This window comes from Antechinus flavipes, chromosome 3 (genome assembly GCF_016432865.1).
Source record: "Antechinus flavipes isolate AdamAnt ecotype Samford, QLD, Australia chromosome 3, AdamAnt_v2, whole genome shotgun sequence".
Taxonomy (NCBI): Eukaryota; Metazoa; Chordata; class Mammalia; order Dasyuromorphia; family Dasyuridae; genus Antechinus; species Antechinus flavipes.
The window spans coordinates 405,698,650-405,842,828 of record NC_067400.1 but is presented as its reverse complement, the minus strand read 5'-3'; the positions used below and the strand labels follow the sequence as shown (position 1 = coordinate 405,842,828).

Sequence of the window (144,179 nt, the reverse complement as noted above, 5' to 3'; positions counted from 1 at the left end):
AAAGATACTGGAATGATCTCTCATATTCTTCTCTAGCTTATTTTACAAATAAGGAAGCTGAGGAGAAAAGAGTTAAATAACTTAATAATAAATTACATAACAGGATCAGACAGTTAGTAAATGTCAGAGTAGATTTGAATTCAGGTCTTCATGAGTCCAAGCCTAAAACTTTATCCACTGGTCCACTGCCCTTCATTATCTATTAGCTGCCTATTATATAAAACTAATTATATAACCATGCAATGTTAATTCCAAAATCATTTAAAAAGAAATAGTCATTATGCTCTTAAATGTATAATACTATAATGAAAGGCATTATATGGAAGGAGAGGGAAAATGGAAGTCATGGATTTCAGTCCCAACTATCTAAAATACTAGTTGTATAAATTAGATTAAATCATATCACCCTTCCAAGCTTCACTCTCCTCATAAACTAATGAGGGATTTGGACTAGATAAATCTTTAAAGCCTCTGCCATCTTTGATATTCAATGATTTTATGTATTCTATGAATCCCTATGAAAACATATTTAGTAGAATGTGTAAGAAGCTTAATGTCTGCTTAGCAGATATCATTTCTTAGCGTGCCTTTTCAGTTAAATCATAGTATGACATATACTGTTTTCCATAACTTGAGAAAGACAAAAGTTTCAACAATCTGGTAAGAAAAAGAGAACCCTCTAAAGGTACAATTCTTATTCTCTCTGAATCCTGAGGGCATTCATTTCTCCAATAGTATGACTCCTAGTCCATAATATTCATACATATTATTATGGTATCAATATGTAAATAGAATCAACTTAATTACAAAATAAAATGGGAGCAAATTTCATTCTAGAACATCCATAAAGCTGCAGACACTCTGTCTGTTATTGATATCATTCATCAAAACTCTCTAGAATCCTTGAATCAGAATATATAAGTTTACAAATAATTCTCTCAAATAGTTTGTAAGCAATTAGAATGAAATTCTCAATCTACAATCCATCCAAACAAATCATGACTAGTCACCATCTCCCAAAAACATTATGCTTCTGTTCCTTTACTCTCTATAATGCTCTCTATAACTATCACATGCTTATAGTCTACTCAAATTTTATTATTTTCACTGATATCTTTTGATTTTATATCACTCATTCAGACCTCATCTTCCTTACTCTAAGTCGAATGCTTTATCAACTATACTACTATCTACTGTGCCATATAAAGAAATTAAGAACTGATGTCATTAAGATCCATGTGAAAAATAATGAAAAAGCTTTGAGTTTGAAGTCTCAAATAAACTAATGTGGAAGGAGGGAAATTATCAGCTTTGTTAAATCCTATTGATCCAGAAAGAACCTTTGTTCTATGGTTATTACTTAACAAGTTGAACCTAGTATAAGGAGAAGACAATCTATCAGGTTTTATCTATCAACACAAGGCCTAAACCATAGCAGGAATCCAATAAATAGCCTATGAATAAAGTGGATTTATCAAATGCTGCACTTACAGTCAAAACAACCTGAATTTGATCATATCTAGTCGTATCTCATTTATGAAATAGATATTATGATAGTACCTTCAAAGACTTGTTGAGAAATTAAACATGATAAAGTATTTAAAGCACTTTTCAAAGTATATAAAATATATATATTTTAAAAGTATTTTATAATATAAAATATAAAGTATATGAATATTTTAAAGTATATAGTCTATAAATAGTTATATTAAAGTATATAATAGTAACAATTAGTATTATTATCATTATCATTATTATTATTATTATCGTTACCTCTTTTACACAAGATTGTTTCTCATTCCACTGGTTGAGATGCCCTCCCAATTACGTTTTATTTAACTTCCTTATATTTATTTTGCATTTATCCTGCATATACTTATTATATGTTTACACTTTGTCTCCCTCAATCAGATATAAATTTCTTGGAGTAAAAATTGTTGTACTTTTTTGTATTTATATCTCCAGCACCCAGAACTGTTCTTAGCATAAAGTAGGTGCATAATATATGCTCACTGGTTAATTATTATAGTCTATAGAGAAAAGCCAATATATTTTCAAACTGTTCTTTGTTTCCTATTCACCAGGCAAATCTTCTAAATTTATGCAGATTTCAGGGAGCTGGATTAAGTATTCTCAGAGCTGCCTTATAGTTCTCTTTAATCCTGGAGGCAGAATGATATACTAGAATAGGCATTGGATTTGGATTTGGGGGCATGGTTTCCAAACTGAGCTCTGTCACTATGCTTAGTATATGGGTGACTGCCCAAGTTTTTTATCTCTCTGGGTTAGCTTTCTTATCTTAAAATGAGGGAATATGAAATAAATGACTGCTAAGGTACTTTATACCTCTAAAGCTTTGATCCTGTTTTATGAATCTAACTCCAAACTATTTTATATACCTGATTAAAGTGTCCTTTTTTTCTTACTCTAGTTTGAACACAATCATAGATCCAGCTACAAATCAGAGTCAAAACATAAAACATTTGCTAAATGATAAAATAAAAGCAGAAATCTTCATTTTCTGCCTGTAACTCTGTTTGGTTTCAACTTCATAACAATCATTACTTCCCTATGATAATTTCATCACCTGAAATCTCATCATCATTCAAATTGACTCCATTTTTAAAATAGCTTTTTATTTACAAGTTATATGCATCGGTAATTTTAGAGCATTGACAATTGCCAAACCTTTTGTTCCAATTTCCCCCCCTTTCATCCTTCTACCCCCTCCCCTAGATGGCAGGATGACCAGTAGATGTTAAATATATTAAAGTATAAATTAGATACAAAATAAGTATACATGACCAAATCATTATTTTGCTATACAAAAAGAATTGGACTCTGAAATATTGTACAATCAGCCTGTGAAGGAAATCCAAAATGCTGGCAGTCAAAAATAGAGGGATTGGGAATTCAATGTAATGGTTCTTAGTCATCTCCCAGAGTTCTTTCACTGGGTGTAACTGGTTCAGTTCATTACTGCTCCATTGGAACTGATTTGGTTCATCTCATTGCTAAGGATGCCACGTCCATCAGAATTGATCATCATACAGTATTGTTGTTGAAGAATATAATGATCTCCTGGCCCTGCTCCTTTCACTCAGCCTAAGTTCGTGTAAGTCTCTCCAGGCCTTTCTGAAATCATCCTGTTGGTCATTTCTTACAGAACAATAATATTCCATAACATTCATATATCACAATTTATTCAGCCATTCTCTAATTGATGGGCATCTACTCAGTTTCAGTTTCTGGACACTACAAAGAGGGCTGCCACAAACATTCATGCACATACCCTTTCCCTTCTTTATGATCTCTTTGGGATATAAGCTCAGTAGTATCACTGCACAGTTTGATAACTTTTTGAATATAGTTCCAAATTGCTCTCCAAAATGGTTGGATGTATTCACAATTCCACCAACAATGTATTAGTGTCCCTGTTTTCCCACATCCCCTCCAACATTCTGCATTATCTTTTCCTGTCATCTTAGCCAATCTGAGAGGTGTGTAGTGGTATCTCAGAGTTGTCTTAATTTGCATTTCTCTGATTAATAATGACTTGGAACATCTTTTCTTCATATGGCTAGAAATACTTTCAATTTCTTCATCTGAGAATCCTTTGTTCATATCCTTTGACCATTTATCAATTGGAGAATGGCTGGATTTCTTATAAATTAGAGTCAAATTGATTCCATTTTGATACTTAACACCATTTCTCAGTAACTTCAATTACCCATCTCCTCTGATCCAAGGACTAAAGGGCAAAATAATAAGCTCACCCCAAGTCTTCCCTTATAAAATACTCAGAACTTTCCAGGTAACATTTTATTTTCTATCACTGGCTCTATTTAAAACTGTCACCTAGAATGTACCCCTCTCTTTTCAGCTTTCTTTAGTATATAATCTTCCTCCATTGTATTATAAGTTTCTTGATAGTAGACACTATCATTCTTTTTCTTATTTGTGTCCATAGCAGTTAGCAGGAGTGTCTGCCACATAATAGGTGCTTTAAAAATGCCTATTGACTATTGATTGACCTAACTAATCATAATATTTATTCAACATTTATAAGTAAACATTATATTTACCTAATAGAAGGGGAGCAGAAATAATTATGATATTTACTCAATAAAAGACCAAAGCAGTAATAACCAGATTATAAGAGCCTTTCCCTCCCCCCTCCATTCTGGGGTCATACACTCCCACTAAAGCACATAGGATTCACAGAGAAGAATGGCCAAACACAGTATCCAAGTAGGGATCTTACATGGGTAGGGATACCCATGTCTCTGGGGAAATTCATAGCGCTGGACCAAAGGCATTGATGTTCTAGTCTCTTCAGGAATAGACTATCATTTTTATCTGTTCTATTCTGATACTCGCCATTCTACAATTTTATCTATTCTTGAACTGATGAAATAATGATAAACTCTCTTTGCTGATAGCCAAGAGGATGCTAAGAAAAAATATTGCATTCTTTCAGTGCCAAGCAGTCACCTTAAGATTATCCTTTGTCCAAGCAGTTCCGAATAGTGAAGTTCGACTAATTAATTTTTTTACTCCCTCTCAAACTGTAGATGGCAATAGAAGACAACCTGGCATCCCTTAGAGCTTTACTTTATTTCAGGCCATAGATGGCACTAGAGAGCAACAAGCTGGATAGGTCTAATCATGGCAATAGGATTCAAATCTCCTTCATTCAGCAAATTGCCTTATTGGCAAGCAAAGCAATGTCTCTTCCAAATAGCAAGCTTCCAACAAGCCAGATAAAAATGCAGATGTTTCAGTAGATTCATTCCTAACTTTTTATATCTTCTGTCTCAAGCTTCTTGTGATTTCTTCTGAGCTCATCTTACTCTCTTATTTTTCTTCTGTCTCTTCCTATAATTTCTTCCTCAGACTTCTCCATAACTTGTAATTCCTCAAATTACAACTTCCTGTAGTCAGTAACTAAACTATATCTTAACTTCAGTTGCCCATCTCCTCTGATCTAGAGACTAAAGGGAAAAATAATAAACTTTTCTAAAGAATTTTCCAGATAACTTTTTATTTTCTATCATTGGCTCTTTTTAGAATCATCACCGAAATGATTAGAACTTAAAGTAAATTATATAAATTCAAGACATTCATTTTCAAGTACACAGCAATGAAGTTTGACCAATGTAAATTATGTGTGACCACATGAGATATGGTTCAAAAGTAGGCAAGAACAGATGTCCAGTATCTCTTCTCTAGGTGGACAAAGTGGTTAGAGTTCTGGGCCTGGACTTAGGGAGACCTGAGTTCAAATCTCATCTTAGACACTTACTAGCTGTACAATCATTGGGCAAGTCATTTACTTATGTTGACCTCTTTTTCTTCATTTATAAAATAAGCTAGATAAGGAAATAGCAAACCACATGAGTATCTTTCCCAAGAAAACCCCAAATGGGGTTATGAAGAGTTGGACATGACTGAAAACTACAAAAATCACTTCTCTGCCCCATTCTCTAAGGGAGACTTTGATTCTTCCGAGAAGGAGAAACCAGACATCGGGTGGCAACTCATCTTTCAGAGAGAAAGGGCACCATGCTAGAATTCTGTCTATCTGCTTCCTAAAATTATTTTAAAATTCTCAGAACTGAGTCCTTCTCCACAATAAACCTTTTTTTCAGGAAATATTTTTGTAGTACAAATAGATGGCAAAATAGGTCAAGAAAACTGGAGTTGAAAGCTGGCCTTAGATACTAGCTGTCACTTTAAAAAACTCCAACAAAACAGAAACCTGTCTGCCTCAGTTTCCTCAGTTGTAAAATGGGATTAATAATACCACACTCACAGAACTGTGAAGATCAAATGAAATAATATTTATAAAGTGCTTAGCACTGTATCTGTTTTATAGTAGGTGTTTAATAAATGTTTATTCTCTTTACCCTTTCCATTTTAAATGTGGTTAGTTTGCTTAAAGGTTCAGAAAAAAAGAATATTTGTTAAAAGGAAAATTGTTAAAATCAATTTAAGAAGTCCAGTCTTTCTAAGGATTAGATAGAGTTGCTCCTCAGTGAATGTATTAATATATCAATGTGAAGGCAAAACAATATATGAGGCAAGGATGGCTATAAGGCATTATAGTCCATCAATTTGTTATTTATATGTGACTGTCCTTGGAGTTTTAAAGGTTATCACTGAAAAAATTATAAATTGAATATGATTCTTGGCTCAAAGAGCCAATTATATGGGATTCTTACCAACTTGGTGGAAATTCATCTAAATATATATATATATATATATAAAAAGCTTTAAAAAAAGAGAAAGAGTTCCAAATCTCACACAAGGGGAAATTCCCTGAAGTCTCTGAAGTCTGTAGTGTAGCAAGCTGGGGACAGAAACATAATAGAGACAGTGAATTTTTCTATGCTAGTTTTATCCCAGAGTCTTTCTCTCTTCATATACTTAAAGAAATCTCTCAGTGCTGCCACTTAGAACTCAGGAGCTTTCTTCTGTTCCCACCAACTCCAACCTGTCCCCTCATATATATGGTTTTCCTCACCACAAAATTTTGAAGCTATATAGTACAAATATTATAACACCCATTTTACAGATGAGGGACCTAAGCCAGAGAGGTAAAAAGATGTTTGTTCATAGAATTTATAAATATTAGATTCAGGATTCAAATATGGGTCTCCTAAGTATTTTTTCTTATGTATTCTCTACACATATATCACTGATCTTAAATTGACTTTTCTTTTGTCTCTTTTTACTGCTGACAGAAATTGACAAGAAGGGAGTGGGCACAAAAGAGACATCTTGTAGCAAAGTCAAGGTAAGAAAAATGCCAAGTCTGAATTTGTTGAGATATGCATCCCTCTCAAATATATTAGTTTTAGCTTCAAAATTGAAACATATAATATACTACTAAATGTATAATTTGTAACAAGTTTGTTGGTATAAATCAATGATTTGTCAATGTGTATATTAGCAAATATCTAAAAACAACAAAAAGCAACAGTGCCTAGTTGTCTATAACAAATAATATACAGATGGAAGATGTTTACTAAATTGTCTTTCCTTCTTGAAAAGAACTATGGCATCAGGTAGGAAAAACCACGGCTTGCAAGTGAATTGATTTGAGTGAGGGTGGGCCATGAGTCACCAGTCTCACTTTCTCCTCCAGAGTTATCTGGGTACGATGGCAAGGTATAGATGAAGATGATTGGAGATGGTGCTGGGTACTGTGCAAGTCCTTGGTCTTTTTAAGCTAGGGTCTTTCCCAGCTTTCAGTTTGTCTGAGGCAGCACCCACCCTTGTTGAATGAATGCAATGAACGAGAAAAAAGGAAAAATTAAATGGGCAGAATTTCCATCAAATATATAGATCTGATAGTCAAAAAGTAAGAAACTAATGGGTAGTACTGGGCAAAATACATCACTTTCTGTTATGGGCCAGAACTCTGAATTTGAAACAAGGTGTTAAGTCAGTGGAATTGATAAAGACAATGGTAGTTCAGTACTTGTACTTAGTACTTAATATGTTCTACATATTCTACATGATTCTACACACTCTACAAGATTCACACCTAAGATAAGAGAGCATATAAGCTCAGACAAACTCAGCCAGAATCAGAAGTAGGGAAGACAGAGACTGTGGTGGTGGTAGTGGTCCTACTGCCTCCCTCACAGAAATCAAGATAGTTTCAGGAGGACCTCAAGAAAGCTGGTCCGGGCCCCAGGCAAGGAGATAATAAAGGATTTGGACACCTGGCTATACTTGTGGTGATTACTGAACTGAAACGAAGGCAGCTCCCAGAGACCCCAAAGAAACCGAACCAAGAAGAATATTATCTTTCTGTTTTTAAAAAATTTTTAAATCAATTATTTTTTTAAAGTCCTAAATTTCCTCATATATTCCTTCACTTTTAATCCTGTTAGTTCATATAACAAATTGTTTTTAAGGAAAAAAAAAAGGAAGTAAAGAACAACATAGGCAAAAACAAACAAGACACTGAAAAACAATTGAATACATGTTCCCCATCTATGTCAATCTGCTTTTAATTAGGTCCATGTGAATTCTTTACCACCTTGAATGTTACATTAAGATTTGACCCAGATCAGAAAAAGTAAAATAAGGGAAATTGGCTATGTTTTGCCAATTTTCTCCTCATTTGAGTAGGAAGCCAGGAAAAAGGATAGAATGTCATATGGTTTCCTATTAAACCTGTAACATAGCCAAATTCAGGCAGCCCTAGGCTTGTTTGCTTTTTGGGGTTTTTATTAAGTGTACAAAACCTTAGTATTATTTAAATCAAAACATCTTGAAGTTCATCAAAATGTAGTATTTTCTGGAAATGAAATTTATCTAAAATTCAAGGCATATTGTTCAAAAATAGAATTCTCTCAATGAGTTCTTAGAAAAATTTTGTTTAGTATATGCTTCTGGGCAGCACCCAATTTCTCAGTTGTAAGAGGAGAGTTTTATGCAATCAATATTTAAAAAAAAATAAATTGTTAGTGAAGAGAATACTGAACTTGTTGAGAGTTAATAAGAATTGGATTTAAATCCTGTCTCATACATTACTAGCCACATATCTTTGGGGCAAGACTTTAATCTCTCCTTGTATCAGTTTCTTCACCATTATAATGAGGGTAATAATATATTTTTTTTAGCATTTACCTCACTTGTTATTTGTAAGAATCAAGGGAAATTATATATGTAAAGACTTTTCAAATCCTAAATTATCGCATACATATGAGTATTATTAAAAAGAATTATATATTTCTATTTATGTCAAAATATTTTTAAATTGTTCAGTCACTAGAATATTAAATGTGATAGGAAACAGTGCCCAGCAGCACCAACAAAGATTAAAATTTCCCAACCAAAAGGCAGTGAATTTGAGTTGTTGAGCTATGCATACTCATATCTATATCAATATCTATCTATCTATCTATCTATATTTACAAATTATACATGTAGTAGTATATTATATACTTTAATTTTGAAGGTAGTATATAAACATAGTTTTAGCTTCAAAATTAAAGTATATAATATACTACTAAATGCATAATTTGTAAAAAAAAAATTTTGTATAAATCAATGATTTGCCAGTGTGTATTAGCAAACATCATCTAAAAACAACAAAAAACAGCACTATCTACTTGTCTATAATAAATTATACACAGATGAAAGATGTCCACTAAAATTTTATGGGGCATTTTTTGAAATTTTTGAAAGCTCAGTTTAACACATTCCTATCAAAACCTCATGTTTTGTATCATACATGGAAATAAATGCATATTCTTGAGTAATGAAATGAAAACTTTAAGATTATTTTTATTTATATGACAACAAACAATTTCAAAGGAATATTAAGTGCAGGTTTTGGTCTGAATCTGTAACTGTATTCTCAGTGTGGAAAGTCTCTTCTCTAACGTGGATTATTAAATCCTATTGATTGTAGTCCTGGAGAATTACCTGGAGCACAGAGAGATTAAGCATCTTGCCCATAGTCACACAGTTGGTAAGCATCAAAGGCAAGGTTTAAACTCAGTTCTTCTAGACTTTCAGGCTTCCAGACTGCCAGACTGGCAAAATATCATTGAAAAGCAATAAATTGTATTTGAAGGAAAATGTTGATATCTATTATCAGATCATTTATTTAAAGCTGAATATCACATTACAGGCCATCAAATTCAATGGCCTAATTTTAAAGATGAGAAAACTGGGACCCTGAAAAATGTTGTCCATGGTCATACAGGCAGAAAGTTTTATATTATGATAGAGAAAATAAATATTTTGTTACTATTGTTGTTCATTCATGTCCAATTTTTCATGACCCTCCTTTTTGGGGTTTTCTTGGCAAAGATACTGGATTGATTTGCCATTTCCTTCTCCAGCTCATTTTACAGATGAGAAAACTGAGGCAAATAAGATTAAGTAAATTGCCCAGGGTTTCATAGCTAGTATGTATCAGAGGTCAGATTTGGTAGTGAATGGTAGATTTTTTTCTATTTCTATTTTACTCTCATTAGAAAATTTTAAGGCAATTTTCCTTAATAGTTTCACATAATGTATGCAGATTCTTTTTTTTGTTCATTACTTTCAGGTAGCCTGACAATTTTTATGATGTCTTCCATAAGTATGTTCTATAGATCAATTATATTTCTAATGAGATGTTTGAAATTCTCTTCTTTTTTTTCTTGTTTTGATATTTCTTGATGTCTTATCACATCTTTTGGTTCCTCTTGCTCAATCGTAGTTTTCAAGGAGTTATTTTCTTCCTTCAGATTTTAATTCAAACCACCAACAAGCATTATATTTGATGAGGATAAATTAGAAGCATTACCAATAAGATCAGGAGTGAAACAAGGATGCCCATTGTCAGCACTCTTTTCCAATATTGTACTAGAGACTAGCTTTAACAATAAGAGAAGAAAAATAAATTGAGGGAATTAGAGCAGGCAATGAAAAAACAAAACTTACTCTTTGGAGATGATATGATGGTATCTTTTTTTTTTAGTGTTTTTTTCCCATTTACATGTAAGGGTAGTTTTCATTCATTTTTATAATATTTTATAAAATTTTTCTCCCTCTCCTCCCCAAGATGGCAGGCAATCTGATATATATTATACATGTACAATCATATTAAACATATTTCCACATTAGTCATTATGTGAAAGAATTGGAACAAAAAGGAAAAAACTATAAAAAAGGAAAATTGGAAAACCAAAAAAAAAGTGAAAATATATTCAGATTCCATAGTTCTTTCTCTGATTTTCCATCATGAGTCTTTTAGAATTGTCTTGAATCAATTGTATTACTAAGAAGAGCTAAGTCTATCATACTTGATCATATACAATGTGTGTACAATATTCTGGTTGTGCTTACTTCACTCAGCATCAGTTCATTTAAGTCTTTCCAGGCTTTTCTGAAATCCACTTGCTCATCATGTCTTTTTCTTTTCTTTCTTTCTTTCTTTTTTTTTTGTTTCTAAAGATAGTTTTAATTCATTGTAAAACTATTTTAAGAATAAAAGTGCTCCATTAATCATTAAGCAAAATCTAATTATTGTACTTTGTCCTGGTAATTAAAATATTTGTGTATAAATAACAATAATAGTAGCCTTGTAAACACATTCCATTGCAATTTTTTATATCAGACTTCCTCCCCAGGTATCTGCTCCACATTCATAAAACATGAAACTAAAATATACAGTTCAGCCATTCCTAAATTTGAGAGCTAACTATGATGATATTCTTTTTCTTTCTTTCTTTTTTTTTTTTTTTTTTTTTTTTTTTTTTTTTTTTTTTTTTTTTTTTTTTTTTTGCTGAGGTAATTAGGGTTAAGTGACTTGCCCAGGGTCACACAACTAGAAAGTGTTAAATGTCTAAGGTCAGATTTGAACTCAGGTCCTTCTGACTTCAGGGCTGGTACTCTATTCACTGCACCACTTAGCTGCCCCTATGGTAGTATTTTTAAAGAATCCTAGAGAATCAGCTAAAAAACTACTTGAAACAATTAACCACTTTTGAAAGTGGCACAATATAATCTAGACAAATCATCAGCATTTCTATATATTACCAACAAAGCCCAGCTGGAAGAGATAGAAAGAGAAATCACATTTAAAATAACAGTAGACAATGTAACATATTTGGGAGACTATTTACCAAAATAAATCCAGGAACTATATAAATACAATTACAAAACACTTTTCACACACATAAAGTCAAATCTAAATAATTAGAAAATCAATTGCTCATGAGTAGGCTGTGAAAATATAGTAAAAATGACAATTTTACTTAATATATTCAGTGTCATACCAAAGTGCCATTATTTTATAAAACTAGTAAAAATAACAAAATTCATCTGGAAGAACAAAAAGTCAAAAATATCATGGGAATTAATGAAAAAAAATACAAAGGAAGGTAGCCTATCTGTACCAGACCTAAAAAATATCAGTCATTGAAACTATTTGGTATTGGCTAAGAAATAGAGTGGTAGATTAGTGGAATAGGAGAGGTATACAAGACATAATAGCTATAGTGATCTACTATTTGATAAATCCAAAGATTCTAGCTTCTGGGATAAGAATTCACTATTTGACAAACATTTCTAGGGAAACTCGAAAATAGTATGGCAGAAACTGGGTACTGATCAATATCTCCCACCCTATAACTTTCAAGATAAAGTTGAAATGGGTCTATGATTTAGACATAAAGGGTGACACTATTAGCAGTTTAGGAGAGCAAGGGATAGTTTACCTATCAAATCTTTGGATAAAGGAGAAATTTATGACTCAACAAGAAATAGAAAACATTATAAAATGCAATATGGACAATTTTGATTACATTAAATTAACAAGGTTTTCCATAAACAAAAGCAATGCAGCCAAAATTAGAATGGAAGCTGAGAAACACTTTACAGTCAGTATTTCTGTTAAATGTCTCCTTTCTAAAATATATAGAGAACAGGCAAATTTATAAGAATACATTCCCTAATAGATAAACGGTCAAAGAATATGAACAGATAATTTTCTTTTTTATTATTATTAATTTTTCAAGCAGTCCACACTCATTTCTCAGTGTTCTTTTACTGGGTATAGCTGGTTCTGCTCATTACTGATCAATTAGAACTAAATTGGATCCTCTCATTGCTGAAGATAGTCACTTCCATCAGAATTAATTTCATATAGTATTGTTGTTGAAGTGTATAGTGATCTCCTGGTTCTGCTCATTTCACTTAGTATCAGTTCAAATAAGTCTCTCCAAGCCTCTCTGTATTCATCCTGCTGGTCATTTCTTATAGAACAATAATATTCTATAACATTCATATACCATAATTTACTCAGCCAATCTCCAGTTTATGGGCATCCATTCCATTTCCAGTTTCTGTCACTACAAAAAGGGCTGCCACAAACATTTTTGCACATACAGGTCCCTTCCCCTTCTTTAATATTTCTTTGGGATATAAGCCCCATAGTAACACTGCTGAATCAAAGGGTATGCACAGTTTGATAACTTTTTGAGCATAATTCCAAAGGTTGGATCCGTTCCCAACTCCACCAACAATGCACTAGTATCCCAGTTTTCCCGCATCCCCTCCAACATTCATGATTATCTTTTCCTGTCATCTTAGCCAATCTGACAGGTGGGTAGTGATATCTCAGAGTTGTCTTAATTTGCATTTCTCTGCTCAATAACGATTTGGAGCACTTTTTCATATGAGTAGAAATAGTTTCAATTTCATCATCTGAAAATTGTTTTGAACAGACAATTTTCAGATAAAGAAATTAAAGTCATGTATAGTCATATAGAAAAAAATGTTCTAATCACTATTGATTAGAGAATTGCAAATTAATACAACTCTAAGTCACCATTTCATATTTCTCAGATTGGCTAAGGTGACAGAAAAGATGATTCTAAATATTGGAGAGGATGTGGGAAAACTGGGACATTAAAGTGTTATTAGTGGAGTTGTGAATTGATCCACCATTTTGGACAGCAATTTGGAACTATGTCCAAAGGGCTATAAAAACTGTGCATATCCTTTGATCCAGCAGTGACACTGCTGGATATATATCCCAAAGAAATCATAAAAGAGGGAAAAGGACCTACATGTGCAAAAATGTTTGTAACAGCTCTTTTTGTGGTGGCAAGGAATAGGAAATTGAATGAATGCCAATCATGTGAGGAATAGCTGAGTAAGTTGTGGTATGTATGCAATGGAATACTATTGTTCTATTAAAAAATAATGAGCAGACATTTCAGAAAAGCTTGGAAAGCCTTACATGAATTGATGCTAGCTGAAGTGAGTAGAACCAGGAGAACATTGTATGCAGTTACAGCAAGACTGTGAGACTATTGAGAGGCTTGGAAAAACTTACATGAACTGATGCTAAATGAAATGAGCAGAACCAGGAGATCATTATACACGTCAACAACGATACTGTATGAGGATGTATTCTGATGGAAGTGGATTTCTTTGACAAAGAGACCTAACTCTGTTTCAATTGATAAATGATGGACAGAAGCAGCTACACCCAAAGAAAGAACACTGGGAAATGAATGTAAACTATTTGCATTTTTGTTTTTCTTCCCGGGTTATTTTTACCTTCTGAATCCAATTCTCCCTGTGCAATAAGAGAACTGTTCGGTTCTGCAAACATATATTGTATCTAGGATATACTGCAACATGTTTAACATATATAGGACTGCTTGCCATCTAGGGGAGGGAGTGGAGGGAGGGAGGGAAAAAATCGGTACAGAAGCAAGTGCAAAGGATAATGTAAAAAAATTACCCTGGCATGGGTTCTGTCAATAAAAAGTTATTATTAAAAAAAAAGACTGTGAGATGATTAATTATGTATAGATTTAGCCCTTCTTAGCAATACAGTGATCCAAGACAATTGCAATAGACTTTGGATGAAAAATGCCATCAGCATCCAGAGAAAAAAATGATATTGAAACATACGATTTTGACTCTTTGTTTTCTCTTTCTCATTTATTTTCTCTTTTTTTTCTGATTTTTCTTCCATTACATAATTAATATGAAAACATGTTTAAAATGATTGTATATTTATAACCTATATCAGCTTGTTTGCTGTCTGGGGGAGAGGGGAGGTAAGTGAAGGAAAGGTGAAAAAATTCTTGAACTCAAAATCTCACAAAAATAAATGTTAAAAACTATCTTTACATGTAATTGGAAAAATATTACTAAGGAAAAAAAATTTTGGACCTTTTTTCCAATTGGTTAATTTTTTCATATTTTTTGAATTGCTTTTATTTTTTCCCAATTTTTCTTCAATCTCTTTTATTAGATTTTTAAAATTCCTTTTTAAGTTTTTCTAAAAATTATTTTGGGGCTTGTGACCATTTGATGTTATTCTTTGATATTCTTTTACACCAAAGTAGCTGTCAATGGTCAAGTTCTTTTTCCTTTACTTACTCATTTTTGTTTTATTTTGTTTTATTTTATTTTTCACAGCTTACTATTATAATCAAGTTTTAATATACTGTACAACTCAGCTGCTCTAAATTAATATTAGAATATGATTAAGGGGTATGGGTTGTACTTATGATTCCATTACTATGAGGAACTCCTAACAGGGATCCTCAAACTACGCCCGTGGGCCAGATGCAGCAGCTGAGGACATTTAACCCCCTCACCCAGGGCTATGAATTTTCTTTATTTAAAGGCCCACAAAACAAAGTTGTTTTTTATTTTTTATTATAGTCCGGCCCTCCAACAGTCTGAGGGACAGTGAACTGGCCCTCTCTTTAAAAAGTTTGAGGACTCCTGTAATATCTATACATTATAGTCTCACCTTGTTATGTGGGACTCTGAAAAGTTATGTAATTTACCCATGGTCACAGAGCTAGTATAAAACTGGAGTTAGGACTTGAACTTAGGTCTTAATTCCAAAACTGGCTCTATAGTCACAATGCCAAATTAACTTTCTGAATATAATTATGTTCTCTTAAATTATTTTGCATAAGAATTTTATTCTTTTTAATTGATTCTCTCTCTCACTTTTATAGTAGCTGTATCCAATTTTTTTCCTTCAATCCTCCACATGTCCTCTTTAACTATCATAGCCAAATGCCTTGCCTCCTAACTAAAAATATTTAATTGAATATTTTTGTTGTTCCTCCCCTTGAAACTTCATGACTTCTTCTTCCACTCTTTAATCCTTTCTCCTAGTCTCTGGCAAAGGGGTAATTCCTCGATTTTTAGCCAAATTCCTTTTTAAAAAAACTCCTTCACTCATTTGATCCTTAACCTTTTTGCAATCTGAGTTCTGATTTTATCATTCAAATGAAACTGCTCTTGTTAAAGTTACCCATGATCTAATAATCTTTTTTTTTTTTTTTCAGTCCTGTTCCTTCCTGAACTCTCTGGTGCACTGGGCATTGTGGACCACTCTCTTATTCTGCAAACTCCCTCCTTTAGGAGTTTTTATGAAGAGAACATAAAAAAGGGAAAAGAACCCACATGTGCAAAAATATTTTCAGCAGCCCTTTTTATAGTGACAAGGAAGTAGAAATTGAATGGATGCTCATCAGTTGGAAGAATGCTGAATAAGTTATGGTATATGAATGTAAGGGAATATTATTGTGTTATAAGAAATGATGAGCAGGCTGATTTCAGAAAACCCGGGAAAGACTTATGTGAACTGATGTTAAGTGAAGTGAGCAGAATCAAAAGAACATTGTTCACAGTAATAACAATATTATGTGATGATCAACTCTTGGCTCTTCTCAACAATGCGTTGATTCAATGAAGTTCCAATAGACTTGGGATGGAATGAATGTGCCATTTGCATCCAGACTGAGATCTATGGAGATTGCATGCAGATCAAAGCATAGTATTTACATCTTTTCTGTTGTGGTAGTTGTTTGTATGTTGGAATTTTTTTCTTTCCCATGTTTTTTTTTTCTTTTGATCTTATTTTTCTTGTGCAACATGACAAATATGGAAATATGTTTAAAATAATTGCACATGTTTAACCTATATCAGATTGCTTACTATATTTGCGGGGAAAGGGAGGAAAAATTTGGAATACAAGGTTTTACAACAGTGAATGTTTAAAGCTATCTTTGCATGTGTTTGGAAAAATAAAATTACATTTTTAAAAAAAGTTTTCATGCCACTATTTTTGACATGACACAGTTTTCATGACTCTGGTTCCACTCCTAATTGTTTAACTTCTCCTCTCTTTCCTTTGCTGATTTATCATGCCTCTTAGTAGAATGCTGTACTAAGTCCTGCCCTAGATCTTCTCTTTCTCAATTTACATTCAAATTTTTCAGATCACATAGATTTAATTATCATCTATATGCATATAATTCCCAAATCTAGTCTTTCCTCTGAGTTTCAGTTTTACCTTGTCTATTGACATTTCAGACTAGCTGACATAGCAGACTATCTTTAAACTAAATATTTCTAAAAAATGAAATAATTATCTTTTCAACTTTTATACATTTCTATTTCTATCTTCACAATCCTCCCGGAATTCCAATTCCTAATCTCAGCTTTCACACTGGACCTCTCATTCCCTCTCAATTAATATATATAATCAGTTACCAAATCTTGCCATGTCTACCCTCAAAACATTTTTTTGCATCTGAGTCTCTTTCTCTACTCACATAGCTACCACCTTAGTTCAGGTCCTCATCACTTCTCATTTAGATTATTATAATATGCTCTTATTCAGTTCTTATTTCAATATTCCAATTGATCTTACACATTGCTATCAAAGTAACTATTCTTTAAAAGGAGATCTTACCATATGGCTATACTCTTCAACCAAGTCCAAGAGTTTCCTATTATATAAATTATAAGATAATTTCTATAGTGTAGTCATTTCATATTATCCTAAAATAAGTAATTTTTCCATTCTAGCTTGTAAAGTCCTTTACTGCATAGTACCAATCTATTTCTTCAACCTCAGCTTAATCGAACATTACTTACCTTTCCATATTCTTTGACCATCGAAACCAGCCTTCTATTCTGCACAGACCTGACTTAGCATTCTATCTCCATCTCTATGCCTTTGCATTTGGCTGCATTTGATGTTTGGAATGTACTCTCTCCTTACTTCTATCTTGTAGAGTCCATCTTTCTTTCAGATGCAGCTTAAACACCATCTACAATATCAATCATTTCCCAATCCCGCAATTGCTAGTGCTCTCCTATTCAAACTACTTTGTATTTACCCAGTTTGCATATATTTGCATTTGTTAACTTCATATTTAAGTTGAATATATTTTATGTTTACTAGTTATCTGTACCATTAGGACATAAACACCTCACAAGTAAAGATTACTTCATTTTTGTACTTGTATTCCCCAAACATGGCATATTTTTGACTCCTAATAAATACTTTTTGAATAATGTGAAATATCAAAAACTCTACATCTAATTTTGTGTTCCTAGGACTATTTAGGAATATATTTATAGAACATCAAAACGCTTCTTCAGTTCTTAGCTAAATTTGAGATGGATTCTGTATTGGATCACTAATTATCCTAAAAAATAGGGAAACTATGCAAATGAACAAAACTTAGTAAAGAAGAAACTTCAAGTCCAAAACTATTAGAAATTTTCTTTTCTAAAGCAACTTAAAATCCTAAATAACCTAGGTAGAATTTGCATGTCCTCATTATTACTTTAAAAAAATTTGTTTTATCTCTTTATAAATTCTTCACTTCTAAGAATGAGGCAGATATGGACATTAAGATAAGAGGGTCAAGTATGCTAAAGTTTTCACTTCATTTAAAATAAATGGTTAAATATCCAATTTTAAAATAAGCATTTTGGTTTATAAGCCTTAGGATCAACTGGGGGAGACAAACAAGACAGAGAAAGAAGTGTTTGTTGGTTGTTATAAAAAAAGATTCCATGGTAAATCTCATCTATTTTAAATCATGTCCTTTGAGGAATGCAAAAGTTTCCAAAATCTGAACATTTATTAAACTCGGTTTCAGTGTTGTGTTAATAGAGCCAAGTTTCATGTTTACTAAAATGGAACTGTCATAACATTTGTCCTGCATGTTCCTACCTTGAGGACAAGGTTTATTTAAAATGAAATTAAAAACAAACAAAAGAGCTTTCAGTTTGTCCTGTCTCCATACCTAGTCAAAAATGTAATAGATCTGAGATACTAACAAAATTGAATTCTACTTTCATAAGAAAATAAAAAATTTAGGCTATCTTGAGAGAAAAAATACAAGCTATATCAATCATATGGAAAAAAGTTCCAAACTACTAATAAGAATTAACATGCCTCTCACAGACACTGAATTGGCAAAGATGAAAAGGGCAATTAGTGGAGGGAAATTGAAGGACAGGTCCACTGATGTAGTGTTAATTGGTCCTACTTCAAAAGTAGAAACTATTGGTCCTAACTGGAAACAATTTGGAATATACCCCCCAAAACTCACTATATTCTTTGACCCTGCAATATTATTTCAAGAAATATATTGAAAAGAAGTCAAGGGTTGAAGATATTCATTTTAGTTTCTCCCTTTCTCCCCCCTTTTTGTTTCTTAGCAAAGACCTGAAAAAAATAGAGAATTTCTGAACAAATTATGGTATATTGATATAATGGAATATTATTATTCGGTTTAAAAAAAGATATACCTGATAGATTCAGAAATATCTGGAAAAACTTATATAAAGTGATGGAGTGAAATGAATAGCATTATAACAATGATTATAATAATATAAAGGAAAACTATTTTAAAAGACTGTAGAATCAGTGTAATGACTCTCCTAGCAAAAAGGTGACAAACTAGAAGTACAATATAAGATGTACATTTTCTGATATAGAAAACGTGTTTTGTTTTACTTAACTATACTTATTTTTTTTTAATAAGGGAAGAAATTTGGAGGCAAAGACTAGTATATCATAAGAGTGATTTAAATAAGGAGAAAAAAAACAGACATAGACTTAGATGGAGAACAGAGGGAAACTTAGAAGGGGTCTTCAACAATCAGGGCAGTTTTCTATTATTAGGTTAAATTTAGTAAAGATTTTCTTTTAAACTATACAACTATTATTCAGTTTCATGAAATGATGAAATGTTCATATTTATTGATTTTTAAGTTAACAAAATTTAATAAAAGAAGTTTTTATAAAAGTTTCCAAATAGATGCAATGCCTCAGAACATGGGTTTGGCTGGATCCTCAGATACCTCATGCATATTTCATTTTTGTCATCTGAAGTCATTTAATCCAACCATCTCATTTTATAGACGAGCTAACTAAGACCCAGGAAGTTTAATGGCTTATCCAAGACCATATAACTTGCTAATTTATAAACTAGCTAAAATGCTAGTTTATAGCACTAGCACTATAAACCTACATTATCTTATTTTGAATCTACCATGCCATCCTGCCTTTCTTTAAAAAATGTTAACTAATTTATTGAGGAAATAAGAAATGGTCAACTCAAACTGACAATATCATAAGAAACAGTGTTGTATCTATATGTCTTAAATACAGCAGCTCTCACTTGTATAAGAACTGATCATTCTATTTTCTAATTATACAGATATTTTCTTTTTCATCCTTCCTAGATTTCTTCAGAGAAACCATTTTTGTCCCTCACTATTAGGTCTCCAAAAAGGAAAAGTGTGTCAGGGAGGGAAGATGAAATTCAAAATAGCTTGAATTGCTAATTATTAGCAGGGCCACTGAAGTGTTTACTGGAATGATAAATTAAAAACATTCATATGTATTTTTATTACTTGTAGAATTCTGTTATGACTGAGAGTTTTTATACATTTTACCATTTCTTATTGTAACTTGTAGTCCAGAATTCCAATTTCTTGGTTTACATACAGTGGGATTGATCTTGCCGACCAAATGAAATTTCATTCTCTCTTTGGTTCCTCATATCCCCACCAAAAGTTGCCTTTGAAAAAATCTAATATATTTATAATAATTTGTTTATAATTATCCTCTGAGTCAGGCAAATATGTCCCTAGGTCCTATACAAGCACTCAAGATAGCAATAAAAATAGCAGATTCAGGATAGCCTTTATTCTACCACAAACCCTAAAAATGCAAAAAACACATAAAGGATCACAGTATTTTACAAAATATTTGGTCCAATTTTCAGCCCCCTCTGGTGAGACTATACAACATGTGGTTTGGAATTGGCTCCAAAAAGAAACAAATTTGGAGTTGCTACAGAGGAAAAGCTATCCCATTTGACCAGCATAATTCAAATAACTCCCAATAATAACAAAGACCATAGAGGCCAGACCTCTTATTTCCTCCACGTTATGGCTTAAATTTGTTTGCTGCTCTTTTAGTAGGGGTGGCCACGAGCATGATAAACTTCTCATCTCCAAGATTCAAGAAATGCTCAGGAAATAACTCTCTCTCTCTTTTCAATAAACTTTGCTTTCACTCTGTAACTTAAGTCTCTCATAAAGTCAGTTCCTGTGACTCTTAATTCAAACCAACACACTGATTGATGTGTTTATCAGGTTTAATATAATAAGATACAAGAAGGGAAACTAGAGCTCTTAGAAAAAAGAATACACTGGAGAATACTAACAAACAAACAAAAAAACCTAACTATTTATTACTAACAAAACCCACCAAAAATAATGAGAGAAATTCCTTTCAAAATACCTATGAAATGCACAATATAGTTGGCAGATAATCTACCGAAACACACAAAAAGTTTATATGAATACAACCATAAAACACTATTTGCAGAAATAAAAAAAAACATTCAAATTATTGTGGATATAGTCACTGCTCATATTTCATATATCATACCAATATAATAAAAATAATACTATCTTCTTCAAAGTATAGATTTATTATTATAATCACTAAAATTACTGAGGAAATACTGTTTGAAATTGAACAAAATTCATTTGAAAGTCAAAAGGTTTGTTCATTTCTATTTGTCTCAAATATAACAACTCTTGTTTAAGATCCGATTTAGATGCCTTCTTTTTCACCCTCTATTTCTACAGTGAACCCACTTTTGTTGCTTATTAACAATACCTCAAGAAAGGAAGTGTGCAAGGAAAGTAGCTGAAATCTCAAGGAAAAAAGAGGAGGAAAACAGTATAAGTGACAGAAGCATAGCATTAGCCATTCTTAAATTACATTATAAAACAATAGTCATCGAAACTATTTGCTACTCAAAAACAAACAAAAAATAAATCAGTAGAATAACCAAGATAAGTAATAAACCCACTGTTTGAGAAAATGCTAACCATAAATTTCTTGAGGAAGAACATCTCATTTGATAAGGACTGCAGTGAAAACTGGAAAGCATTTCGACAGAAATTAAGCAAAGACCACTATTTTATAGCATATAGCAGAATAACTTCAAAATAAATCCATGACCCAAATATAAAGTATCACACCATAAGAAAAAAACAGAAGATAAAGTACTTTCATAACTTGGGCCAGAGAAAGGATTATTAACCAAACAGAAAATTTCTAAAGATAAAATACAAAATTTTGAATATATGTAAATTAAAAGTTTTTATACAAAAAAAGAAATTTTAAAAGAAATAAAAGAGAATCACTAGATAAAGGAAAAGGTATTTATATCAAATATTCAATAGGAAAAAAAATTATCCAAATTATATAAGGAATTGTGTGTATAAGTATATACATAAAATATCAGGAGACATTTACCAATAGATAAGTAATTAAAGATATGAAAAAATTTCAAATTAAGGACTGCAAATTACTAATTACTAAATGAAAACATTCTCTCAATCTTTAAATAATAAGACAAATACAAATTATATAGTTTTAAATTTTTATCTTATACTATGAAAATTAGCAAAGATGTCAAACAATGGGAATGGGTAATGTTGAAAGGCATGATGCATTTTTGATAGAGCTGTGAAGTGGTGGAACCAATCTAAACTTTCAATATGAGGCATCTGGTGACACAATGTACTATGCACTAGACCTGGAATCCAGAAGACTTGAATTCAATTCTGGCTTCAGACACTTCCTCACTGTGAGACCCTAGATAAGTCACTTGATCTCTCTCAGTTTTCATCAATTAACTTTAGACACCAACCTTGGTGGGAGATGGATGATATTTGATATATAATAGATGAATCAAAATATAGTGTTCTCAATGAATTTGTCAATCCCTCTTCTTAGGACATTCTGAGTATCCAGGCTTATAGCATTTGTTTTATCCAAGATGACACATTTAAAATTTTTCTCAGTTATTGTCTACTAGCAAAATTTAGGATTGAACTATATACAATATCAATTCCTCAGTCCTCTAAAGTATTTGTTTCATTTTTAAGTTTAACTTTTTGTCTTTGTAGGGTTATTTAGCATAAGGCAAAATGTCTTTCCCAGAGGATGTTTTGTCCTAGAGTAATCATAGAAAAATACATGTGATAGTCACTCTTCCCTGAAAACCTTTTGGATCTTGCTTAGAATAGCCTAAAGAGAGATCAGATCATTTTGTGTCATTATTTCTCAAGCCAGGACAAGTTCTGCCCTTGGCTGCCCAATGTTGATGCCTGCTGATATTGCTGCCTGATAACTAAAGTCCCTAAGACATATATGAGTCATCATGATTGAAGAGATTCTGAAGAGGAACTAAAAGTCACCTATTCAATTCCTGATGTGGTGCTGAGAGTATGATTCAAATCTCTTGTGGAAAAATATTGTTTTCCAACCTGCACTCACAGGAATGCAGTTATAGACAACTAGACAAACTCAAACTAAGCAATTTCTAGAACTCCTGGGCTTCATCAATGTCAATCTGGCCAGAGACTTTTAGGGACTAAGAATATCAAGTTTGCAGTCTTTTGGTAGTTGTGTTAGTATTTTGTATTGTTTCCTAATTATCATGTACTAATTACTTGCTTATTGATTCTTTGCTAATAATAAAAGCAGCTGTTTGTAGTAATCAAGCATTTCTGTCTTTGTGGCAATCCAATTCCTTTATGCCAATGTTATGTGAGTCGTGCTTGACAATAACTAGCCCATACAAGAAGTGATATTCAATAGTGAATCAGGATTCAAGATTGATACTGGTTTGATTAAATCTATAAATTCACTTATTCTTTCCTGATATTGGTAATAATTCGGTATAGTCCAGCATAGTAGGGTGGAGCTAAAGCAAAAAAGTTGCTTAACTCTCTGAGAATCAGAGAGAGTTCAGAATTTGTACTCCTTTGCAGTTTAGGGTATTTGCAATCCTCAGAGTGAATGTCCCACATCCCTGACACGCTCTCCCTCACCCCCATTCCTAAAAGCCTTGGCTTTCTTCAACACTCAACTCAGATCTTGCCTTTACAGAAGGCCTTTGCAAATGACCTTCATCTATTCTGTATATATCTTCTTTTTGGTTCTATGACTATTTTCATATCTTCTTCCTTCTTGGAATGTATACTTCTTAAGACAGAGGGAATGTCATTGCCTTTCTATATGACAGTTTGACAATTAGAATAAAATAATTCACTGATTTTTCCATTATTTTAAAGATGACAAGTGCTTTTTCTCAATTTTCAAGAAAAGAAATGCTGTATGTATTAAGCATAAAATTTTCTTTTTGTAAAGGAGCTCTAACTATTCCAGTTCTCACTTTATATCAGAGGAAAAAGAGATCTGAAGAAGATAAATGTGTCATTATTCTGAGGACCAAATAAGTTAATAATTATAATTATAAAATACTTAAGAGTGCCCAGCACATACTAACTGCTAAGTAATGTCGTCGTCGTCATCATCATCATCATCATCATCATCATCATCATCATCATCACTATCTTTATCCCAATAGTACCAAAAAATCTCTCAGATTTGGTACCAGTGACTCCACTGTATCATCCCAAGTAAACTCAAAAAATGAAAACAAAACAAAAATAATTTTATAATGCAAAACATTGGTTAGCATGTGATATTTAAAATTTTTAGATATATTTGCAGACTTAATCTTAAAATATTATTTAGCCTTATTATAAGGAAACCTAACCCAGATAGTAGAAAGTTTTGTTTCCCTTAGAAAAATAGATTATTTTCAATCTTGCTGAAAGAGAAGCAAGAATAATTATATTTTTCCCTAGATTAAAAAGAATCACTGTAAGGGTTCTGAAGAACTTGGAGTACAATTTTTTTCTGATTTGTAAAGGCAGATTATCTGAGCTACTCTTTCTTACATCCCCTTTCTACTTTCATTTATTTAAAGTGTTAAAATAGTGGTGGAGCATAGGGGGGGGAAGGAATGGACTATGATATGTGGGTATTAGCCCCGCTCTACCACTCTGTCTTCAGACAAAGACATCATTTTATTCGGTTTTTATTAATAGCAGCAAGTGTTAGATACTTTGTGGACTAGAGCAGGGAGGAAAGGCAGAGACAGGGTGTGGGTGTAAGAATTATGCCACCTCATCATGCCATTTTTTCCACTTTAATTTCAGAAACACCAAAATAGACAATGGAAAAAACACATTGGTTCTTATACATATACTCCATTCTACCTGGGTTATAGTCAGTTGATTTCCCTTGATAGAGATTTCCTCAGACTAGTACAATCTATAATATGTGGTATATTTACAGGAAGTGCCATCTTAGTGTTCTAAGGGAATCAGGAGTCAAAATATGCATTGACATTTCAGTGTCAGAAACTGGGTTGCAAAAAATACCTTAATGTGTGTCTGACAATTAAATTAGCCAAGTCCAACATGGTATCTGGTTGTTAGGCTGTTGCCAAATGCCAATTCTGAAAAAATAGCTAAATGGCATGTGGTATTTCTAGAGATGATGAGTGCCAATTTGTCTCTATGCCCAGCAACAGTAAAATATTTTTAATATCTATTTTATGCTCATAGTAGGCTTAGTGAACATAAAATAAAGACACCATGCTTGCCCTTAAGGGGAAAACACATTTGTTTCCATGCTTATAACATTAGGAGCATAGACTGTTAGTGCTGGAAAGTTCATAGGTTTGATTACAAATCTTTTATTTTAAGTGGGGAAACTGAGGCACACAAAGGAACAATGACTTATCCAAGAATATGTAGGCAGAGCTACAATATAATAATCCCAGGTTTTCCCAACTTTCAACCCAATGTTCTTTTTGCTGGACCATACTGAAAAAATGGACATTTATAAAAGTCCCTCAGAGGATTTTTATGAAATCTATATTTTTAAATATTTGGTGATAGGGAGGAGTGATTAAAATATTACTGAAGAAGATTCAACATGAAATTCAAAGTTGTTCTACATTTTAGCCTTAAACTTAATTCAGAAAAGTGTTTTGTTTTTTAAAATGTGTACACTTAATCTTCATTTACTAGATACACGGAATATCCCTGAGGCCCAAATTACTGTATATGGACTATACCATAATTCAAATTCTTCTTTTCCTTTATCTTTCAAAAAAAGAAGATTGCTCTGGGAATCAGAAATATATCAAACCCAGATGTAATTGTAAAAAGTTATAAATTTTTGCAAATGACAGTTTAAAATAGAAAAAGCTTCTAAATATGTCATGTTGGATTTATATGATGCTAATATATGTCAACTCATCCTGATGATCTAGTTTTTTTGCATAGATTCCCCTTGGCTTGATTTCCTTGATACCACAATCAACAGGGAGGAAAGAAACTTTTTTTTAATGGCAGAGAGGGGTAAAAATACTTATCAATATCATTTTCATGAAAAATGCCCATGACCTCAAACTTGCTTTATTGTATGCGAGTATGCAGTTTTCTAAGGGAAGAACTAATGAAATCTGACTTATCACTGCTGGTAGAATAGAAAGTATATTGTATCTGAAGTCACAGTATCTTAGTTCAAATCCTTCTTTCATGTATTATGTTGGGCAAATAAATTCTCCAAGCCTCAGTTTGTGTGAATTAAGAGTACTACATCTGTAAAATGAGAGGAATAGAATTGATCCCTAAAATCTTTCCAGTTCTGAATCTATGATCTTTCTTAAGATAACATTTTTTTTGCAAGATCAAAAAAAAGTTTCCTAATTTTGTCCAAGTTTTACTCAGATTTCCTTAGCCCCAGATTTCAAGCAAGAAAATATAATCCAACTTTAATTTCAGCTGTATGCATATAGAAACTGGTCAGCAAGTAATCCACATGTTCAGAATGGGAGATCTCTAAAGAGAACTATTGTAGTGAGTAAATTGTATTTTATGTCACACTCAATCAATTTCTACCAAATTAACAGTGATTACAAGTTTCTCACCTTACCACAGGGAGAGCAAATAATTGAAGGCAGCTGGTAGTATTTAATATGACATGGAGCTCAGCAAATGAAGGGATTCTAGCCTAACCTTGAATAAAATTTGAATGGACAAGAATATTTAGAGACAATATCTCCTGCTATCTGATTCTTTCCCCCTTGCTAACCTTCATCTAAGTATCTGAATGCTTAAAAAAAATTAGAGAAGTCCCATCTCCTTCCTCAGGAGTCAAGAAAAAAAGCAAGATACCCAACAAGTTTTTTTCCAGGGATTGGAAACAGTCCCTTCAGCAAGGACTCAACAATCATTCTACAGACTTTTTAAATACAACAGCAACATTTATATGCCTCACATTTTGCAAATATTTCAAAACTCTAAGCAAAAACAGTAATATTGTTAAAACATAGGATAATTAACGAACAGCTGTGAGACTTTAAATGTCAATTAGTTCAATTTCCTCATTGTATAAGCCAGGAAAAAGAGGTGAAATGACTTTATGCTTTTAAAATAGTTGTAATGTCTCCCTGCATTTTAAGATTTTTCCTACAAAACTGATGTTAAAGGAGAAGCAAAAATGACAAAATACCTTTTATCCAGCTTGGTTTTACAATCTTACAACATGGTAAAATATTTGACCTATTTTGTTGCATTACAAGTCAAAACCCTTGACTTGTGCCTTTGTGTGTGTGTGTGTGTGTGTGTGTGTGTGTGTTTGCCTATGTGCACAAAGGGTATACATGTGTATGTTCTTCAACATTATGCATGGATATTTCAGAGGAAAGATGTAAAAATTAAATTAGAGTCGCAAGCATTTTGAGAAAATTATTTCAACACTGTACCTTGAAGCAACCATTGTATGACTCTAATCTGAAAGTTCTTAAAGCCGATCTATTAGCCTGGGTACTTTAAAAAAGATAGAAACTAATGTTGGAAGGCATTTCTGAGGCTATATCCTTGACTTACTAAAAATAGAGGCACAAAAGAAAATAGCTTAATCATGCTGTTTGTTTTTTTAAAATTGAATAGAGACTGCTGCTGTAATAATGAAGGCAGCTAAGGTCCACATTCAAAATAACTTTAAAAAGAGAAAAGAAACTAGGATTTTGAAAAATATTGAAATTCATTAAGGTAAGACTATTTTTCCCATAATAGAATCATAGAAAAACCAATTGGCATATTATTAATAACAGTAATAATAGCTGACACTTAGAAATGCTTTTAAGTTTGCAGAGCACTTTTCATTCATGATCCTACCTAATGTATTTACATTAAGAGCTTGAAATATTTATTTCATTCAAACCAAAATGGACTTCACTTATTAATTGGAGCATGAATCTCTGAAGTGTCATATTATCTTAGGGAGCAATTTAATATGTTGAACTATCCAATGTTTAAGCAATCATTAAGTTTCAGCACACTTATTTCCATTACCCTAAAATACTCACAATCTTACTCTTGAAAAAGTGATCACTACAGACTTTAAATATGATTCCAATATATTCTTGTCATTTCCTAAGTAAAAATGGACTTTGTTCTTACACACATATTGCAAGAGTAAATCGTTTGTCTGAAAGTGTATGTATGTGGACGTGAGGACTATATATTTTTTTCTTTTCTTGGGGTACAATACCTTGGAGTAATTTAGTTCTCTACTGGGAAAAGACTAGCCCCACATAATTGAAATAACCTTAACCCCTTGGTCTCAGAGGAACTCCTGGGGCTCCAGGAAGTGAGCTCTTAAGTCCCTTCCAACTCTCAGTGCTATTAAGACTACTCTGATGCCTCATCCTGCTGTGGTGGTGAGCCTTGTTTCTCTCTCTCTTTCTCATTCTTTTGTTTTTTCCCATTGCAGTGCCTAGTTTATTTATCTCTTCACTGATACCACATTGGCCACCCTGATGAAGCTTTCCCACCATATAGAAATCAACATTCCCTTCAAGTAAGCTTTTTTGTTAAGCTCTTTGTATCAGAATGTTCTCCCTTTTTAAATTTTATTTTTATTTTCAAATTCAAATTCTCTCCCTTCTTCTATCCCATTTCCCCACCCACTGAGAAAGCAAGAAATATGATATCCATTGTATATATGAAGTCATGCGAAACATTTCTCCATTAGCCATGTATTGGAAGAAAAAAGCAAGAAAAATAAAGAAGAAAAAAATGCTTCAATCTGTACTCCGAGTCCATCAGTACAACCCTTGTTTCTCAAAGTGTGTGCCAAGGAGCACAGCCTCTGGAAATTAAATCAAAGCTTTTATAAATAAGTAAACTGAGGCCCAGAGTAATTACAAAGGACAAAGAGAAGATACCAAAGAACTGCAATTTTAGCCCACTTCTTTTAATTCTAAAACCAATGCTCCTTCTGCTTTATTCTAAATCATTTGTGTTTTCAGCTAGGTGGCATAGTAGATAAAGGCGCAGAGTTTTGAATCAGAAAGACCTGATTTCAAATCCAACCTCAAACATTTACTAGTTGTATGATGATGCGCAAGTAATTTAACCAGTGCTTCAGTTGACTCAACTATAAAATGGAGATTTAAAAAGCACTAATTTCCCAGGGTTGTTGTGAAGATTAAACTACATAATATTTGTAAATCTCATCAGTGATTATGATAGTCAATAAATTCTTGTTTCCTTCCTTTAATAAAGTATCCACTCTTCACATGTATACATTAATATCTGAAGTAGCCTATGTATACTATTCACCTCATAGGAGAATTATGAAGAACAAATAAAAATGTATATGTGGAGTTGGCAAAACTATGGACCAAATCCTGTTTTTGTATGGCCTGAAAACTAAGCATGATTCTCATATTTTTAAATGGTTAAAAAGAATATATTTCATAACACATTTCATTCGAAAAACATATAAAATTTAAACTTTAGTGTCCATAAATGAGATTTAATTGAAACAGACAAAATTTGCCTAATTTTTGGTATAAAAAATTTGTTAGATTGCCTTGGGGTCCTTTTTATATCAAAGTTTTTTTGTGACAAATCAAAGACTCCAGGAGTTAACATAAAGAAATAGAGAGACAGAAGAGTGGTGGATAATAGTTCAGAAAAGATTCACCTAGACTTTTATTTTTGTTCCCCTCTCCTTTTGTTTATAGAGAACAAAAGATGCTGAGGAATCAAAACAAACAAAAAACTACAGAGACTGATATGCAGTTCTTGTGAAGGGTTTTTGTGTGTGTGTGTGTGTGTGTGTGTGTGTGTGTGTGTGTGTGTGTGTGTGTGTGTAGTTTTGGGTTTTTTTTTGCAGAAATCCCTGTAAATCTATGTGACAAAATCATATTTCCATGAGGAGATATATAGAAGCAGACAAGTAATCTCTAATCCTGAGTCAGATTGTTGTCTGAGACAATGGATTTCAAAAGGCTCAGTCTGTTTTAAAAACAGAGGCAAAACTTAACTGGCTATTTTGGGCTCAGTTTTTCTAGAAGGAAAAGTCACTCATGGTTAAAGCCCTGAGAAATCACAGATTTTTCTTACAATAGAAAGGCAGCCAAATATTTTTTTCTTAGTCTGATAATATATGGGCAAAAATCTTTCTTCTTTCTCTAAAAGAGCTGAAATTTTTATTTCTAGGCAATAAACTAACAGAAGAATGGCTGTCTCCTCTTCCCTTTATAGGGAATAACTAGTACCTTAACTGATAACTGAGCTGAAGTTGGAAACAATAGGTCTCTATAACCATAAGCCCAGCAGAGCAACAAGTAATGGTGAAACAAGACTAGTGGAGAGCAATGCCTGGCAAAGGCTACATGCTATATGAAATGGGAGGAAGCCCTTATGATATGATAAGAAGGCATCAGTTGCCCACAGCATCATTCATATTATTATAGTCTGATTACATATGTTCTTTACACATGTACCCTTATCTATATCTTCTCTAGAAATACTCCTTGTTCTCATTGATATTTCTATTTATGGGGCAGTGTATTCCAGGTAGATGGGAAAGATTAATTAATGCTTTTTTTTTCTCTCTCACTATACTAATTGCTTAAATGCCTTTGCCTTGCATTATGCACTCAGATTTTTATCATGAAATGTAAACATATCAGTGAAATCTCCCGAACTATGATTGTTGTTCATCCTTCATTTTTTGAAAAGGATATTGTGGGGCAATGCCTTAACTAGCATACGAATTGTACTTAAATAAGACAGAGTTGAACAAAGACATCAGCATCACTTTCTCTTCCAGAATCATTGAATTCCAATGGAAATACAAAAGTCAAGACAACTAATGATTGGTCTGGGGGACCTTGACATCTTTGGGGTCTGACCAAGCTCTAAGGGCTCCACAGTACCTGCTTTAGTCTCCTTCATAGCTGTTGAAACAAATTGTTCTCATCTACCCATTCCACCTAAAGAAGTCTTCACAGATTTGGAGTATTTCCTTAACTTGTTGATGTTTTGAGGCTTGTTATTATTCTCAAACTGAGTTGGTCCATCTACTGGGCAGTTTTACTAGAATATGGTCACTGGGATATGGAATATGGCTTTTTGGAGCCACGGGTGAGAGTTGGGTGATAGATAGTAACAAAGATGGATGAACAGCCCTAAAAAAGGATGGGTTATGATTATAGAGTATCTATAGACCTAAAGAGCACTATGAACCTGGGGTGATTTTTCTGGGGATCCTATATAGTAGAAGCAAGAGCCCTAGGGCTATGTTAACTTTTTTTTGGCTGAGCCCCAAGAGGAACTGAACCTTCTTTTAGTGAACCTCACCACATAGCAATGAGACACCAAAATATTTTCTTCACAGAGACATCTATTTGCTAACAGGTCTCACATAATCTCACATAAACACTGGGATGTATTTAGTAGCTTCAAATTCAAGAATGGATTTGATATCTTGTAACAAAAAATTGGTAACATAAAAAAAAGTTAAAAATGGATACTACATGTCCTAGCAGATGACTTTTATCAACTATGATCATTTAAAATAAAACACATATACCAAAATGATGTCTGATCCAAAAGGCTTCACTTTAAAAATTTTAGTCACTTGATTACATGCAATCCTAGCTGATCTTTAATTAATCCAACATCTTTTTAAAGTCTAGATTTTTGTAGTCTACAAGTTTTGCTGGTGTCCAATAGGGCTGTTGTGTCTCTCGGGAATACAAGCCCACAGGCTATACCACAACCTCCTTTGTGCAGCCATGTGGGAATTGCCCAACCTTTTCACAATCACAGCTAAAGAGGCAACAAAGAGGTATGTATTCATTCAGTGTACATTCTTCCTATTAATACTTAGCCCAAGATTGGTAAAGTTATCAGGCTAGTTCATATCCAATGCATTGTGCTTTTGCCTTAGTAAAATAAGCATTCAGTCAGAGCTCTCATGCTTTAAGACTAGACACCAGTTTATAGGGCAAAAGGCAACAGAACCATTTAACTTTGAGTTAAGTGCTTTCCCATTAATTGGGCCACACATTGTTACATGGACAATTGCAGCCAGTTTTGTCCTGAGAAGATTTGTACAGGTTTTGTGTGCCTTTTGTCAGTTTCGACATACAGCTTAGCATTGATTTAGAAGACTGCAGAGTTCGACAGGACTTTTCTTAATTGCTTTTCATGCATACTTGGGAGAAACAGCAGGCAGCCTTTTACAAAGTTTCTGTAGCTAGCCATGGTAGCTTAAAGTGCTTGCTTTTCTTTGTTTGTTGTTGACAATTCAATTAGCATGCAAAAGCAGCTGGAGAGATTTAGAAGCAAGGGTCAACTGGATTGCAGATAAAACTATCTTTATTAACTGAGGAGTAGAAACTGGAAAATTAACAAGGATGCATTTCTCTTCAATGTTTATTCAACTGCATTACTGAAGGTTAAAAAAAAAATTGTGTGAATTTCTGTCAAACTGGAGTTAACACGAAAATTCATAAATCCAGCTATGTTTTTAACCAACTGTTGGTATGTGTCCATTTTCTGTTCTTTGTTGAGTTTCATCTTAGGTCACATTTAGACAGTGAAAAGGAAATTTTGTGGTCTTTTTAAGATTTGAAACATTAAAAAGTGATTTCCATTTTATCAAAAGAATGGAATTTAAAATTTATTAAACAAATCTTCCTTGAGCATTTTAACCCAAATGACAGATTTCTCTTCCTCCTCAAATGTTCCCAGACACTGGATTTAGATCTATCTTTTCTATTCAAGACTTCTGCCTTTTATTGTAGTTATTTGTTTACTATATCATTCCCTTGTTATTAGATTATACACTCCTTGAGGGCAAGAATTTTTATTTATTTCTTCGCAGGTTCTCCTCCCCTATCAAGTACTGCAATTTTGAACATAGGTAGCACTTAATAAATGATTGATGAATTGAAAAACAAAATATTATAATTATTATTTTGAAAGGCTATAAAATACTTTAGGTACTCTGGGAATTGAAAAGAAAAAAAAAAAAGAAACAGAACCTAGAAAGTAATCTTATAACATTTACTATAGTATCAGTAATTGTGACAAATAAACAAGTAAATAAATTGATCCCTTTTTTCCAAGTTCCTCCATTGGCTATTACAATACAGTAATAATTGCAAAGCAGCATGTAAATAAATTGATAGTAACTCAGAATAAATTTTTATACCCAGCTGCTGAATGAGCTTGGAGAAAAAGAGGGATCAAAGTCAGGTGAGATCAGAGAGGGTTTCTTGGAATATATTATAGCTCCAGGGGTTTGACAGGAAGTTAATTGGGGTAGGGCTTAGTACAGAAATATCCCAGGGAGCGCTTAGAATCTATTGAGAAGCTGTCTGTTGAGGCAGTGAGTTTAGAGACAAATCCTTGGTTCTAAACTTCAATCCAGGTGGCCTCGACTTTATCTGGTGTAATTGGTACAATTTATCCTTGTTCTCCATCCACCAATTTCATAAAATAAACCAGATGGCCCTATTTTCTTTCACTTGGGATGAAAAAGCAAACACACTTAGATCCATCTATGCTTTTCATGAAATATCTGACCATCTTCCTTCAAAATTTAGTCATGAAATCAAAGAATCAAAAGAGACCTTAGATATTCAATCATTATCAATCATTGATTCATCTAGCCCTAATTTTTTCCTGCAAAAGTGAAGTAGAAAATATATCTGGAAAGTTTTCTTATATTAATCTCTCTATATAATATTCCTGCTTCAGAGCAGCTTTGATGTCAAAAGCCTTTGCCAGAATTAATACAGCCTCTGATGTCTCTCTAGTAGGACAGAGCTTTCACTGTCACTTCCAGCTAAGAAATTATCTGATAAAGGGCTCTTTTAGTGTTTAGAGGCTTCACTTATTTTTTAGAGCAATGATTCTGCATAAGAATGTAATCCCTTTCTATCCTTTTTCACAAAGTTGAAACTAAATTTAGGCAACACAGGCATATTTAAAGTTGCAAAAGGAAGATTATAATCATATCATGTTGCATATCCATTCATGTGACCATCCTTTTACAAGTCAACTTTTTTTGTTAAATCATTCTATGAATACCCTTATCATATCTTTGCTGAATACTTGTTTTTCTGCTTTGCTGGTTATATGTACTCATTGACTAGTACTCCTTTTGAAATTTGCAGCATGATATACAATTTTTGAAAGAACTGAACATTTTAAAAATTAAGTAAATTAATTAACTAGATTCTTAAATAAATATAGAGGATATTCTTCACATGGAACACTTGTGTTTATTGATACAACTAGGAAAAAAGAGAAATAAATAGGGGCTTCTTTATTTTAACAATTCAATATCATCAGGAAAACAGTTATCTCCAACTATGATCTCATCTGAACCACTTGGAAAAGATCATAAATTTATATGGCTTTAAGTAAGTCATTATTTTCTTTGGATCTCACTTTCCTCATCTGTGAAATGAAGGAATAGACTGGATGATTTTTCAGGTCTCTTGACTTCTAATATTCTATTATTCTATAAGTCAATAAAAGAGATGAGATCCTTGACAATCAACTCACTTTTGCAAAAAGAAGAGAAGAAGAAGAAGAAGAAGAAGAAGAAGAAGAAGAAGAAGAAGAAGAAGAAGAAGAAGAGGAAGAGGAAGAAGAAGAAGAAGAAGAGGAAGAAGAAAAAGAAGAAGAAGAAGAAGAGGAAGAAGGAAGAAGAAAGAAGAAGAAAAAAAGAAGAAGAAGAAGAAGAGGAAGAAGGAAGAAGAAGAAGAAGAAGAAGAAGGAAGAAGAAGAAGAAGAAGGAAGAAGAAGAAGGAAGAAGAAGAAGAAGAAGAAGAAGAAGAAGGAAGAAGAAGAAGAAGAAGAAGGAAGAAGAAGGAAGAAGAAGAAGAAGAAGAAGGAAGAAGAAGAAGGAAGAAAAAGTGAATTGGCCAAAAGAAAAAGTGAATATTGCCAAAGGGCAATAGTATGATGAATGATGGTGTTTTAAACAGGCCTCAACATTATAAACAACAATGATATGAAAATAGGAATAAAAGACATCATGAATGAGAACATATATGATCTTAAAAGGAAGAATAGACATTTCAATTTAAATTTCTAAAAGAATAATTTGTAAGAGATCAATAAAGCTAGGATCGCAATGGTAACCATAAAACATTAGCAGAATTAGCAAAATATTTCTAATACATCAGATAGATTTTCTAGAGAAGATTTATAGAAAAAAATTAATCAAGAATCAAAGATTATGACAAAGTGTATTGATAATATTACCTGAAATACTGATAACATCACAGATACAAATAAAAATGTGTAAAAATAGATTGACATGACAAAGAAATATACAAAAGAGTACCTTGTAACATCAAGAATAGTACCAAAAAGGCTAGTTCAGAATGATTGGAGGCTTAAAAAATTAAGTTTTTTTTTTTTTAAATCAATCTTTTAAAGGAATGTTCAGAGAAAGAAGTGAAGGGAAAAAGAGACCAACTACTTTTGATAGATGACATAATGTTAACAAATATAACAGAAAGAAAAAATTATTAAACTTCCATTTTGTTCCCAGAATGATCTTTAATCTATATAAACTACAGACCTACCCAAAAGAAATATGGTTTATTTGGGGACACAAAAGTACATTTCCAATGGAAATCTCATAAAACTTCTTCCATCTCTCATAGTATGTGACTATATGAAAAAATATCATTGAGACAATTAAATCTAAGACAAATGAAGAGATATAAAGAATGCATCTTCTTGCTTTAATGGGATTCTGGTGTCTGGAAACAGAGAAATTATTTCTGACAATATTGAAAGAACTTGTAGGTATAATTTTGTAACTACTTTTGGTATTATTTAGGCATCCTGGGCAAAAGGAGAGGTATAAGCTATCTTAATTTCCCAAAATTGGAAGAAAAAAAAAGATGATTGCAAAGTACATGCTGATGAATATCACAACAATTCCTGGCAGAATTCTAACTAATAAATAATCCAATAGTTTGTGAGAGTTTAGAAAAGAAAGCAGTGATTACTAGTAATCAACATTGGTTCACTGATATGCAATTATAAGAAACTAAATTTATTTTCTTTTTCAATAGAATTACTAGGTGAAGGATATGTGGAAGAAATAGATGAATTTCAGCAAAACACATAGGAGAATCCTTGATGATTTCTTTGTGGACAAAATGGAGAATTGTAGAAAGGATTGTAACTAGGTAAATCTATAACTGAATGAATTGCTAAACCTCAAAAGCTCATATTAATCAATGTCAAGCTGGAGGAAGATTTCTAGTTAAGTACCTTAAAGGACAATTTCAATATGTTCATGAAATACAGGGCAGGAATATAAAAGAAATTAAAAAATACCTTGGTGGGATAGAATCTAGGGTCCAAACTAAAAAAGAATAAGTATAATATAGTCTACATGTTGTTTAGTTTTGATAATTTTTTTCTTCTTTAAAAACATTTGTAACAAGGCATATTTTTTTTAAATTCACAGAACAGAGCAGAACAGAACAGAACAGAACAGAAAGACCAGAAGAAATCCCAGACAAGCAGAACAACTTTAAAAGAAATACACTGAATATGTTCTATACCTTAAAAAAGAAAAACAAGCTTTATGATGTAAAGAGTCACAGTTTCATGTACAATACTTTTTCTGTTCTGTATATTTCTAAGTTTTTACTTTTCTATTGAGGATTGTTAAATTATCCCATCTTTAATGGGATAAAAATATCCTTTGTAAAGTTTGTGAGCTATAAATAGGACTAGAGTTGGAAAAAATGGATTATATTTGGAAGATATATTTAAAAGTTAATGTGATAAAAGTGTATTTTCATGATGAAAAATTAAGGAATATATGAAGATTTTATGAACTCCTTGCTAAATTACGTAAAAAGAGTGATCACAGCAAAAACACGTTAAATATTAAAATTAATATGTAAATAATAATCTTTGTTACAACAGATTGTTTGTAATATAAGCAAGAAAGTATATATTATAAAAATTAATATTATATGAAAACAAAAGACAAAAAAAAGATCAAAAATTTAAAAGAACAATTATGTAAAATTGATTTACACTAATAGAAGTATAATATCCAGAAAAAAGGAATTAATAATCTCATTGCATTATGCACTAACTATAAAAGTCTTATAGTCACCTGTTTTAGGAAGTACATTGATAAATTCAGAGGAGTGAGATCATTATGGTTTGAGACCTGGCAACCATATAAGAAAAATAGTCCAATAGTCCAAAACAAGGCATGGTGATGAAAGAATATTTAATACTTAAAGAAGAATCATAAGGGATATGTAAAATTAGAAGGAGTAGGTGGGTATTGGACCAATGGAACCAAGTTATAAAGTGGCAGATTTTGATTCAAAACATAGGAAGAACTGTCTAAAATGCCTAAAATGAAATAAAATTTATTATGAAATAGAGTTTCCTATCACTGGGAGTGTTCAAACAGAAGTGAGATGGCTACATTTATAGCTGGGGTTCCAGAATAGCCATCTCTAAGAGATCAGATTATATAACCCCTTTCCAATTCTCAATATTTATTAAATACTTGGTATATGCCAAGTATAATGTTAGGTACTAGAAATACAAAAACAAAGATATTACAATCTCTATCTCCCAAAGAACTTATCAGAAGAAATCAGGAAAGATCTTTGATTATAGGTAGCACATAGGCAAAGCTTTGGAGATAAATGGGGATTCTAAAAGGCAAGAGGTGACAAGGTAAAAGTGCATTCAAGAAAGGGGTGACTCAGTGAATAGAGTGTTGCACCTGGAGTCAGGACCCGAGTTTAAATCCAGTCTCAGACACTAGTTGTGTGACTCTGACCAAAGAGAAGTTATAATAGAGATGTAAGATAGATTGCTGTGAGGAACAGTAAGCAAGTCTGACTCAATCTCAGAGTGGGTACGTAGTCATTTAATATATAAGCCTTGTAAGCTCTGTTGAAGCCATTTGTAAAGAGCTTTAAAATGCAAAGACATAAATGTCTTTATAGAAGTAACAAGAAGTTACAAGAGTATTTTAAAGCAGAAGAATGAAATGATTTATTCTTGGCTTTGATTATAGCACTTTGGTAGCTGTATGAAGTTTTGATTGGAGTGGAGAGAAACATCAGACAGGAAACAGTTAGAAAACTATTCCAATAGAGCAAATGAGATGTGAAAAGGCACTGGACTAGGGTTGTGGCCCTGTAAATGAGGAGAAAGACATAGATATGGAAGAAGCAGCAGCAAGATTTGGCAGATGAGTAGAAATATGGGCTGAATCTACAGTTAACTTGGGTGACTGAATGACAACGATGGGGGGAAAAGAAAGAGTCATGAATATTTAGATTTCTATGGGGCATGCAATTAAAAATGTCTAATACGAAGGCATTCTGGAAAGAGAATGTGTCTTGATATGTATGCCTAATAATCATCTACATAAGATGATGTTAATTAAACATATGGGGACTGATGAAGTCACAAAGAGAGCATTTCTGTGTGTTATTCTTCGTCCTTTGCTTTCAAAGAGGATCAGTGTTTTCACAGGTTGATGTCTTAAATCACAGAAGTAGAGTTGTGAAAAGTCATCAGCCCCACTTTTCTACAGTCATCAAAGGCCAGTGGCAAGGCAAGTAAGAATGACTAATAATGGCCCAGTCTGCAATAGATGATCTTGGAGTCTTTTAAGTGTTCCACAGCAGCTGTTTCAACTGCCTTCATGACTGTTGGAACAAATTGTTCTCATCTGCCCATTCCACAGGAGAAAGTCTTCATACGCTTGGGGTAGATATCCCTTTAACTCACTGAGGTATTTGAAACCTGTTGGTTACCCTCTATCTGTTTTAGTCTATCTGCTGAGATGGTATATTGGTGTGTAATTATTGCACATGCTACAGCTTCCTGGAGCCTCGGGTAAGAGTTGAATGAATCAGGTGGAAACCTAAAAGGGATGAAAATTGCTCAGCAAGCCCTCATACCAGAGGTACTAGTCTTTCCTGAATACTCCTCATACCCCATTTATGTGTAGAGAGAAAATAGAAGTCCCAAGACAGAGATCTGAGTTTTACTCACAATTAGATTCTCAGATTGTATAATTCATTAATAAGAAAAAAATCTATAAATTGTACAGGGAGAATAGTGCAATTGAAAGAAAGAGGATTGGTTTTGGAGTCAGAAAAGCTGTGTTGAATTGTGCCTCTATCATTTTGTTCATTACCCATGTACCCATTTTACCTCTCTGGATCTCAGATTTAGCAAATTTTAAAAGTACTGGATGACCCTTTGGCTCTAATTCTATGATTGGTTAGAGGGCTCAGGGAGTGAAATGTTGTACCTAGAGTCAGAACCTGAGTTTAAATCTAGTCTCAGACCTTACTTGTGTTACTCTGGGAAAATCATTTAATCATTCTTTGCCTTAATCTACTAGAGAATGAAATGGTAAAGTATTCCAGAATATTTGTCAAGAAAACCCCATAGACAGTATTTGTGTCATATGGTCCAAGAGTCAGATAGGACTGAACAATAATAACTGTGATTGTTCCCAAAACCATGTCAGTCAGAACACTGACAATGAAGAACATCAGTCATCAAAAAGGAGATACATCTCCTTTCCTAATGGCTCACACAAACCATTGCTGACCAAATGAGCAGGAAAAAAAAATTATAGAAATTTATCATTGAGAAGCAAAGAATTCTTAAGATTTCTTTTCACAATCCCACCTTTAATCCCATGGACACAGTCTTTGCCATATTCAAAAGAAATCTCTATTGCTGTTACTTCTCTTATTGTGGAAGACTTTTGGCTTCCAGCTAATAATACAATTGGGACTTTTATGATCCTCAGATTTCCAAAAAGCTTAGCTCTAATACTGAGAAAATGGAAGAATGTTCTGAACTCATTTCTAAACAGCTTGCATGGTTTATATATTATCATTCTCTAAATCTAATCTTAATAAATTTATTCATTTGATATATATTTTATTTTTTCCTTTTTACTTTTCTAGATCAAAGTTTCTCAATATTGCACACAAAATTAATTTTCAAATAGTCTCAGTCTTTGGGGAAATCCTACACATCAAGAATGTGGGATGGCAGAAATAGGGCAATTAACACAAAAATCCTCTTGAATAAAGGCAGCAATTATTATCCAAATAGAGGTGAGTTGAAGAAGAGTAGAGGGAGGCAACAATAGTAATAAGGGAATCAATCTACACAGAATTCATATCTGAAAGAATTTTCTACCAAATACAATGAGTTGATTTGGGCAGTTTTCTTGCACAGCAATGGATGGAATGAATCTCTATTTGAAACTTGTTTTGCAACCTGATTTTCTCCCATGAACTAGCAGTTATTTCAAAATAGCTAAATATGTTATTAAGCATCTAAAGGTTTTGCTTGCAAATATCATAATCTTTGGTCTATTCTTCTCTGTCACTGACAACATAGAGTGGTCTAGAATATACTACTTACCTTAAAATAACCTGTTTGGCCCATATCTCTAAAGTTCCAGGAAGACTTCAGTGTGTAAGTATACACTCCACTGATCTCATTGTTGTTCATCTTTTGTTTTTAAAAGGAACCAATGACATCATAGGTGAGATCTTGCACAGAATTGGATTTGAGACAGAGCTGTGCAGTCATCAGCCTCACGCTCTCTTCCTGAGCCATGATGTAGATCATAAACTTTCTACCCTTTTCTAAGTATTCTTTATGAATTACTTTGATCTAAAAAAATGAATACCCAGGAACTAGCTTTTTAATAAGGAACTGCTTTACAACAGAAGAATTCTGGTAGATGTTTAATAACCAGTTCCCTGCGGGTGGGGAGAGATGCATATGTGACATACTTTAAAATTTAATCTTCATTATTAACATTTTCCCGTTATTTTCTTAAGCATAGATAGTCAACAAAATAATAAATTAAGTCCTGTTTTGTAGCATTTGCTAAGTTTTCAAGATGTAAATACTCACAATGAAAATTTAACAATTGGTTCTTGAGAATTGGCTAGAGTTAACCCAGAACAGTCCTGCAAAATGAGAAAAAAATTTCCATAATAACCATATCCAAAAGTTTTTCTCATCTTTGCAAATTAATCCATCATCTTTTTGTGAGGAGATGGGTAGGGTTTTTCATCATTATTTCTCTGGAATCATTATCATTATGTTGATCAGAGTTCTGAAGTCTTTCAGAAATGTTTATCTTTACAATAGTAATATCATATTATTAATTGTTCTCCCAGATCTTCTCACTTCTTTGTCAGCTCATAAGGGTCTTCCCAGCTTTCTTTGAAATCATTTCTTTGATTCTTAAAGTACGATAGTATTTCATTGCATTCATTTTACCTGTTCAGCCTTTTCCCAGTTAATGGGCTCCCCCTCAATTTCCAGTTCTTTGCCACTACAAAAGGAGATGCTTTAAATAATTTTATGAATGTAGGATCTTCCTTTCTTTTGTCGCCTTAGGATAAGCCTAGTAGTAGTATCCCTGACTCAAATTTTATGCTTGTTTAAAAACTTTTGGAGCATAATTTTATACTGATTTCCAGGTAGTTGGACTTCAATTCTAGTAGTAATTCATCAGTTTTCCTGTCTTCTTACATTTGTCCATACAACATTTGCTTTTTTGTGAGCTTTACCAATTTGATGAGTATGAGGTAGAACCTCACAGTTACTTTAACTTGCATTTTTCTAATAGTGATTTGGAGCATTTTTTTATATAGCTATAGATAGCTTGAATTTCTTCCCTTGAGAACTGCCTGTTCCTATATTTGACTATCAATTAGAGAATGACTCATTTCTATAATACCACATTTTATTGTACTTCACTTTATTGTGATTGACAAATATTGTATTTTTTTTTTTTTTTTTACAAACTGAATGTTTGTGGCAACCCTGCATCAAACGAATCCATTTTCCCAATGTGCTCACATCATGTCTCTGTGACAGTTTGGTAAGTCTCTCAATATTTCAAACTTTTTCATTATTAATTATTTTTGTCACAGTGATCTGTGATCAATAATCTTTGATGTTACCATTGTAATAGTTTTAGAGTGCCATAAGCCATGCTGCCATAAGCCATGCTCATATATGACTGGAAACTTATTTGATAAATGTGTATGTTCTGACTGTTTTATCAATCCAGTCATTTTCTTATCTTTCTCCCTCTCCTTGGGCCTCCCCATTCCCTGAGATTCAGCAATATTTAAATTAGACCAATTAAAAATCCTACAATGGCCTCTAAGTGTTCAAGTTTAAAAAAAAAAAGAGTCAAGCAGATTTTTGTCTTATTTTAAGAAATTGCCACAATTATTCCAGCCTTCAGTAACCATCAGCCTGCTCAGTTAGTAGTCATCAATATGAAGGTAATATCCTCTATCAGCAAAAAGATTATGACTCACTGAATGCTCATACAATGATTAACACTTTTAGTAATCAAGTGTTTTTTTAATTAAGGTATATACATTGGGTTTTTTTTTTTTAGACATGAACTATTGCAATACACTTACGAGACTATAGCATAGTATAAGTATAACTTTTCTTGCTTTGGGAAACCAAAAAAATTGTATGATTTTTTTTTACTGTGAACTTTCAATATCTCTAATATATGCTTATACAATGAGGTACTGAATTCCATGACTAATGAATCCCATGAAGCAGATGCATACATATGATCTCACACCATTCAAAGTTATAATTATATAAAATGATCACTGATTTCAGCTCAATGAATATATGTAGTATGAATTCATAAGGCATCACTTAACTGGATTCATTGTCTACTCTAATTGGGACCTAGTTGAATTGTTTAGAAATTAAATCTTTATCAGAGAAACTTGTTGCAAAGATTTGTTCTACTCTCCACTAGCTAACTACTAAATTTCTCATTTTAGCTGCATTGGACTTGTTTGTGCAAACCTTTTATATTTTATATAATTAGAATTGTATATTTTGTTTTCTAAGATCCTTGCTGTTCTTTGTTTGGTTAATAACTCTTCATCATCTATAGATCAAAAAGTAATTTCTTTCATGCTCCTATGAATTTTTTATGATGTGCCCTTTTATATGTAGATCATATTCCATTTTTTTCAGATTGCCATCCAATTTTCCTAGCAGTTATTATCAAACACTTGCTAGGATATTTGAGTATATAAAACACCAAGGTATTAGTTTCATTTGTGTCCATATGAAATAAGGATATTATAAAGTGATAATGTGAATAATGTTCCATTAATGGACATCTCTTTTTAAACTACCACCATTTTTTGGATGATTTCTGTTGAGAGCATGGTTTGATATCTGGTATGGTTGACCCTCATTTGTCACACTTTTCATTATTTGATTAATGTTGATCTTTTATTCCAGATGAATTTTTTTCTAGTTCTGTCAACTGATTCTTGTAGTTTGTCTTTTGCCCTGAATAATTAGATTTATTTGGATAATATATTCATATTTCTTCTATTGGCTTGGACTATCTATGAGAAATTGATATTTTTCTAAGTTTCTATGACCATAACAATTTTTTGTACTTGTCTTCATATATATATTTCCATTCTGCCATTTAAAAAAAAATAGAATTTCTCTATTTCTTCCTGCTTGATTTTATTGGCAATATTGATTGGTTGGTTGATCATTGTCCTTTGTTTTTAAGAGAATCAAAATGATATCACTACATTGGGATCAAGGTACAATGTGTCCAACTGTGACTGATCAGACCAATATGTGCTCAGAAAGCTTGGTTAGACATAAGTTGGACACAAATAGTCTTTATGAGCATTTAGAATGTAATGTTTCAAAATTTGTGCAACTCACATTTCTTTTGAGATATTGCAGTTTTGCTTTGCTTATAGAGCAGAGCACCTTCTTTGATGTGGGCATGACATACTGAGTGGTCCTATACCATGTCTCATAATCAATTCCAAAGTTCTTTAAACACTTTCACTGTTCTTGTATTGCTTCTTCTGACCTCCATCTCAGCACTTGCTTTGTGTGAGTTCTCTGTAAAATAATCTTTTAGGTAAAAGTACGTTTGGTACTAGAACAAAGTGGCCAGCCCATCAGAGTTGTGCTCTCTGAAATAAAGCTTAAAAGTCTGACAGTTCATGTCTCAAGAAAGGAGCTCAGTGTTTGGTATTTTACCTTGTCTGGTGATTTTTAGAATCTTTCTAAGAAAATTTAAATGGATGATTCAGTTTACTGATATGATGCTGGTAGACTATCCAGTTTCACAGGCCTACAGCAAAAGAGTCAGCATAATGGTTGTGCGGATATTCAGTTTGTTGGCAGTCTAGTCCCTTTTCTCTCCCACACTTTCCCTTTGGCCTCCAAAACTGAGCTAGTTTTGGAAAGGTATAAGATCAACCTTATAATCTATTTATACATCCCTAGAAAGTATACTGTCAAGGATAATTGAATTTATCCACAGTATTTGAAATTTCTTTATTTGCTGTAAATGATGGTTCTATATATGGATAGTATGATGCTGACTGGTGAAGAAAATCTGTTTTCTTGGTATTCGGGCAAAAGACTAGACCCATACTCTATTACATCTCAGCCTCAGAGGTTGCATTGAGTGCATAATGATTCCTTACCCAAAAAGTCACGCATCAATTCTACCTCTAAGTTAGTCTTGGCTTGTACCCTTTTCAACTTAAACAACTTAAAATCATTGTGGTATTGCCCTTAAGAAGGCATCTGTCAACATTATAGAAAATAACATGCTAAAAAAAAACATGAGAGCATGCATGCAGTCCTACTTTACTCCACTGGTAACTGAGAAATCACAAGGGCAATGTCCATTATCTAGAATCCGGGCAAGCATGCTGTGATGAAACTGATATACAATAGTGATGAATTTCTCTGGGTAACTAAATTTTGTCATTTATCTTGCACAAGCTTTTAAAACTGACAGTAGCAAAGGCCTTTGTTAGATTGATGAATCTTGTATACAGACATACATTCTATTACTGGCATTTTTCCTGGAGTTGTCAAGCAGCAAACAGTATCTCAGCAATTCCTCAGCTATTTCTTAAGCCACCTTGTCTTCTGAGTAGATGGTCATCTTTCAAGTGAAGGATCAGGATCTGGCAAGAATCTGCTGGTAATGACCAAGACAGAGAATCTGCCTGACCACTACCCCCTTCCAATTACCATGATTATTACAGGACATCCTGTTTCCATTTTCTTTATAGAGATGGACAATGGAGGCCTCCTTAAACTCCCGGGAGATAAAATCCTCTTGCCATATATCCTGGAAAATTTTATGTGAATAATGGACCTCATTACTTAAAAATCTCTGCTGGAATAGAATCAGCCATAGAAACTTTACCATATGAGAGAATCATGTGACAGTCAAAACTTCTTCCCTTGAAAATTTAGCTAAAAAGAGACTGACTCCACAATCAACAATAAATCAACAAATCAAACCCTGATGTATAATATTTGGTGATTTCAGAGGCATAAGAGCACACACTGAAATTCTAACAATTGACTCTCCTGAGCCAGTTTATTCTAACTCCAATGCTTTCCTGTCTACTACTTCATTGGTTACTAATTGTTTCACTTAATTTTAATGGTATCTCTGGATTTCTCCAAGTATAACATTATAAATATCTTCTGTAAAAAGTAATAACAATGCCTTGGCAGCATTCAAAATGATAATAAATAATAGCTAACACTTATATAGTGCTAACTATGTGCCAAGAACTATGTTAAGTACTTTATAATTATTATATCATTTGATTTTGATTACAATTCTAGGAGGTGAATGCTATTATCATGCCAGTTTTATACATGAGAAAACCGAACCAAAGAAGGATTAAGTGACTTGCCTAGGGTCATAAAGCTAGAAGTTGTCTGAGACCTGATTTGAATTCAGGTCTGGTACTCTCTCCACTCTGCTACTTAACTGTTTCCAAAAATTCTTATTTGTTGTCATTATTGTATCCATTATCTTTAGTGAATTTCCTATTATTTCTGTGACTGGGTTTTTGAACCACAGATTTTTATGATCGATTGTGTAGTCTCTAGTTGATTTTTAATAATTTCCTCAATGCTTCTTTTTCTAATGTATTTTCTAATGTATTTTTCCTGAATTGTGATTAATAAAGGATAGGTTTAATATTGCTCCTTTTCAATATTCCTTTGCTTTGTTTTAAGCTCTAAATTATGGTAAATTTTGTGATGATATTATGTACTGATGATATATGTGACATACTTATAGGGATAGTATATATATATATCATATATGTACATTATACATATATGTATACACTATTAAATGCTTATATTATCTATGTACATGTGTACATATGTCAAAGATAGATGATTCTAAATAAAAATCAATCGAGTCAAATCTGTAATAGACACTTATTAGCTATATGATTCCGGTAAGTCTCTTAACTGCTCTGCTTGGGCTTCACTTTTCTCATTTGTAAAATGAAGGGACTGAATAAACTTTAAGTTTCTTTTAACTCTAGATCTATGATTCTATGAAAAAAAATGTTTGACGATATAAATGGAACTGAACTGGACACTTCTTTTCATGTTAATTTAAAATCATTAATGACTTTACCCATTCAAAACAATTCAAATTTCCTTTGCTCTCCTGTCATCTAACCACCAGCTTCTTTTTTTAAAGATTTTATTTTCAAAACATATGCATAAATAATTTCAGCATTCACTCTTGCAAAACCTTGTGTTCCAGAATTTTTATCCCTTCCTTCCCCCTACTCCCTGCCCAAATGTCAAGTAATACAATATATGTTAAGCTTATACAATTCTTCTATACATATTTCTACAATCTATCATTCAGCACAAGAAAAATCAGATCAAAAAAAGAAAAAAATGAGAAAGAAAGCAAAATGCAAGCAAACAACAACAAAAATGGTGAAAATATTATGTTGTAGTCCACACTCGTCTCCACCTCCTCTTTCTGGATACAGATGGCTCTCTCTATCACAAAACCACTGGAATTGGCCTAAATAAGCTCACTGTTGAAAAGAGCCATGTCCATCAGAATTGATCATTGTATAATCTTGTTATTTCTGTATACAATGTTCCCTTGGTTCTACTAATTTCATTTAGCCTCAGTTCATGTAAGTTTCTCCAGGCCTTTCTGAAATCATCCTGCTGATCATTTCTCATAGAACAATAATATTCCATAACATTCATATACTATAACTTGTTCAACCATTCTCCAAATGAAGGACATTCATTCAGTTTCTAGTTCCTTGCACTAAAAAAAAGGGCTGCTATAACCATCAACTTCTTAAACTGTGGTTCATGTCTCCATATGGGGTTTCATAAATGAATGTGGGGGTTGCAAAATTATGATTTATTATCATTAAATGTTTGATTTGTATATCTTTTTATAACTTGACCTCTGTATACCGGGGATCACATAAAAAGTTCTGAGTTGAAAAGGGGTCACAAGTAGAAAAAGTTTAAGCTCTGATCTAGCCTACTTTTCCATTTCCCTCCTATACGATTAGCATGAGATACTTGTCAAATGCTTTGCTAAAATCTAGGTGAACTAGATTGGGAAAATGTTTTTCTGCTATAATCCCACAGTATATTTATCATTGAAAAAGGTTTAAAATTTATATCTATCTGGACTTTCAGCAACCTACGATAGCATTCATCTGGGCTAGGAGTCTTGGACTCATTAATGATAGTTTTTCTGTCATTAAAAAGATCCCTTACTTATTCTGAAAATGGTCAAGTCAATAAACATTTATTAGAGGTCCAGTAGTTCTAGGAATTGTGATAAGCACCAGTTTTCCTCCTTCTTTTTAAGGAAGAGTCAAAAGAAAGACAAAAGATAGTTCCTGCTCTCAAGAAATATGCAAGCAAATGGAGGAGACAACATGCAAACAACTATGTGTAAATAAGATGTGTGTGTTTGTATGTGTGTGAAAAACTATAAAATGCATACAATTTAAACTGGAGATAATCTCAGAGAGAAGGAATTAAATTTAATGAAGATCCAAAAAAAGGATCATAGAAAGTATGACTTTTAACTGAGATTTTGGAAAGCAAGGAAGCCAGGATGCTCCTTGTTGGGCATTTATATTGTTTCCTTTCCAGTCCAAAGATTATTTTCCTTGGAAAATTAAATAGAAGCAAAATAAGATTTGAGCAGCTTTGCCTCGCAGAGGGGCCAAGCCATAATGAATGGTGGAAGGAGGCCAGAATGCCAAGGGAGGAGAGGTAATAGTGCAGGAGTAATGCAGAACCTATACAGCTGGAATTTTGTGCCCCAAATTATTAGTGTCTCCTTCTAGCATTATAATTTTTTTTTATTATCTATCTGGGCTGCTTTAATACCATTCTCTCTAAAATGTTTTGGGAAGATCACTGATAATAGTAATAGTCTGCCGACCTCCTCATAGTGTCACTTTAAATTTCAGCACCTGGGACAAAGATCTGATTATCAAACTCTAGTTCTAGTTAGGGACAAAAAAACAGGAAAAGATCCAGCCACAGGATTATTCAAGGGGCAAGAGAATTAAAATGAGATACTTTTACAGGTATATTAGCAAAATGGATATTGAGGGCAAAAGTTAAAAAAGTATAGAATATTGGACCGGAAAAGGACCTCAGTGGTCCTATAGTTCAACACTGACTGAAAGAAAGAAAGAAAGAAAGAAAGAAAAGTATTTCCATGTTAAAACATCTTGGTCATCCAGTCTTGCCTTGAAGACCTTTAATTGGGAGAACTTACTAAGTCACATACATCCCATTCCACTTTTGAATGGCATTAATTGTTGAAGTCTGTTGTTGTTTTTCATGAACAGAAGACTAAATTTGTCAGTTTGCAACTTCTCCCTATCAATATTAATTCTGTCCACACCCCCTAGGGCCAAATAAAATCATTCTGGGTTTATTTTCTCTGTAACCTTCTAATTCCTTCCAGACTAGTCAGGTCACATGTGAATCTAATAATAATAATAATAAAAATTACCTTTCCCCTCCCTGAAGTTTTTAGTGTGTTTCTCAATTCCCCTTGAGGACGGAAGGCAAAAATCACACCTTTTGCATTCCAAGCATTATGCCAGGTCTCATAGTCCTTACTTCCATTTTGAAGATACTAAACTTTTGAAAAGTCAGTCTAGTGTTGACTTGAGAATGCTTCCTAAAATGAAATAAATCTCTCTATATATCCAGTAATACAGTTCATCTCTAAAACAATTCTTTTTCAAAGCAATAAAATATGAAAGAGAAGAATATGGTATTAATTCCTATTTCCAAATGGCAACTAGGTCTCAATCTTTTACAATATAAGAAACTTTCTGATTATTCTGTTGAAGATTCTAGTACCATTTGCTTACAAAATCTACTGGTGAGTTATTGGAGCTTGGGGTGAGCTAGAAGTTATCAAGACTAAGGACAAATAAATAATAGTAAATGCTAGTAAATTAAATTCAAGTAAATTTATTGAATGCTTGCAAAATTCTCTTTATATTTGTAAAACATTATTTAGAAATTGTTCCAACATTAATTTTTGCTGATGTGTATATATCACTTAGGAACAGTAAGGTAGCACAGTGGATAGAATGCTGGGACAGAAGTCAGGAAGATTCATCTACATGAGTTTCCATATGGCCTCAGACACTTACTAATTGTTTGATCCTGGGCAAGTCACTTAACCCTGTTTGTCTCAGTTTTCTCATCTGTAAAGTAAGAAGGAAATGGTAAACCACTCCAGTATCTCTAAGAAGAAGGCATATTGGGGACTCTTCTGTGGCAGATTCATGGAAAAGAATTACCCAGGATGGGAAACTATGAATGACTGGCAATCTGTATTGCTGAAGAGGGTACCCACATAGATGAGATCATAGGTCCATCAGAATATATATATGCTTTTTCTTTGTATGTATATATGTATGTATGTATATTTGGGCAAGTCACACAGCTATCTGAGTCAGACCTTTTGTGTATTCACCAGCCTGAGGCTGCCAGGCAGTTTAACCACAGAGGTAACCATATGGTGACTAGCCTAAAGCATGTAAGTCTCAGACTAAAGGAGCAGCAACATGGCCCCTGAGGCTTAAGGAGCCAGAAGAAGAACACAGAATGGACAGAGAGTCATAAAAGTGTCAGCAAATGCCAGAACATCAGAAAATACTACTCTTATAATGGGTTATGACAGCAGTATTGTGAAACTTGCCTTTTTCAGCACAAGCAGCCTTGGAACAAACCTAAAACGCAGCCACAGACTCCACAATCAACTTATAGAGGCACGGTAATAGTACTCCACCACATGTACTCAGGCAGGAGGAATGTGTAATCCTCAATGAAAAACAAACCTCCCCAAAGCCTTCACCTTGGAAGCACAGATTTTCTAAGATTTATTCTCTTTCCTGATCTTGATATGAATCTGTAGGAAATTGTGCCCATTCATGTGTTGGAGGTAAAATGTGAATGAGTAGGGGATTGAGAAATGATTCTACTACTTGACTTTTCATTAGTAATTTTTAAATTCTATCTCAAATAATTTGCTATTTGTTTTATGGTTCTTGACAGTTCTGTTGGAGAGGAAGCATTGAATAAGGTCATAAGCTGAGTATTAATTCTATATCAAACCTCCAAAATGTTTTGATTTCAGACTTCAGTGAAATATCCATTAAGACAGTATTGAAAATAGAAAAAACTCAGTCCATTGCTCAAAATTTTCACATGAGAGTCATTTGTATGTTATTCAAAATTTAAGAAAATAATATCTCTATTAGGAAGTGGTATAGTATAGTGGAGGGGGAGATGATCACTAGTAAAGGCTAATTTGATTTGACTTTTGCTTTCAGAACTATCATCTTGCATAAACCACATAATCTACCCAACCTCAATTTCCTTATCTATGAAACAAGGAAGTTTGATAGAGATGATTTCTATAGTCTTTTCCAGATCTTTATTATTTATATTCCCAGACTTCATTTCCTTTTTTTGAATGAATTGGAATCCATGCTTCTAATTTATTGCAGTAGATGATCTCCAATTGCCTTGACATAAAAGTCCTTTGTGAAATGTTAACTAGTTGTCTAAAATGTGCATTTTATGGCTACACTGACATAGGCTAAGTTATTTATTATGTCAGGAAGCTGCATCTTGGCATCTCTGAATGGAAGCTCAATATAACCATATTCAGTAATCACCATAGTTTATCAAAGATTGATACTCCTTGATGTGAACTAATCTAAAGATCAGTCTACATTCAAAAATTTTAAAAGCACTCTGTAGATAGGCAGATTAAGTTGTTTAAACTAAGGAACATATGGGATTAATCAAGCTCTGATGTTCAATATAAATCAAGTCTGCTGAAGGGGTTAACCATGGAGTGCATTTCTGGGCTTGATCAGCAGCTGGCTAAGCCCTGTTTTCCTGTTTTCAAGGACTTTGGAAATTTTAAGGAAATAACATATGTCAAATGGCATTGTTAATGACAGTCACTAGCCACATTGATCATTTTCATAATTGGCAGTGTGCCAGCTTTGATATTTAGAATATGATAAGGAATAGGAATACATTCCAAAACTTAATATTCACCTTTAAACAGAGGTATGTGAGAGTGGGTTAAGAGAAAAGGACAAAGAGTTTACTCTATGTCTGAGAATAAGTTTCTGAACATGGGTAGCTATGTTTCCTAGAAAGCTCATCTATTATTCATAACACACCGTGATGGGTTAGGATATCTATAATTCAAAAAGGAAACACAAGGATTAAAGGCTTATGACTCTGGAATTTGAATTTTCTACAGATTTCTACATTTCAAAATATAAACATTAATATGTTTTTATGGATCCTCTTTGTGTTTAAAAGGAATGGGAAGGCCAGTAGTATTCCTACTGACTCAGGCAGCTTGGTGGCACAGTGAATAAAGAGTACTGGGCATAGAGTCAGAAGACATGAATTCAAGTCTAGCCTCAGACACTTACTATATATATATATATATATATATATATATATATTTCTCAGGACAAGCCACTTAACCTCTGATCTATTCAGTTCCATCAACTATAAAATAAAGATCATACTAACAATACCACCCAGGGTTGTTGTAAGAATTAAATGAGATAATATTTGCAAAACGCTCAGCACAGGGCCATCTGTATAATCTCAGCAGACTCACTGTTGTTAGCTAACTGCTATTTCTCAAAGGATGGGTATGCTGAAAAATGGGTTCTTTTGTTTGTCAGCTAATTCACTGAAAGTGAGCAATTAATAAAGACATTTATTTTATGGCTTTCAATCCTTTTGGATAAGATCAAGTAAAGAAATATTTGCTGCATTTTCATTACATGCATAGTCCTATGAAGATAATGTGTATAAGATGGAGTCCCTACTCACAAAGAATTGAGAACCCTCTGGGTGAAATGGTCATGAGGCAGAAAGATATTGGGCTACTCTTCTCTGACTCCAAATCCCATTTTTGGTCACTTAAATTATCCCCTCAGCGATCCATCATTCTGAGAATTTTAAAAATTCTAGTTTTCAGGTCTTATCATCTTATTTTCTTGTTTAGTGATTTCCCATAGTATAAAAATTTTAGATGGATAGTTTTATGAAACTTTCAATGTTACCTCAAAGGTAACTAATTAATTTACCTTTGCATAAAACCAGTTCCTTCTGATTCATTTAATAAGTGAAAACTAGTTACATCTAATCCGTTGAGTGAGGAAATTCTTGGAATATTAGGCTTTCACAGCCTTAACTTACTCATTTCTGAATTCCAGCAAAACTGAACTAATAGCTACTAGCTATTCCCCTATTTTATACTATCCTCTTCCATCTATTTGAATGTTTCCCACATATCTACCTGTTGAAATCTTTTCACTGAGATCATTCCATCTCTAAAATTCTGTTTCTCTTCCTTCAAAGCTAAGGTGAAATATAACTTTTTTCATGAAGCCTTCTCTGACCTATAGCCCACCCACATCTGTACCCACTTATGTTTTTGTTTTGTAACACTTTGCATAGATCTCCCTTCTTCTGTGCTCTTAGTTTATTTTTATACATTTCTTATACTACTTATATATATTAGGTTCTGAGCTCTTTGGAAACAGGAATTGTATTGGTTTTTAATCTGGATTCCCTAGGGCTCCACAGAAGTTCTGTTCCAATGTAGCATAATGACTTAGAGATTACTTTAGATTCAAAGGCTAGGCCAAAAGTGTATTAGCTCTAGTTATTTCTGCCAAATTGGAAATGTTTGGGAAAATAGTTCTGACATTAGACTGTGTCTTCTTTGCAAAGGCTAGTCTAGCCACATATGGAAAGCTATGTTAGCTCTATATGATGAACTGGTGGCTGAGAACACTAATGAAGTAAATGAATTCAAGATGTCCCTCAGCAATTATAGTAATGGAAAAGGGGTAGAGGGTATTAAAAATTATAGTTTGGGGCCATCTATAAAAATTAATTTAATTATCAGTCCTCCCAATGTGAGATCTTTGCCCAATAGCCAGATTAGTATATTGTTAGAAGAATTGAATATCATATGGATAATGTCATACCAACTTAAACCAGGAGAAAATTGTAATTAAATGAAATGAAAACTTATAAGTTCCTCTTGGAAAGGCAAATAAAGGAAGTGTAGGAGGTAATTTATTATGAACCCAAAGGCAACAATAAACACCATTTCATGGAACACTCAGTCATCTGTTTTATATTATTTCTTATAAATATAATTTTCTAAATTACTGTGAATATAGTTGCAATTTGTATGCCAAAAATCTGTTTCAGAGAAGGGAGAAAAATTCTACTGTAATACTTGTTATCTGTTTACTCTACAACTTTCCCTCCCAGCTTCTAGGAAAAACAATAGTTACTTCAGATAGAGAGAAGAAGAGAGGAGAAAGAAGAGGAAAATGGAAAGAGAGAAAAGGGCATGGAAACAGGTAGAAGGGAGAGGGACAGAGAAAGAGATAGAAATGAGAGGGGGGGGGAAGAGAAAGAGAGAGAGAGAGAGAGGGAGGGAGAGGAAAGAGAGAGAGAGAGAGAGACAGAGAGAGAGACAGAGAGAGACAGAGAGAGAGAGAGACAGAGATAGAGACAGAGACAAGAGAAAGAGAGAGAGAGACAGGAGAGAGAGAGAGGAGAGGGAGGGAGAGAGAGAGAAAAAAAGAGAGAGAGAGAGAGAGAGAGAGAGAGAGAATGAATCTCAGTGGAGAGAAATAGTCAAGATTAGAGAAAAGGGGATACAGCATTTATAGTCAAACATATACTGCTATATGGGAACATATAATGCTATGGCTTCTTGCTACAGCAAACTCTCCCAATTCTACTCATTGCATTATGTGATGGGTTAATTGTGACTAGACAAGGTCAGTTGTCCCTGCCAATGACCAGACAGGTAAGGTTCCTTATCTTACCTTACTTTACCTCTGGAATTTGAATTTTCCACAAAGATGTTCAAAATGTAAATATTAATACGTTTTTATGGATCTTCTTTGTGCTTAAAAGGAGTGGGAAGACCAATCTTCCAATTGATACAGGCAGTGAGGTGGTGTAGTGGATAAAGAGCACTGGGCATAAAGTCAGAATACATGACTTCTTCTGAGGAAGGAGATTTATTCCTCTTTCTAGGTTACACTGGATCCCATGTTCCATACTCATAAGTCATGAATCAGCTATATCTTCAGTTTCTGCCATTTTCTAGGTACGAAGGAAATATGAGTTGAATATCCTGCAAGAACTTTTGTTGATAATCCTTTGCCTATTATAGGTAGGACTCAAACTGTATGTGTACTAGAACTCCTAAATCCAAATCAATCACATGTTGGGAGACTTTAGGGTTTTGGAGAATAGTATTATGCATGGTATCTGTCATTAAGTTCTATTTGTTCATTGGATTTATGCTGAGTAAAAATATTATATGCAGCATTCCAATGCATACATTTTCTTCTTCGGGGAATTAGCTCCACTATGTTAAGATCATGTGAATGGAATTCTTAGAAATAAGAGACAAGTGAAGGCTTGGATCTACATCCTAGTTGGGTAGATCGAAAATCTCCAACAGCCCTAGAGAATGAGTGTCAACACCCCATAGAATAAAGCAGATCTGAAAGGTCATTGGTTTTCTGGTAATCATATGAGAACAAAGTACTTACTGTTTCCACCCCAGTGAGACATGGGAACCCATGAGACTCCTCAAGAAGTGACCATTAGCACCATCTATTTGATAAACTATAAAGAATTTGATAAGATCTTTAAAACTAAGTAAAGAAAATTTTGATGTCTGGTGACTTCCATGATAGGGTGAGGACAAAGAAGGACAATGAAAATGTTAGAAAATATGGTTTAGTTTAAAGAAATGAAAGATGACAAATTCTGGTAGATGATTTTAAACTTCATTACTTATCATAGGTGTTTTCTTTTTAAAAAGGCACAGTATTCAAGTTAAATTGAAAAGTATTATAACTATATTACTGAGAAAGATGACTACAAGATTGAGTAGTATTATCTCACAAAATAGTAAACAAGAAATTTCTTTATAAGATTCCCAAAATAGGATTGGCTATTGTCTACTTGAAGACCTCTAATGAGGAAAAACATATTGCTTCATGATTCAGTTCTTTCCACTTTTTAAAGTTCTAGTAAGTAGAAAGTTTTCCCCCTCACATTGAACCTAAATCTGCCTCTCAATATCTTCCACCCATTTCTCCCAGTTTTGTACTCTGGAGAATATGTTGAATCTTTTCTTTATACAAAATTTCTTCAAATTTTTGAAAATTACTATTCTGCCCCTTCTAAGTCTTCTTTTCTATATCCCTTTTAGACTTTAAAATGGCTACAAAACCTTTCAAATTAGGAGGAACTTCAGAAGAAGTAATCTGTAGCTGTATACAGCTCCTTATGATTTTTTTTTTAGCTTATTTAAGATAATTAGGAAATAGTCTCAGAGATGGTGTTTGTTCTTTGGAGCTTGAGAGATTAATTTTGAGGTATCAAAAGAAGAAGAGAAAAGAGGGACAGCATTTGGGCTGATAGCATTTGTTTGAGAAAAGTCTGAGGAAGAAAGCTTGGAAAGAATGAATAAGGAATTTCAGACTAAGAGGTTTCAGGCCTAGTTGCACAAGCTCTGGCCTGAGAAATTAAGATCATGACCTGGTTTCTCATGACACTTTATATTATCTATGTCCACAGAGAGAACAGTGATAAGAAGATAACCATTAGATTTTCCATCACATACTTTATATGTTTCAGGTGTTTCCACAAAGGAGGGTAGATCAGTGACCCATGGAGCATTCATTACTGTGAGTTACAGTAATGAGATGATGAAGTGCTATTCTTTCTCCTGACTAAATAATTTAATTTAGAGAAGACAAGATTTGTGGAAACATGATAATTGTCTTCAAGAATTTGAAAGACTATCCCATAAGAATTAGACTTGATCAGTTTAGCCCCAGAGGGCAGCAATGAATAGTTTTTTTCCCTTCCTATGAATTATATAAGTTATGCTGGTGATTCAACCCTAGAATAGTCTAAAGGACTAACTAGGTCCTTGGAGAGAGGAGGCAGGATTGATTAAAGGAACTGTTCAATCTACAATAATCCCCAACCATTTTTTTCGAGGATTATGAAAGTCTCATGGAAGTCTCTCAACATATTTATATAGCACTTTAAAAGTTTGTGAATATATATGATATCTCCAACAGCCTCAGCAGCTGAGAACCTTTATTAAGGTATCCCAACAGCCATCCAGAGCCTACCTACCCTTCTCCCCTAACCATTAGGAGAGCTTTCCAACTTCAGTTACAGTGTTAGCTAAATTTAGAAAGAAAACAAAGAGAAATCCCTAGTTGCTCTTTTAAAAAATATGTTTTAAGCTTTCTTGAGTATTGTTTGTTTCCTTGATTTTTTGTGGCACTCTCTCCAGTTATTTGCATTCCAATTAACAACAACATCAAATCAGTAGCAGCAGCAATAGCAGAAGGCAAAGTCAAGAACCTCCTGTTGTCATGATCTGTAAAAAATACTTGTGAGAATCCTTTAAAGACTGTGACCCCTACAAAATTTCTTCTCAACCTCGGTCGTTCTCTATCTACCTGGGAAAATTGGATGACATTTTGCTGTATCTGTGTTTCTGGTTGACCTCTATGAAAACAGCCCACTCTTAATCTTTGTCTAAGGGCTTAGTGGTGGCAGACACAATTCTCATCCTGGGATTCATCATTGAAGATTGGAGATCTACCAGATAAGAACACAAGGTTTAAAGTAGGCCTGACTTCTTTGGTGTTAAAGAATGTATCAGTCATCAGGTGTGTTATCTTCCTAATGGTATTTTTTTTTCATAAACCTGATCTTCTGACCATATACAATGTTTGGGTTGTTACTTCCCATTATATCCTGATCATCACTATTGGAAATATTGCAAATTTGGCCAGTGCTATTGCAAATGGCTATTTAGTTGTCCTTTGTTCTGGAAAAGGATCAAAATGATATCACTATGTTAGATGTCTGTGTGTCTGACTGTGGTTGATAAGACTAAGATGAGCTTGGAATGTTCTGGCCCAGGTCAGACATAAATATGCCCTATGAACATTTGGAGTAGCTTCTTTAATTTTGCACATCTAGCAAATTGCAAATGCTATTGCAAACAACTGAAATTTGGCTAACATTGTTATTGAGCTCACAATTTGGAGACTGTATTGATGTTGTTGCAGGAGGTGGCAGATGCAAATTAGCAGAAATGAGTGCTACAATACAAAAAAAAAACTGGTTAATATTCTGGTCTCACAGCTGTTGATCAGATAATGACATTTGGCTCTCAGATGATTGACTGTAGATTCATTTCTGGATGGAATATGTTATCCGGGTATGAGGAATACTTTTTACCCTGGAAAATTTACCCAGAAAATCTCAGCTTTGGTTTTGAAAGCTTCTCCAAAAACAGAACTAAAACAATTGAATTTACAAAAAGATATTGAGTCAAAAATCCAGGAGGGTTCCCATCTGATGGGTGAAAAAGATTTTAAGAAGTATGAGTTTGAGAATGAAAAAAGAGCCTGGTTGTGCTTCCCAGATAGTGGAACCTTTCTGTACTTTCTGTGAAGGGTGGATCTTGGACTCCAATCAACCAATATTTCTTGCTGACATGGGTCTTTCTTTTCTCAATATGACTGTCCTGGATTTTGACTGTATCACTACTGAATATGCCTACCCTCAGGGTCTGAGTGACTCAATGCTAGTCTTCTCATGAAAGCCTTAGTATTATGATATTATGGAAATAGTGGCTTTCACAAAACTATGAGAAAAGTATAACAGGTCTGATCTCTGGAATAATCCAGATGGCCTGTTTGAGTCTCTTTTTGGTCTCTGTTTTCATGCCTGGAAGTACTTTGAACTTATAAGTTTCTTTCTTTGAAGACATCCATATTAGATTAATTTAAAGTAAGGAATTGTTCTCAATATTTATAGAAGGATCTCAAACTTTCTTCACCTCTGGAATTTAGTAAATTGCTCTTATCCTACTAAATGATACATAGAGATGAATCCAAAACCTGTATCTTTAATTTCTATCAGTCTATTCATTGCTGCTAGAATTGTTCTTTAGACCTTTGATTTGACTATGACAATTGCTACAAGAAAATTACAATAGAATCAGAAAAAGACATTATAAATGGTGTGCAGAACTTAGAACTATCTTCTAGATTTGTGTATTTCATCATGATCATCTTGGTCCTCAGTTCTGAAGCTTTTGGCTTGTGTTGATTTCAATCTTTTTTATGGCAATAGACCACATGATATATTTTCAATATGCTCAGAAAACTCTTGGAAATCAGTTTTGTTGTCCTGATACAAAGTCTCCAATGAAGAAGAAAGTAATGGGTCTGTTGTGTAACACAGTCAATTGAATGCTATCCCTTTTACTGAATTATAGCAACAATCCTTACTTTAGTACACCCATAAATAGTTAAGATGTTTCTTTTAAATTTATGACAGTTATACCTTAAGGGATAAGTATCAAAGAAATTAAAATTGTGTAGATATGACTTAAAAAGTCCCCTTCGTATCTACAGATTAAACACCTAGGAAAAATACCCCATCAATTGAAATATGGGGGAATATATTGGTAATGCTGATGTTCCTCATTTGCCCTAAGGGAAGAGACAGCCTAGAATAAAAAAGTGATGTTTATGCTTTATATGATTGCTCTTTGATAGATGCCCATTGTCTACCCATCTATATGTTCCAGAATTTTGCTTGTCCCCTAAAATTGTAGTTGTCCTCATTCTTTTTGGATAAGGCTAGCCTCATGTTCTTTGTGATTTATTCCCATCATTAAATATAATTATTAAAATAATTTCTCTCCAAGTATGAAAATTGGGATTTGTTAACCGGGTCTCAGTATTATACTATTGATGATGAAGGTTTGAGACATATGTGGAAAGTTTTGATATTCCTGTAGTACTTTCTTGCCATGGATGTTTTAGTTGAACTTGGGAGAGCACATTTATTTTTATTATTACTACATGTTATGGAATAGAGCAAAATATATTACACATATGTAGCACTTCATAAAATGAACTAGCATATAAGCCACAGGTATAGTTATAACATAATATTATAACCATCTTTTTTACATAAAGATGCAAGACAAGCTGAAAGTTGTCTTCATGTGGCAATAAATGGAATATAATAAACTAAGAGCTAGAAATGAACATATCTGAATTTCATTCCTGCCACTGATTTAAATCAATTCTATAATCTTATATTATTATGAGAGTTTTAAACCTGGTGAGTTCAATGTAAAATATGAAAAAGGTTTTGTTTTACAAGTCATCCAACTTGCATTTTAGCAGACTTTTGATAAATTAATTCTATCTGTAGCCAGAAACTTTTTAAATAATTATATAGTAAGAATGGATTCATAAATGTATTCTATCTAAATATCTTTTAAAAAACTAAAGAAGTTTGCATTTAGCTTTCATTCATATATATAAGCATATATATAAACCTATATAAATATACACATTCACATATATGATATGCATATCACATGTGTGTATATACATATATGTATATATGACATTTCATTTGGACTTCACAATAGCAGTCAAGAATAGGTATTATTAGTATCATTACTTCATTTTAGGGATTAGGAAACTAAAATGGTAAACTACCTGGTCACACAGTAAGCATGTCAGAGGCAGGATTTGAATCTAGGACTACTTAACTCAAATCTAGCAATCTATCCATTATAATATACTACCTCACTTAATATATTACTATGTATTTAAAGAACCATATAAGTTCCCTGGAAGATCATGTATCAGAGTCATTAAGTATCAGTTTATATCCCTAAAGACTTAACTGAACTCATGCTCTGTGCTAGCTAACTGAATCTGACTTCTGATAAGGTCTAGTGTCTGTTTCTAATTCAAGATACAACTGGCCTAGTATTTGGACCATCGATTGTTTTTGAGGGCTGGCTATTGTTTTTCTCAGATTCTTAAGTGAAAAAGACTAGAGCTGGACTATCTTCCCTTTCTGGTGGGGGAATGTCAATGCTCATACTTAGCAACGGAGAGTAGGAAGAAGAATTGAAGCAGACAGAGAAAAAGATCTCAGAAAAGCAGGAGAATTCTGAGTAATGAAAGCAAAGAGAAAAGAAGTTATAAAGGAAGAAAGTGGATACTAAAGGAAAATAACTTGGAAAAAACTCTGATCCATGAAATGACCAATCATGATTGCAGAAGAATGACAATTAATCATACTTCCCACCCCTTAGAAGAGAGATGATAGATTAAAGGTAGGAAATGAGATCTATTTTCTGGATATTAAGCAACAGGTACATTTATTTTACTTAACTTATTTGTTAACATGGAGAACTTTTTTTTGGAGGGAGGGAGGGAGACAAATGAGAAAATGAAGAGTACTAGTGAAATCTTTTAAAAATTCACAGAAGACAGGAAGAAATTTAAAAAGGGGCCATACTAATTGTACACCATTTCAAAGTCAAATTCTTTTTGAACAGTAAAATAACTGTTTGGACATGTATACTAATATTGTATTTAATTTATACTTTAACATATTTAACATGTTTTGGTCAACCTGCCATCTGTGGGAGGAGGTGGGGGAAGAAGGGGAAAAATTGGAACAAAAGGTTTGGCAATTGTCAATGCTGTAAAATTACCCATGCATATAACTTGTAAATAAAAAGCTATAATAATTTTTTTAAAAGGGGCCATAGATGAATAAGGCAGCATTAAATGCATTATGTATTTTAAAACAACAAAAAAAGACAAGTAGAGATGAGCACAGTATGCTCTTACATATATGCATATAAATGTATATGTGTATATGATTATAGACATCTATGAACATGTATATCTATGTGCATAGATGCACATGTACAATATCTAAATAAATATGCACTTAATTGTAGCTTTCTGGGGAGAGGGGAGGAAGGGGAGGAAGTTAAAAGTTCACATCAGAGAACAAAAGAAAACCTTTAAGGAATCAAAGAAAAGATGAACAGCTCTGAACACAACGTGTAGTATTTATCATATAGACTTTCTTGACATGGAAATTTATTGTTTTATCTTTTGAATCATCTCTTATGTCTGCTATGCACATAATAATTTTTTCTTTTCTTATTTTGTATTTGTTTAAAATAAATTAAAAAATTAAAATCTTAAAAAACAAGCTATATGTAATAGAGATTCATGATTTCATATACAATCCTTTGTTTATAAAGGATTGTACTGTTATTTGTTTATAAAAATGACCATGTTGATGCTTTAAAGTTAAAGTTAATGAAAAAAAAGAACATTTTTAAATGGGGGCTGGTTCATTCTGTCAAATGCTACATAAATATAAGAACTTCAGACTGTAATTATGAGATCATTGATGGTGTTGTAAAAAAGCACTTCTTGTATAGAGGGGTCAAAAACCACAATGGAGGTGAGATAGGGTTAAGTAATTAAGTAGATAGTGAGGAAGCAGGCAATGAGTATAAAATATACTTACAAGAATTTTGACAGTGAGGGAAATAAGCTGGTGCAAAAGGATCTCTGGGCCAAGGAGGTCTTTTTTTTTTTTTTTTTTAATGTTTCCGCTTAAGATAAGGGAGGCCTTGGCATGTTTATAAACAGAGAAGAATAATTGAAGACCAAATGGGATGAAATGAAGGGAAGAAGGGGATAGAACCAGTGGACTCAATAGAGTCAAGTACATGTAGAAAATAAAGGAAGAAATAAAAGGCATAATTGGAAGACTTAGGCTTGACCAGAAGGAAAGTCACCTCATCTCCCAAGAGATAAAATTTAAAATAAAACTTTGATTACATGAAATCTAAGAACTTCTACTATACAAATAAAATTAATGCACAAAGTTAAGGAAGTAGTTGAATTAATTGTTGAAGTTGAAGTTGAAATAATTTTTGTATCAGATTTCTCTGATAAGGGCTTAGTATCCAAGATATATAAACAATTAATAGATATTTAAGACCAAAAGTCTTTTTCCAAGAAAGAAATGGTAAAAAGATTTGAACAGTTCTAGAAGGTATTACAAACTATTAATGATCTTGTGAAAGAATGTTCCAAATGACTAATAACAAGAAATATATACATATATATCAAAACAACTCTAAAGTTTAACCTCATAACCAGAAAAATAAGCTAACCTCATAAAATATGAGCATATTTATGATGGAGAAAGAGTAATAATATAGGCACACTAGTATATTGTTATTAGAGCTATGAATTAATGTAGCCATTTTGAAATGTAAATTTGTAATTATGCTAATAAAGTGACTAAAATGTCCCCTTAACTGAGAGTTCACTATTAGATTTAGATGCCAAGAAGGCCATTAATAAGAAGAAAGTTCCAATATACATAAAAATATTTAAAACAGATTTTTTTTGTCCTAGTAAAAAGTAGAAACAAGTGTCCATCAACTGAAGATTAAAGTTAAATAAACTACATGAAAGTATTGGAATATTACTGTGTTGTAAGAAATGATGAACATGATGAATACCAAAAAAAAAAAAAAAAAAGTGGAAAGGTCCACATAACTTAATGCAGAGAGAAGTAAGAAGAGTCAAGAAAACAATATATTCAATAGCTACAACAGCATAAATGGGGGGAAAGCACCCAATTTAATTCTTGTAAAATTTAAAAGAAAACACATGCTCAAAAGAAGTAATATCATCTCATTTGATCTTCATGAATAACATCGTAAAGTACTATTTTCCTCTTTTTATTTTTGACCTTTAAAATTAGTATTTGTTATTTGGAAGGAGAAGGAAGAAGAATACTGGGGGAAATTATGGTAATATAAAAAGAGACACAATACACATTTAATTATTTTTTTAATTTAAAAAGTTTTTTGGAAACATCTCTTCCCCTCTCCTTTACATTTTAACTTTTCTTTTCCTCTGTCCTTCCATCTCTCACAGTTATTCTTACCTAACTTCTCAATTAGGCATTATGATTTTTGTCTAGCAATTATAAGTTTTCCACTAAGGGCCATTTTGTTCTGGACCCAAACATATGATGACAGGGTTTTGTTTTGAAAAGAATTTGTCCTTTAATGAGAGGGGTAAGACACCTGTTTTCACACTCTTTAGTCCTTTTTACCTGCACTCTGGAGCACTGGGGAAGATTACTTAAAGCTTAATTTTCATTCATATCTAAAGTCTCTCATAAAGAGAGAACAAAAAGGTACTCATTGTACCATATGAATAAGGAATTTGCTATTTATTTTCTTCACACAAAAGAAATATTAAACCCAAAGATTCACAAATAATACATTGATAGATTTAAAACTGGACATAGTAATTTATAAGTACATTACACTTTGTTTGAAACTTAAAATCATCATACATAGAACAGTTTATGAGATTGAAAAATTCAGCATTTCACATTTCTCCTTTATATTGTTCTGTCCAAAGTATTTCCTCCAGATCCCAATTTTCTCAGCAAACCAGGTCAGAAACAAAAAAAACTCCTTCTCCTATTGATGATCATTCCCTCTGATACAGAAATTCTCTTTACAACTAATCAGTTCATATCACAGAATAGTGGATCTCAAGATCTCTGTAGCTCATAAAGCTGGATATATGCATCTCAAGATCATGGTTCAGTCATCTATGCTCAAGAAAGAAGCTGAACAGAAGTGATAACCAGGACTCATACTTGGACTCTAGATCTCCTAAATCATGAATATATCTTAACTGCCATGTGCTTAGAGTTGACCATTTCTGCTAGAAAGAGAGAAGGGCACTAAACCTACCATAAATTCCTCTGAGGAGAGGTTCTAAGATGTCTTAGAGAATCACCTCTTCTTAAAGATTCACTGAACTCTTCCTGATCAGTGGTCAATAATGGGACTGATTACATTGTTATTTAAAAGCATTAGCTCTTCAGGGCTAACCCTCATGTGTCTCTAGAATTCATATGTTTCTATAGGTCCTCCTCCATGAATGCTCCCTACAACACTCTCCCCCACTCCATTTTCATTTTATAAAAAAGATAGTGTTTTTTTTTATATGTCAATGATATACTGGATCACAGTCATAAAACACTGAGTGAAAGGAACAAAGAGAAAGTATAGTCATGGTGTGTATAGAATATTACTATGCTGATTCTCATTCTCATTTAGGAACGTTCTAAAGGGTGGCAGGTGAATAAGAGAAAATGTAAGGACATAAAATGATATTTTCCAAATATCTAGTGAAACTTCTTGTTTTGTATATGATAAATGAATTGTTTTTCTTCTGGGTTTACCTTTGCTTTGTTATAACATTAATAATTTTATAATCTGAAACCAAACTTAAAGAGCAATGAAAATATATAAACAAAAATTTATGAAAAATTGCATGTTTCTCCTAGAAATTTCACACTTTTTTTTTTACTGAATTTACACTCTCTTTCAAAATGGTTAGGAAAGAAACTTGTCTTTTCATTACTTTCTTTTTAAAAAAATCGAAAGGAGGAAAAAAAGAACCAGTGAACACACTTCATCAGTAACTTATATGAAAGCCACTGTCAAATGAAATGAGTTGCCATTGGTCATACAACCAGTATATGTCAAGGTAAGACTGAATCCTGATTTTTTTAAAACAAGTTTTTGTCCTTTGTTTTTTACATCATCATAGTTATCCTTAGTATCTCCTCCCCTTCATAGAAAGTCATCTCATATAATGAGTAGAATGTTCAAATGCAAAAAGAAAAAAGGAATAAAATCAGCACAACTAATCAATATACTGGGAAAAGTTCAAAAATATGTGCAAAGTATAACAGTTGTGGACATCGCACCTCCACTGAGAGGTGGCCTGGAGAAATGCTCTCATATCTCTCTTCATCTGAGTCTAGTTTGATCTTTATTATTTTGGTACATTCACTTTAGATTTTTTAGTGTATGATTGTTCTTTCCATTTACATTGTAGTACTTATGACGAATATTGTTTTGTTGGCCCTGCTTACTTCACTCTGCATCAGTTTATGTAGATTTTCCCATGATTCTCTGTATTCATCATTCACACCATTTTTATAGCACAGTAATATCCCATTACTATCATGTACCATGATTTATTTAATCATTCTCCAATCAATAGTAATCTACTTTTGTTTTCAATTTTTTGGTATTACAAAAAATGTTGCTATAAATATTTTTATGTATATGCAACTTTACTCTCATTTCTGGGTTCCTTGAGGTATAATTCCAGAAACAGTCTGTGTTTCAAAAAGTATGGACATTTTAGTCACTATTTGCATAATTCCCATTTTCCTTCCAAAATGGTTATAATATTTTACAACTCCACCAACAGTATATTACGGTTCTTATCATTCCACATTCTTCTAACATTGACAGTTGTTATTTCTTGTCATCTTTGCCAACTTGCAGGGTATGAAGAAAACCTTAAGCTTGTTTTGAGTTGTATTACTCTTATAACTAATGATTTGGAGAATTCTTTCATGTGGTTGTGAATACTTTGCAATTTACTTAAGAGAAATGGTTGTTCATATCCTTTGACCACTTCAGTATTAAAGAATGGCTATTAGTCATCTGGATATTTATTATTTGTTTATATATCTTGGATACCAAACCATTATCCAAAAAATTTGATACAAAATTCTTTCCCCATTTGATCATTTTCATTTTTATCCTAGGTGCATTAATTCATCTATAAAGAAGCTTTTCAGTTTCATGCCATCTGAGTGAAGTATTTTATCTTTGATAATTGCCTTAACCACTTATTTGTTTAAGAATACATTTTCCACTCATAATTGGGAAAAGCATATGATGTGTTTCTCTTCTAATTTTTTATAATATAATCTTTAATATTAAGGTTCCATATCCATTTACAATATATAGTTGAATGTGGTATAAGGTATCAATTAAGCCAAAATGCTTCCAGACAGTTTTTTAGTTTTCCCAGATTTTTTTTCAATAAAAAGGGAGATTGTTTTTCGCTGAGTAATTTGTTTTTTTTAACTTTATCAAACACTGGATTATTGAATCCTATTATTTTCTGATTCTCTCTTGCCTAATCTCTTCCATTGAGACATGTCTTTTTTTATTTAATTAATACCAGATGGTTTTAATGATTGCTGCTTTAAAACATAGAAATCTAGAAGTGCTTTTCCTCCTTCATCCCTACCTATTTTCATCATTTCATTTGGTATTCTAAATGTTTCATTTTTCCAAATGAATGTTGTTATTATTTTTAGCAATTTACATAAAACATCCCCTTAATAATTTGATTGGCATAGTATTAAAGGAAATTAACTTTAATAAAGCACTCCTCTGGCCATGAATATAAATATCCCTCCAGCTATTAGGCTGTTCTTAATTTCTTTTTTAAAAATTCTTTTATTTATTTTTCTGGTTATACATGTATATTAATTTTTAAAGTACACATTTCTTTATGAATCATGTTGAGAGAGGGAAATAAAAGAAAAACCATGAGAGGAAAAAGAAACAGAAAAAAGAGGGAGGGAATGAACATAGCATATGTTTACTTACATTCATTCTCCATAGTTCTCTCTCTGGATGCAGATGACTTTTCTATCCAAAGTTTATTGGGATTGTGTTGAATCACTGAACTGCTGAAAAGAACCAAGTCTTTCATAGCTCATCATCACATAATCTACCTGTTACTATATACATTATATTCCTGGTTTTACTTGTTTTGATCAGTATCAGTTTGTGTAAATCTTTTCAGGCCTTTGTAAAATCAGCTTGTTCATCATTTTTTAGGGAACAATAATATTCCATTATTTTCATATACTATAACTTGTTAAGTCATTCCCGAATTGATGGGCATCTACTCACTTTCCAATTCTTTGCCACTACAAAAAGAGCTGCTACAAATATTTTTGCACACATGGATCCTTTTACCTCCTTTATTATTTTCTTGGGATCTTAAAAAAATTTTAATAGTATTTTGTAATGGGATATACATACGTTTTTTATTTTTTGCAGATATTTTATGCATTTCTATTCTTGCTTCTTAGGTTTTGTTATTATTAAATAGAAATGCTATTGATTGTTGTAAATTTATTTCAAATAATTTATTTCAAATTTGCTGAAGCTAGTGCTTTGATTAATATCTTTTTGAATCCCTAAAATTTTCCAAATATACCATTATATTGTTGGCAAATAGGGATAGCTTTTATCTTCTCTTTGTCTATATTTATTCCTTTTATTTCTCTTGTCTTATTGCTTTTGCTAGCATTTTCAGAAAAGCATCAAATGATAGTGGAAAGAATGGACACCCTAACTTCAATCATGTATTTATTGAGAAAAGTTCTAGACTCTTTTCATTGCAAATGATTATTTCTTTTCTTTTTAGACAAATTGATATAATCTTTGGCAGGATTTTGTTTAAAATTTTTGTACCAGCCTATAGTTTTTTCTTCTGTGATTTATCTTTCCCAGGTTTAGACATTAAGATTTTATTTGTTTTGTAGAAGGATTTTGAGTGCTTTCTTTATTAATTTTTGATAATAATTTGTAAAGTATGGATACTAAATTTGTATGGACCAGGAATTCTTTTCTATTTTAATTCCTTTATAGTTAGATCTTTCAATTTAATCTGCTTTTTATGTGATTTCACCTGTTCACTTGCTATTTTATTTATTTGACTTCCTGCTTTTTAAAAAATTAGATTAAGTGTTCACCAATTGTATTATTCTTTCCTTTTGCTTTTGCTTTTTGCTGAGGCAACTAGGGTTAAGTAACTTGCCTAGGGTCACACAGCTAGTATGTGTTACGTGTCTGAGACCAGAGTTGAACTCAGGTCCTCCTGACTTCAGGGCTGGTGCTCTATGCCCTACACCACCTAACTGCCTCCTGTATTATTCTTTTCATAAAACCAGCTTTTAATATTATTTATCTGTTTTGTGTTTCGTTTAACATTTATTTCTTTTCTGATTTTTAATATCTTTTTTATACTTAAATTTTAAGCTTATTGGCTTTCTACTTTTAAAAAATTAGATGTGTATTATTTATTAATTCTTTCTTTTTCTATTTTGTTAAGGAATATTTACAGGAAAATGATTTTTCCCTGCTTTAGAATATCCTGGAAATTTTGGTAGGTTGTAATCCTAGGTCTTTTGCTTTCTAATGGTATTCCAGGCCTCCAATCCTTTATTGTAGGAGCTGCCAGATCCTGGGTAATCCTAAAATCCTTGATATTTGATTTGTTTTGTTTTGTTTTTCCCTAGCAGCTTGCTGTATTTTTTTCTTAAGATTGTAGTTCTGGCGTTTCACAACAATGTTCCTTAGAACATTTTTTCCTTGTGGCATCTCTTTCTGAAGATAATCAATGGATTCCTTCAATGAGTGTTCCCCCCTCTGTTTCTAGAATATTGGGACAGTTTTCCTTAATAATCTCTTTAAAAATGCTATCCAGGCTCTTTTTTTTTTATCATGGCCTTCAAGTAGACCCGTAATTTTTAAATTGTGTCTTCTGGTTCAATTTTTCAAGTCAGCTATTTTTTCAAAGAAGTATTTCACATTTTCTTCATTTTTTTTTCATTTTTTTTAGTTTGTTTAATTGATTCTTGCTGTTTCGCAGAGTAACTAGCTTCCATTTGTCCTGTTCTAGTTTTTAATGTGTGATTTTCTTCAATCAGTTTTTGTATCTCTTTTTCTATTTCCATTGTATTTCTTTTAATTATACTTTGTAAGGAGTTGTTTTCTTCAAACAATTCTTTCCTTCCTTTTCCAAATTGTTGATTCTTTCATGCATTCTCATTTTCTTTCTCATTTTTTCTTCTTCCTCTCTTATCTGCCTTTTAAAGTCTTTTATGAGTACTTCTGAGAAGTCTCTTTGGACCTGAGCCCAATTCATATCACTCTTTAAGATTTCTTCTGTGGACATTTTGACCTTGTCTGATTTGGTGCTTTGGTCTGCCCCAAAGTAGCTTTCTATGGTCAGAGTTCTTTTTGGCTTCTTTATTATTTTTTTTTCTTTTCTTTTGGTATTTCCTTTGTTTTTTACTTTTATAGTTAAGCTCTGCTCTTAGAGTAAAGGAGGCACTATTCCAAGCTTCCTGCAAAGCTCTGAGCCTTAGCTTTGAGCATAAGGGCCCCTTGTGTTTGCAGGAGTTAGCTTTGCCTTCTCTTTTCAGAAAATAGCCTGGTTTCCCAGAGTTTGCTTTCTGACTTGGGACTGGATGCTATCCCACTGATTTGCTCCTCTACTGAGTTAGGACAGAGGGTTTTAGTTGCTCATTTGTTGTGATTAAGACTCTCTCACCAGCTTTTCCAGAGTTAATCTGACCTGGGCTGAACACCCTTTTCACCGCAGTGAGACTGACCTTTCTTGAAGTTTTTCTAGTCTATCTTGAGCTGGAGAGTTGTTTCCTTCTGTTAGACTCTGTTCAAAGCCTTGATTTCATGTATTTTTTGAGGGAAACTGGGAGAGCTGGAACAGCTTCCCTGGCTTTACTCTTCCATCTTGGCTCCACCCCTCAAAGTGGATCCTCTTCCTTCTTTTCTTTCTCCTCTTCCTTTTTTTCTTCCTCCTCTTCCCCTTCCAGAAGATGTTTTAAATCTTTTAGCTCTTATTTCTCGAGAAATTTGTTTACTTTTATATTTTCCTTTCTGTTTGACTTCTTGTTTGTTAGATCATTTCAGATATATCTGACTCTTTGTGATTCCATTTGGATTTTCTTAGCAAAGATATTGGAGTAGTTTACCATTTTTTCCTCAAGGTCACTATACAAATGAGGAAACTAAGGGAAACAGAATTAAATGATTTGCCAAGAAGCATATAGCTAGTGTCCAAGGCTAGATTTGGACTTATAAAGATGAGTCTTTTTGACTTCAGGTCTAGTACTATTATCAATTGTACTCCTAGTCACCCTACTTCCTGTTAGACTCATCCAAAATTGAGAGATATTGAATTCTCCCACACCATTTTTGTTCATATCCACTTTGTCTCTCTTCTTCATTTTATTAGATTTTTTTAGTCCATTTACATTTAATGTTATAAAATTTACGTTTATATTTTCTTCCATTTGTCTCTAATATGGGTTTTTTTTCAAGTTATGATTTTTTCCTCTCTTCTACTATAAACACAATACTGTGTCTCTTCACTTATGTTAGCTTAATTTTTTTAAGGTAGTCATCTTTATTGGGTCTTTTCCCTTCACACTAATTCTTCCTTTTATTTATCATCCTTTGAAGTTTCAATTATGAATTCTTTTCTTCTCTCTTTTTTTATTCTGTTAATAAACTGGATTTTCCTTCTTTATCCTCCCTGTTCATTAGGGTTTTTTTCTCTTTTCTTGTGATTCTATCCAGAAATAATTTTTGTCACCTTCTTCATTATCCATCTTCTCTTTCTGTCTACTCTAAACATTCATTCTCCAGTTCATGACCCCTATAATTATCTAATTCCTCTTTATTCCCTATATTTCTCATGTAATCAAAACTTCTAAGGCATATATTTTTAGTTCTTCCTTCTAGGTGGTTTCTGTGACTTTCTTGTAGAGCTTGACTTTTTCCCTATTTCCATTATACTTCACTCCCAGAACAGGGGCAATTCTTGCAGGAGACCAAGAAACCACTGAATCATTGTACAATCTTCTACCACCATGCTCTTGGTTATGTTGCCCACAACTCATTTATACTCTCCTTCTGGTTACCTTTTTTTTCCCATTTACTTCAAAATCTCTTCCATGGGTCTCTTCTCTCTACATCCCACAGATACCAGTTGCCCCCAGGAGTTAAAGCCTCATGAGGTAGAATAAATGATATTTGCAAGCACAAAATCCTTCAGATAATAACGAGCATAAGATCTTATCCCTTCCCTCACAGAATCTCTCTCTTCACCTATAGAAACATTCATCCGTAGAACTTCCACTAACTACCAAAGCAAGGCCTCTCTCTTCCCACTCCTCCTTTTCAATTCTTCCTCATTTCTCCTTACTCCTGTGAAGGCTCTTCTAATTGAGAAATCACAAAGATCACTTTCTTTTTGTTGCTGGGCTTGATTTGACTTGAACACATCATACAATCCTCTATGTGCTTTCCTCTTCCCTTTTTCTCCTCCCATCCTTTCATTTGTCTTTCAATTTTCTAAGAAATTTCCTCAAAAAAACAAAAACAAAACATACACATTGATTCACCTGTAGGCAATTTGCCACAAATTCTATCCATAATGCTCCAGAACCACTTCTTCACTGTTTCCTCCATCTGACTTCTGCTTTAATCTCTGTCTCTTTTTTTACATTTAGAAAGAATTCTTTTACTGGTCTCTTTAATGCCATTCTGTTGTTGTCCTTGGCTAATACATTAATTTACCCCTATAAAGAATGTCTCTAATACCTTTTATCATTGAATGCACATATTTTTTCACTTATGGTTAAGCTCATATTTGCAGGGTAGGTCATCCTGGAATGCATCCCAAGTTTCATTTTTCTTCTGAAGACATTATTCTGTTCCCTCCTGAATTTCCTACTGGGTGAAAAAAATCTATAATTCAAATTTCCTTTTCTTGTCTATGAAAACCTTTCTCCTGATTACTTGTTGAAACTATCTAAATTGAATTGTTAAATTAACAACTATGTGTCTTGGAATTTGTTGCCTTTTTTTTTTTTTGAAGGCAATTTATATACTCTTTCCATTGGTATTTAATTTTCTTTGTTTAGAAGTTCTGGGAAGTTTTTAATATTATTTTTTTCATTATGATATTCCAGGTTTTTTTTACTCATCATGTTCTCAGGAGAGATCTATGATTCTTAGATTGTCTCTATAGATCAATCTTCAAAATCAGTATTTGTTTTAGTCAGCTACTTATCTTTTTTTTTAATGTTATTGATTATTCTTTTTTTTCTCTAGACTTTTTTTTTTGTTTAATGATATGGTATTGAAAATTCCAGTTTTTCTATTTTGTTCATTATTTTTGCTGTATAGGTCATAAATTCTGATCTAATAATTCTCATTTCTCTTTTAAACCACTCAAGCTATTGAGGCTCTATGTATTCCTCAAATTCCACAGGATCATCTGTCTCATCAAATTTTGGACCATTTTCCTTTTTTTGATAGTATTTTTTTCATGGATGTTTGAACTCATTTAATACTACATCTGGAGGCCTTATTTCTTCTGCTGTTAACATTTTTCTTGGACAATTTTCAAATTAAAGAAATTAAAGCCAACTATAGTCATATGAAAAAATGTTACAAATCACTATTGATCAGAGAAATACAAATTAAAACAATTCTGAAGTGCCATCTCAACCTATAAGATTAGCTAAGATGACAGGAAAAGATAGTGATAAATGTTAGTGGGGATGTGGGTAAACTAAGACACTGGTGCATTGTTGGTGGAGTTATGAACTGATCCAGTCATTCATAGAGCAAGTTGGAACTATGTCCAAAGAGTTATAAAACTGCATACCCTTTGATCAAGCAGTGGTGGCACTGGGCCTATATCCCAAAGAGAGATTAAAGAAAAGAGAAAAGAACATACATATTCAATAATGTTTGTGGCAGTTTTTTTCATGATAGCAAGGAATTAAAAATTGAATGAATGTCCATCAATTGAGGAATGCCTGAATAACTTGTGGTATTTGAATGTCATAGAATCCTATGGTTCTTTAAGAAATGATGAGCAAGCTGATTTCAGAAAAATTCTGGAAAGACTTACATGAACTGATATAAAGTAAAGTGAGCATAGTCAGTAGAACACTGTACACAGAAATAGCAAGATTGTATGATGACCTGCTATGACAATTTTAGCTCTTCTCAGCAATACAATGATCCAAAACAATTCCAATAAATTTGGAATGGAAAATGCCATTTGCATTCAAAGAAAGAACTACAGAGAGTGAAGATGGATCAAAGAATACTATTTTGTCTTTTTTGTTTGTTTTTTTCCTCATAGGTTTTCCCTTTTGTTTTGATTTTCTTTCACAACATGATTAACATAAAAATATGTTTAAAATCATTATACATATATAATCTTTATCAGATTGCTCATAAAGGAAGAGGAAAGAAAAGAGAGAAAAAAATTTTGGAATTCAAAGTCTTACAAATATGAATGTTGAAAATTATATTTACATGTAATTAAGAAAAATAAAATTCTATTAAGGGAAAAACATTTTTCCTGTTGATTTATCTGTTTATTCTTGAGATTTTTGAATTTTATTCTTTCTTAGATCTTTGATAATGTCAGTCTTTCCCCACTTATTTTCCCCTATTGATCATTTTCTGATTTTCTCCCTTCCTCTCCCCATTTCTGCCCCAAGGCATACTTTTGGTATCCTGTCATTCCCTCTATAGCTTAATTCTCTGGCCCAGCAGTTCAAAACATTGCCATAGTGGTGCCAGTATAGTCTGATTTCTGTTGTTTGCCCTTTGGGTCTCTGAGGTTCTTGGAGAAGTTTGTGGGGGGCAGGATTTATTTCAAGCATAGATATGCATCTTGCCCTTATCCCTTTGTTTCTCAGCATTCTTGAAGAGTTCTATAGCACAGACCTGTAACATGGGGTTAGGGACCAAAGTCCCAACAAACTTTTGCAACCTGAACCTAGGGCTCCAGTACACTGGAAAGAAAGAACACCATAAAGTGGAACTGGATTTATTGCAAGCCCCATCAGTAGAGTCTATGAGTCTGCTAGCGTAGCCTTGATGCTGATAGCATAGTGGACAACGGGTAAAAGGGTGCTGCATGAGCTCAAGGTAGGCATCAGTTTATGTTGTTCTTTTTAACTTTCTGGGTATCCTAGACCATGGAAACAACTTGAGTATCTTTGGTATATAATTTCTGTTTTGGACAGTTTTGATAGATCATAAGGATTAGAGAAAATATCGAATGCTCCTTTTTGTTGATCACATCACTTGAAAATGTTTTGTCCCTATTAACAACAGAAAAGTTATCTAGGCAAAATTAAACTTGCCAATTTTTTAAATGTTTATGAAATTAGGGGCCATATTTAATTAAAATATTAAATATGGTAAATTTTCTGAAACTCCTATCCTGCCATCATTGTTTTTACCTCTTTGCTAGCATAAGTTTCTGAATATCTAGGTATACATTTCATATGTATAAAATAAATACTAAAAGCAAACATTAAAATGAACACCAATTCTAAAGTCTTAGTCATTTTTCATATCAACACATAACAATATGTATATTCCTTTGTGGGTAATGATAAAGTGCTATTTACTCACAAAGATTGTGGCTCTCAATCTATCCGATTAAATAATATATAGCAGATGTGAAAAAAGCATGTTTTTTTTCAATTCTATACAATATATGGCACTGAATCAAATGACAATGTGCGTGTGTGCCATAGTATAATATTAACAACATCCATGAATAAAGCTTAGTCCAAGTTAGTCATTATCCTAATTTTTACCAGATTTTTCATGTTATTCAGTATTCATTTTGTTAGTGTTTTGGCATATATGTCCAGGAATTTTAAAACATTTAAGGTAAATGTAACTGCTTTCTAAAAAATTGTTTAATTTTGTAAGTTCCCAAATCACTAAATATAAACATAAAAGCAAATTAATTACAGTTAGTGACTGGTAGAAACTAAAGGGGAGGAAGTTTACAAAATCATAGAATATAAGAATTGAATATAGTGCAAGCCTTATTAAACAAAAATTTTCTCTACAATCATACCTGACTTGTGATCACACAACCTTTGCTTGAAATCTTTCACTGAAAGGAAATATTCTGAGGATGCCTTTTCCATTTTGGGATAGGTCGACCTGATAGGATGTTTTTCTTTAAATTAAGCTTAAACTTCTCTTTGCAATATCTATACATTGTGCCTAGATCTTCCCACTTCAGCCAAACATAACAAGTCTAATTCCTTTTCCATAGATTATTCTTTAAATACATAATAGCAGTTATCCTGTTTCACCCCAATCTTCTCTTATGAAAGCTAGATACTCCCATTTTCAATCTTCCATCTATCTTTATATAGCATGTACTTGAGGATCTTCCACCATCATACTTGTACTCCTCTGGATGTTTTCCAGTTTATGTTTCTCCCAGGATTTAGTTCCTAAGACATGGTGCCCAGACAAATTTACCACAAAATAGCATTATGTTAGACAGCTGAAAGTGGGTTTAGAGTTAGGAAGACAAGTGACAATCAACATATGATACTGAAAACATCCTAATATTTATCAACTTGCTCTGCAAAGATAAATGGAGTTTCCATGTTGGGATGCATTGCAATCATCATCAAGTAATAATAACATCTAATAAAAATTTCAATACAAATGACTTAAAAGTCAAAATTATTGTACCTATGCAAATTGAATTACTCAGCAGTCAACATTTTTTAATTTATGTATAATACTATTTTACATTTATGAATTCATTCATACTTTCAATAACCTGAAAGCTTACTCTTAGAGAGATGAACAGAAAACTGCTTCTCCTTGGTCATTCACCAAAGAATAGTGTTTTCTTAGATTGCTGAATTCTACCAAAATGAATTTCAGAAATATAACTCACTGTAAGTATATTAGTTCATATTTATTGAGCATAAATTATATTAAGCCCTTACTTAGAAATTTAAAATAAATGTAATCTTTGCTTCAGGAATTTAATTGTGAAAGAATTGTTTGGAACTATGTGACCAGAACATCCACTATAATGTGCCAATAATATTTCATGACAAAGTTGCTCATTGTCTTTTCTAGGAAGATAGGACCACATTGCATATATTGGGGAACCAGTTCCTTTAACTCTAATATCCCTAGTTTCCTTTCTCATCCCTATAGGTCAGGCAGAAGGGAAGGGAAATAATTGGAAAATAAATATTGTGTAAAAAATATCATGATAGTATATTCCTCAGATCAAAGTTGCACATAAGAATATAGTCCAGGAGAGATTAATATCTTTTATTCCCTAACTCTCCTATTCCTATCTCTCCAAAATCAGAATGTAGGAAATAGTGTTCTTGCCTTATCCAGGTGGGAACAAAGATGCAAATGGTAACCATCCTCCCTCTCCACCCCTCAACCCCCCGAAAAAACAAAGAACACATGTTCTGGTAGTGACAGCCACCAGCTATTCTATTAACCTCACTTAGAGATCAGAGTCATAACTAGAATAGGATGAGAGATGCTTAGTTTTAGGGCAGAAATTTAGATGGTGCATGCCATGCTGTTAGCCTTTATGCGTTGTTTGTCTGAAGCACCAAAATTGCTATAGTTCTCTTCAAGATTTCTCAGTGAAAGGAGGAAAATCACAGAATTTCTGATTTGGAAGGTCTGTCAATGGCCTTTTAGTTCATTTAATACTCCAAAATGAATCCCCACTACAAACTGACAAATGATCATCCAGCTTGTAGTCTTCCTATGGTGGGGTAGAGGAGGGACAGTGCATTCCTTTTTTTCCATTACTAGATAGCAGTGTTAATTATTGAAATGCCTTTCTTGTCATCACATCCAAGATTGCCTCTTTGTAGAGTTTATCCATTGCACCTGGTAATTCCCTCTAGTGCTTGACAAAATCCCTTTAATCCCTTTTCCATAGGACAGCCTGGGTAGATCTTCAAATGCTTGAAGGTAGATCTCCTGAACTTCCATTCTGTTCTTGCCCTCTAAAATCATGAGGGAGAATAAGATAAAGATAATTATCCATCCTTTATTGTTCACACTCTATTTTGGGATGTGAGGAATCTGTATGTATATCCCTCTCGTAGGGTATTGAGCTTATAAAAGGAAACGCAATGCCAGTTTGCATCATAAGTGTTTTATTTTCCATATGCCATAACTCAAAAGTTGGGTTTTCTACTAATATTATGATATGTCAATAGAGGAAAATCAATGGACTTCAAATGACTGACATAGGCTTTAAAACATTCTATTTGAAGAAGGAAGTGAAGGCATTACTTTTCAAAGTATACCTTAGAGATCAAAATGCACCATAGGTAATGAAATATGTATTAGGATCAAAACTCAGAATATCCTCTCTCTAGATAACTATAATCCCTTTTATTAGACATTTACTGAGCATTAAAAATGGCTATTTATGTAGGAATAGACATAAGAACACCCCCCATGACATCCAAATGATAAAGTGCAGACCGGCACCAAGAGACAGGTCTGAAAACTCAGTCATCTGCAACATATCACATGCTACACACACACACACACACACACACACACACACACACACACAACCCTAATTACAAAACCTCAAAAGTCAGCACAAAGGAAGTGATGTTCCTACCCAGATGGAAGCAAAGCTGCAATTCTAGTCAAGAAATTCTCAAATAGATGCAGCCAGCTGTTAGCCTGACAGATTCAGAAACCAGAAACAGAACTAGGGCAAGGTGATTGGGGCTATCAGAAAATTAAGAATACTCTAAATTATCTTAGCACTTTGGGGAGTTAACTAACATTTCTCAGAAGGATCAAGCCACTTAAAAATAACACCTGGATGTATATACATCCATATTTCTTTCTATTTTTGTTCTGGTTGAGACAGTAAATCAGGGTTATATTTCAGAAAGGGGGAAAAAGACTTAAACCAGTGGTTTATTCAAAAGGAAACAAATTAAACAGAGCTACACTGATAACAACAGATGTCTGGTTATAATTCATTCCCTAATGTTAATTAGTCAACTCTATTGCCAAAAGGGAAATGCTACTGTTAACATCAACAGCTACCAGTTAAATTGTGCTTTTCCATCAGAACAAATATTTTTTCCTCAGATTCTACAGCTATTTATTTTGCTTCTTACTAGTCTTGAGAATAATTCTCCTTTCATATTTTCTTATAGTTTTCTTCTATGCTTCACTACCCAGTCTACACAATCATTTGTTATCCAACTGTTGTTTTATATATAGTTTAAAAACTAAATTTTTCCTGATATGACAAAGGATAAAAATGATTAAAAATGAGATTGCCATCAGCCTGTTAGAGTCTACTTTACACCAGATCCCATCCCTCTGTATGTGGCAAACATCTCTACATCTTTAAAATGGTGTTGGCAAATCCAGATACCCCAACCTGATTGTTATCAACTGCAGTAAAATATTCTAGAATTAGTTTTTCAGCTCATGGGGATGTTTTCTCCATAATTAGTGAAATATAATATATATATTTATATATTTTTAACATCTTATACCCAGACCAAAAAAAAAAAAAAGCAGAAAACAGAAGGGAAATAAGACTAATATCAATTACGATTTGATTTTGTAGTAAACAATCGAGTATAACGTGCAATAGTGCAATTTTTTCTTTGCTGTTCCAACAATGCAAGTCTTACAAGGGAGTCCATTGGTTTTCACGTTTCTCATTTCACATTCAATTGCGTGCTTGCCGCTGGTTATTGTTCCTGCCAGACTTCTGTGTAGAATCACTTTGACCAGATTCAGTTTTGCTTAACCCAATGTGACGAAGCTTCAGATCCCAACGCTGTGGAATTTAAGCCAGAAAATGTTCAATACCTCCACAGAAATAATTTTTTAAAGTCATGATTTCTCAGTTTTCCTAGAAATTAAGAAATTCTTCAAAAGTAAAATACCAATCCATAGAAATAATGTCATTCAATAAGCATTCATTAAGTGCAAATCACCATTTTAGATAAGGGGGTTAGAACAAAAAATAGTCCCTTTCTCCTCAAGGAGTCAACATTCTATTCTCAGAGAGGATATAGCATAAGTTGCTTGAGGGCAGGAAATATTTCCTTTTTTTATTTTTATTATTTTTTTTTTTGGTCTTTGTACCCACAAGATCTAATACACTACTTAGCATATGGTGGGCATTTATGAATGTTTGAAAAGAATAAGACATTTAAACATTCAATCAACAGAGTCAGTCAATAAGCATTTATGAAATGCCTACTTATGTGAATATTCGGAATATAGTGAAAAGCAAAAGATAATCCTCGTCTTCAAGAAACTCATCTCAAAGGGGGAAATAACATGAAAATGACTATATGAAAACAAGATATCTATACCAGATAAATTAGGGATAATCAACATTAAGAAAGTACTAAAAAGGAGATCAGAAAAGGCTTCTAAGAAAAGGTAAAAATTTTAGCTGGATTTGAAGAAAGCCAGGAGATGAGAGGAGGAGGAAAAGAGTTTGAAGTATGCAGGACAGCCAGTGAAAAAGACCGGAGAAGGAGAGAGTACTGATGATTAAGAGGAGCAGGAAAGGCTTTCCATATGAAATAGTTGACCTAAGTTTTAGGCTCAAGTTGACCTTAAGGCTTATGAAGACTCTCTTTTTTTTCCAGTTTATTGGAGAACTCTGTACTACTTCTATGTACCATACATATGTGTGTGCATGTGTGTGTATACATACACATACATCAAAACATGCATACCTATACATACACACATAGTATTATAGATATTGAGGATCATGTCACATCCCATAGACTGTAGGATCCTTGGGCACAGAAATTGTGTCTTTGCTTCACTAACTGTGCTCTTTTCATAATTTTTTGAAATGGTTCTTTTAAAAATTTAAATAGGGAGGAAATGGAAAGGCAACTTACTAACAAGCATGAGTTGAGCATTGAAGGAAAGTAGGGTTCCTTAGAGGTAGAGGTGAAGAGAGAGTTAATCACAAACAGTTTATCAAAAGACAGGAAGGGGGAAGATGCAATAAAAAATTTAAGGAAAAGCAAATTGGTTTAACTGGAAGACAATTTAGGAAAATTGCCATAAGTCTGAAAAAGAACACTAGCATTAGGCTATTACTCAGGTTAATACCAAGTGAATACTTAGTTTTTTATCACAGAGACAAGAGGTTCTTGAATGACATGGTAATATTTTTGCTTTCAAAGCATTATTTTAGTAACTTCTAATATTGCCTAGAGAAGGGAGAAATGAAAAAATTATTCATCTGCATAATTCTTGAGTATCCTCTCAAAAGATTCAGGATTCTTTCTTGTAAGATATTCATGATAGGAATTTATACTCCTTTTAAGTCTGTAATTTGGAGGATACTTAAAAATAAAGAATATACAAATCTATTGTGTAAATGCTAATGTTTTAGCAAGTAAGCAGAAAACTTTAACTATTTAAAGCATCAAGCATCCTAACATTTGTTACTATAACTTAATTGACTTTGTGACAGATAGTAGAAGAAATTGAAAAGTCTACTTCCATTGCTGAATTACCCTATAGTAAAGTAGCTCCTCCTACTTTGTTGACATCTATTCAATCTTGTTAAAGAGAAGAGTAATTAATGTTTAATTTTCTTGGTCCTTTTTTATATTTAAAAAAGCTTTATCACCCAAATCATTTTTATTTCAGCAACCTGTTATGATGTAGATCTGATAATTTCTAAGTTAAGAAACTACCAAAAAATGTCTTATTTAACTCCTGGAATAGCAGCTGAGATGAAAAATTAGCATATTTGAAAATAAGCACTTTTCTATATAATGAAGTCTGACTGACATTCACCATGAAACACATAAAGCTTTGTCTAAATATACACAAATTGAACTAGAAAACTGAGGTAAGAATTTCAGTTACTCAATTCTCCCTGTCTCTACTTCCACTGCTCCAAAAATACAGACCTGAACTGTCCAGGGGACTTCTTAGTTAATTTTGTTTTGTCTTTTGTGAACCCATTTATAGATAATCAACTGTCTCTTGTAATGCTTCTGTAAATTCCCTCTGAATTATGATGGGAAATGACATTACATTCCTTACTAGGGAACAGAAGCAGATACGTAAATTAATCCAAGGTGTATCTTGGATTTTCAAATGATAATTTATGACTCTGTTATTTTGACATGAGGAGCAGCAAACACTATTAGTTGCCCTAAGTCAGGGGAGTAATGAAAGTTCTTCAAATGAGCACAGGAATTTAGGACAAATTCTTGTTCTGCATCAGCAAGCAGAAAACAGAGACAATAAGAATCCCAACATGGTTGAAGAAGAGTGCTTTTCTATTCATGAATGCCAAAATTAGTGAAGAGAGTTGATTATAGCAAGCCCTGCCTGCCTGAACTTGAAATCAACCTTGCTTTCAACAAATATACTGGGAAACAGTAAGGAAGAAAGTGAGGGATAGGGGGGTTGGGTCTGAGGGTCGGGATGGGAATAGGGACTCATGCAAAATATGGCCTTTGCATTTTTTTTAATGTCATTAAAAAAAAAGACTTGTCTGCTATGTCAAGTGCCAGATGCACAAAATAAACTGTCCAAGGGTTATTTAATTTAAACAGTAAGTGTTTCCCAAGCCTTCAAACTTGTGGAAGGGAGAGAATATATTATAATTGGTCCAGTTTCCATACCCTTTTTCAATTTCTTTGCCCTATTATGAACATGACTTCCTACCCCCACATTCTTTTTCTTTAAACAGACCTGATAAGTTTAACTATGTTAGTACAGAAAGAAGAAAAATGAAATCTTTCATTGGAAAAGATCATTTTGTCCCACTTTTAAAATTTATCAGCCCCTGGAATTTGCTAGAGCAAAATTCTAAGGGATTCACTCAGCTTTCAGATATGTAAATTAATCAGGCAATTTGCTAAATTGATTAACTTAAATGTCAAAAGACAGACCCCTTTTTTTTTTTTACACAAGTACTTTAGGTTTTAATACTTTCTAGACTGAAACATGGCAAAAGGGCACCTGGCCTATTTAAATGGCACAGGCTTAGTTTTTCTTTATTTTCTATTATGGATTTTAGGATATAAAATATAGACTTACCTTAACTTTTTTACCAAGACGATCCTTCCATTTCTCAGCTATTGAACCTTCCACCAAGAGCAACCTGCATTTTGCAGAAAAGCAACATATAACAGTACAGAGGTATTTGTCTTTATGTATTTGTAAGTACATGTGTATTCATATCTATGTATACTTTTTAACATTCTATATGAATATATAGGCACATTGTAATCAATAAAAATTATTATGGAGTAATGGGAAAGAAAATATCAACTTTATATTCCATTATTCTCTTGAAAAATTAGAGAGGGATATCTAATATTGAACTCTGGGATATGGAGAAGAGGATGGTCAGGAAGCAAAATGTATTATTTCAAGTAATAAGCAACAAGTACCTAGAGCGTTCTTCATCTTCATAGCCCATGATGAGATATTCCTCATTAACATTGAGTGGAGGACATAAGCAACCCGAATTCGTGTAAAGATTAATCGTATCCCTTGGGATATTCACTAAAGAAGATTTCAAAATCTCCTTTACTTCCACTACTGCAGTGATATCATGGCATTTGGTCTTTACTTCCTTCACTTTTGCCCGAATAACTGAGGAGAAAAAAAAAAGAGTATTTTGAAATCCAAATAATGTAATATACATTCAAATCAGGTTCCTTATTTGCTGATTTCTGTGGATTTATATTCTCTTCCTGCCATGGTCCATTGAGCCATATTAAGTCAATGAGAAGAGATACAGAATAAATTGCACTAAACTTGAAAGTCACTCTCAAAAACATGATGTGAATTGTAGTGTTTCTCTGTAGTCCTTGCTACTGGTGAGGTTGAGGCTAGGGATCTCTTAAGCTTGGAAGTTTGAACTGCAGAGGGCTAAGCAATTAAATGTCCACACTTAGTTTGGCATTAATATGGTCTGTTCTCTGCCACAGCAGCAAACCAACCTGGACTGGAAAACTGTTCAAATCAAAGTTCTCGAGCCAATCAGAGTGAGAACAGCCTATTAGCAATCTTTGCACTTCCAGCATGAGTAAAATAGGAAGTGCTAGGCTTAAAATAAAACAAAACATAGCACTTAGTTGGCGCTTGTCTTTTGGCTTTGGTACTCACAGAATTTAAGATTTGGAAAGATCCCTAGTCAACCATCTAGTCCAATAAATACGTAAAATGATTCTCATCTCATCATATACCATATACTAAATTTTTCTATGATTAATTTTGTGCTTTCAAAGCAACCAACTGCCAAAAAAGTATAACTGTAACATCATTATTCCCTTATTAATGTTATAAGGATATAAATACCTAGATAGATAGATAGAGCAAGCTGTATTGATATATATTATATAATGCCATTATATCCAAAGAATCAAAATTGCAGGTGAACCAAAGAGATATAATGAAGGGTGTAATTAGACTGCAGCCTCTAACACCAAGTATAAATTTTATTCTTCTATGTAATAAGAAGTAGAATGAAAGAAATCACAAGTGGCATATATGATCTAAAGAGAAAGTGGGAAAATCATGGGAGAGACAGAACAGTACCACAGAAAGTGTATTGGTTTTAGAATCAGTGGTCCTGGGTTCATATTACAGCTCTTCTTTTTACTACTTAGCTTCCTCACCTATTTAAAAAAAAGATCATTGGACAGGATGATGTCTAGGATCCTTTCTTGCTCTAAATCCATGATCCTATGTGAAAGAGTAAAAGAGAGCCCTATAAACAATCCCTGTGTTCAAAACTGCTATCCACACAATATTAAGAGAAGCAGAAGATCCCCACCCTAACCCCAACACACATAGACATAGCATATCATATAGACTTCCTATCAATGGGATAGACATCACCAAGAATCACACAAGATGAGAAGTCATGATTGGCTGTCATCTATACTATTGGAAAGAGTACATACATTCATGATATCATAAATACATATAATAATAACAAACATTTAGATAGAGCTTTAAAAATCCTGTAAAATAAATAAAATCCTATAAGAATTGTTATCTCCATTTTCTACTATGTGTTCCTCCAAAGTATTGCTCACTAGTTCCAAAATTCATCTCATTCCTCCTATCTCTGGCTTTTTTTTCTTATCAGAATATGTACAAGGCACATAGAGTAGGTGCTACACAAATAAGCATGCACTTGTTTTAGCTCTCCTATTCAACTGTAAGCCCTTTGGGGGGCAAGTACATTATTTTCTTTATAGTCACCAAAGTTGCTAGCACAATCACCACATGTCCTTAAATACCTTGATGGAACTTTTTTGAATTAAACTAAATTAACATCCTGATGCTTCATTGTTCTCAACCCTAATCCACTTCCTGTTCATATGTGCTATAAACTGCCAGACTAACCCAGTCCCAGATAAAATACTATAACATAATTTTCTCCAAAAAAATTTTATTCAAAACTGTGTATGTAAACTCTATTGATTTCTATAAGGGTTTATAGATAGATGATAGATACATATATACATATATACATTTATCATTAATCCAATGTTATAAAGTTATAATGGATGGGGTGAAAAGATTTAGAGTCAGGAAAAACTAGATTCAAATCCTATTTTTGACACATACTAGGATAGGAGTATGTGCAAGACTCAGCTTCATACAACCTTCTAGATATCTACTAAAGTACAGACATCTTCCATCAGACAAAATCAGAGACTTTAAAAATGATCATGATGATAACATTTATAGCACTTTTAATGTTTGCAAAGTGCTTTACAAATATTAACTTATTTGATCCTCACAGAAACCCTTAGAAGTAGATGCTATTATTATTCCCATTTTATATGTGAGCAAACGGAGGGATACTGTATTGTGATTTGTCCAGCATATAGTGTCCCAGGTTGAATGGAACTCAGATCTTCCTGACTCCAGATCTAGTTTTCTGTCCACTGTGTTACCTAGCTCTGTTCATATACATAATGATGTACTATTAAAATTCACATAATTTGTTTTGATTTTCCTATTGTACATATCAAAATACTTTCTTAGTGAAAGTAGGACAGTCTGTTTAGCATTAAAAATGTGGCTTGACTGATTTCCATATCATCATCATCATCATCATCATCAATATTACTTGCCCTGTTTGTATGACATTTCAAATTTTGACTCACCAACTCTTCAGATAAATGCCCATCTATCTCCTTCTTTCCAACTTTGTTTTGCTACATACTTTCTTATATTTTCTCCTTAAATTAGCCTTCAAACTCCTGCTGAGGAGGGCATATCTCATGTGAATAGATCTGCTGTCCTTTATTTTTAAAACACTTTTCATGACAAATTTAATCACCAACAAAAACAAACATTCCAAAATTTTAAAAAATTTCCAATATGTTTATGTCCCCTTCTGAACTTTTTTGATTTTCTTAATGTATTTTTCTCAATGTTCCTTTTTCTCTCTTTAATTTTTTACGCCTATCACTATTCATATCTCTTACCAACAAAAAATTAGCCTTCTATTGTAAAGTAGTTAAGCAAAAACAAATGGTTAAAAAGTAGTTAGGGAAAACAAATCAACATGCTATGTCTGAAATAATAATTGCACTTAAACACAATCTAGTATCTTTCTGTCACGGAGGTTTAGTATTGATCACTAATTTGATTAGAATTGTAAAGCCTTTCATAGCTGTTTTCTTTTTTATCAGTGTGATGACAATATATTTTTTTCTTTGTGTTCTGCTCCTTTCACTTTGCATCTGTTCATATAAATGTCCCCAAATTTCTCTAAATTGGTCATTTTTGTAATCTTTGTAATATAATAATATTACATTATAATCATATTCCACAATTTATTATATTCCAACTGATGGGTGCTTATTTTGTGTCTAGTTTTTTTCTTTTGCTACAAAAAGAACAATAATAAAAAATTATTTTACTTTCTACCTGTTGAATGGCTTCTATGTCAAGCATTTTTATGCTGCTTTCTCTAGTTTTATATACTAAATTTTATCTAGTTAACATAGTATTAATACTGTTAATTTCTGTCCCTCCTGAGAGGAACGTCATGCCCCAAATTGCATGTCAAAAGTGCAGTCATATATACACACAAAAAAAATCACAAGTTACAAATAAGATCACAAAGGACAAAACAATTTTGATTATAAGAAAGTAAAACTTTTGTGCAAATAAAATTAAACTACAACAAAAGGAATAAAAAAGTAGGGAGAAAATTTTCTATCAACCATAAGACATGTAAGATAAGCCCAGAGTTATTTCCAGACATAGCAACACTTGTAGAAAAAAAAAACCTGAAAGTTCGGTATTCATTATGTGGAGAATGGCAAAACAATAATGACATATTCATATTATGAAATATTGTTACATCTTAAGAAAAATTTGGAGAAACTTGGGAAGACATAAATATATACTGAACAAAAAGCAAGAGAACTACATATGTATGTATATTATATATAACATATTCATAATATAACATATTCCTTAATATATGTATACACAAAATAATTATACATTATATAATGTGTAATCATGTATGAATAATTTTATTTACATATTCAATAAAGAATAATATCAATGCAATCAGTTTTGTCTTCAAAGAAATACACTTCCATCTTTTATGGTAGATAAATGGTAGTATATTGAAAGTGGAATGAAGCCTATTACATTAGACATGATCAAACATATATTGTATAGTTTTTCCTTAACTGTCACTTCTTTGTTACAAGGCAGAGTTCTATGAGGATGAGCCTTGGGGAAAAATAACAATGTGAATGAAGCTGAAACAAAACATTTTATTATATAATAAACTAGAAACTGCCCTACTTTCCTTAGTGTCCAGTTAGGGAATTGAGGAAGAGGAGAGATAGAAGAAAAGAAATTTGGACCTAAAAAAATGAAATATTTTGAAAAATCAATATATTGGAGTCTGCAAGATATAGTGGAAAAAATTCTGATCTTGAAGTGAGAACTATCCATGGGAACTGGTTTCGACTCTTACTAACTATGTGATCTTAGCCCATTTGGCCCATTCATTAATTCTTCTTAGGCTTCATTTTTCTCATCTGTAAAATGGGAATAATATTTATACTACCTACTTCAAAACTGTTTTTCTTTTTGCTAGGAAAAATGAATGGTTAATCTTATAGCAGCATAAAATGTCCTGAGTGAAAGCTTGTGATTTTTTTTAAAGGTCTGATTTTTCTTTATTCTATTTTCCCACATTACACAGCAACAAGTTTAAACAAAGTTCTTGTGGGATTTTTGTCAAAAGTCAAACTGCTCAAATCCTCTGAGAGACTCTTTTTTTTCTGAGACTACTACTCAATTTCTAGATAAAAGGCATTTCAAATAAACATTTGCATGTTTGGATTGTTGGATAAACTGTTCCTTTCAACCTTTTAAGGTCCATTCATTACTGAGAAAGACAGGGAGTCAAACAACATATCCATAATGAAAAGTGATTGAGTTACCCCGCTGAAGAAACTATTCAAAAGAAACACAATTTCTTCAATTTGGATCCACCTTTTTTCAACTAAAGCAAACCACAACTTCTCCAATACTCAGTGATGAGTCTTTGTGAGGAAACCTATTATATAGTTAGAGAAGAATGATAGTGAAAAATGACCTAAACATGAAATCAGGAGATCTGGGTTCCTATCCCAGCTTTAACATTTAATAGCTATGTGATATCCTAAACAAAGCAAACTCTCTCAATCTAATTTTCCTTTTTTTTTTTTTTTGTAAATTAGGAAGGATAATACTTACATTAAATGCCTCCAAACATGTGCAAAAAATTTGTAGACTTTAAAGTACTTTAGAAATATAGATTACTATCATTTTGATTTTTTTGTGGTCAACATAAATAATTGCCAGACCTCTGGTAATGCATGTCCTCAAGCAGAGATGATTCACCTAAGATTAACCTAACTAGTGCTACCTAATTCTGTTAAAATGATGGGTGATTGAGGTGGGAATCTAAAATTCTCAAGAGGCTAAGTGTTGGGTTAAATCTAATAAGATAAAATCGAATGGTTATCAAAGTAAAGGGAGACAGCATAGCATAATGGACAGAGAACAGATCTTGGAAAACCAGGATCTGATTTGGCAAGTCATTTGACATCTCAACATGACATCTCATATTGTTCAGTTGTGTCCAACTTTGCATGACCCATTTGGGCTTTTCTTGGTAAAGATTTTGGGAAGGTTAGCCACTTCCTTCTCCAGCTTATTTTACAAAGAAAGAAAATGAGTCAGACTGAGTTAAGTGATTTGTCCAGGGTCACACAGAAAGTATCTGAGGTGAGATTTGAACTCAGAAAAATGTTTTCCTGACTTCAGTTGCTGCACTCTATGAAATTTGATGCCATCTATCTGTGCTCTCGGTGTTTTAATCACTCTTAAAGTATAAGTTGCAAAGACCTGCATTGAGGAAGAGAGCTTCTTCATCAGGAAGTTCCCTTATACTAATGAAACTATAATTCTAGCCCTTATCTCAATCAATGTAAAAGTCTTATACTCTGATTCAAAAAACTTGCTACAAAAAGTACAGAAGGGAGAATAGTTAAAAGACCTGCAAGTTTAATGTGTTACTGTGAGAAAAACCAAAAGCCAAGCCAAAACAAAACAAACAAAAACCCAACCTAGTGCAGTCTAATACAATGAGAAATAGAGGATCCAGAAAAGAAGTGAGTTCCACTGTACTGTGTACTTGTGAGAATATATAAAGTACTGTGTTCAGTTCTCAGTATTTTATTTTAGAAAAGGCAGATTATCCTGAGATAATCCTGAGAACAGCCAGCATGAGGAAGGGGGTCTGTCTAGTTCTTGAAAGATCAGGATCCACTAAAAGAATTAGGGAAATTTAGTCTGAACATGAGATAACATGGCCATGTTCAAGAGGGATCAGATTTGTTCTCCATGGTCCCAGCAAAAACAACTGAGAATAATGGATGGAAGGCATTGCAATGAAGATTTATGTTCAGTATAAGGAAAAACCACATAACTTCATTAACAGAGATTCCCATGTTAATAGTCTTAACCTATTTTTCTAATAACATTATCAGGAAGTACAAACAAAATTAGTATATCAGTGCATTTTTATCCTTTCCCACCTAAAATGAGGCACTAAAGTTTCTCAGTAGAATATTTTAATAGAATAAATTTGATTCAATTAACTAATCAATAATGTGCAGTTATTTAATTTGATGCCTCTTTAATAGTAATAGTTCCCTAGAGAGATATCAACTGGTACTTCATGAATTTCATTTGCAAGAAAAAGAAGTAGAAGAAGAAAAGGAGAATTAGGAGGAGGGGAAAGAAATGCAGGAAAGAGAGGAGGAGAAGGAAAAAAAAAGGAGAAGAAGAATAAGAAAAAGGAGGCAGAGGAGGAGGAGGAGGAAAAAGAAGAGAAAGAGAAGGAGAAAAAAGAGGAGAAAGAGGAGCAGGGGGGGGGAAGGAGGAGGAGAAGAACAAGAACTAGAAACACAACAAGAACAAGAAGAAGAATAAGAACAAGGACAAGAAGATCAAGAAGAAGATTAAGAAGAACAAGAACAACAACAATAAAAAGATGACAAGGACACCTATAGGATTAAGTTCTGACATTCTACCAATTACCACTTTATTAGGATCTACCCAAGATGAGAAGCAGTGTGGTATAGTGGTTAGAGTATTGGTCTTAGAATAAAGAAAATCTTGGTTCAAATCAAGACACAGACACATAATTAGCATATATATGTAATATGTGTGTGCGTATACAATTGTGTCAGTCATTGGGATTAGTAAGATTAAAAAAAACACTCTCTTTATATTATGTATGCTATGTAAAATAATGATTACTCATAAATTTCATTTCTTGCCCTACTGAACAATTTTAAAATATATTATAAGTAAATAGTAACAAAGTCCAGGAATATTAAATTTTTAAAAATACAGACTTTCTTTTCAACTCTACAACACGTGTCAGTGTTTTCTATGTGATGCAACCCTTACTGAAGTTAACAAATTTAATTTTTCTTTATTTTGAAGTCTAGGGCTGTTCACCTTTATGCAATTAGGAGCAAGACATCCATAGCTCACAATTAAATTCTTGTTTCTCATTCTCTAATAATCACATATCCTTCACAACAGAACTTATATGAAAAGTTAAGTCTGTATAAATTTAAAACCAGTATTCAAAATAATAATCAATTATCTGACTTCCAAAACCCCATCAGTCCTAAATTGTATCTATAGTTGCTCTTACCATAGTTATAATTGTTCCGGAAATAGGTCTTCTGTGTGGCTCTTACTGGCTTACATTTGCAGCGTTCTGAAAGAAAGATAACAAGTTAGCTGTAAATGAAGAAAAGTATAAATTTGTCATCTCAAAATCAATTTTCTCTTTTATTGTGACTTGTCTCTTTTTAAGGCATGAAACAAAATTTGGTAGTTTTTTGTTTCTTAGGTGATTGGATTTTCTTTAGGAAATTTCTAACTTCTTTTTATGACTCCAAACTTCTGTCAAAAATAGTGATTTTTTTTTAATATCAACATTCTTAGGGTAGTGATGAATGGCTGAAAGTCAAGGAATGCTATAGTCTCCCCAGAATTGAAAATAAGGATCACAGAAAGAGTTCACAAAGTAGTTGTCAGAAGTTTGCAACTCATTAAAATTGGGAATTATGGAGAAATAATGTAAAAATTGATACCAAAGAAATATGTGAGCAATAAAGATGGGCCAGACAATGGAAGGACTTTCTGTTCCACTTTAATAAGAACATAAAGAAGGCCCCTAGTTTGTTGAGCTAGTCTCTGTGTTTAAATTTATGGAAAGACATGGACAAGAGTCACACTGAATGGGTAAACATAGATGATAAGGAGTTAAAAGAGCTAATATAGAAAATGGCAAACCACTCTAGTATCTACCAAGAAACCCCCAGAATGGGGTCACAAAGAATCTTGTATGACTGAATATACCACCATTGGAAATGTATTATTATTATATAGGTGTTTTTATATTATATTATAGATGTGCTTTATATATTATATATGTTATTGCCATTATTACCATTTATAGATGAGGAAAGAGAGGTTCAAAGAGGTTAAAATTAAACTGGCAATAATAATAATGACAATAGCTAAGATTCACATTGTGCTTGTACTATGCTAAATGTTTACAAATCTCATCTCATTTTTATCTTCACAACAACCCTAGGAGAGAGGCGCTGTCATTATCTCTGTTTTACTGATGGAACTGAGGTAGAGGTCTAGTAATTCGCCCAGATCCATATAGTTCGTAATCATTTGAATCTGCATTTGAACTCAGGTCTTCCTGACTCTGGGAATGGCTTTATCCACTGCATCATCTTACTGACCCAAACCTCTAGCAAGAATATTTGAACCAAGTCTTTTGGAAAAGATAGTATATTACTCATGCCTATTTAACACAGGAAAAAAAAATGTTTTGCAAATAAAGTAGATAATCCAGCCCTAGGTTATTCTGTTGACCATCAGCAAGAATCCCTGAATTGCAGAATCACTGAATCAATAGTACCTGAAAACATAACTGTGACCAATTTCCATATAATTAAATTAGTCAACTCTCTTCATAAAGATTTCTAATGATAAAGGTCCTCCCCACATTTAGTCTGCCCTTTTGCCATTCAGCATGACTTCCAAATGGCTCAATTAAAACTTTTTTTCTGCCATGGTAATATATTCCCTCTGGTACCATTCTCTATAGAGATAAATGTATTTCCTCTCTATTTCATATTTTCAATATTTCAAATTTTTAAAAACATTATTAAATTTTATTTCTGCTATTTTATATCCTCATAAAGCTCTATGAAAGAGATGGTATAAATAAATCACCTCCATTTGACAAATGAGGAAACACTCAGGGAGGTGAATAGCTTGCTCACAGTCCCAAAAGTAGTACATTAAGTTTGAGTTGGGACTGAAAACCCAGATCTTATCCCTTTAATAGCCCCAATTTTTCTTTCTTTTTTTAAAAGTACTTATTAATATTTTCCACCCCTTCCCAGTTTACATAGTTAATTTTGTTATTCTTTTCTCATTTCTCTCCAATTTCTTCAACTTCTTCCTAAAATACTGGTATCCTAATAAAGGCATGACTAAGTACTATGAGTAGGTGTTTCTTATTTCAGGTAGAATCATTCTTATTATATAATAAGACCTTCCATCTATATATTGGTAATGTCAATTATGTCTCTAAATCTGAGATTTGTGTGAAAATCAGAAAAGCGAAATAAATTACTCATGATCACACAGAAATCTAGTTCTAGAGACAGGCTTTAACCTAGCCCTTCCTGTCCAATACTCCATCTTCTATACTGCTATTTCTCTTCACTGTGTCACTAGCAATTTTTAAAGAGTTCCTTAGAAATCCTAAATAATTATTAGAGCTATGTGACTGCTTCAGAAACTGTAGCTTGGGAAGAAGCTGGTGAAATTATATTCTTTTCCTTTGTGGATGTGGGAAGAGAGGAATCCTATTGAAGAAAACTGGATGAAGATGAGAAGAAGGGAGCAGGAGCTTTGTTCTCTGTAGCCCACAGAAGAAAAGAAATAGGATGATTGGGGAAAGAACTAGGACCAAGAAATTTTTCTGAAACAGTTACAAAAGGAGGATTTTTTTTTAATCCATAATAGTTCCTTCCTTAAAGTTTCCATGAAATTCCTCACTCCAGGGTATCCCACCCTCCCTAATTATTCTTGTCCCTCCCTTCCCCTTGTCATATCTTCCAGTCCTATCCCATTTCTAGATCTTTTACCTGGGATTATTACACCAAAGAAAATTGGCACATCAATAAGAAGCTCCAATGAGAAAATACCATAACATCCTCCTCCCTTCTTGTCCCTTTCCTTTCCCCTCTCCCTCCTCTTCTGCTTCCTCCTCCTCCTCCCCTTTCCTCCCTCTCTGTTTCGCTCTCTTTTTCCTTCTCTCTCTCTCTCCTTCTCTTTCTCTCCCTCTCCCCCTCTCCCTTTTTCTCCCCAAGACAGACAGACATAAAGACACACACACACACACACACACCACTGCCCAAATCCTTCTTGTTAATTGATAGTTGTACCTATATCCCAACACAGGAGCCCCAAGACTGTCCTAAACTTTATGAGAGAGGAATAAATGTGTGCAACTTAAATGTTCATCTGAATCCATTTCCCCATAAAATATTGTTATACACAGTCACTAATTCCTATATTTCCAATTAGTGTGGTCTTATCCCTTCAGATAGATTATGGATTTAAAACCAAACAAGGAATCTGGTGTAGTGGAAAAGTGAAAGCTAGGAAACAAAACCAAAATTTTCATAGTTGAAAGAGATGTCAGCATCCATCTACTTCAAATCATTCCAGAACAAAAGGACTCCTCCCAATCACATCCTAAACAAATGGTCACTCAACTTCTACCTAAAAGATCTCTAATAAGGGAGAAATCAATTACCACCAGGGGCTATTTCACCTATAAATAGCTATTATGGTGTTGTCCCTTATATCTAATTTAAATGTATCTCCTTTTAACTGTCAACAGTTGTTCCTTATTCTTCCTTTTAGGGCCAAAGAAAACAAAGGGTAACACCTTTTCTACCTGACAATCGGTTAAGTTCTTGAATACTGTTTACTATATCTCATGGTGTCTTCTCTTTCCAGACTAAATATCCTCAGCTAGTTGCCTTCTTCTGGATGCTCATCAGCTTATCAATGACCTTATCAATATTCTGGGCCTAGAACTTATCACAGTACTTTAGATGTGTGTTGACCAGGAGAGAGATGGTTTTGAATCCTGACTCCAACATTGAAATAATATTTAAAATAGGCAAGCCCATTTAGTTTATTTAAGCCACAACATTTCCTCTAATTCTTTAAATCATTTAATAATGATTTCACTTTCTATCTCAAAGTATTGTTCTGAAGAAGACTATTTGTAAACTATTTTTCCCCCTCAAAAGATTATCATTGAGGACTTTCCCAATTCACAAAAAAAGCCGTTGATTAAATCTCATTTGAAGGATTGGAAGGTGGCAATTCATATTAATATATCAGTCTCCTTCCTACCATTCCCCCCACCTTTTTTGGCACTGATTAAGTATTTGCTTGTTTGACTAAGTAAATTTCTGATATATATATATATTTAGTCTTTTCCAAAATCATAAAGCTTTGTTTGTATATGTAATTCTAAAGGATGGGACAGCATCATTTTTACCTGCTTTCTCAAGCTTTGGGAACAAAAAGTAGATTGGACAGAGTAGTAATCTGCTCTAAGACTTTCTTGAGGCATCCTGGATGCTTTGCAATTGTGATACAAATAGACAAGTCTCTTCACTTTTCCAGCAGGAGATTCTCAAGTCTTAGGTATTCTAGGAGTCCCTACATATGTAAAAATCCCTACATACATCCCTAGGAATCACTTATGTAGGTGCTAATAACTCAAGGTACTGGAAACTGGGACAAGGTAAATAAAAGGGGTCTTTGGACCATTTTGACTTAAAGTGACTCAGAGTCTATTTTTGGATAAAAAATTGCACAGTCCCTAACTTTAAGTTAACAGAAGAAATGAAAACTAAGAACTTCCAATCTTTTCTTCCAGCAAGGGCAGATATTTGAGCTCATGAATTCTTTTCCTCCTTCATTAGAGCACCATTCCACCAAGACAACCCCAGAAACAGTGGGCATGGCTGCAGAAACATCAATAATGAAGGCACTGCCAGGACTTTATATCTAATAGCCATGAAGCACAATAGCCATTAACATAATAATATAGGAAATTTTAATGTCTCTTTAATAGGTTAGGGCAACTAGGAGAACATAACAGGGACCTAGAGTCAGGAGATCTAATTTAAATGTGACCTCAGTACTTACCAGTTGTGTGACTCTGGGCAAGTCATTTAACATGTTTATTTCAGTTTCCTGGTTTGTAAAATGGGAATATTAATAGCACTCACTTCAGAATTGCTGTGAGAAGGAATGAGATTGCACAACGTCCAGCACATAGTAAAAACCACAGAAATGTTAGTTATAATTGTAATTTTTATTTAATAAATATTTTATTATTATTTAAATAACTACTTTATCATTATTATTAATAATATATTTATAGAGGGCTTTCTGTATAGCAAGCAGAGAAGTCAAGAATTTTTCAACTTTATTCAGAGGAAACGGAAAAGACAAACAATCCACTGAGTTTTGATACCAGGTGAAAACTGAGAGTCAATCCCAGGATGTTTACCTCTAAATCCAAGGTTCTTTTCACTAGACTGCACTAAATTCTGTAATTCATGCCATTCCATATGTATCACATTAACTTTTCTATAAGTTTTATTTCATTTCAACACATAACTATTCATAAGCTTAGTCTTTCTCAATCTTCTAGTGTGGTCATCCACACAAAATTCAAGAGAACATTGTTGCCTATTATGTACAGGAGCTCATGTGTTGTCCTGTCCAAAGAACCATTAAAGATAACACTGTTTTGGGACTTCCGGTTAAGATGGCGGAGAGGAGGCTCACAGTTGCATAAGCTCCGCGCTTTCTCTCACTATCCACTTCATTACAAGCCTCTGAATCAATGCTTGACTGAAAAAAACCCACAAATAGTTACCAAGAGAAGCCATCCTTGAGATCCGCCACGAAAGGTCTGTCTTTACTGGAGGGCTGGGGCGGTTTTAGATCGGGCGCAGGCGGCGGGCAGCGGCAGTGAGAGCACGGGAGCAGACTGGAGAGGGGGTGGGGAGTGATCGTAGCCGTCTCTGCGGGGAGAGCTTCGCTACAGGTTTGGAACCTGCAGCAAGTCAACAGCCCAGCAGAGAAGCTAAAAACACCGGGGCTGAAGAACACAACCGCAAACAGCTGGAGTCTCTCAGGACCTGGCCGCTCCCCCCTTCCCCCCCCTCAGTGACTCAGCACGCTCTGGGATCTCAGAGCGCAGGCGCAGCACAGTCCTGCTAGTGCCTCACTGCTGCCACCTGCAGTCTGTAGAGGAAGCTCGATAACACACCCAGCCCCCCCCCCAAAGAAAGACTCCAGTTTTTTCTGTTTTTCTTTGCTAGTTTGTCTCTGATTAATAGACAGAATGAGCAAGAAGCTGAAGAGGACTTTAACCCTTGACAGCTTCTATACAGATAGAGAGCAGACTCTAAATCCTGAGGAGACTAAAAACAGACAGTCCCCAGGTGATTCCCCAAAGGAGGAGAGCGTCTGTTCCTCAGCACAGATGAACCTCATAGAAGTGATTAAAAAGGCTCTCACAAGGGAGCTAGAAGAAAAGTGGGAAAAGAGCCTGGAGAAATCAGTTAAAGAGAGAGTGGATAAAGAAGTAAAATCCTTGAAAAATAGGATTAGTGAACTGGAAACAGAAAACAGCTCTCTAAAAAACAAAATTGGCGAAATGGAAAAAAATTCCACAGAACAAAAGAACTCAATTGGACAATTAGAGAAAGATTTTAAAAAAGTGAGTGAAGAGAATACTTCACTGAAAATCAGAATTGAACAGGTGGAATTGAATGACTCGAGGAGACAAGAAGAATCAGTCAAGCAAATCCAAAAAAATCAAACAATGGAGAAAAATGTGAAATACCTTCTGGGGAAGACAACAGACCTGGAAAACAGATCCAGGAGAGACAATCTGAGAATCATTGGACTCCCAGAAAAACATGATGAAAAAAAGAGCCTGGACATTGTCTTCCAGGAAATTATCAAAGAGAACTGCCCAGAAGTCATAGGAACAGAAGAAAAAATAAACATTGAAAGGATTCATCGATCACCCACTGAAAGGGATCCTAAAATCAAAACACCAAGGAATATAGTGGCCAAATGCCAGAACCCTCAGATGAAAGAAAAAATATTGCAAGCGGCTAGAAAAACCCAATTCAAGTATCAAGGAGCCACAATAAGGATCACCCAGGATCTGGCAGCATCCACATTAAAAGATCGAAGGGCCTGGAATATGATATTCCGAAAGGCTAAGGAACTTGGTATGCAACCAAAAATAACTTACCCAGCGAGAATGAGCATCTTTTTCCAGGAAGAAGATGGACATTCAACGAAGTAAGCGAATTTCATCTATTTCTGATGAAAAAACCAGAACTTAACAAAAAGTTTGATCTACAAATATAGAACTCAAGAGAAATCTAAAAAGGTAAAGATTAATCTTGGGAACTATATTTTGACTATATAGATGTATAAAGAATACATGTATACCTTGTTCTAGAAATTGATGTGGAAAGGACACTGTACCAGAAAAAGGGTAAAGTGGGGGTAGTACATCACATGAAGAGGCATAGGAAACCTATTATATCTGAGAGAAAGAATGGAGGGGGATGAATATAGTGGGTATCTTACTGCCTTCAGAATTGGCTTTAAGTGAAAAATCTTAAGACATATTCAATCTATGGTGAAACTTCTCCCATCTCATTGAAAAGTGAGAAGGGAAAAGTGGAAAGGGAAGGAATAAACTAAGCGGAAGGGAATACGGGAACTGGGAGGGAAAGGGGTAAGATAGGGGGAGGAACTCTAAGGCGGGGGGAGGGACACTAAAAAGGAGGGCTGTGAGAAGCAAGGGGTGCTCACAAGCTTAATACTTGGAAGGGGGGAAAGGGGAAAGAAGGGAGGAAAGCATAAATCGGGGTTAACAAGATGGCAAGTAATACAGAATTGGTCATTCTAACCATAAATGTGAACGGGGTAAACTCCCCCATAAAGAGGAAGCGGTTAGCAGAATGGATTAAAAGCCAGAATCCTACAATATGTTGTTTACAGGAAACACACCTGAAGCGGGGAGATACATGCAGGTTAAAGGTAAAAGGTTGGAGCAAAATTTACTATGCTTCAGGTGAAGTCAAAAAAGCAGGGGTAGCCATCCTGATCTCAGATCAAGCTAAAGCAAAAATTGACCTAATTAAAAGAGATAAGGAAGGACACTACATCTTGCTAAAGGGTAGCATGGATAATGAAGCACTATCTATATTAAACATATATGCACCAAGTGGGGTAGCATCTAAATTCTTAAAAGAGAAACTAAGAGAGCTGCAAGAAGAAATAGACAGTAAAACTATAATAGTGGGAGATCTTAACCTTGCACTCTCAGAATTAGATAAATCAAACCAGAAAATAAATAAGAAAGAAGTCAAAGAGGTAAACAGAATACTAGAAAAGCTAGATATGATAGATCTCTGGAGAAAATGTAATGGAGACAGAAAGGAATACACTTTCTTTTCAGCAGTTCATGGAACCTATACAAAAATTGACCATATATTAGGGCATAAAAACCTCAAACTCAAATGCAGTAAGGCAGAAATAGTAAATGCATCCTTTTCAGACCACGATGCAATGAAAATTACATTCAACAAAAAACCAGGGGGAAGTAGACCAAAAAATAATTGGAAACTAAATAATCTCATACTAAAGAATGATTGGGTAAAACAGCAAATCATAGACATAATTAATAACTTCACCCAAGAAAACGATAATAATGAGACATCATACCAAAATGTATGGGATGCAGCCAAAGCGGTAATAAGGGGAAATTTCATATCTCTAGAGGCCTATTTGTATAAAATAGAGAAAGAGAAGGTCAATGAATTGGGTTTGCAATTAAAAAGGCTAGAAAAGGAACAAATTAAAAACCCCCAGTCAAACACTAAACTTGAAATTCTAAAAGTAAAAGGTGAGATCAATAAAATTGAAAGTAAAAAAACTATTGAATTGATTAATAAAACTAAGAGTTGGTTCTATGAAAAAACCAACAAAATAGACAAACCCTTAGTAAATCTGATTAAAAAAAGGAAAGAGGAAAATCAAATTGTTAGTCTTAAAAATGAAAAGGGAGAACTCACCACTAACGAAGAGGAAATTAGAGCAATAATTAGGAGTTACTTTGCCCAACTTTATGCCAATAAATTCGACAACTTAAATGAAATAGAAAAATACCTCCAAAAATACAGCTTGCCCAAACTAACAGAGGAAGAAGTAAATATCCTAAACAGTCCCATCTCAGAAAAAGAAATAGAACAAACTATCAATCAACTCCCTAAGAAAAAATCCCCAGGACCAGATGGATTTACATGTGAATTCTACCAAACATTTAAAGAACAATTAACTCCAATGTTATATAAACTATTTGAAAAAATAGGGATTGAAGGAGTCCTACCAAACTCCTTTTATGACACAGATATGGTACTGATACCTAAACCAGGTAGGCTGAAAACAGAGAAAGAAAATTATAGACCAATCTCCCTAATGAATATTGATGCTAAAATCTTAAATAAAATATTAGCAAAAAGATTACAGAAAATTGTCACCAGGATAATACACTATGACCAAGTAGGATTTATACCAGGAATGCAGGGCTGGTTCAATATTAGGAAAACTATTAGCATAATTGACTATATCAATAACCAAACAAACAAAAACCACATGATCATCTCAATAGACGCAGAAAAAGCATTTGATAAAATCCAACATCCATTCCTAATAAAAACACTTGAGAGCATAGGAATAAATGGACTTTTCCTTAAAATAGTCAGGAGCATATATTTAAAACCATCAGTAAGCATCATATGCAATGGGGAAAAACTGGAACCTTTCCCAGTAAGATCTGGAGTGAAGCAAGGTTGCCCACTATCACCATTATTATTTAATATCGTATTAGAAACACTAGCCTCGGCAATAAGAGTCGAGAAAGATATAAAAGGAATTAGAGTAGGCAATGAGGAAACCAAACTATCACTCTTTGCAGATGATATGATGGTATACCTAGAGAACCCCAGAGATTCTACCAAAAAGCTATTGGAAATAATTCATAATTTTAGCAAAGTAGCTGGCTACAAAATAAATCCCCATAAATCCTCAGCATTTTTATACATCACCAACAAAACCCAACAGCAAGAGATACAAAGAGAAATTCCATTCAGAATAACTGTTGATACCATAAAATATTTGGGAATCTATCTACCAAAGGAAAGTCAGGAATTATATGAGCAAAATTATAAAAAAGTCTCCACACAAATAAAGTCAGACTTAAATAATTGGAAAAATATTAAGTGCTCTTGGATTGGCCGAGCGAACATAATAAAGATGACAATACTCCCTAAACTAATCTATTTATTTAGTGCTATACCAATCAGACTTCCAAGAAAATATTTTATTGATCTAGAAAAAATAACAACAAAATTCATATGGAACAATAAAAAGTCGAGAATCTCAAGGGAACTAATGAAAAAAAAATCAAATGAAGGTGGCCTAGCTGTACCTGATCTAAAATTATATTATAAAGCAGCAGTCACCAAAACCATTTGGTATTGGCTAAGAAATAGATTAGTGGATCAGTGGAAAAGGCTAGGCTCACAAGACAGAATAGTCAATTATAGCAATCTAGTGTTTGACAAACCCAAAGCCCCTAACTTCTGGGAAAAGAATTCATTATTTGATAAAAACTGCTGGGATAATTGGAAATTAGTATGGCAGAAATTAGGCATGGACCCACACTTAACACCATATACCAAGATAAGATCAAAATGGGTCTATGACCTAGGCATAAAGAACGAGATTATAAATAAATTAGAGGAACATAGAATAGTTTATCTCTCAGACTTGTGGAGGAGAAAGAAATTTGTGACCAAAGATGAACTAGAGACCATTACTGATCACAGAATAGAAAATTTCGATTACATCAAATTAAAAAGCCTTTGTACAAATAAAACTAATGCAAACAAGATTAGAAGGGAAGCAACAAACTGGGAAAACATTTTCACAGTTAAAGGTTCTGATAAAGGCCTCATTTCCAAAATATATAGAGAACTGACTCAAATTTATAAGAAATCAAGCCATTCTCCAATTGATAAATGGTCAAAGGATATGAACAGACAATTTTCAGAGGATGAGATTGAAACTATTACCACTCATATGAAAGAGTGTTCCAAATCATTATTGATCAGAGAAATGCAAATTAAGACAACTCTGAGATATCACTACACACCTGTCAGATTGGCTAAGATGACAGGAAAAAATAATGATGAATGTTGGAGGGGATGCGGGAAAACTGGGACACTAATGCATTGTTGGTGGAGTTGTGAACGAATCCAACCATTCTGGAGAGCAATCTGGAATTATGCCCAAAAAATTATCAAAATGTGCATATCCTTTGATCCAGCAGTGTTTCTATTGGGCTTATATCCCAAAGAAATACTAAAGAAGGGAAAGGGACCTGTATGTGCCAAAATGTTTGTAGCAGCCCTGTTTGTAGTGGCTAGAAACTGGAAAATGAATGGATGCCCATCAATTGGAGAATGGCTGGGTAAATTGTGGTATATGAATGTTATGGAATATTATTGTTCTGTAAGAAATGACCAGCAGGATGAATACAGAGAGGCTTGGAGAGACCTACATGAACTGATGCTAAGTGAAATGAGCAGAACCAGGAGATCATTATACACTTCGACAACGATATTGTATGAGGACATATTTTGATGGAAGTGGATTTCTTTGACAAAGAGACCTGAGTTTCAATTGATAAATGATGGACAAAAGCAGCTACACCCAAAGAAAGAACACTGGGAAACGAATGTGAACTATCTGCATTTTTGTTTTTCTTCCCGGATTATTTATACCTTCTGAATCCAATTCTCCCTATGCAACAAGAGAACTGTTCGGTTCTGCAAACATATATTGTATCTAGGATATACTGCAACATATCCAACATATAAAGGACTGCTTGCCATCTAGGGGAGGGGGTGGAGGGAGGGAGGGGAAAAAAAATCGGAACAGAAATGAGTGTCAATATAATGTAATTATTAAATAAAAAATTTAAAAAAAAAAAAAAAAAAAAAAAAAAAAAAAAAAAAAAAAAAAAAAAAAAGAAAACCTGATATAGGATAACTAAAAAAAAAAAAAAAAAAAAAAAAAAAAAAAAAAAAAAAAAAAAAAAGATAACACTGTTTTGATATTATAGGATCAGATTCAGTGGACACATCTAAGCAACAGTTTTCTTGCCTATGTTGTGGATGCAGGTACACTTCTGGGGAAATACTTTTGAAATATTGAAATATTTTAAAATATAACTTTAAATGCATTTTACAAGTTCATATATAGATTTTTATTTAGTCTTATGATGTGTGTGTGTATTTAATTCTCATATACATTTGCCTTCATTTAATGCTGCTACAACTATTTGTTATTTTTCCCATTTAAAATATCTTTATAATAGCTGGCATTTATATAGCTCCTTAAAGTTTACAAAATCCTTTTTTTAAAAATTTTAATAGTATTTTATTTATCCAAACACATACAAAAAATAGTTTTCAACATTCACCATTGCAAACCCAAGTTCCAAATTTTTCTCCCTTTCTCTCCCCACTTTTGCCTCCCCAAGACAGCAAGCAATCTAATATAAGATCAATATGTACAACTCTTTAAACATATTTTATATTTATAATGCTATGCAAGAAAAATCAGATCAAAAGAAAAAAAAATACAAGAGAAAAACAAGCAAACAAGCAATAACAACCACCAAAAAGGTGAAAATCCTATATACAAAGCTCTTTCTATATATTATCTTCTTGGATTCTCCTAATAACCCTCAGGAATAAGAGTTACTATATTGTTCCTGTTTTATAGATTAGGAATCTGATTTGAAAGAAGTTAAATGACTTGTCCAATGTCACATCTGGTAAGTGTCTAAATCAGGACTCAAACTCATGTATTAGTGACTCCAAGTGCCATGCTTTAACCACTATAGACCTAGTTGTCTCTTTTTGGTGTTATACTGAAAAGAAAATGAAAAAAAATGACAAGATTGCTTTAAAATTTGAAGAATGATTTTTCTTAAATCGCCTTAGGGACCAAAAAAGATATGTTTTATTCTGGTTAAAAATAGTTAATTACCCAATGCTGGATAAAGTTCAAAATTTAACTCAGATGAGCAGTGAACAAAATATCACATCACTGAATTCCAACTTACTATTTGCATTCATTGTTGAAGGGAATTGGGAAATAGTCTCTAATAGCTCCCTATTACCTTTAGAGTCAAATATAAAATTCTTCCATTGGGCACTTAAATTCTTTTCTAATTGACCCTCAAAGATCTTTACAGCCTTATTATGCCTCCCTCCCTTTCGTACATGGTACAGTCTACTCAAACTGAGCTCACACATTCAACATTCCAGCTCTTCTTTTTATGCCTTTGCACAAACTGTCTCTCATACCTAGAATGCATTTCCTCCTCACCTTTACCAAGTTTCCTTCAAATCTTCAAATCTCAGGCACTATCTTCTACATAAAACTTTCCTGATTCCTCCTCCCCCTTAGGCAGTGCCTTTGCCCCCCAAGAAAAAATGATGTTGTATTTATTTTGTATTTGCTTACATAAGCACATTCTCTCTCCAACAGAATGTAAGCTCTTTATGGACAGCACATGTTTAATTTCTGTTTATCTACCATGTAATAGTACAATGCTTAGCATATGATGAATATAAGTAAGTGCTCATTGAGTGATAATCTTTGGACCTGGGGAGACTGGAAGGAAGCATCAGAGACATTTTGCACTAGGTTCTGAGAAGAAATTAATAAAAGGAACTGTAATAAATACTAGCTATTATTCCAGTTCCTTTTATTAATTTCTTCTCTGAACCTAGTGCAAAATGTCTCTGATCTATATATCATATATATAATATATATACATACATACATTATATATGTATATGGCTTTAAGGTTTGCACAGTGCTTTACAACTATCTCATTTTATCTTGTACAACAACTATGGGAGGTAGGTGCTATTATATTTCCATTTTATAGATGAGGAAATTGAGGCAGATAGAGATTAAGCGATTTACTCAGGATCACACAGTAAGCATCTTAGAATGGATTTGAACTTGGGTTTTCTTGACTCAGGATCCAGCATTCTATCCAGTATTGCCCCACCTAACTGAATCTGTTGGCACAACTATCTTTTTCTATTCACTGATTTAACTGTAAGTTTGGAACAAATAGTGGATGGACAGATATGAGGTTCTTGTAAAATTTGCCAGTACATGTCAACAGTTGTCAGTATGTATAGGTGCTGGGGCGGGAGGGAGTTCTAGCAACAATCATTCCCATTCCCCACAGATGTTTAAAAACAAAACATTCCTAAATCCAACAAATATTTTGTGAATAATGGTTGAAAAAAACCTTTCCAAATGCCAAAAAAAAAAAAAAAAAAAGCTTCAATGCTGCAATAAGTCTCAACTTGCTTTATAGACAATGTTTCAAACATTATTTAATACATTTGAGACTAGGCTATTGTATCTTTTATAAAAGAGCCTCCTTGCCCAGATCTCATAGCTAAGAAGCAGGCAGATGTTCAATTGTTCAAAGTCACAGACATTATTAAAATATAAAACAAAGCACAATCACCCTAGAAAAGGACCCTTGAGAAAGTTCCATTCCAATAAAACTGTGAAGACATGTTTTTCTACTTTAATGCAGAAAAGAGGAAAGGAAGTACAACAGAGAGAAGGCAGAGAGGAAGGAAACCAGAGCAGCCAAAAGAAAAGTGTTTTATGTTCCTTTGGAGACAAATAAAATGCACAAGTTTTTGTTAACCAGTAAATATTATTTTTTCTAACCATCATAAATTCAATTTCTATTCATACATTTGCAAGAAACATGTTAAAACGTGGAAATCCCATGGGGGGAATAACACTCTTACTAAAAATTCCAAGTTGTAGAATGAGGCATTTGTTATTGACAGGCAACTGCTCCAAATAAAGCAAAAGCAGCTTCCCTGTCTCAACAATATTTGATTGTTGCTGATTGATGCCGAGTACAGTCTTCTCAAAAAGGACACTGAATACTGATATTCTCCATATGTTTTCAAAATATATATCTAATTGATTTGTATGGATGAAGGATCTTAAAGACCACAAATAACTGTGTGTAACCTCCAAGCTTACTGGATTCTGCAGAAGACACTCCTTCATATTACTCTTTTAATAAGCAAGGCTTCTGTATTCCTTTGGGGGAAAAAATGTAAGGTTGTCTTCTGCTAAGTATCTTCTTTTATAAATGATTTATTTTAGCCTAAAGACACTGTAAATTTTAAATGAAAAAAAAAAGTTGTATTTGTGAAAGAAGACAATGCTCCTAAAGAAATGATTTAGGTTTTCTTTGAATTTCAAAACCACCCTCCAGCATTTCTATATGGATATAGACTTGTACTTTTGTGACTATTTAAAAATAACATCATTATTTTTAATAATAATTAAAGGAAATATCTTGGAATTGGCATTTCTTTAGGAATTTGTGAAAGTTTTGAGTACAAAAAGCTTGATGAATAAATATTCTAGCTTTCCTCAAATAGTTTTGACAGTCATTCAAGTAACTTTATAATCTTTATGCTTTTAAATTATTTATTAAAATTCAGTTCTATTTTATTTTCAATGTCAAATTCTTTTCCTCCCCTACTCACTGAGAAAACAAAGAAAACAAAACCCATTACAAATATTAATGTAAAACAAATTTTCTCATTAACCATATCAAAAAAGAAAAAAAAAAAGAAGGAAGGAAGGGACAGAAAAAAAAAAGATGAGAAGATGCTTCAGTTTGTATTGTTAGTCCCTCACTTCTCTATCAAAATAGATAATACATTATATCATGAGTTCGTTGGAACAAAGATTGATCATTGTGTTGATACTAAGTCTCTCAGTGTTTATTATCTTTATAATATTTCTGTTATTATATGTTATTCACCTTATTAAGCTTTACATGAATTCATAAAAATCTTCTCAAATTTTTTTGAAACCATCCCTTTCACAATTCCTTCACAGTGCAACAGTATTCCATCACATTCATATGCCATAATTTGTTTAGCCATTCCCAAGTGATGGGCATCCCCTCAGTTTCTGATTCTTTATCACCACAAAAAAAAAAAAAACTGGTATAAATACATTTGTATATTTGGATCCTTTTCTTTTCTCCGACCTCTTTGAGGTATAGACTTAACAGCAATATTGCAGGATCAAAGAGTAAGCACAGTTTAATAGTTTTTGGGGAACATAAAATCTAAATTCCTCTCCAGAATAGTTGGACTAGTTCACAGTTCCAGTAAGAGTGAATTAGTATGCCTGTTTTTTCACAGTTCTTCTAGCATTTGTTCTTTACCTTTTTTTGTCATCTTAGCTAATCTGATAGATGTGAGGTGGTACTTCAGAGTTGTTTGAATTTATTTCTCTAATTATTCGTCATTTAGATAATTTTTTTGAGCAGGTAGGTGGTACAGTGGAAAGAGTGTAGGGCATAAAGTCAGGAAGAGATGAGTCTGAGCCTAGTCTCAGAAACTTGCTAGTGTGATCCTAGACAAGTCACTATTTGCCTCAGGTTCCTCATCTGTAAAATGAGCTGGAAAAGGAAATGGCATACCACTCCAGCATCTTTGTCAAGAAAATCCCAAACTGCACTGATGCATTGTTGGTGGAGTTGTGAACGAATCCAACCATTCTGGAGAGCAATCTGGAATTATGCCCAAAAAGTTATCAAACTGTGCATACCCTTTGATCCAGCAGTGTTTCTATTGGGCTTATATCCCAAAGAAATACTAAAGAAGGGAAAGGGACCTGTATGTGCCAAAATGTTTATAGCAGCCCTGTTTGTAGTGGCTAGAAACTGGAAATTGAATGGATGCCCATCAATTGGAGAATGGCTGGGTAAATTGTGGTATATGAATGTTATGGAATATTGTTGTTCTGTAAGAAATGACCAGCAGGATGAATACAGAGAGGACTGGCGAGACTTACATGAACTGATGCTAAGTGAAATGAGCAGAACCAGGAGATCATTATACACTTCGACAACGATATTGTATGAGGACATATTTTGATGGAAGTGGATTTCTTTGACAAAGAGACCTGAGTTTCAATTGATAAATGACGGACAAAAGCAGCTACACCCAAAGAAAGAACACTGGGAAACGAATGTGAACTATCTGCATTTTTGTTTTTCTTCCCGGGTTATTTATACCTTCTGAATCCAATTCTCCCTGTGCAACAAGAGAACTGTTCGGTTCTGCAAACATATATTGTATCTAGAATATACTGCAACATATCCAACATATATAGGACTGCTTGCCATCTAGGGGAGGGGTGGAGGGAGGGAGGGGAAAAATCGGAACAGAAACGAGTGCAAGGGATAATGTTGTAAAAAAAAATTACCCTGGCATGGATTCTGTCAATATAATTATTATTAAATAAAAAATTTTTTAAAAAATAAATAAAAATAAATAAATAAATAAAAAGAAAATCCCAAACTGGGGTACAGATTCAGGCACAATTTAAAATATGACTAAACAACAGAATTTTCCATATGGGTATTGATAACTTGTATTTCTTCCTCTGAAAACTGCCTTTGTTGTTGGTTTATTTCCTTTGCTTTGCTTTCTTTCTTTTTTAAACCAATTGTCAATTTGGGAATGACTTTTTTTTTTTTTTGTAAATTTGACCTAGTTTCTATAATCCTAGAAATGAGTCTGATCAAAGAAATTTTATGCAAAGATTTTTTTCCACTACTTCTTTTTTCCCCTAATTTTAGTTGCATTTGGGGGCAAAAAAAACTTTTTAAATTTTTGTAATCAAAATTTTCCATTTTTTCTTCTGTGAATCAATCTCTCTCTCTCTCTCACATACACACACACACACACACACAAAGACACATGAACTTTTCTCCTATTTTTTTATGCTCTACTCATTTGCTTATGATGTCACCCTTTATATTTAAATTACATACTCATTTGTAGCTCATTTTGGTATGATATCTTAACAATTGATTAATATCTCATTTCTACCAGGCAAGTTTCCGCAACAATTTTGTAGAATAATGAGTTCTATTTTCAGGTATCTGGCTTTATCGAACATTGAATTACTTGGTAATTGCCTCTTGAATATAATGTGTCTAATCTGTTTCACTGATCAATCTTTCTGCGTCTTACACAGTATGAAATTGGTTGATGATTACAACTTTCTAATATAATTTGAGATCTGGTACTATTAGGAATCTTTTCTCCCCCTTTTTAAAAAAAATCTTTTAATATTCTTGACTTTTGTTCCTCTAAACAAATTCTGTTATTGTTTTTTTTTCTATTTCTACAAAATAACTTCTTTGGTAGTTTGATATGGCACTGAATGAATAAATTAATTTTGGTAATAATGCCATTTTCATTATAGTGACTTTGCTATTTATATTTTCTATGGGCATTTATATTTTCTAATTGTTTAGATCTATCTTTAATTGTGTGGAATGTTTTGAAATTGTGTTTATATAGTTCCTGTGTATGTGTTGGCAAATAGAATTTCTCTTTCTATCTCTACCTGCTGGATAATGCTGATGATTTATGATTTATATAGATTGATTTATGATGATTAATATATATGTAGGTTTATTTTTATTTTGCAATTTTGCTCAAGTTGTTAATTATTTCAATAAGTTTTTTAGTTAACTCTCTAGGATTTATTAGTACACCATCATACCATTTTCAAAAAGTGGGTTTTAAAAGTTCCTCTTTGCTTTTGATTATTTTTCAAATTTCTTTTTGCCTTTTTTTGCTATAGCTAGCATTTCTAGTACAATATTGAATAGTAATGGAGATGATAGACATCCTTGTTTTACTCTTGATCTTTTTGGAAAAGCTTCTAGCTTATTTCCATCATGGATAAAGATTGCTTTTGTTTTTAGATAAGATACTACTTTTTTATTTTAAGGAAAGTTTCATTTATTTCTATGTCTTCTTGTAATGGGCTGAGGCTTGAATTGATGCACTGAGGTCCCAAGCACATGAGGCTAAATAGTAATTGGACCATACTCTATTAATATATAAGCTTGGAGAAAGAAAAGAGACTGCTCGTATTGCCACTGCGACAACTTTTCAGCTCTGTTCTCTCTCTGCTAGCTGGCTTCCTGTCGCAGCTGCCCATATTGCTATCGCAATCTTTTTTCACCTCTTCACTTCAATAAAGATTGAAGATTCTTCCCTTAACCTGAATTCCTGACTCAGGCTGATTTTAAATACACGGTCATTACATCTTCTAGTACTTTTTTTTTTTTTTTTTTTTTTTTTAGCATTAATGGGTATTGTATTTGTCAAAAGCTTTTTCTATATCTATTGAAATAATCATATGAATTTTTTCTGTTTTTGTTATTAAGTGGTTAATTATGCTTATAATTTTCCTAATATTTAACCAATCCTACTTTTCTGATATAAATCTAGCCTTAATCATAGTGCTTGATCTTTGTGATATATTGCTGTAGACTCCTTACTAATGCTTTATTTTAAATTTTTACATCAATATTCATCAGGGAATTTAATCTGTAGTTTTCTTTTTCTGTTTTGACTCTGTGGCTTAGATATCAAGCCAAATTTGTGTCACAAAAGGAATTTGATAGGATCCCTCCTTCACCTATTTTTTTTTCCAAATAGTTTACATAGTATTGAACTTTTTCTTTAAATGATTGCTAGAATTCACTTAAATTTATCTGATTCTGACCTTTTTTTTCTTTAAGAATTTGTTTATTGCTTGTTCAATTTCTTTTCTAAGATGGGATTCATGTTCTATTAATTTGGGCAATTTATGTTTTTACATTTAGATTTTCTACTTTATAAGCATGTAGGTAGATGAAATATCACTTAATTATTGTTTTTATTTATTTTTTAGTGGAGAATTCAGCTTTTTTCATTTTTTTAACATAAGTAATTTTTTTTCTTTCTTAGTCAAATTAACTAATGATTTATGTATTTTATTTTTTAACTTCCAGATTTATAAATTCAATGCTTTTTCTTATTTTCAATCTTGTTAACCTCCTTTGATTTTTTTCCAGATTTTTATTTGGGTGTTTAATTGTGGAGGGTTGGCTAATTTATTGGTTTTCTGGGGATTTTTAGTTGCAGGCCCAATTTGTTGAACATGCAAATAACTTGCATAGGAGAGATTAGACAATATGTACATACAGCAACATTTTCCAGATAAAACTTTCTTTTTTTCTTTTTAGGAAATGACAGGGTAAAGACACTTAGACTACAGAGAAATACTATTGCATTGTTTCTACACATACTTTTTTAAATTATTTACATTCATAAGAAGCAACATAAAGAATAGATTAAGGGGCAGCCTTACAATCAGGATGACCTAAATTCAAATTCTATCTCTGATATATACTAGCTTTGGGACCAAAGGAAAGTCACTTCCTTTCTCTATAAGCTGTTTACCTGATTAGAATAGAGTTGTAAGCCACTTGTAAATCACATAAAATTCTTGTGAAGACCCCACAACTGTATCTCTTCGAGAAAAATTGAGGAGGAAAATTTGCAAGTCAAAAATACTCTTACAATTTTTCTTTTTATTGTAGTTTTAAACTGTCCTAGCAAGAGAATTTTATCTATAATACTCTTAGCTTTTTCATATAAAGGATTATTATTATAATTTTATTCCAATAGTAAGGATTATCGTTTATAGATCTATTTAAGGTTTGGAAATTTATAAATATTTTCTTATTTGAGCCTCACAACAACCTGATAGGATAAATTCTATCATTATCTTCATTTTTTGAATTACAAAACTGAGGCAATGGAGATTAAGTGTTTTGCCCAGGGTCATACAGGTTACAAAACCTCAAAATTCAAAGGAACTTTAGATGTCATCTACTTCAACTTATAGCTGAATAAGAATACCATAAACACAGTGAATAAATGGTTATCCAACTTTTGCTTGAAACCCCTAGTGAGGAGAAACCTACTATTTCCTAGGGCAATATATTCTATTTTTTGATAAACAATTGTTAGAAAATATTTTCTTACTTTGGGCAAACATCTACTTTCTTTGTGGCTTCTAACACTTCTAGTTTAAGCCTGGTTCTATATGGTATTTCAAACATTGACAATAGTTATCATATTAACCCTATATCTCCTCTTTTCTAGACTAATATTTTGTAGTACCTTTAGCCAAACATTACATTAAATAATTTAAAGCCCTTTACAATCTTAAATATGATTTTTTTACACTCTCTACCATCTATCAATATCTTTCTCAAAATGTGGCATCCAACTGAACACAGATTATGATTTAAGCAGGGCACAAGAGAGTGAAATTCAGACCTCTCCCTTTCTGTACTTCATTCTAGTCTTTCTGGCTGCTGCATGGCAATACTAACTCAAATGAAGCTTGCGGTACATTAAAACCCAGATGGCCGGATAAATGGCCAGGCCATCCCATCTTTTACTTGTAAAATTTGTGTGTTTATTTTTTAATTCAAGCATAAGATTATTTTTATCCCCATTAAATCCCATCTCTTTAAATCTGGTCCTGTATTCTAATCTATTGAACTCTTTTTGGAACTTGACTCATTTAAACTACATGCTAGCTATCCCAGCATTGTAGCATTTGTAGATCTGTTAAGTATGTCTTTACTCAAGTCATTGATAAAAATGTTAAACATCATGATGACCAGAACATATAACTTTCCACAAAAGTCTTTTGAACTTATCCCAATCTTTCTTTAGACTATTTAAGGTCCCTAAACTTTTCCCAAATCATGTACAGATAAAAGTGGGGAAAGTCACATATATGCTAACTAAAATTATAGAATCTTAGGGAGTTCAAAAGCTAGTTAGACCAACCTGCACCTAATCAGGAATTCTCTTGGCTCTATGTCTGACAAGTACTTTAAAAAATCTGAGCTCGAACATCTCCAGTATCTGGAAGGCCACTACCTCTTAAACCAGCTATGGTAAAAATGATATACTAATTCTCTTCACCTCACTCACCCCCAAATAGATTAGGCTACTTTTTTTTTTTAATATCAAGATAATACTCAAAACTTGTTTGGCTCACGGAAGTAGGGCTGAGGAGTGATAAGATCACTTCCTCATCCCTTGAGTACAAAGCAGTCATGAGAAGTTAGAGGGGCTCTCAAATGCTTGCTGGTAGATGGAGCCAAGCATTTGGCTTTCATTTAGCTAAATCAGTTCAAAGAATTCTTCCTGTCTATCCTTGTTGAATATCCTTCTGCTAATTAAATCTCTTTTGGTTAACTGTTGAATGACCTACAAGTATCTCCTTTTTATTCTAGTTTCTAGCCTGAATCACCATGGGACTGCTCTGAGTCAAGCCCAGCCCAGAAGGGGACCCCATTCTACTTTGGAGCAGTTCTTATTGTTAGGAAATTTTTCTTTATGTTGTGCTGAAATCAATCTTCTACAAATTCCATGCATTGTTCCTAGTCCTGTCCTCTGGAACAGAGAACATTAAGTCTAATCTCTTTTCTAAACAGTAATCTCTGAAATCTTGAGTTAGTTATTACCTCTTAAGTCTTCTTTTCTTCCATCCCCATTTGTTTCAACAAATGCCAAGAAAATATGGTCACCAACCCCACCTCACCATTTTGTTCATTATAACTGATTTTTCTTCAGTTTATCAACATTCTTCTGAAAGATTTTGCATAGTACTGAACACAATACTACAGATGTGGGAAGAGATCGGTGGGACTCAATTCCCTCATCCTGAATACTATACCTTGCTTAGTAAGAGAACAGATTCTTTCATTGTTGTACCATTCTCTTGACTCAAACTGAACCAGCAGGACACTGAAATCCCCCCCTCCCCCTTATTTGTACACAGACTGTTGTCTAGTAATATTTATAATATATATTTGTGTAACTGATTTTTGAACCCTATTAAATTTCTTCTAGTTTGTCAAAATCTTTTTGGATGCCAACTGTTGTTGAGCATCCTCCATCATCTCCAGTTTTGGGTCATTTGCCAATTTGACAATCATGGCATTTTTGCTTTTATCCATGTCATTGTTGACTTTTAAATGTCCATTACCTCAATTCTCCCTTAATTATCCTTTCCTTAGGTCTGAAAAGGCTCTTTCCACAACTCTATGGCCTATTATCTATGCAATTCTGCCTTTTGAAACTAGACTTGTATTATTTTAATTTGTATCAAATTCTTAAATGTAATTGGGTTATGTTTAACAAAAAAAAATACAATGCAAAATAAAAAATGCAATACAATATAATGTGAATTTCCTATTTCTATTTGAGTTTGATACCCCTATTCTACAATATTCTGTGAGTGTCTTGAAATAAATAGCGGTTTTGACATGTTTTCTTTTTGTGACAGCAATGGTCATGTGTGTACAGACCTTTATTGACATTAAACAGTGTCAGAACATTATACTTTGGCTAGATGAAACTGGATTGAGCTAAATTCCCACCTTTAATTAGTTCTCTTCCATTTGAATTCTGGATTTCTAGTCATACATGTTTCTTTTGTTGGTTTTTAATTCTGTGGTCTTAAAGAATAGATTCTACTCAAAGGAATGTGCAAAAGTTGTAGCTCTGCATTGTTCAAAGGGCATACTTCATTATTAGGCTATTGTGATAACTGGCTATTGGTATGAGCAAGTCAAGCATTTTAAGGATCATTCAAGTCTACAATGACATAGAAAAATGCAGTTGAAAATAAAAAAACAAGATGCCAAGAACTGGCAAACAACTGCTGAAAAACTGCCTAATTAGTCTCTATAAAACAAGCAAGACCTTCAAAGGATCTTGGCAGCTTAGAGAAGTTGTTATTGTTTGCTTTACATGTGGCATAGGCTTCTTAAATTTGGAAGAACAGAAAAAAGACTAGTTTAATAAAAAATTTTGTTAACTATTGCTAAGAAGCAAAGTTTGTCATAAGCAAGATAGAATAAAGGCTAGAATACTAAGGACTGGGGAAAAGTAATCTTTACTGATGAAAAAGCTGGAAGTATTCAATTAGAGTTTATTAAGGAGATTTTTTAAAAATAAAAGATATACTTAATATCTATCACAATAAAAAGTTGTCTCATGCTAAAAGTTATAGGAAAATCTTGCAAATTCAATGTCAACTTGTGAAAACAAAAGAATTCAATATATATAATATAACAAATATAAACAAAAGAAACAAAAACAAATATAACAAAAGAATTCAATATATAATATATATTAATTAATGTTATTTAATTAATATAAATTTATTATATATGTAATATCCTTTCTCCTCGAATTCTTTTGTTTTCACGAGTTGACATTGAATTTATATATATAATATTAGAAGTTTGGGGGATATATATAAAGTTACCTGTCTCAGTTAATTCTTAACCCATCATAATTGTTTCATATGTATATGTCTAAAGTAAACACTACTATATCCAAATCTTAATATTCAATTTCCCCCATTTCTAAAATGGCTTCTAAAGGTCAGAGATTTTTTTTTTAATCTCTGAAATAGAAAAATCTTCACTTAATCTGAAGTTTCCATAGCTACCAGAGCACCTTCAGTTCACTGTGGGCATCTATGTACTCTGGGGAATAACAGCATCTCCTGACTGCAAAATAATGTTAATACTTGTCTAAATTCAAAGCATTTGAGAGATAGAAGCATTCAAAATCAGTAAGGGAAACATTCCTGTACTCCACAAACTCAAAATCTATTTTTCTTTTCTTTACATTTCAAAGACAGAAAAATCTCTTACATCCTCAGTCAAAGATTTAGGCTTAGGTCTCCAAGATACGAATTGTGGCCTGACCTCATGCTATGTGCAATCAGCCATTCAGAGGACAGGAAGATCAGTTGCAAACTATGTGCCCATGATAACCAATAATGGGACTTGTCTCTAACACAATGATACAATCCCTATTATTTCCCCGCAACCTCTTGATTGTGAAAGTTCCCAATATCTCTGTTACTCAAGCAGGGACTGACTTAACACGGCAGTTATGGGCTAATTATTAATGAGGGATCAGAGTAGCACCCCCTACCATTACCTTGTGATTTCAGGTGTTGCTCTGTGCTCCTGGGCTAGATGAGTAGGATCCCTGTACTTTTCCTTTTGTTTTGGGTAGAAAAGGGTGAGATGCCCATGATAAGTCAGTATGATAAGACTGCAAATTTGCATCTTATTACATTATTTCCCTTTCCCTTCTTCTGAGTCTCCTTATCACTATTGAGAGTACCACCCTCTTTATAGTAATGCAGATTCACAACCTCAGTGTCATCTTGGACTCCTCAATTTAATAAGTTGACAAATCTTGTCGTTTCTACTGCATAATCTCTCTCAAATTCATTTTCTTTCTATTCATACAACAATGACCCAGTTCAGAGCCACATCAATACTTGCTCAGACTATTGCAAGAACTTGTTAATTAGTCTCCTTGTTTCATGTCTCTCCTTTCCAAACTAATCACCACAGAACTAATTTCTTAAAACAAGAGTCTGATCTTGATACTATCATATTCAAAAAACTTCGACTCTCTGAGATAAAAATTATTTCATTTCATTTTTTAAATTTCTTTTTACTTCTAATTTTTGTATATTAATAGTATACATAATTAGTACAGTAGTACATTTTATAATTTTTAAGTAAGTAAATCTTTATATATTGAAGGGGATGCTCAAAAGTATGTTTCTGATAGGAGTATACAATCAAAAAAGATTAAAGATCACTGGTTTAGGGAACCAGCATGGTATAGTACATTTAGAGGATGCAAGTTAAAATCTTGGCTCTGCTGTTGAATAAAACTAATATTATACTATATTAGTTACCTGTTTTTGACAAACTCCCATTTCTGAAAGGCAGTCAGTTTCTAATCAAGTAAGGTGAGCATTCCCAGCCCCCATGACATCTGCTCCTTAACGAGCTTGAACTAGAACTTGAACTAAATGAGATCGTAGTTCCTGTTTAGATGGGAAGCATAGAAGCCAGCTTGAGCTAGACCGTTGCTAAGGGGATAGCTCTTGTGTCTCTGCTTTTCCTAATCAAAGTGACTTAGCCTACATGGGGAAAACTGGATCAAAGAGGACCTGATTGAAATGACTTGTTTCTCTAGCCAAGATTGCTAGAAACAGCTGGATCTCATAAAGCAAGAAGCATCCCTTAAGTATCAGAGAGGGAGTAATCAGCCACATATGAAGACCAGCCTTTCCCTAGCTTCAGATTAATTGTTTCACCTGAGTATTAGTTCTGGGGTATGTGGAGAGAACTGGCATTTCTGATGTGAGGGCTTACCAATGAGCGCTTTTCAGGGCTGCTTATTCACCTTTCCTATACACACAATTCACCCAACTCTCATCTGTGGCTCCAAGAAGCTATAGCATGCAGCCAGTCACAGCCAGGTAACCATCTTGGCAGATGACTAAACCAGGTTGAGGGTAAACAACAAACCTATTGGGGAATTAGAGGGGTGTCTACTCTCAGAATGTGAAGACTTCCCCTGTCAGAATGTGCACATGAGAACAACTTGTTCCCATGGCCTTGAAGGTAGCTGAAGCTAGGGACTCAGGAAGGGAGTCAAGCTGGTGACTTTGTACAACTCTGCCTCACTTATATCCAATTCACATGCAAGTGAAGACATCATCCATGATGTCATTGGTAAGGACAAACATGTTCTGCACCCTGTTCAAAGATGCATAGGGAGGAGCTGAGAAATCTCCACCCGCCCCCTCACTAAAATGTCTGCCAATTAGGATTGCTTTGCCTTTGCCAGAGGTTCAAGTGATGAAACTTAATCCTGACTAAGTTACCAATAGCCAATCAGAAGAAGATATAACTATTTTGCTCAAGATTTTGCTTTATCACTGGGCTAAACCTCCTTATCAGTAAAATGTGGGAGTCAGACCACATGCTATCTAAGGTATCTTTCTATTCTAAATTTTATGAACCTATGATTCTGTTGTCATTGGTATTCTGAGAAAGAACAAAGCCAGTTTGATTTACTTTCCAATTGAAAGAAATGAAACATTGCATTTCCTTAATTGTGAGTCAAGAATGTAGAAAACCTTGCTAGATGGATAAGATACTAGGTGGAAATAAGTGGGTACAGATCTAAAGGATTCAGTGGAACTTGATCTATTGTGACTTTTTATAACAACTTTCTAAGTATCAAATTTTAATACTTCCATGTTTCCTTATGAGAAGCAGTGCTGCATTGACAAGACAATTATACCAATCAATTTTTGGTCACATCTGTTTCTGCTAGACTCATCTAAATTTATCCATAGTCCACTTTAACAGTGGGGCAGAAGGTCTACCACATATTCATCTAGATTTTAATTTAGCAAGATTAAAAAAGATCCAATAACCACAGCAATAGCTATCCAAACCAGAATTCCCCTCCTGCATAAAACTTTTTTTTTAAACCTAGAGAAATCTCAATAAAAACTTCTGAAAATTAAGATAATTACTTTTCTAACAAAAGTGAGCCACTGTGACTCAATTAGACTTCAATTTATCAGGTATCTACCATGAATTTATCATATATTATCATATATCATATACATAAATATCATATATTAAAGAATTTATCAGGTATCTACTGAGTATAAGGCACTGTTCTGGATGCTAGGGCTATAAAAAGAAAAGAGGGAAAAATCAGTTCTTACCTTCAAGGAGCTTTCATTTTACTGAAAGCATATAACAATATAAAGGTAATCATTTGAGAAAGAAGACAAGCATAGCAGCAATTAAAATCTACCCAAAAGCTTGAAGATAAATCTTTCACCCAATTTTTTTCTTCCCCAAGAAAGTGTTGTTTATTCAAGACAGAGAGTAAAGGGACATAATTTAGAAGTACTTATAAGTATGATACTATATACTATAAGCTACATAATTTTGATTGTGTATCAAATCAAAATTGTGTATTTTCTCAGAATTTAATTTGAGTTAATTAAATAAGATTTTTTTAAGTTTATCAAAATTATAAACTAAGGAAAAGTTTAAAACTAATATTTGTTTCATGTTCAGCAACATATGGAAAAAGGCAACAAATCTGACAGCAAAGTCTAAAGTATTATACTAAGACCTAAAAATGCAAGAATAATATTTGCTCAATTTAGTTATAAAAGCAAACCTCAAATGATTTGATTCATAGTAATTTGTAACTTTCAATAAGGAATTCTGAGATTGGGAAGGCTAATACTATGTTAATAAGAAAAGGAAATTCTGTATATTTCCTGGGGATTTATATCTTTGGCAAACTAACAGTATGCCTTTCAAAAGTATTCTGGTCATTCAGGATGTACAATACCCTAAGATAGGTTGTATAAGTTTGAACACTTTCTTTCATCATTAAATGCTTCAATCATCCTCCAAAAGTGTTCTTTAACAAAAAGATAGAGCAAATACCAAAAAGTCAAGATATCTTTTATCCAATGCCAAATATCTAAATGAAAACTGAAAAAGATTCAGCCCAACATCTGGAGATTTTGTTCATTTTACACCACACAAAATACCAATTAATGTATCTGTCTGTTTCATTTTTTCATCTCAAGGTTTGATATGATGGAGTTCCAGCTATATCTTGCATTCAAGTTCTTAGAATTATATAAGTGTGTTTAGTTTTTTAAAATTTTAATGCAGACTTAGTTTTTCTCTAACATGGCAAAATATCTATGTTATTTCAACCTACTCTGAATAGATTTATTATTGAGGGCCCCATTATCCTTCTAGTCACCAAAGTTCATGGTCTTGATGTCATCTTTGACTCATTCTCTATCACTTTTCAATCCAATCATTTGTCAAATCTTATTACGTCTACCTTTATGATCACTTTCAAACTTATCTCATTCACACAATCACCTCTCTAATTCAAGACCTCACCTATCAAACAGAACTTGGCCAGGGTATACTTTATTTTTTCCATTCTCCAGACGAGGAAACAAAGACATATCAAAATTAATTGGCATATCCAAAATTGCATGACAGATTAATACGCTCCCAAGATGCATTCTTAAATGAATTTATTATTAATTTATTCAAACATTTATCACACTAAAATGTACCAAAAACTGTACTTGATGGCTTGGAGAAAAGATACAGGTATAAACAACATAGTCCGTGTCCACAAAGTTTACAAGTTAAAGGTTTAATGATATGGCAAGTGTGTCAAAAGGTAAAATAAAAGACATTTTAAAGACTATATATGTGATATAAATATATATGTGACATAAATGTGACAGGAAGTAAACATTTATTATTCAAGAAGAAGAAAATCAGTGAAATAGTCATGGAAGGAGAAGGGAAAGGAATAAACATTTATTAAGCACCTACTATATAACTTCTTTACAAATATTTGAACCTCACAACAATCCTGGAAGGTAGGTACTGCTATTTTCCCCCATTTTACATTTGAAGAAACTGAGGCATGCAGAAAATAAATGACTTGCCCAAGATCACAAAGCTAGCAAGTTTTCGAGATTGATTTTCAACTTGGGTCTAGAATAAATGGCATTTGAGCTCAACACTGAAGTTTAATGTGGATACATGGAGAATGGGAAAATTGCATGGACAAAAATATAGAAGTAGAAAGGTACATCACAAATAACATCCATAAAGTAGCATATGCATCATTTTGGCTGAAATATAGAATTTGTGGAAGGGACTAAATTGCATCTAGTTACATCTACATCATAGAAGAATGAATGATAAGTAAAGAAATTGTCTTTTAAAGGAAAGAGGAAATGACTAAAGATTTCTGAGCAGGATAGTGATAAGATCACAATGTTTCTTTAGCAATATTAACCTGGCAATTAATATTTTTTCTGAGGGCTGTACATTAACTTTATTTTCTTTATTATTATAGCTTTTTATTTACAAGATATATGCATAAGTAATTTTTCAGCATTGACAGTTGCAAATCCTTTTGTTCCAACTTTTTCCCTCCTTCCCCCTACCCCTTCCCTCAGATGGCAGGTTGACCAATACATGTTAAATATGTTAAAGTATAAGTTAAATACAATATGTTAAATACAATATATGTATACATGGTCAAACCATTATTTTGCTGTATAAAAAGAGTTGGACTTTGAAATAATGTACAATTAGCCTGTGAAGGAAATCAAAAATGCAGGCAGACAAAAATAGAGGGATTGGGAATTCTATGTAGTGGTTCATAGTCATCTCCTAGAGTTCTTTCCCTGGGTGTAGCTGGTTCAGTTCATAGCTCTACTGGAACTGATTTGGTTCATCTCATTGTTGAAGAGGCTGGCAATTAATAGCATCACAGGGAGAGATTAGAGAATAAGAAGTTACCACAATAAAATATGTATAGTAGAATTACACATGTTTAACATATATTGCATTACTTGCCATCTAGGGGAGAGGTTGGGGGCAAAGGGAGAGAGAAAAAAAATTGAAACACAAGATTTTGCAACAGTGAATGTTGAAAACTATCTATGTGTGTGTTTCGAAAATAAAAGGCTTTATTTAAAAAGAAAAAACAAAAATAAACAAACAAAAAATGATTATACATTTCAGAGTAGTTGCTGATCTATACTGAGATTGGTTTTTTTCTTAGAGTACATTAATGAAATCACAGGTCAAAAAACAAATGAATAAACAAAAAACCTCTACTTGATGAGATGGGAGTAAAGGACTAATATACTGAAATAATGCTGCATTAATTTTAACATCAAAGTTTTAATGGCAGAGTTTTCTGCTTTAACTAATAAGTAAGAAAACTTAAAAAAAAGTTACCACAAAAATCCAGGCATTAGGTGATTAGAGAAGAATGAAAGGATAAAAGTTAAACAATGTTCACATTTACTAAAAGAAATTCACTAATTCAGCTAAGAAAACAGGATTAGTTGGAGAAGTAGGAGGAGATCCAGGATAGTACAATATCACAAAGCCAAAGGACAAGTGTCCAAGAGTGACAGAGTAGAGAACAAATGTAGTGTGTTATCTGCTGCAGAGGTTAGAAGGAAAATGAGAAAATATTTGACTTATTGGTTTACAACCATATTGGTGTGGTTTAGTCTATTAGTTGTGCCTAAGTCTTTTGTGACCCTATTTGGGTTCCTTGGCGGAGATATTGGAAGAGTTTGCCATTTCCTTCTCTAGCTCATTTTACAGATGAGAAAATTAAGGAAAACATGGTTAAATGATTTACCCAGGGTCACAGAGCTATTAAGTCTAAAGCCAAATTTGAATGCACATTCTCCTGGCTCCAAGGTGGGCACTCTATCCACTGTGCTTCTTGCTGTCCATTCACAACCATAATCTTGATGTTAATTCTGCTTATTTAGTATGAAATTTACTGTGAAATTATTTTTTCAAAGGAGGATGAGTTTACCAAAGTAAATCTGGAAGAGTTGGTCATTAAGTACTAGGAAGAGAATAAATACCTTCTCTATAGAAGAATAGTTAGTCAACTCACATTTATTAAGCACCTATTAGGAATCAAGCACTGTGCCAATTGGTTAGGGGGAAAAAATAAGGCAAAAGATAATCCTCTCAAAGAACTCATAATTTGAGAGGCTATGAAGGGCTACTATGCCTACTAAAATCACAGCATATATTGCAAAAGAGGGTATGACTGGGTAGAACTAGCAACAAGATCTTAACTAGAAATAACTAGATCTGGAGCTAATTCAGTTCTTTCAGAGGTCATGGAAGGAGTGTAGAGGGCAATCCAATAATAATAGCACAATTGTTCTAGAAGAATGAGTCACTTGTGCCACTAGAGGAGTGAGCAAGGAGATGGAAGAAAGAGAGATGTGTCTCAGAAGGAGTTGGATCACCAGACTACATGGTAAGGCAAAGAAGGGATTACCATGGATGGAAGACTCCACCTTCCTCCAGCCCTGGGACGAAGTCCTTTTTATCTATCTCTACGCTTCCTGGTACATGGCCCAGAAAAATGTAAACTTTGATCCCTGAAACCTCCCATGGATTTATTTGCTAGATTCTTTCTTAAGGACCATACCTTCAAACCAAATCACCCAGACTCTCATGGATTGAATAACAATAGATTCCAGACTAAACCCCACTTAGTTATTGGTTGAGCCTTGATTTGCTCAGAGTAAATGGAAATAGAAATCATTTCTGTTTTGGCAAGATACCCCAAGGCTCTTTCCCTCCAAGATAGATTTTTTTTTTTTTTAAAGAAGTAAAAGAGGTCCTTCTCTGCCTCTTTCTTATCTAGCCTTAATCACTGATTGGGCAGTTGTCTCAGTCACACTGAGTCCTAGTAAAGCCCTAGTTAAAAAGGCCTCCCTCTCCCACTGCATCTAGTCATCTCCAGTTGTCCTGATCTATGCCTTGGACCCAAATGGCTCCTGAGAAGATAGGTGGGTGACTTTTGCACAGCTCTCTTTCACTTAAATCCAATCCACTTGGATGTCATGGCAATCACCTCTCTGATGTCATGGTCCTCTTCATGAAGGAAGGGCAAACAACTAGAACTCTTGCTTTCCAGAGAACTTCCCTTAACACCTTTTTAACTACCTAAGCAAGAATCTACTAAACAGAAAATCAGAAAGAGGGCAACTTTCTGAACCCAAAGCTAAAAGTGCTAATGATTTCCTTAATACAAAAAGGATCATTTAGTTATAAAATGAGAAACTGAGCTGAAAATGAACACAGAAAACATCAATCCCAATCACCTCATTTTATAAGGTGAAACTGAGGTCCTGAGAAACTTGTTCGTGTTCTAATATCAGGTATTAGCTAGGTAAGAGCTAGTTAGCAGCTGATGAATTTTTAATTATACCTCTAAATATTTCCTTCCTTAGAATATTTAATCTATTGGGGTTAAGGTGAATATAGCTATCAATTTTCAAACACAAGAGTTCACAAACTGGCCTCAACAACTAAATTGAAAATTGGAAACATTTTCCTGATAATTCAGGTAAAAATGAAATTCTCTGCTTGGTCTATTGTTATTTGTCCTTCATTTTCAAAGTGAATCATGACATCAGGGAGATGATTCCATGACATGCAAGTGAATTGGATTTAAGTGAGGAATAGCAAGGTCACCTGCCTCGCTTTTCTCTCCAGAGTTATATGGGTACAATGGCCAGATAGAGACCAAGAAAACTGGAGATGGCCTTGGATAATTAACATAGTATAATGGAAAGAGCAATAGATTTGAAGTTATAGTTGCTGGGTTCAAATCGTCTCTGATACTTACTAGCTATGTGGCCTTAAGCAAGTTACTTCACCTATATAAGCCTCAGTTTACTCATCTATAAAAATTGAAGCAGTTCATTTAGTTCAAAGGCTCTCAACTATTTTATGTGATAGGCCCCTTTGGGAGCTTGGTGAAGCCTTTGGATCCTTTCTAAGGCATCTAGGTGGTACACAGTGGATAGAGTGCTGGGCCTGGAATTAGGAAGACCCAAGTTCACACCTCATGGAAACAATGGACATGAACTTGGACGGACTTTGAGTGAGGAGTATGAAAGGACCGAGTGTGTTATGGTCCATAGAGTCACAAAGAGTCAAACACAAACAAATGCCTGAATAACAAGTTCAAATCTTGATTCAGAGACTTACTGGCCAAGAGACCTTGGGCAAATAATTTAGCCTTATTCAGTCTCACTTTAGTGGGGATAAAGAAAAGCAATTTGTCTCCCAGGGAAGTTATGGAGATCCCATGAGTTAATATTTATAAAGCACTTTCTGGCACATAATAGACATTAATTCAATGTTTATTCCTTTCCACTTCTCAGAATATAGTTGATGGCCTATTCATAACTGAAGGAAGTGTCAACTTTCAGCCAACAGGTTAGTGGAAATAAAGATGATTTTTTTTTTCCATTAAGTTCACAGACTCATTGAAATAAACCCAAGAAGGGTTCCAGGTTAAAAACCTTTGAATGAGTTGATTTCTAAGGTCCTTCTGTCTCTAAATCCAGTGTATATTGGATCTATGACATAAAACCAAGATTCATTGCTTTGTCACCTTGAAAGGAGATATTCTTAAATGTGATGGTGATATAGAACACCTCTTAAATTTTGTTTTAAATCACAAATAGAAAATGGTACAAGGTCATTACCCAAAAACACAGGTGTTAACTTAGGGTCAACTGAAAAAGAAGCTCTCTTTTTTCCTTTAATTCTCCCAAAGGACACAATTGAATTTTTGTTTGACATCTGAGTGCAGATAAAGTATAATTTAATCAAGAATAGGAAGGAAGGAAGGAAGGAAGGAAGGAAGGAAGGTAGGTCTAACTCTAGAACTCTATATAAAAGTAATTAATTCTTTAGAATTAAAAAAAAAAAAAAAAGGCAAGGTCCGGTGTGGATTGCAAACTTCAATACTTCTTGTTTTATCACAACCACCTTGGACTGTTTCCTTACTCCCCAGAGTTTAGTTTGAATGAAGTCTGTTTTCTTATGGAGAGTATTTGAAAGTGTCCCCATGAAATTTCACAACCAAGATGGAGAGGGTTTGTTTGTCTTTAATCACTTGCATTTCATCAGGGAACAAGAATAATTTTATAAATCCAGAACAGTAAACATAGAGAGAGACCCAGTCTGCATTTGGGGTTGTTTCACTCACTAATTGCCATGTAAAGAAAAAGGAAAAGGAAATGGTGCCAGTGTATAGTGCCAGTGATTCAGATCCTTTAAAAAAAATGTTGAAATATTACAGGGGCTTTGTATGTTGCACTGCTGTGTTGTCACCATGGTTATGCTCTGAGACCCATTCCAACCATAACTTCTGGTCAAACAGATTGGTACAGTCCATCTGAGAGGCATGGAGCAGTGCACTTGGAGTTAGAAAGACTGCCTTTGAATCCTGGCTTTGCTGCCTATTAGCACTATTAGAATAACAACCAGTCCCTTCACTTTTATGAGCCTCTTTTCTTAATTGAATTCAATTCAAGGAACATTTATTAAGTATCATGCTAGCTCCTCTTCCCCCTCACCTCTTGGATAGAAGAACAGGCCAGTTGAGTGCCCTTCATACTTGCTTTCCTTTCACTCACCCCTTCCCTGACTCCTGAGTTGTCCAGATTCCATAGGTGACCCAGAAAGCAAGGGCTGACCCTAATCATCTAAAGGAAGCAAGAGGGAGGAGTGACAGCTGCTCACTCACCTTTATAGCTTTTGTCTAATCAGAATTATCAGCTAAAACTTTCATGAAATGCAGGACCACTGACCCATACCATGTATTTACGAGTTCATCCTAAGGTCCAGCAGCCCTTACCATCTACGCAGAGCCTTTCCCTTCATTGCCTTTCGTCTGCTGATGCACCCTGAGGACTCCTAAATCCTGCTATAAGCAAGATCCCTGAAAGATCCTTTCTTCCAAGCATTTCTGACCCTCTGCAGCTGAATTTTCATACTTACTGTCCCAATAAGAGTGTGAACTCCTTGACAATAGGGATTGTTTCCTTTTTTCTTTTTGTAACTCCAGCATATAACCTGGTACTTAGCAAGGCCTTACTAAATCTTTTTATTCATTCATTTGTTTATTCACATACTAGGTGGTAGGTATACAAAGAATAATAATTTTAAAAAGCAGTTCTTACCCTCCAAGATATTAAATTTTACTGGAGGAAAACAATATGAATGCAGATAAGCAAATGCAAAGTAACTTTTTTAGAAGATGAGGGTAGTCCTTTATGTTAACACATAGAGATTTCTTATCTGTTCTGAGACGTTTCTATGAAATCCTTTGTGTTATTTTTTCCCCCAAAGTGCTATGGGGAGGACTCTACCTCTTCCCTAATGCTATCCACATCTGCTCCAAGTCCACCCTAGATGAAAGGTAAAAAGGAAAAAAATATTTTTTTTTTTTTTTTTTTTTTTTAGCCTGAGAATACCTTGCTGCTCTTTTACATGCCAAAACTAAGCATTAGCTTTTCTAGTAAGAATTTGTCTTCAATGGATTTCAAGACCATGTCAGAGGCAGTTCTAATCAGGAGACCACAAAAGTTTTGCCACTTTTAAACATTGTGAATGCACATGTTCTTACCCTTTAGGGAGAAAAAAGTCATACTAATTGCACTGGTGGCAGAAAATTCCCCTGAAATCACTTTTGCCTCTCAGGATCATTTTGAACAAAGTGCATTGTAAAGCATCATTACTATATCTTATATTGTCAAATATTTTACAAAATGCTTTTACATATATAATCCTCACAATGACCATATGACAAAGAGTAGTGTAAGTGTTATTGCACCTATTTTGCAGATGATTAAACTGAGGCTAAGAGAGGTTACAGACTGTGTTGGCAAAGCCAAGAATCAACCTCAGGCCTTTTAACTCCATTTCTTCTGTTTATACAGTTATATGATACTATCTTTTTTTTTCTCTTTCTAGAACTATTCAATTGAGGCTAGAATTTCAACAGACTTGGGATGGAAAGTGTCATCTATACCTAGAAAGAGAATTATGGAGACTCAATATAGATCAAAGCATGTATTTTCATCTTTTTTGTTGTTTGTTTACTTGCAGATTTTTTTTTCCTTTCTCATAGTTCTTCCCCTTTTGATCTAATTTTTCTTGGACAACAGCATTACAAATATGGAAATATGTTTACAAGAATTGCACATGTTTAATCTATATTGGATTGCTTGCTCTCTTGGGAAGTGGGAAGGAGGAGGGTAGGAGAAAATTTTGGAATACAAAGTTTTGCAAAACTATCTTTGCATGTTTTTGGAAAAACAAAATACTATTTTTTTAAAAAAAATCTGGGCTAGACATACAAGAACGTGGAAAGACTGCCAGTATAGGAATCTAGAAAATCTGGGTTCTGCTTCTGCTTCTGACATACACTAATCATGAGTAAATACATTCATATTAGATGCCCTTGATCAATTCTTTGAGACAAATGATGACCTGTATTAGTAGTGGTTTCCACGCTAAAATTTCCATACCCTAGTTAAAGTACAAGTCTGAATCTCTTCTTACTCAACAGCAAATGACAGAGTCCTATAAGTATTGGTCACTCCAATCATATTACCATATAATATTAAGATTACCATGTAATATTAAAATATTAATTGCTTTATTTAAAAAAAACACATTGAAATTATTCACAGAACTGTCCTAATGCTGACCATAATGATCAATGTCTTTTAATCAAATTAGGACTTAAAAAAAAGCCCAAGGAAATTTGAATATATTCTTAAGACAAAATTATGTGTAGTTTTTATCATTTAAAATACAAATGTGCCATACAGCTCTTTAAGGAAAGGATGAAAAGTAACATTAAAACAAAGACAATTGACATAACCCTCCACCTCAATGGACCATAAATCTGGTTTCTGACTATTTAAGTTTAGAGTTGCAAAGTTATCATTTTATACAATATATTTTCAGTTTCAATAAAAATGACTTTTTGAAAAAAAAAGAATTTGCTTATATTTAATGCTATTAACTAAAAGAAAAATAAACATACTCAGAATGCAAGTATTTGACAGATAAGATACTCACCAGGGCTGGCACCTCTACAGTTTCCATTGCTAGAATCCATAGGAAAATCTGCAATTGATTCATGAAACATGTAAAGATTTATTAGTAAACTTGTTTTCAGAATGTTGGCATTAACCCACAAATATTGATTAAAATGTTCTATAATATTTAACTATATATAATATATATAATAATATATAATATATATAACTATAATATTAACATGTTCTATAATATCTAACTGTTCTATAATATTAATTTGACCCCTATTTTGACTCAGATCCTTTCCTTCTTCCTTGGTTCCTTCTATGTCCCATCTCACCCAATCTATAATTGCCCCAGCCAATCCTACTCCCAAATGCAGATAGATACATGTTTTAAATTGTTCCATTACCAACATGGGCTACTCTCTCTTTCCTTAAGCAACCTAATGGTCCCTCCACTGCCAGAAGTTCCACTATATCAGTGCTAGACTTAAAGCAAATCTAAGTAATAAATGATAGCCTTACTGCAGTTTGAAACTTCTAAGCTCAAGTGATCCACCAGCTTCAACCTCCCCTAGTAACAGGGATGATAGAAATGTCCCACTATGACAAGCTATCCAGTATTTTCTTAATGGGATTTTGCTAGAATAGGAATAATAGTATACAAGTGAAATTGAAAAATATCCACCTTATAAAGACCTTATCAGATAGATGGTAGAAATGTTATTATTCTAGGAACAATTAGGGGATACAGTGGATAAAGCATAGGACCCGAGTTCAAATTCAGTCGCAGAAACTTCATAGCTGTCATTTATGCTATTTGCCTCAGTTTCCTCATCTGTAGAATGAGGAAAATAGTAGCACCTACCTCCCAGTGTTGTTGCAAGGATCAAATGAGATAATAACTATAAAAAAATAAGATTAGCACAGTGCCAGACACAAAGTAAGTACTATGTAAATGTTCTTTATTCTTATCCTTCTCACCATGAGAAAAAGGAATGAGGAAGCTGAAGCTCTGAAAGTTTAAATAACTTGTCCAATATTATATGGCTAGCAAGTGTGTAAGACTGACCCCCAAGTTTTCTAACTTTTAAATCCAGTCTTCGTGCCAATACGTGAGGCCAGCTCAAGGAAACAATATTAAACATTAGATCTTCTTATTTAAAAAATTAAAATAATAGCAGGTAACAATACACAAGGCAAAGAATTGATCTCAGTTGATATAGCTGAGTCTCAAGGAAGGGAAGATGGGGGTTCAAGCTCTGTCTTTGACTCTCCAGTGACTCCCTAAGACTTTATGTTGAAGTTGCCTCTTCACATTCACATATGGAATTTCCTTACTAGGAATTCAAATGATCTGATAGATGAAGGACATATTTATAAAGCTCTAGGCACAATATCTGGCACATAGTAAGCTCTTAATACGTGTTTATTCCTACCACTAGCACCACCCCACAACTCTTCCCTAAGAGTTCCTGACACCAAAGAAAGGTCCAGTGAAATAAAAAAACAATAAAAATACTGTCACCAATAGATAGTACTTTAGGTTTTGTAATTGTGACATTTATAAATGCAGTAAATGAAGGGTAATATATACTAAAGCTGAGTGCTTACATTTTCTAGATCTGTTAACAATGAATTCCATTAAAATTGTAATATATCTATTTATTTTAAATGATTTTTAACATTTCAATTTATTTGATTAAATAAAAATTGTTTCATTATAGCCAAGAAAGTACATATTTTCCTAAACTTGTATAAATTCACCTCAGTTTTGAGTTTTTGGGGAAAAAATGAGAATTTAATTCTGATCTTTTGGTTCCAGCTCAATGAAAATATACAGTGAGAGTTCAAATAATGTGACCATTTTCATGGGATTTGTTATTTGCATCAATGAGAACTAGCTGTAAATAATATCTTATTTACTTTATCCCAGAAGGAAATGGAAGAAAAAGGATTTGAAGCCAAAATAATTATCTACCTTTCCTAAGGAAGGATAAGCAAGTTTAGGGAAGGCAAGCCCTTCTTCTCTCTGTGTTTTGGACTTCTCTGAGAGATGTTTTAATTTATTGTTGGCATAGGGTGAAGAGTAAAGTGGTAGAATGTATAATCTAGACCAATGGTACCAAATTCAAGTAGAAATGGAGCCACTTAGGTCTACATAAGGATCTCTGCAGGCCATAATATGATTTAGACAACCAGATATTAACATTATCTATGTTCTATTGTATTTTTATTTATTTTGTTAAATATTCCCCCAATAACATTTTAATCTGATTCCTTCAAACCATCCACCATGTTTGACATCTATGATCTATATGAATGGTCTCCACAATTTTTTATTATTCACTCCATTGGTAAATTTTTTTTCCATGACCCCAATATGTGTCTACTTTCTTACTTATAAAATGTATGTATATATTACTCTAGTAGTCTTTATGTGCCTTATGAAGTAAATGACATTTAAAGTTTTAAAGGACAATATGGTAAAAAAAAAAAAATAAACTGAAGTTTATTGAGTAGTAAAATTACAAGACTAGATCTGAGATCTAGGAAAATCATTTTGACAGCTCTGTGGTAAGAGAGACTTAGGACATGAAGATCAATTAGGAGTCGATTGTAATAACCCAGATGAGAGGTGAGAAGTTATTGAACTATAGTGATATCTATGTCTATGAAGAAAGGGACTTATATGCCAGATGTGATGAGAATAGAAATGGCAAGATTTGGGACTACTAGGGTACATGAGGTGAGGGAGGAAAAAAAAGAGTAAAAAATTGAGTTAAATTTGAATATTTGAATGATGAGAAGACAACAGAATTAAGAAGTTCAGATGAGGGAAAGAGAATGAGATATATTGTATATATTGTAAACATTGTGTTTGAAATACCTATGAGAATCATTTTTAAATAAGTACTTCATATTGTAAATATAGAGTTCAAAAGAGGAAGGGGGGGAGGGAGAAGGGAGCCAGGGAGCCAGGGATAGGGTCTGGGAGAGGGAGAAGGAAGGGAAAAGGAAAAGGAGAGGGAAAAGAAAAAGGAAAGGGAGATATGGATGCTGATAAGAAAAGGAAATTTGGCAGAATAGTTTGGCAGCTAAGGAGATGAATGAAATGAAAGCAGACAAGAGACAGTAAGCACCAGGAAAGGAGAAATGCTCAAGAGTGTCAAATGCTGCTAAAATATTAAGAATGATAGAGGACTGGTGAAAGACAATAAAACTTGGGAATTAAAAGATCAATGAGAACTTTGAAGAAAGTTGAGAACTTGGAAGCCAAAAAGGATAGTTTGTTTTGTTTTGTTTTTTACAGGAAAATAAGGATATTCAGAAGAGAGTGGGTCTGCTTGGAGTTTTGTTTTGGACATAATGCAATTACAATCTATTCACTCTTGCTTATCTCTTCCTACGAATCCTCATTAAAAATTTTAAGTGAAAGAGAGGAAATGCTTCTTCTAATATAAGAAATTATTATATTCAAATATAGTCAGTCAGTCAAAATACATTTATTAAGCACATATTGTGAATTAAAAATTGTGCTAAGTGCTAGGGATATAAAAGAAAGACAAAAACACAAAAAACAAAAGAACAAAACTTTCTTTCAAACCTCAGATAAATGAATTTTGGATTACTATCCTTTTGAACTATCAAGACTGTTACTCTTATTTCCTTGGCACAAATGAATGAGAATTGAATCCCCTTCTTCCCACCATATAAATGAAAAGGGACAATTAAATACAGTAAACATTTATAAGGGACTACTATGTGTGAAGCATCCTGTTTAAAAACCTGGGAATACAAAGACCAAAAAAAGTTCCTTTCCTTAAGGAGTTTACACCATAGAGAGGAGGAAGGGATTCAACACATACATGGCAAAGTAAATAGGAAGTAAGTTGGTGAGAGAAGAATATATCAAGAAGAAGAAGGAATAGGGGAAGCTTTCAGCAGAACTGAATGAATAAAGATTCTGAGAGACAAGATTCAACAACCATGTTACTAAGTGTCTATTTTGTGCTAAGCGTGGAAAACACAAAGATAAAATAAAAATCATTTCCTATTTTCCTGACCTTACTTTCTACTGGAGGCTGCAACATACAAAGATGAGTAAATGTAAGCCCTTAATTGTAGGAAGTCAAATGATTACAGTGGGTACAATGCTGGATTTGGAATCAGGAAGATTCATTTTCTGGTTTCAAATACTTGCTACCTTAAACCCTTATTCGTCTCACTTTCCTCATCTATAAAATGAGCTGGAAAAGGAAATAGCAAACTACTCCAAGATCCTTGCAAACAAAACTCTAAATGAGATCACCAAGAGTCAGGTATGAAAAAAAACTTATAATTATTGTTTTAATTCATTATTAGAATGCAGCCAATGTCTTCATGAATGAAATTTCATTTCTTAACAGGTTTCACTGTACCTCTCTGCTTCTCAGTCCCAGATTAAAACAGTTATAGGATAAACTGTGTGGTGCACTCAGGGCTCAGAGATCCTGAGTTTAGATCCCAGTTTTATTTAATACTTCTATAAGTCTGAGCAAATTTTTTTTACCTCTATGGGCCTCAGTTTTCTCATTTACCTAATGAACATTTGACAGATTTAAATTTAAATCTCTAACTTCTCCCTATCTCTTAATTTAGTAATCTATGCAAAGACTTAGCCATAAATAAAATTAAATATATACTGATATAGAATATTAACAGCTATTTTCCCTTTATACCATCCAAAGTAATTTACAATTTCTATAATTTCAATTACAACCAAAATAATTTACTTATGATTTCTCCAAAGGAGAAATAATAAAGCCAATTTTCCTTTTGTTTTAAATTTTCTATTTCTTTAGATTATCCCATTTCCCCCCACTCCCTTAACAACCCTGTGTATCACACATTCTTCCTTCTTGGTATTAATTCCCTCAAATATTTTTAGACTGGGGCTAAAGAAAAGACTCTCTGTTTTTCCTGGAGTAGAGAAATGATTCAGCTGTAGTTCATACATGTGAAAGTTTGCTTCCCTTAAATTCTGCCAAGATCAGGAAGACCTTAAGTAATCACTTGAGCAAGAGATTTAATAACATAAATTATTGTGATCAACAAAGCTAAACCTAGTGGACAAATGAGTAGAGAACCTTTGGCAAAATAAGTATGCTATGTAAATCTTAATTATTAATATCAGTATACCACAGGTGATTTTGCATACTTTGTCTCAATGTTTTTGAGATAAAGCAAATTGCCTTTACGGGATTCCCTTGAATATGAGATTCACATCTAACTGCACAAAGTAATATTCTAAAACAAAAATAAGGCCTATCTCTCCACTAACATCCCAACCATGAGACATATTTCTGAACAGTTATAGATTATACTTATATAATACCTACAAAATTGAATAAAAAAATAAAAATTCAGATGCAACTTGTAGTCTTATCTATATGACAAGAAACATTTGGTTTAGCTGAATTTTTTACTGAATTTATGCATTGAATAGGAAAAATTAATCAATTACACTGTCAATTATGCACATAGACAGTCCTAGAATAAGTGTTTAGCTTGAAGAAGTTTTATGTCAATTCTGCCCTTATAAACTATTTTTGAATTAGTAGTAGGATGTAAAGATTCTCTATACTAAATTAAAGTGACCAGTTTTGTCCATTTTTAAATAGTTCTAATTTTTTTTCTAACAACCTGAAAAGTTTAGGTTTAAAAAAGTTTATTCTTCAAAATGGATAACACTAAATGGTCCTTGGCATAAGAGACAGCTAGGCAGTGCAATGGATAGAGCACCAGACTTGGAGTCAGAAAGATCTGAATTCAAAAGTAGCTTCAGACATTGGGCAATGTGACTGGGCAAGTCACAAACTCTGCCTCTCTCAGATCCCTTAACTTTAAAATGGAAATAATAGAATCTACCTCCTAGGGTTGTTGTGACAATCGAATAATATTTGCAAATTATTTTGTAAATCTTAAGCTTCTATATAAATGCCAACTGTAAGGAAATGTCTAGCATGTCTAGTATGAAGACAGAGGCCAGACAGAGGCCAGACAGAGCAGGATCCAGGACAGGTGCTTCTTATAGATTCAAATTGAGAAGAATATAAATTACTTCATGAACTACCATAAACAAGCTAATTTGGGGAAGGGAAGGGAAATAAGCATTTTTGTAGTGCCTACTATTTGCCATGCATTAGGCTAAGGGCTTTTCCCTAATACCTTCAAATATTATATCATTTGACCCTCACAATAATCCTGGGACATAAATTCCATTATTAGCTCTATTTTGCAGTATGGGAACCAGAGCAGAAGTTAAATGACTTACCTAGCTAGTAAGTATCTGAGGTAGGATTTGAATCCAGGTCTTCCTGACTATAAGCTCAGCATTTTATTTTCTATATCATCAAATGTCCTGAATCTAATTGATATGCTTTTAAAATTACAATGTTTAAGTTTAGTCAAGAGGCAGTGAAAAATAACCAATGGGAAATGGCCTTGAATCAGGTGGCCAAGACTCAAATTCAAAACTTACTTATAACCTACTCATAAGACATACTAGCTCAGGGATCCTGGACAAGTCACTCAATTTTTCCCTGCCATGTATACTTTCCCAAAGTATACATTACAGAGTATGAACCTATATGTATTAGTTTCCTTCATGGACTTTCCTGTATTAGTGAAATCACAGGTCCCTTAAAAAAGGGAGTGGGAGTAATAACTATTTAGGGAGGGTAATAAGCATTTATTAAGTGCCTATCCTGCACTTATAAGAGTGGTAGGCACTCATAAATATTATCTTATTTGATCTTCACAATAATCTTGGGAAGTAGGTGCTATTATTATCCCTATTTTATAAGAAATGAGGCAAAGGTAAGTGATTTGATCAAGATCACACAACTTGTAAGCATCTTAAGTCATATTTGAATTCAAATCTTCCTGGCTCCAGGTTCAGTTTTCTATCAACTGTACCATCTAAATATTTTTTTTAATTTAAAAGACACAAAAACAATTCTTTGCCTTTACATAAGAAATGCATAACAAATCAGTACTAGGCTTCCTCAGCTTGGCACTGAACCTCCAATACAGGAAGAGACAGATTTTTCTGCATTAAAAGAAAACAATTTACAGGATACAAACCAGGACACCAGATTAGATAATCCGATTTCTAATTGGAGGAAAGATTAAAGATTTTTCTAAATTGGGAGGGGAAGAGCCAACAAGTACTTAATTTCCTGAAATCAAAAAAAGAACTGTTCCACTACCTATCAAATGTCTGGATTCAATCAAAGGAACAAGGAAACAATAACTGATTTATCAGCATGGGCCAGTTTTCAGAGAAACATATGGGTTGCTTGAGATGTATAATTGTGAGAAAACTTCTTGCTTCAATCTTTGAATATGACTAGGTTTCTGGTCAGCATAACCTAAGTCTTTAGTTAATGGTCTCTAAGCAACAGGTAGTTCAGCTTCCCAGTCACAAAGGGTCAGGTTCAAACAATGCAGTAAAATTTTCTCACAATTCCCATAATTGAATAAAGTTTTCTCACAAGATAGAAGTTGGACTAGATCCATAATTAAATAGAAAGGGAATTGAGCTAGATCCAAAATTGAGTCACAAGATGGAGCCAGTATGGTTCACTCAATTCCCACAATTCCCTTAGTATTATGACTGTTGTTCAGTAGTTTCTGACCCCATTTTGGGTTTTTTTGGCAAAGATACTGGAGTGGTTTGCCATTTCCTTCTTCAGTTCATTTTACAGATGAGGTACTGACACATAGGGGGTTAAGTGACTTGCCTGGAGATCACATAATTAAGTATTTGAGGCTACATTTGCACTCAGGCCCTCTTTATCCCAGGGCTGGCAGTCTATCCATTTTGCCACCTAGCAGTAGTTTGACCATAATTTTGTAAAGCAGAGCAGGAACTTCTCTTTAAAAGTATCTCCTACTTTAGCTAATTGAAGATTGAATATTTAATGATAAGGAAACTTAAATTAGAATTTCTCCATGTCTTCCATCTGACTACAATTTAAAGTTCAGTCTTGAGTCCATAATGTAAAAAGTATAATCTTGGAATGATAATCCTAACAATGGAGGCCCCCTCTCCGTCTCTGCTTTGTCCTATCAAAGTGGAGAAAATGAGATTTGCTCCCTCCCACTAGTCCAGTACCAATATAGTTTATCATCATAATTCAACTGGCTAGTTGGAAAAACAACCAATTTATCTTGAATGCCTTTACTTGGTTCTGGTTTTTTAGAAAGCCAGGCTTAGAAAACTACTTTGCAGGTATTAACTCCCACTGTATCATTCATTTTATTAACTAAAAAAAAAAAAAATCAACTAAAAAATGATCTCTTCTGGCACAATGTGACTCTATTACCTTACAAAAATGCTTAGTGTAATTTTTCTACTTTGATTGTTGAAGAATTCAGCTTATTAGAATAATTTGGAGAAAAAGCCCTGTTATGATAGAGATTTAGTCTTCAAGTCACAAACCTGGAATTCAAGGCTCTCTTCTGACACACAATTGTGACTGCAGGGAAATCACTACCTTTTCTCTGCCTCATGCAATTCTCTAAAATTTTCAGAAGACCCTGTAATATAAAAAAGTAAAAGGAGTTTCCCCATATCTTGAATTCTCCTCTTGATGAAATCACGTTTGCATCCTATCTCCTTGTGAGCTACCCCCCCCCCAAATTATAATGATTTCTGACCAAATATAAAATGACAGTAAATCTTAACAATGGATAATAATAATAATGAGAACATTCCATTCTTAAGAAACACAAGCCAATATACACCCTAAACATACCTGAGTTGGCTACTGACACAATCAATTTTCTTTTATTACAATGGCAGGAGTGGGATTTGTTATTGAAGAAATTTTTTTTCAGTTGAGTAGCTAACTCAAAATATGTATTAAATAAACCTTTGAAAACAAAGCAAAAACAAAACAAAACCCCTAGTTCAAATTTAATTTGTAAAGTAACCCTCTGAATTTTTTTTAAAGTGAAATAGGAGATGATGAGATATGTATATGCTTTTTGCAATTAAATGTGATTACAAATGAATTCAAGACTGAATATCACAAACACTAATATCATGAAAGGAGAGAGCTAAACTTTCAGTGCCAATCACTAGATGGGAAGCTCTCTTTCTTAGAATCTTTGGTGATAAGCATGTTGTCTTAAAGGGATAAATTAAAGGATTTCTAAAAAAATTAAAGTTCAGCCCCTTGATTCTGGCCACTTCCTTAAGTGCAATGAGACTTTCCAATAAAAAATTTGTTATTACCATGCATCTGAGTGTATATGTTTGTACACAGAAGGATATACACACAAACACCTGTGTTCATGTTTTTCTTCCATTCTCTTTTTGGAACTTTTTTTCTATTTAGGATAGGTCTGTAGGAATCATGAATATTATAGCATTGGAGCAGGGGGAAGATTAGAAATCAGCTTCCCATTGAGTGAATGTTTTCATGCATTTCACCTTGGAATCATTCAATGAGATTATTGTGCTACATTTGGTCTGGTCCTCACTAATAGGTAACTTGGGGGCACTTTTACTGAAACTGCCTCTCTTCTGCATCGAAAGGGATTGCTTTGAGAAGCTCTTGACCTGGCCAAGCCACCTTCAGGTCCGATATCTCTATAAAGTAATTTTTAAAGCCCCACAGCTCCTATGAGGGAAGTTTATAAATACATGGCAGTGGAAGCCATTGCCACCATCCTGTCCTCAAATATGGTCCAAAAGAAACACTAGCCTTTAGGGTCCTCAATGATCGACAAGCCAAGACAAATTCTATGGTAGCCTGTCTCTATAATGAATACTGAGGCTCTGGGACCAGTTGTATTATATAATTAGCTCTTGGTTCAGTATCAAGTAATAACAACTTACATTTCTGTAGTACTTTAAACTGACAAAATTTTGCCCACAACCATAATGTCCAGTATTATTATTGTCCCATTTTTGGTAGACGTGAAAATTTATTTCAGTGACAGAAGTCGAACCCTAGTCTCCTCATATTAAATTTGTTGCTTATTTCCCTATACCACACTGCCATGCCACAGGGAGAAAAAAATATTTCATCAGGTGATAATGATGGAAGGATAGAAACCAAGCCTGAGATTTCGCTGCTAGAGAGGTGAGGACTCCTGTTATCAGTGCAGGTTACAATCCGACTGAACTGCCTGGAGCACTGACTAATGACCAAAGCAACTTTGCCAGTGTGTCAGAGGCATGATTGACTATGCCAAGCTATCTTCCACAGATAATAAAAGATGTTGAGCCATGGTTGGAGAAGGGGAGGAAAGGGAGCAGAAAACACAGAAATTTGTATTGAAGAGCATTTCAGTAGTCAAAGCTTTTAAGTACTACCACTGAAAAGCAATGCTATGGTTTTCTTCTTCCTCTGCTTACCTGATGCTCAGTGAGCTAAAATGCATAGAAAATAGGAAAGGAAAGCAAAATGAAAGCAAAAGATGATTTATAACTTTTCTAAAAACAATATCCTGATCATCAACAGTTATCTGTAGCTAGTGATATGTTGAGGGCACAGGTATAAGAGGGAAAACAGATTTTTTTAAAGTGAAAGGTAACAGAAAAAAGAATCCATCTGAAACATGAGGGCAAAGTGGTTTTTTGTTTGTTTTCAAGAGCTTTCAAGTATTGCGTTTGCTTTTAAAATTGATGAAAGATAAAGTTAGAAGTCTGGGTTATATGATACAGGAGGTGGGGTTAGCTGGATTAAACAGACCAGAATAAATCTGTTTAGGATATTAGATCTTACAGGGAGCACAATTGGAATGAAATTTAATGGGCAAACAATGATTGGTTCCATTCTGTGTAGAGCTGCAATAAAGTTTTATGGTTAAGTGTGGGCAGGACAAGATAGAAGCAAATGGAGAGTTAAAGGGATTAGCCTGCCTGGAAGGAAAGAATAAAATGAAAGTATAAAAAGGTCAGGCTACTTGGACAATAGAAGTAAATGTTGAATAAAGAAGGAAGGGTCAGAATACCAGAAGAGAAAGAACAGTGAGATTAACAATAGGATTATTCTTAGTAAGAACATAATAATAAAAGACTTTATTAAGTTTTTTGCAATTTTAAAGTACAATATAGATATCAGTTATTATTATTATCCAAAAACTTTTTTTCCAGTTGACTTTTAAGAATGCATTTTTTAAAAGGAAGATTTAGTAATGAAATATGAGAAAAGCAGAAATTCATCAGTAGTGCACTGTTTCCAGCATGAACTGAAGAACTATTTATCTCAGTGAAGCAAGAGAGGGAATTTAAGGTAAAGACAGTTGCCCAAATTAGAATTTGGCCAGTACACTTCAGTTACAATCTATGCATTGTAACAAGGTTACATAAAAAGTGGCTTCAAGAGGAAAAGAGACTAGTTTTCTTTTTTTTCTCCAAAAAATCACAACAGAAAGTTTAAAAACACTGTGCTTTCAGTCAAAATGAGATACTCCAGGGTCTCTATTTTCGTGTCTGTAGGGAACTGTCAACCAACCCAAATCGCAACCCGTTTTTTACTTAATAGGTAGTTCCTAGGGCACTGCTTGAGGAGCAGAGATGTAGCAATGCCACTCAACCAGGAAATATCAGAGGTAGATTGGAACCCAGGACTTCGTAATTCCAACTCATAATGCTATCTAGAACTTGATGCCGCCTAAAAGACAGAAGTGAAGTTATCCAAAAAACAAACAAACAACAACAACAACAACAACAAAACAAAACAAAACAAAACAAAACAAAAAAAAACAAACAGGGAAGAAGCGTTGTTGTGGAAGATTAAGAAGGTTTAAAGAAATATTAAGAGAAATTGCAGCCTAATCAAAAAAGCTTGCTGCTATAAGCAAAGTGTTGTTCCTTTGAGTTCATGAGAGGTAGAAAGACGGGATTATTTAACTGTGCATTAAGATATCTAATATGAAAGGACTGGATGAAGTGTTAAGGGAATGAGAGATCATGTATCGAAGGGCAAGGAGCATCAGTTTGGAAGGGTAACGAGTTAAGATTAGGAGGGATTCTTGCTGGGTAGAGAAATAATTAAGGGTGTGAATATCATTTTGAAATAGGAGATTAGATCAAAAGGGGAAAGGTAAAATGAGATGGGGTGAAGGCAAAGAACCAGCACTAAAAGTGGAATAGGATCCAAAAAAGGAAGAGGTTATTTAGATGAGGTAGAGACAGATTCAGCACTCACCAGCTCCATCAGCAGTGACTATGGCCTCAGGAGAGATGCAGACACCTCTGTCATAGACGGGTAGTTCTTCACAGGCCAAGCTCTCTGGCCACGAGTGTCGGTATTTGATGAGGACCGGCTCACACCCTTGTCGAGCTCTCTCACATACAGACTTGCAAGGCTTGATGGGCTCGTGCTGGAAATCAATGGTACAGATAGGCGCATACATAGCACAGAGGAAGAAGAGGAGGTCTGGGCTGCATCGGGTTCCCAAGAGGCCTTCAAATTGTTCAATTGCCAAGATAGCATTTGCCTGGGTGCTATGGTGCAGGTGGTTGGGCATCTTAGTCATGTTCCAGGGTAGAGACTTGCACAGAGGGATGCGAACAGGTTCACAGGCTGCACTCTGGGCTCCCGGCACCTGGCTAAGGAAGATGCCTGCCATGGCAAATAGAAGCAGCAGCAGCATCTCTCCAGAGCCACAGTCAACCATAATCCCGGTAGAATAGGAGAGAGACTAGAAAGTTAAAGAGGTAGAAAAAGCCTTTGGCTCTTCTTTGCTCCTTTCTCAATGATCAATGAGTTTTGTTTTGTTTTTTCCCCTCACAGCCTTTCTTGGATTAGATTCCCCTGGGATGTCCTACCGGCTTCTCACAGAAGTCACTGCTGCTGCTGCGCCTGCTGCTGGGGCTCGCAGTTCTCACCAGCATCTATTCATTTCCCTTCTTCTTAGGCAGAAACATCAGACTTCCCAGAAAAATTAGATGAGATGAAAATAACAGGAAAACAAACAAGCACAAAAGTGGAATTCAGCTGTTTGTGATGGGAAGTGCCAGTCCTCTGTATCCCAGAAAGCAGCTGAAAGCAGCTTGAAACTCTCCAAAGGGAAAAAAGAGGAGAAAAGTGGGAAAGCAAGAATGCGGGGGAGGGGAAAAGTGGGGATGGGGAGGGGGGAAAGTAAAGTGGGGAGAAAATGCCTTATTCACAAAGAGGATAGGGAGAAAAAAATTAAGGAAGTGTTTGTAAGTCTTGAAGTTTAGCGGTTTAGGGAGAGGGTGCGTAAGCACTGAATTTCGGAGTAGTGTTGTGGCTGCTAGGAGGGACTGGACCAGCTTTGAAATGAAGTCTGTGCTTCCAATCCAGCTCCTTTTTACTTTCGCACCTCATGGCCAAAGAAGGAGCTCCTCCTCCTGCCAGAGTCCCAGCCCTCCCCAGCCTTCTCCTCTTCTCAGAAAAGAAGGGGAGGGAAGAGAAGGTGATGGGGGACGTTAGTGAAAGGGGGTTGCAGATGGAGATGGGGGAGGGGAAATAAAAAGCGAGGCAGATGAGATGCCCCTGAGGCAGCGCTGACTCAGTTCCTATAAGACACCTTCCATCCCTTCTTCCTGTTTGTTCCTTTGGAAAGCTGAAGCCCCACACTCTCACTTTAATCACTCTTTCTGTAGAGTTGAATTGGAGGGGGGCAATAAAGAGGGAGGGGGGGATAAAGAGGAGAGGGGTAGAGAACTGAAAGAAAGACAGCTATTGGAAACATTATAAAAGTCAAAGGTAGCAGACAACTTCAAATAGCGATGGTGCGAGTGTGAGGCCACTGGAACGTAAACCCAGCAGTCCGGAGCATCATTTAAATGAGCGATTGGGATGGGAAGCGGTCACTCTACAGGATATATCAGTCAAAAAAAAAAAAAATCCTCAGGACACAAGGATCAGCTTTCCCACTGATTTCAATTTGCCCTATGTAATTATAACTTCTCTTTGCCTTCCAATCACCAGTGAAAGAAACCAGACAGTTTCACCAAACCACTTGGGAATTTTGCTTAATTGTTTCTGATTTTACTCTTTCAAATAAAAGGGCTGTTATCAAATGCTTCTGCCTACCTCCTTCCCCTAGCCCTTTAAAGAAATCTATGGGAAAATTGCACCATGCTGAGGAAAAAAAAAAAAAAAAAGCCCTTCCCTCCTTTAACCTTCTCCCCCCACCCCCCCTCCACCCAGATGTATTCAATCTAGAGGAGAAAATAGAAAGCAGATCTCCTCACAGTCTGCTTCTTCCCACTAATGTAACCTCCCTCTCCTCCACCCCCACTCCCCTTCCCTTTTCAGGGCATATTGTAATGAAATGACCTGCGGAGGCACCCGCACTATCCTCTTTCAATAGGAAATCACTGAGCGAGAGAAGTTTAAAATCATCAGAAAAACACAGACCTCATTGAGACGGGAAGAAAACAAAGCCCAAAACAAAACAGGAAGTCACCTTTGCTCTCCATCATTGAAATATTTCTTTGTTTTCATCCAGCTATTTCTCACAGTTGACGCTATCCAGGGAAAATATGCCCCTCTTTTGAGCAAACAGTGGGATATCTGTTTCAGCACCTCTGGTTTAACTTGGAGACAGTACTTGTAAAAATGTAAGTGGTAAATAGGGTTTGTGGAATTTGATTTCCGAAACGACCTTTGAAAACTTTACAACCAGCTTCATTTGTCCAAGGAAAGTTTGTTCAGTTTAGAACAAAGAACATTAGATGGTATATAGGAATCCATGTCGCTCACTACATACATAAAGATTCCTCTATTCTTAGTCTTGTATCTATACAATTATTCATTGTCCTTTAAGAACAAAATTCATCCTGAAGTAGAAGAGAGGAAATCATTTGTGGTAGACAGAGGAGGGATTATGCTTTTCATCTTTTGAATAATCTTCAAATGGACTACGAGACTGGGACTTTCAGAAGTCCAGATTTAAGAAGCATATTGTATAGTAGTGTTTGTTTCCTGCAAATGTTAATCTTTCAATCATTATAAGAAATGAGCCATCCTTTTTTATAGTTCTACTGCTTACAATAAAGATCGCCATTCTGTTTGCTTTCCCAGAGCACGATTGACTTCTTCCATCTGTTTGCATATGCCTTTGTCTGACTAGCCCTCTGTTCATCTCTTCTCCCTCAAATCCATGTCCTTATTCTCCTTCAAAACCCAACTCAAAATGTACCTCTTCCAGAAAGTCTTCCAAGATGACCCCATATGACACTATTCACTGTTCTAATCTAATCAACAACTCATCCTTTTACCCAATTGGTATCCATTTATTTGTCCTTTTTTATATATTTCTCCTTACATGTGTTCTTTAGTGACTTCTTCCATATAAATCTGGACCCCAATTTGACTCCTGCCAGGTATTAGCTATAGGAGCCTGGGTAAGTCATCTTGCTTTTCTCAGTCTCAGTTTCCTCATCTATAAATTATAGATAACATCTTCAGCACTTATTTGATTAGTACTGATATAAAGTAGCAAAGGAGATAACATACCTCCCTATTAAATGTCAGTTATTCTTATTGTATATATCTTGAAGGAGGAAGATTTATAGTATATTTCTTTTTAACCTCTCCTTTTTTGCCCACCATACATAGCAGGACAATAAATGTCTATATTTTTAGGTGATTTTTTAAAAGTTGAATATTCCTTAAGCTTGAAAGAGAAAAGATTTGCACAGATAATAGAAACAAATTCCATAAAGCAGCATATTATTCAGAGTTGAAAATATACTAGGGTATACAAATAACATGACCACAACATAAAGTCCTCTTTAATTAAAGAGAGGGAGACAGTATTTGCATTTAAGTAGAGACTAAATAGTTAATCTAACCGCACTTTTGGAAAGGTAAGAGAGTAGAGACAGAGAAACTAGGCACTGGGTGAGGAAATTAGTTGTGAGTAGTTTGTTTCTCTTGAAACTGAATTCAACCTACAGAACACTGATCTTTGTGTTACTGGAAGCACCTGTGCTGAGAGGCCAGCTAGCTGGCTGCTGCATGCATTTCTCCACCTCTTTTAAACAAGTTAAAGAGAGCACAGCTTGCCAGCCTGCCCACCAGGTGCTGGAGAGCTGAATTTTTCAATGGCTATATCTGATGAGAAATGAAATAGTTCAAGTCTTCTAAACCTTATTCTTCTAAGATGTGTAGCAACTTTAAAGATAGTTTCTCCTTCAATGAATTTAGTATATTTCAGAAAGCTGTCAGATTGATACACTAACATTTTTCAGTAAATGTGTATATGTATATGTCTCCTCCATGGGAAAGACTCATTCAGATAAACTTCCCAGCATTGTTCAAGTATGTTTTCAGTAGACTTCTATTTAAGAGTAAGAAGGCATCTGAAATAACTTTTGTGATCTGGATCTCAGACTCCAGAGCTTAAAACATCATCTCCAGCTGAACAGCGCCCTCTAGCATGCAATTAAAGCAGTGGTTCCACACAGGGGATGCCTTAGCTAAGTGTAAAATAAATAAACACTAGAGCCATATTTTAAGCTCATGTGCACCATAGTGATGGCTAACTTGTTATTTCAATGGACAGGAAAGATTCCTGTAACAACATTAGCTTTTCAAAAATCTGATATCTCTATGAGATATCTGTTACAAAATACAAAAACTGATCAACTGAATAGCATTGATTTACCCAGTCATTTCCTCAGAAGAAATAGTTAAATAATTCAAATCAATATTCTTTTTTTCTGCTTGCCTAAGCAAAATGATAATCTTAGGTTTCTAACAATTTATAAGACTATATTCTTTTTTTATTATCAAAAATCTTCATTACAGAGAATTTCATTTGGTAAAAAGAAGATAGAGGACTAACAGGCCTTTCTTGTTTGCATGCGTACTATTTGCCAATGGTCAAA

The 144,179-nt window shown here is 33.7% G+C and overlaps 1 protein-coding gene and 1 pseudogene across 1 annotated transcript; one reads left to right on the top strand and one right to left on the bottom strand.

The window, feature by feature from the left end:
• The first annotated feature begins 49,306 nt into the window (after positions 1–49,306).
• LOC127557287 (solute carrier family 40 protein member 1-like) lies at positions 49,307–58,918 on the top strand (annotated as a pseudogene).
• Positions 58,919–77,245: 18,327 nt separating this feature from the next.
• FRZB (frizzled related protein) lies at positions 77,246–140,702 on the bottom strand. Its single transcript, XM_051986079.1, has 6 exons — positions 139,519–140,702; positions 127,344–127,391; positions 90,375–90,440; positions 82,549–82,753; positions 82,193–82,256; positions 77,246–78,932 (listed from the first exon to the last, which is right to left on the bottom strand). Exons 1-6 carry the CDS (start codon positions 139,988–139,990, stop codon positions 78,822–78,824), a joined length of 966 nt encoding a protein of 321 aa, XP_051842039.1. The 5' UTR covers positions 139,991–140,702; the 3' UTR covers positions 77,246–78,821.
• Between the last annotated feature and the right edge of the window lie 3,477 nt (positions 140,703–144,179).

What these genes read in the sequence shown, in the direction of transcription:
- FRZB (XM_051986079.1), bottom strand. Translation starts at nt 139,990, where the DNA reads ATGGTTGACTGTGGCTCTGGAGAGATGCTGCTGCTGCTTCTATTTGCC. An exon ending in AGTCACTGCTGATGGAGCTG is followed by an intron (nt 127,392 to 139,518) that starts GTGAGTGCTGAA and finishes AATCAATTGCAG; the next exon opens with ATTTTCCTATGGATTCTAGC. An exon ending in GTCTTGGTAAAAAAGTTAAG is followed by an intron (nt 78,933 to 82,192) that starts GTAAGTCTATAT and finishes TAAATTCCACAG; the next exon opens with CGTTGGGATCTGAAGCTTCG.